Consider the following 141,545-nt stretch of genomic DNA (forward strand, 5'->3'; position numbering starts at 1 on the left):
CTTCGGAAGCGACGAGCACCTACTGGCACACTGTTTCGAGTAAAGTATTTCCCAGAAAGTAAAGAAAATAAATTGAGTACGTGATACCATTCGGGTGCCATATATTATCCTAAACGAAACACCCCGGATCCCTCGCCGAAGGGCCCAGCCGAAGGTTCGGTAAGTTGCATCGGGATGGTTTTGATTTTACTTTTCTGGAAACAACAAGCGACACGCGGCACCGAGGGCCCTTATCCATTGGCAACCCTCCTTGAGACCCTACCGCCCGGAATACGGGCGGGTCGGAAAAGTCGATGTTTTTGATAAACTAAGTCGCTTTAACTAATCCTCCCCGACCGACCGACCCGGTAAGGACCTCCAAGGCTAGTGTCACAGGCGGAACGGCGGAACCTTTTTCCCGTAAACCGTAAAAAGGTTGAATCTCGTAAACTTTCGGGCCCCCTGGAACATCCGGGTACCATGCATTATCCATATTCGATTATGCCACAATCGAAACCTTAGGCACGGACAATATTTATTTATCTGTTGAGTACTGCTGGCCACTGCCACTGGATCGGTGTTTACTGGCTTTCTACTTCCTCGCGCCTCCGTTTTTTTTTGCCGGCCACTATACGGGATCTTCCCGCCGCAACGTGCTTCTCTGGCGATTTTTGGTTTTCTAAGCTGACTCACACAAAGCCACACAAACTAAATCCGAAGACGACGGCGAACTGCACGTCCAGGGTATCGCAGCACGTCCCAGCCAGGAATATCGGAACCCGATCCCCGAATCACAACTCTTGAGGTTCTGGCTCTGGCCGGAAGTCGGTTGGAGCAGCTCCGATGCACCGTCCCTCTGCGTGCCGGAGACACCAAACAAACACCCATCCCCCCCCACCGAGCGGACAAAGGAAAAATCTGGCCACCTTGCATGGTCGGGCGTTCTGGGGGCCGTCCAGACTTGGGCCGACGCGTTCCATAGATGCACGTACCGATGGTGCCGAAATATCTTAAATCAATTTCGTGATTATTGACGAATGCCTTCGATTCGATTTGATGACGCACTCCGCTGCCTAGTGCGCTGGTGCTTTCTTGGCAACCGGGCGATCGGTATGTGGAATTGCCATGCTCGGGACGTGCGAAAATTCTCCGGTCCGGACAGGAAAATAGGTTCTCCTCGATCTGGGACCAGATTACAACGGCCGAGGCCCCCTCGATGCGTGTGTGTTCTCCAGATAGCAGGGCGACCGGTCCAACTCTTTTAAGGGAAACAGAAGCACCCTGCGGCAATCCGAATCCGGAGGCCGCTTGTATTATCTTAAATTGAGCACGTACCATTTCCGGTAGCCTGATTTCCCGGCGAGCCCGATCCCTGGGCCGGGTTGATGAAATTAGCCCAACCGCCGGTTCGCCATTTCGACGCGCACCTCCGGACGCCCTCTCGGACGGCATTGTTGTTTGCAGATTTGGCTGGGGGTCCCAAAATGGATTTCTTGGTCCTCGCGCTAGTGCGCCAAGTGAGCATTCCATTGCGATGGAAATGAGACCTGGTTCGGCCATCGCAATATCGAAGGAACTACCGGCCGACCCGTGTTGGGTCATGTTTGTGCGAAGTTTAGACCACTCGCAGGCGCAGGATGGATTGTAGGTTGTAGGATCCCGAACTCCGACGTTCTGTACTTGACCGCCCCACCCGGGTAGGTCCAACCCATGGCCCGGCACCGAGGTAATGTTATTCAGGACTTGGGGACGCTCGGCACAATACGACCCCCGGGGCTATGTTTACGACCTCAACGTTCGGCTCATACACATTCCGCCCAGACTGTAAACACCCGGAGACTGTTGACATTCATTAGCGATTTTCTCGATGGTTTCCCGTTGGACACAGCGCGGCCGGGTACGTAGCACTTGGGAGTTGAGCCCGTTCTTTGCGCAAATCCCATTAAGCTTCCGATAATGACTTTTCAAACTTTCTAATTGTGACGGGAACGGGCTGAGAGTGTATGTCCGGGGCAAGAGGCACCGCTACCGCTGCTGTCACCGGAACGCCGGGGCTAAAAACTTTATTTGCAAGTCGCGACTAGCAGCGGAAATCCCCGCGTCACGGGTAATCCGTCCGTCCGTCTGGAATCTACCCATCTCGCTGCAGTGCTGCAATGCGAGTGGATTTAGGCGATAAACCGGAAGCGCATTTCGGATTCGGATGGTAAATTCGGATTCTGCTTCCGAGCCACGGAAAGCACTGTTTAGTGATGTAGGTAGGTAAACACACCTATTGTTTTTCTTTCTAATGGAATTCCGCCGTTCCGTACGAACCGGTTCAATACTGTATAAACCTTGTGTACTAAAAGCTACCGTTGCTGCTCTGTAAGGCCGACTGACTAAAAAAACCGTAAAAGAATTGATCATTCATTTTGTAACAAGAGCCCTTTGAACAATGTTCTTTCCCCAGTATCACCTGATGGCTGAAAGCCACTCTAAACGCTGAAGATAATCGGTGGAAAATCGAAGGATCTTTCGTTCTCGCCCAGCCCAAGGTAGCTAGAAGTAACGCGACACTCCACGCCTCCGGTGCGTTTCGCAAAACTTTGCCATCCGCTTTGCCGTGACAGGGTCGCCCTTCCGGTGTGCTCTCTTCGCTTTATTAATTACCTTTCGCAAACGGGGGACAGCGGTGCTTAAGCGACGCACACCGTGCGCCTCCATCGTGCGCCGCCGGATTAAAAGTGGCCGGAAACATAGCGAAAAAATTAAAAATTCATCGCACCAGCCCTTTTTCCGGTCGAACCGCAAAGCCTCTTGGGGTAAGCCTTTTTGAGGGGGGCGGGGCGACAGAGCTCTAAAGTTAGATGTTGGCCCCGGTTGACGTTGGCTCGTGGTTATCTGTCGCGAATGTCCTTTTTTCGAACATTATATAAAAACGGTAAAAAACGGCCAAACAGAATCGATGATGTCCGAAAAAAAGGCCCCACGACAGTGGCTCTCGCGGGCATTGGCCAACAGATAAAGGACTTCCCCCCCGGGGACAATTGCCTGCCAGAAAAACCATTACACAAAGTCCCCGACCCGCCCCAGGTTCCGTTGCAGTAGGGTCCCGGTCCCGGTTCCGTCACAATTCCAACGGGCTCCGGCAACTATTTTTTCCCTTTTCCCCAATTCGCGGTCACTGTTTTATTATTAATCTGCAGCCCGTTTCCCAAACCGTGCGTAATTTTTCATGAATTTTAAGCGACCGACCGGCCCGGGCCCGGTCTTCATCACGTAAGTGGCGTCCGGTTCCTTGGTGGCCCACTAATAATGGAACGCTTCCGGACGACCCGTGGTCGAGTGGACCGGATACCTAGCTTGCGGCACATCTGCGTTACGCACCCGGATCGAGTCCTTTTGCGGCCACGCGAAACTTCGAAACCGGTGCACGACGCGGTACGCACGAATATCCATTACGACATTACCGGCCACGGTGTCCGCGGGAACGGGTTCATTCAAGCCGAGCGCGGCCAAAGCCTTTCGCCGGCTCTGTACCTCTGTCTTCTGAGGGACTGCTCCCGAGCGGACCGCCCATTAACGCTAATGGCAACGGCGACGATGATGATGATGATGAAGAAGGGCGGCCAGGGTCCGTCCGTTGGGCCGGAAAATATTGCCCCAAAGATGGGCCACCAAAATGAACGCCTTGGTTCTAATCGCCGAGGCCGAGGTGCAAATAAATGTAGATGGCTAATGCTGCCCGCTTTGTTGCCATTGGTAAGCCGTTAAAAACACTGCGAAAAGTTAACGCAACGCGGTCAACGGCAAAACGTTCAGCGCACCTTCGGACCGGCCTTCGAGGGTATCGTGAATTTTTATTTTTAAACTTTTTACCATTCACCAGGGAAGAGGTAATTTACGGAAACGGTACCCCAAACATCATAAAACATTAATGGACGGGTGGGCTAGGAATTCTGGTTCGATATTACATTTGCTTATTTCTCCCTTACCCAAATCCTTTCTCTCTCTCTTTCTCTCTCTCTCAAGCCATTTTGATAATGGCCGGAATCTAATATTCGCCATGTACGGTCAACCTGTACCTACCACGACAAATGTCCTGCAGCCGGGCGTCAGGCTGCGATCGGCCACCACCAACAGGGACGCCATTCGGTGGTGTACCGCACAATGCACCAAACAGGTTACTGCTGCATGCACGTTGCCTCCCACCGACCAAAGCAAACATCGAGATCTCGGGCCGAGGGACCCGGTCCCGGAAACCTGCCAAACATCACATTGAGCTCAGGCTCCGCTACTCTGGCTGCAACACACGCGCGGCGAATATTTCTGGAGCCCCGTCACCGGGAGATTAGTGTAGCGGCTTCGGGGCCTCCGACCTGAGCGAACTGAAAAGTTCTGTGAAACAATGGCCAAGAGCAGGAGCGTGAAAAACCACCCATTTCTTGGAGCCCGAGCTTGGAACCGTTAATCTGCGAATATAAACAGGGCCAACTGGAGGACATTTCTTTCGGAAAATAAAACTGCAATGCACCAAACAATGCAATCGGTGCAACAGTAATTATCGCCTGATCGCCTGCGGGGTCCGAGAACTTATCAATTATCAGCCACAGCCGATAGTGTGGCCACGGCGCCACAAGAGTACAACAAACAGTGAACCGAAAATACTTCAAAAACCTCGTGGAGCGAACGCCGCCAAAAAGCAGGGGTCTGAAGGAGCGCAGCGGTGTCGGTCGGGCCCTGGCTTATGTGCAGGCGCTCGGGCTGCACATTGCGATAAGCTCCACCACCATCAACGTTATTAGCTGTTTAATTCTTTAGAGAGGCAACATTTTCCCCCTCAAACCCAAGCACACACGTGGGGGATGGTGGCTGGCGGGCACGTGGGCGGCGCAAAAGTTTTCGCCCACGTGCGGCCGGTCCGCCGAAAAGAAAAACACAAAGCGCCTCCACAAACACACCCCCCAATTGGCTGGGGATAATAATCCGCCTCGCTATACTAGTTCCGTTTCCGCACACACATGCAGACGCCAAATTCCATTAGCCCCCCCCCCCCCCCAGGGTGGCGGAGTTTTCCGCCGGAGTGGAATGCTGTGCAAATTGAAGGAAAATCATTGAAACAAACATTTTGTTTAGTCCGCTCACCGTCCACCCCCCGGGAGGGTTCCGTCGCCGTGTGCTGTGAGGTGAATATTTTATTGGTAGTTTCCCGGTGTACGGAGAGGACACACGCGATTAGGGTTCGAGAGTAGCTCCCGGTTTGGGTTGCCCGTTTTTTTTTCGCTCCTCCATCGCTTCATTCATTCTCCGGTTTGCCACCTCGTTTTTTTTCTTCCCACACGCCGCGCGTGTCGATACTATTTTCAGTTAATCACTGCAATGTTTTTCGACATGTTCTGATTTTTCGAGCGCCCGCAAACATGAGGCCGAACATGGCCACTCGTTCCATGTGTGCATTCCGCGGAAAACGTCGACCAATTAGACGATGACCCCAGTGGCCCCGGGCGGAACTGAGCGAACGACTAATTGTGGCCCCTCGTAGCCGGGCGCCGGAGCCGATTCGATTATGTGATTGAACTTTGTTTGACGAAAAAAACCTGGCCTTTACCATTGGGTTCTAGACGAAGTTCTAGGTTATGGATTTCCGTTTGTACGCCTGTTTACATTATGCACTTCCCGCGGGTAGGTTGCTTGCATTTCAAATCGGAACCAATATTTACTCGGTGTATAATGTATTAAGCCGTCAAATACTGGAGCGAGAATCTAACGGCTCTTCTGATGGAACCGATCGACAGGCAGAGTAGTGACTCTTTCTATTTAAAAATGCCCAACCCAATTCTGGACTGCGACCAAAAGCCGGAATGTGAGGACAACTCCTTAACTCATGATTCCTTAACATTAAGATAGGCTTAACAAGGGGCTTGCTTGCTCATTTAACCGATATAGGAAAATCAGTTACAGTTTGGGTTATTATTGACGTTAAAAATGCTCAGCTCAATGTTTGTGAACTCGTTGAATTGATAGCATTGCGAAGACCAAGGCTTGCTCAGATCAATCCTTCCATCCAGCAGCAAGACACGAGAAAGGAAACGACAGTTTACAACGGAACGAGAAAAAATACACTTTAATTGCTGGAAAACTTACCAGCCTGAACTGGGTCTAAAACTGGTCTGAAATTGAACCTGAATGTAATTCTAAAACGGACCAGCTATGGGAAAATCGAAAATGGATCGTAAAGTAACATGATCGAAACCGGGTCCAGAAAGATAAACAAAAATGGGGGGTCCAAAAGATAAAACAAAAAACAACACAATACGTCTGTCGCTCTAACCTGAACTGAAGTACCAAAAGGGAGAAAAACACTGGAAAGGACGTGGATTCCAATATTATAGAATAAATGAGGACGAACTTCAGGTTAAAGGTGTGTCTGTAGTCGTATGTTGGCCAAGGCTTTTCCATTCTTCTTGACTATTGAGCGTCGATCAAACCGTCTACCCAAAAGCAAGCTTGACTTTAAACATGTTTCTAGAATTGTTCCAAAACATAAAACTTCTCTTCAACGTTGAAAAAGGTTAATAAACAGCACCGCATTTTGTTGCACTACAAAACAACTGTTGCCCCCGAAAGGGCTGGTGCTGCGATCCTTTCCCAACTTGCCGAACCCAATCTGCAGGATCCGTGCGCTCCGGCGACATCCTGCAACGTCCCGTCGAAGCGAGCACAAATTGGTGTCCAGCTCCGTGTCCGGCCACCAACCAACGGCACAGCGGGCGAAATGCCACCGGATGCCGCTAGACTTCCGACAGGACCACAGCCAGCCTCGCCACAGGACACTTCCCATCCGCGCACGGGCCGGCCGGGGAGGGTGATAATAAATTTTGTACAAATTTCCATCCCAAGATGTAACCTTGTGTTGGTGCTTCCCGAGAATGATTTCATGCCCGGCGTAGCGTGTTAGATTAACAACTTCACTTCAACTTCTAACTTCACTCCGCGACCCCGGCGACCGGGGCCCAACGGGGCAAGCCCAACAACAACAATGACCGATTTTAACGGGCACCGGGATGTAGCGTTTATTCGTGTTTTGTGGCCAATCCTCGGCCCTCGGCGGACGACTCCGGTCGGGCCGACACAGTTTCTTTCGGAGCGGAAACTAGCGGACGCATTAGAGCGTGAAGTTTCCCAGCCCCGGAACCTTCTAGCCGCGTACTTTGTAGCTAAAGTTTGTCTAAATTGGCAAACGGGACAACCAGCGGGCGAGCCGGCAAGGTAAAGTTCTTGGCTCTCGGCGCGAAGCTTCAATAATTTGCCCCATAATCTGTGCCGGTGAAGAAATGGCAAATGTTCCGCTTCACGCTCAGCGGCACCAACGAGGCAACGTTCACCTCGACGCTGGCGTTCGAGTGGAAGACCTGCAATCGGCGTCCCGGCGTCGAGCAGCCCAAAAATGGAAATCACTTCATCGCGCGGGTCAGCCGCGCTAGGTCACGGTGTCAAATCTGGCGGGGCCGGAACCGACACCGGACTGGGTTCCGGTGTCGGTTCTTTTCCCCAATTTGTCGACCCCCTAATGACCGGTTCGGAAGTGGGCGACTTTTCGCGATGCCTGCCTGGCAACATCTTGTTGCCAACCGGCCAACAACCGGAACGGACATTCCGGTTCCTATTTATTCTTTCTGTGGGTTCAGCGAATAATTAAATCGAGAGTGGTGGTCCGTGATCGTTCGCCCCTAACCTCAATGGCTCCGGTGGAGGGTTTTACCGGAAGCCAGTTCAATCTAAGGCGATTTCGGCCCCCACGAAATGCACACACAGTTTACCGACCATCTAATGAGATGGGTTCTGGGTTCTTGGCATTGTTGCACAAGGTTGGTGATTCCAGGGTTTCGGCCATATTTCGGAATGCAAGACATAAAAGCAACAAAATTAATCCGATGCAACGGCCGATCATCTCCGTGGAATGCAGCAATGGTACGCCCGTACATTTCTGGAAACAGATAAGCTGCACGATTCTTTAAAAAAGATGGCTCTTAAAACTATTAATACGTTACAAGATTTATATGGAAAAAATGATTCAGACTTTCGTAATTAACTTAAAGGTCTTAAAGGACTTAAAGCCAACTTACAAACCTGTGCCTTTTTAAGCCCCATCGTCACTAAATTATTCTCCGAAATCCCATCATAAATAAAAAAGGAATCACGCACTCTCAGTGTTTTCACTCGACGCCGACAGCGCCTACTCGGGTCGACTGTTGTTACCGCAGTGACAGTTGTTTAAGTGTGCCCAGGGAAAACAACCGAAAAAGTGGTCACACTGAAAACTGTGGAAAACATCCGTCAATGGAGTAGCTCCGCCGTCGATTCCCCTCGCCTTGCCACAGGGACCAAATCCAGAACAGGTGTTATGATGTCACCAAAAATCCCACTGCATTGTTGACGTTGGTGGAAATAATTTGGTCCGTTCGGATTCCAACCGAACACGGGAGAAAAATAAAACACCTCTCGGCGTGGGCCACACCACCTGAGGAAATCGGGTGCGGCATCGTGGCAGAGGTCGGGCATAAGTGGGTGGTTGAAAATTCTAAATCAACCACCACGGCGCGCTCGCACAACAACAACAGCCCCAGATAATCCTCATCAACAAAATGACTAAATAACCTCGCGCGTTCACGCCACCAAAATGCATGCACGCCGCGGTGCGGTGTGATGTGGGAAAACCCGTGATGAGTTCCATAATTTCCACCCACCCCCAAAAGGGATAATCCCCATAGGAAAACAGGCCACAGATAGCGAACCCGCGGGGGGGGGTGGTGGCACAGGACTTGGACGTTGTTAAACATCATCAATTATTCCACCGTGTGGGGTTTCAACACCACACCGCACCACGCTAACCTTACGGCCCCACAGGCCACCCCGTGAATTGGCGGCAAATTCCCTAACACAAATCTCCGCCTCTCTCTCTCTCTCTGTCTAACTTTCTCTCTCTCACTGGGCTTGGGCTCAACGGGATGCACTTTCGTAACCTCCTAACCTCGGAGTATCGGGTGCAATCAGTTCCACAGTGACACACTAAACGTTTGCCGAGGAGTCAGATCGCAGAGGAGGCAGATCATTTTGATGCAAATTATGTTTTAAAACTGTTGTAGTAAAATAGAAATAAAAAAAAAACATTTACAACATAACATTTTATTTTTGCCATAGCACCCGATGTTGTCATTTGGTTCACGTTTCTTTGTGTTGCGCTTTGCCATAGGTTACTTGGTTAGAAAATCGGAAAATAAACTGTACTACATGATGTAAAAATTGATGAGCCTCACAAAACCAACAAAAAAACAGCTTTCCAGAAATTGAAAAATTGCCAGTTTTTTTTTAAATTCTCTTAAACATGTGCAGCTTTTATTGACGAATGATCCTTTTTGAAAATAATTTTAAGTTATCAAACACTATCCCATGTGTCCTTAAAAATGCTGAAAATACCGTTCCAGACCCTAATTTACGATACCCAATATCTGAGGCTCGCTAAGTTTAAACAAATTCGCAACCGAAACAGGACCCCATTGTCCTACTCGCTAGTTGCGCTAATTCCGCACATGATAGTAGAACCTTCCTGGCGTAGAGAAAAAACTGGCACCGCGCATTCCATCACCCTCCAAATGGAATCTCAAACAGTGGCGTGGCGAATTTCATGAAAACATTATGCAAACGCCTTCACGCGTACGCAACGCCAGTGTACCAAAAGGGCGCACCCGACCACACACCACACGGACAGGATTCTCCGGTGGCACTGCCACCGGATGATTGAGTGATGTTTTGCATCGTTCATGCTCCGGCGGGTCTCGCGGGTTGCATCCAGGACACCAGCACCAGGCACCGGGCTGCACAACGCAGACAACTCTATCCGGCTGGATGTTATTGTTTTCGGTGCTTCGCGGCCGATGCGACAGTATCTGAAATTCCTGGCAAAGTCAAATATTTGCCACGATATTTGCCGCATTATGCGTGCGGCGGTGGTTTAGGCGCCGAAGGGAACGTGGTAGCCGCCACCATGGGCGCAGAGGTACATTCCTCGTGTCAGCGAGGTCGAGCACATGAATCGTTATTTTTCCCGCGGTTTTAGTACACTTGTCCCAGCAAAGCTGGAGCGCTGGATGGTGAAAATGTAGCACAAATGTTGAACCCGGAAGGCCCAGTGTTTCCCGCCTCTCTAAAGTGACTCTAAAGTGTGACTAATGAAATCTAATGTTTGCTTCTAAATGAAACTAATGTTCACAAAATATACAACCGTTCTACGTGCCAGTTATATTAGCTAGGCTGTGGGCGATAGAAATATCCAATAACTGTACCGGGGGCCGGCCATTTCATAATTTTACATTAAACCCAAACCGCAATGTCGGGAACGAAGGAACCGGGCCGACGGAACAGAACGGCGACGGAAAGAAGGCGAAGAAACTTTCCGAACCGCGCTTCTGGGCCGCAGACCGCACTCCGAAGCGGGACCCCGGACTTTCGGAGGCGTTTCTTGGAGGTTTCGTTTAATAGACTCATTAAAAAACTAAAGCCAGTTTCCGGTGAACTTCTGGCAAACGTTCGGCTGGCCAAAACTTTTACCGGCCCACAATGACTGCTGCAGCCGACGACTGCGGTTCCGCTCATGGCGTCCCCAAACCACCACCACCACCACCATTGGTTGTTATTATAATTTGTAGCTGGACGTAGACACGCGGCGGGCGCTCGACAAAAGTTTACAACGTTTCGGAAGTCGAAGTGCTGCGCATAGGTTCAACAAACTGCTCCAGATGTTGCTGACGGTCGGGCTTCAACGCCGAGCGGGTTCGAGGCACTCCCGGGTACTTAACCGCAGGAAACGAAAAAGGTTCCAATGTGGGTTGGAAACTGCAAACCCACGACGCAGCACAGGGCGCAGGACTTTTTTAAACAAAGATTCGGCTTCGGCAAGAAAACAATAGTTCACCCAAGTTCAGTCCCCACGCCGCGTGTCGGGTCACGGCGACATTTGTCGGAAAAATATTCACACCACATAATGACCACAAGACCGATTACCATGATGATGATGATGATGGGAGAAAAGACTAATGAATATAAACTTCCACCGCACACAAAAAAACGGGTGGCCACGGGCCACACGACGAAGCACGGCCGGAGAAGATTTGTTCCGCATTTTCCTTGCGCTTGCGACGGTGGGGGCTTTACTAATTATAATTTATGAATTTGTTTCTCGGTCGCTCGACCGAACCCTAGATTAACCTTTCTGGCCGCGTGCACGGGCGTCGTGTAAGTTTACATTTATTCCGCCACCGGGTCGTCTTGTGGGATTTGTTTTTCAAGTTGACTTTCCGCTCGTTTGGCACCCTTTTGCTTGGCTCCCTTCGTTTGTTGTGAACCGAAAAAAAACGATCCAACACGGACCCACCGGAAGTATCTGCCTGTAGTACGCCGGTAGCTTACGGGTTGGCCCGACTGTTGCCCGCGAGAAATGATCCTACCACCGGTTGCGAAACTTTTTCCCATTACACATCAACAAAACAATCCTATTACAGACAACAAGTCGGTCGGCGGTCCACTGCGGAACATCGTTGTCGTTTAAAAGCAGATAAAAACCTTGCCATACAGAAACAAAGCTAGTGGCCAATCTCATCGCCCCTCACTGACCGGGACATGTTCCTGGGGAGCTCACCGGGGGAGGGCTGGGACCCAACATTAGCTTGGTAGTGCGCACTTACTTCCCATTCAGTTACTTCCGTACGGCGGACGATGTTCCGGAAACGGGCAGCCAACTTCAACTATGGTCACGATGGCTCCCCAGAGAGAGACACACGCCAGCGCCAAGTGCGCGGCAAGTTATTCATTTCCCATTCTGTCCTGTCAATACCGGCCGTCCGGCCGTACTTACTTCCGGACGCGGAACAGGCGGAACGCGTTCCCGGAAGGTTGAAGAGCAGGGTCGGCGCTTCGCGAGTTTACAACTTTGCGACCCCCCGCGACACTCTCTGGATGGCAATTAGGAGATTAGGAAAGTTTTGGTACAGTCAAAAGAAATGAAACTTTGACCTGGCGTGCAATGGGCAATGTTGTTATTGTTTTAAACTACAACCAGGTACCAGGCCCCGGGCGCAAGGAACCGACCGCGAGGGCAAGTTTCCAAACTTGGCGAAAAACGCCAGAAAATGATTGAAGCATTATTTTACGATTAATTGCTGTTTGTTTCGAAACACATCTGTCAATCCATCGATTGACAATGTGAAATTTTAATCCGAGAAGGCGTTGAACGAGCGGATGTTTTGAGAACGCGACGAGCCATAGAATTGCATCACAAGCTAAAGATAAGCAAGTTCTACGAATTCAAAAACGTTAGTTCCAAGCCATAGAACTCGATCGACCGAGGGGTCCGAATCCCAAACAAATAGATATGGAACAGCACGGGTCCAGTTTGCATCTAAGAATGCATTCCTGGTCAAAAAGCAATCTAAACAGTGCAACAGTTAAGCCTAGGACACGCATCGCCACAGCAAGAGGCGTAGATCAATAGCACAAAAATAAACCAAAAAGGATAAACCACCACCGAGAAACGATGCATGGATGGGAAGAGATAAAGGTAGGGTAATCTGAAGGAAAAACTAATAAATAAGGCGTAAAAATTGTGGAATAATATTAGATATCATTAGGCTACGGAATACTTTGGTCTTAAGTCTTTTATTCTTGGGCCGTTTGATTCCTCTACGGAGGTCCCTCGGTATGTTGACCGCATATAACCGTTTGAACCTCTCCTTTGGAACTCTAATAACCGGAAATCTTCTCTCGAGGTCTCCACTGTCAGGTAGTAGTACCCATCTGCCCTGTTCTTCCCAGGCCAAAAAAGTTGATTAACAATCGGGTTCAACACGGGTAGACGAAAGATCAGAACTGGTCAGTGTACGCAAGAACACTTCGAACCACGCTCCTTCGCGCGTTAGGTTCACTCCGTAACTCACAAGGCCAAGACCAAATTTTTCTAACGATTTTATTATATTCTCTCATATGTTCGGAATCTTATTCGTGGCCCCGGAGTGCGCTGAAAATAACTCCCAAATAATATTTTAAAACATCCTCAGAGCGTGTAATATTGCTTCGAAGCGACCTATTTAAATGCCACCCATAAACGGTTTAATATTTTCCAATGCGTGAGTTTCTCATCGCTAGCGTGCCGCATTTCAAAGCATAAATGGCGGTCATGCTGGAAACAAAATTTACGCTTTTTTACGAATCAGATACATTCCATGCTATCGACCAATGAAAGCGATACCGATTGCTGCAGAAAGCACACCCAACACACAATTGATTGGCCAAAGGGCGACGCACTGGTCGAAAGTTTATCGTTTCGTCTAAAAATTTCAACAGATGTGTCCCGGGCCCGGCCAGCAGTGATCGGTGCAGCAATTAATGGCACACAGCATAAATGTGCCACGCCGTCGCCGCCGGGCACTCGCGAAAGGTGATAAATGTTGCACGTGGTTGCGGCTCGGGGCGCGATTTTTCGGCCCGAACACCATTTTATTGGCCTACCCGTTGCGCAATTGTAACCGATTTTATGGACTTTGTTCAATGGCACCATAAACATATAGGTCGGAGCATAACAGAACCACCCGGCACAGGGCAAACACAACAAAAAACACTACTAGCAAATTCCGTCAGTCCCAAGATCGGAACTCTACCCCCTCTCTGATGGTATTAAATTCTTGTTGTGTTCCGTTTTAAACATTCTTTTCCCACCGCTTGCCGCTCACATTCAGCGCCACTGGTAGCAATGCGTGCGAATGGAAAGAAATTAAATGAATAATGTTTCTGCTCGCGCCATGCGCCGGGTGCTTCGGAACTATCAACGAGACCCCGTTTTTGCATAAATGCATGCACAATTGGCGAAACTTGTGTTCTACAGTGAACCGGGAAAAAAGAGGATCGGGACGAAAAAACAACCCATACACATCGGTACATCGCTAAGCATGAGCAGGGGAAGAATTTTCATTTCATTAAGTCATCCGGCTCCGGCTGATATGTTGCGCTGGGGATACCCCCGGGGTGGTGCCCCGGTTTGGTGCCCCGGGGTTGAGCTTAGCAGACTTTCGTATTATTCATTTTAAAATAATCGGGCGCTCCGTATGCCATACGCCGCCAGTGAGACGAAGTTGCGGCCCTGCAGCTGGCTCCGCACTGGCTCAACGTCTGTCAAAACATTCCTGGAGCGACGAAGTTGGACATAATTTATTCACAGCATCGTTTCGTCACGATCCCACCTTTTTTAGGGGCTCCCTTTCCCCGTTGAAATCCGACGGCACTCGGTGCTGTCCCCCCACGTATGGGGCGAGAATCGAAATAAAAACCACCCTCCAGCGATCAAATGAGCCACTCCTGGCTTTTTTGTACGGTTAAATTAGCTAATAAGCAAGCAGCTTTGAAGAAGCAACAACATAACGAACCCCGGTTTTCGATTGGACCATGTAGAGCCACATTTTTATTAGACATTTTATTTAATTCACTTACAACGTGGAATTCAGGAGTACAGAAAGTAACGTAACATAGTAATAATAAATGAATTCTCGAGTGCGATCGAACCCGAAGGGCCATCTGCGCATCCTCTGTGTGAGGACGCACCATTTTGCCCGCATGCTGCAGTGCCGACAAACATTGGACCGGGCCAAAATGCAGAAAAACAATATGAAATTCTACTAAATCATGCTCTGACTGCGTGCCATTCCGTAACCGTTTGAGGACGGCAACCGAATGGCTTATTTGCACTTTGCGTTATTTGTGTTTGTTTTCCCGGGAACTCTAGGGGCACCCAAGTGGCACATGCATTGCCCCGCCGGATGTATCGGAATGTCGCCGGTGACGGGCACAATAATTCAATTTAATGTTCAAGCGCAACGGAAAGCACTCAGCATGTTCGTTCGATGCGAATATTATGGTTTCCTTTTTTTCGCGATCGTGCGCCCGACCCGACGCTTTGACCTTATTTTTTTAGAAAAGTTCTAAACTCTCTACTACACCGGCACACTCCGGTGTACACCGGAATCGCAAATAGAGCGATCAAACGGGGAATCATGCTTCGGGCGCTCCGGGGGTCTAATCATTAGCTAATAATCTTATCAGTGCCCCAAGGCTTGGACAGAGAGAGAAAGAGCGCGAGAGCACAGGTGCGATGATATCAAGCATTTCTCAATTTATGATCAATTGTGTGCAAAACAGAGCAAGGCCCAAGGTTGGGTTCGTCTAGGACTACCGCGTGACGATCTTCAAACAAACTTCGCGCTCACTTCTCCGTCTCCCGGTGGCTGTTCCGCTCAGTAGTACGCCCGTCGTGGATTGTTCTGAAAGTGTTTGTTCCCACCAGCACGGGGCAAGCAAGGGCAAAAACGGAACGTTTGTTAAGGAAGCGTCCAATAATTTGAAGACCCACACGGGCGAGTGCTTACCAGAGGATTCGGTCGGAATCGATACGCCAACATCATACGCTTTCGGTACGCATCGTACTCGTTGTCGTTCACCTCCGGGTTGTCCGGTGCAATGATGCCCAATCCCTGATTGTTGTCTCTCTGTGACGCCCTGTGAAGAGAGTACGAAATGGTCAGACTCAGTCTCCTGCACTGCCGGAGGGGCCGGATCGCGTACTTGTTGATCGGATCGACTATACCGCTCCCGTCGGCGCCCAGCCCCTGACCCTGCTTCCAGCCCAGCTTCTGCAACATTTGGAAGCCGACGTTATCCTCGCGCAGCTTGTAGTCCTTGTAGTCGCTCAGGTTCGGCTGCCGGTTGGTCTTTTGCGCCTCGTACTTCTCCATGAACTTGCGCAGCTCTTCCGGTGGCAAAAAGTCCCCGATGTGGTGCTTGCCCTCCGACTGGCGCGTCAGCTCGTTGGCCCACTTTTGCGTAGCCTCCATCTCCTGCATGCGCAACTTGTGTTCCCACGTGCCACCGGTCGTGTCTTCGTCCGAGTCGTACTCGTACTTGAACCGCCCACTGTTGGCCAACCGATCGATCTCCTGCCGCTTGCGCAGCATGTCCTGGAACAGCAGGTTGATCTTGTAGTGATCCTCGGCCTTCGTCCACTCTTCCTCCGTAAGGTTGGTGCTGCCAAAGTTTTGCCGTGCGTACGCCAGCAGAGCCGGATCGGTGCGACTAACGGCGCTCAGCTTCGGAGCGCCCGCCGCTGCCAGTAACGATGGTGGCGGTCCCGGGGGATGCGCGCGACTGGAAGCCCCCGGGTAGGGCGCTATCGCTTGGCCAAGCTGTGCCCCACTTCCACCGCTTTCGACCACCTGTTCACTCCAGCGGCTTTTGCGCCGCTTGGCCGCCTCCCGCTGCCGATCGCCGTCTTCGAACGTTCGCTTCATGCTCGTCGACGTCGACGAGTGGCCCACATTCTGAGACCCATTATCGCGCCCTCCACCGTTCTCACTCTGCCCACCACCGGTGGCGCTCTGTGTCGGTGGCTGTTGGGGGCCACCTTGCTCTTGGGACTGGTCATGATGTGACGCAAACTCCGAATCGCTCGAACTGTATTCCGGTTTGCGTGAGCCACAGCCGGCCTGAGGTCCCTGTGGCTCCCTTTCCACCTTCAAGACGTCCGATACACCCGCCCGCTGCAGGACGAACTCTTTGTAGTCTTCGAAATTCGGCTGCCGGTCGGACATCTGACGAAACTGCTCCACAAAGCTCTCGTAGTCGCCGCGCATCAGAAACTCGCTCAAATGGGCCGGACGTACCCGCTCGTAAAGACTCGTAATTGCGGTGGTCCACGCAACAACGGATTCCCGCTTCGTGGTATACAGCCGAAGTTCCTGTTCGGAGTCCACCGAACCATTGCTGGCGTCCCAGCAGCTGAGTATGAACTGTTCGTGTAGCTTAACCTTCGCCACCAAATCATCGTACAAAAGGTGCAGCCGGTGATGCTGTTCCGCCTTACTCCAGCATTCGGCAGATAAGTCGTCCACCGTTCCGTAGTGCCGATAGACGTATTGCAGAACGTCGCGCATGCGGCATTCGCTTGGCGGACCCCACGGTGATACTGACGGAACCGTGGACGTTTCCGCCGGCGGTGGTGGTAGTGCCGGTGGTAGTGCTGGTGGTGGTGGTGGTGGTGGTTGTGGCACCTCGATGGATGGTGCTGCCGAGGTCTGACCAAGGCCACCGTCATTTGGACTTTCACCTGTACCAGTTCCACCAACACCTCCACCCATCGCTTCGTTGTTTTCACCCACGCGATACTTTTTACGGTACTTTAACCGGGAGAAACCACCAGAACCAAGGACTCCCGCAGCACTTCCGCCCGTGGTGCCCGAACTGCCGCCGTTCTTCTCATTCGTCGACTCGTTCGCACTGTCACCGGTCCCGACCAGCATGGCGTGGTAGTCGTCATCGGAATCGGTCGAACTGCCGTCCTCTCTGCGGTTGCCGGCATCGAACGTTTTGCGCTTGAGATTCTTTAGGTTGCGTTCGCGCGCCTCACGCACGTACTCCGTGTCCGAGTCCGTTTCCGTGGTCGACTTGTCGTCGTAAAAGTGACGCTCGTCGCCATAAAAATTGGGCATCATATGAATCGGAATCTCGGCCCCGGCGGACGGTGGCTGAGCTGCTGCGACGCTGGGTGACACCAGAAACATTCCATCACCAGGAGCTAACCGGTCGGCACTAGCATGGCCGCGTTCACCTCCTGTTCCATGCTCCTGTTGAAAGGCCGGCCCTGGTCGGTTCTCGGTTTCGGGACCATCGTCTACAATCGAATCATCCAGCACGTCTGCCGGATCGTATTTGGCATCATCGTCATCGTCGTCGTCATTGTTACCGTGGTTCGCCACGACAATCTGCATCCCACCGGAGGCACCTAAACTCCGCTTCAAACGGCGAGCCTGGATCATCCGACGGAAGCTAACGTACGCCTCCGAGTGTTTGTCGAACAGGAACCTACAAAAAGTGCAAAACAAACAGCGCCACGGCCAAGAGGGCCATCGAAGGAAGCAGTGAGCGAGAGAGGGACAAGGAGAGGAACAGAAGGCCGAGGAAAACACATAGAGCGTGAAAAAGAGAGAGAGAGAGAAAGAGAGAGGGAAAAAGAAAAGAAAAACAAAACAAAAATCGCACATAAAATTTTGTCAGAAAGTTGTTTGACGACCAATTCCACGGAGGAACCTGTAGTCCCTGTCTCTTCGTCCTCGCTTGCTCGTTGGGTACTCTGAACATCCTGACCGGTCGGATGGACTAATTAGCAAACACACACACGCACATAGGAGCAATGATTGTGGAAGGAAGCTTAAGATAGAGAGAGCATTGTGAGGGGGACATAACAATTGCGCACCAGTGACGATGATATTCTAGTTCCGAAATCGATAATCCTAGGCAAAAGATGGTTAAACATTCGATTGATTTTCTGAAACACACTAGCCACGGTTTCCCTGCCACGGTTTCACTACGCTACGGCTACTACGTTCATTTGTTGTCTTTACTTCTGCTCTCGTGAGCTTTGGTTTCAAACCGTTGCCATGCAACCTTCCAGAGCATTTGAGGTGACGGTTTCTACACTTCTGACTTTGGAGTAACAACTGACTGCTTTGCCTGTTTCGAAAAAAAAATTCTTAACTTATTAAACCAAAATAATTAGAATAGTAACTTAAAGAAACCACTCCGAAACCTGCCAAAACCTGCTCTCTTCGTTGACAAACCACATCCTGGTGCTAGGTGCCCTGCTTTGCACGCTACAAGATATGCGCCTGCCTAATCCTGCTCTGCAGATGTGCAAATACATATTCATAGGGATAGTTATATAGTATTATTAATGTGTAGTTATAAAGGAAAACAATTACCAAAGCGATGGATGCAAATCATTTTTACGTGAACATAATTTATCTTCATAAACATCACCGATATCGGCAACCAATTGAATTAATTCTTCAATTGTGGTTGGTAATTTATCATGTTCTGAAAATACTATACAAAAATTATAACTAAAAGAGCAAACAAACGTAACCGCAAACCGGACAAACCGGGCCGGACACAGGAGGGCGTGGCCGATGGAAAGCACAAGCCATGCCGCACTAACATGGCACTCCCCGCTCGTACAAGAGGGCGCTTTCCATCGTGCATCGTGTCCTCTGAACGTGCCACGACCGTGTCGACCGGTTTGATGGAGAACGGTACCAACCTTGGAAGTTCGAGTCTACCTCGACACTGGTCCCATCACGCCCACTGGCGGGTCCATCGCGTGCGCCGCCTTCGGGTTGTTCGCTGTGCTCTTGGATGATCGGAGGAAGATCATAGAATGGTTCAAAATGCACATCATCGGCCATTGCCGGCAGCTGCGGCGGTGGTGGCGGAGGAGGTGGTGGTGGAAGGGGCGGAATCAACGACGGAGGTGGTACGTCGAACTTGAACATATGATCGCCGCTACCACTGCAATTTGGAAAAGTGGCACAATTAGGGGACCGTCTTAAACTGTGACACCACAATGTGAGGCGCTTCAGAACCCATACCTGGCAGATACACCTGGCACCGTGGCCGGATGTGGGTTCGCAGCGTTGCCAGTCACTGGCACGTCAGCGGCGGCCGTGTCCGATTCGGGGACGGGCGCTAACTTCACTTGGTCCTCGGTTTGCTTGACAATCTTTTCACTCAACTGCTTGAAGCGCTCCAGAAAGGAACCATCGTTGCTGAACGGGAGAACAACCTTTCCGCTGGCCTCGGGCGCTTCGGGCACTTCGGTGGCACTGCACGCGCGTAACGTCCGTTAGGCGATAGAAAAACATAAAACGAAAATTACATAAGTCAAACATAGCGGAATCCGATCGCTGCCTAGCGGTGTGCGCTGCCACACGCAGAGAATGCGAGATATTTCACCTCGGCGTATCCTTGCTCGCTTCGGCCGCAATCTGTTTGGCCAGCTCCAGTGTGCGCTGCTTCTCCATGATCTGCTGCCGTTTCTGGGCGATTAGTTGCTCTTGTTTCGACATCTGAGCGAAGCGCTCGGTGCGGCTGAAGTTGATGCGAGGCATACCGACACACACGGGGCGCGAGCCGCCGCCTCTAACCACCTAATCAGTGGGAGAAGTGGTGTTGGGAGTGTCTTGTTCAACCCGTTCGCTTACCCGCTCCAGAGGGACCTAATCAGGTTAGCGCACGGCTGCCACGGGTGGCACGGGGATTGTTTCACCACCCGCCCTGGGACTAATGGCGAAACCGTCACTCTGCTGGCAGCCACGAAACTCTGCAGGCTGGAGTTTTCGTGGAAAATCGATAGCTGTTTTACTGCCTTTCGGTGTGCGATTTGCACCAAAATGACGGATGTGTTTTTCTTACATTCTAATCGCCCGCTCTCTGTCTTTTCCACGCGCTGTGCTGCTCTCGCACGACTGACGTTTGCGGCCGCAACGTCATGTCGGGTGCTAGAAAAACCGTTCCGTTTCACGCACAAACTCTAACGATGTTTCATGGTTTTTGTCGAACCATTGCCCAGTAAAAGAGACTTTTAAAGGCACAATAAAATACTGCATTGTTTTCCCAAACCTACTTGTACACGATACGCTTCGAAAAGGGGCAATATGTGAGCGCCTGGGTTCTTTGCGCAGGGTGGCTAATTTCACGCACCTAACTGTCAACGGTTACCGCTTCAAATTCGCGGCACAACGATCGACTGAAAACAAAAGCGTTCGATTCACCAGTTTCATCCCCAAGGATTCGTTGAAATTCTCGCGCATAAATGGACGATACACGAGTGCTCGGAAATCAAACCGAGCTAAGCTCTTCTCAGCAGGAAGAGCTTCAGCAAGAGTATCGTAAATACTACAAATCATCACTAATCATCGCACTGCTTAAGCAAGAAGATTCCCCTATATCGCCCGAACTTCGGGCACTGCTCTACACGTACAAACACGATGGAGATATTCCATTCGGTAAGTGACGGCAGATATTGTTTGTCCCTCCCATTTTGGTTAACTACGGAGATTTGCTCCGCGACCAGGACTAGAGCACATACGTAACGTTGATGTCGGCTACCACGAGCGCCAAGCGATTATGAAGTACATCGAGACGAAAGTAATCGAACAAGTGCGGCCGTTCGTCGAAAAAGCGAAACGCTTCACCGAAAGTGACACACTGGAAGAGCTGGCATCCGCGTCGTACCGGAAACAGTACGAAATACTTCAGCTCGACCACGAACGGCAGGAGTTGTGCAAAGAACTGGCGCAACTGAAAACTCGCCAGCTGCAGCTGATGCAGGCTTGCGCCGAAATACGCACTGGCCCTTCCCAGCGGAACAATGTGGAGCTGAAGCACGCAGAGGCGCGCTTGCTGCAGGCGAAGGCTGAGTAAGTTTCGCAAAACATGCCTGTTTTTCAATCCGTGTTGTTTTTCAACTGTTTTTCAATCCGTGTTGTTGATTCCGTTTGTAGATTTTTCCAAAAGCTAGTCACGAGTGAAATTCTGCACTGCACGTCCCATGCCACCAAGGCCATCAAAGAGGTAGCTGCCAACGTTAACAAGCTTATAGGTAAAACCGATTGAAATCACTGATTCACTCTTTATTGCAATAAATGCCTTTTCTACTTTCTACCGATCGAAATCCCCGAAACGTTTAATCGGTTGTTAATGTTACCAGTGCGGTTCCTCGTAGAATCCAGTGATCAGATGGTTGCTCCGTGTCGAGTAGAACTGCCAGCACAAAGTTTGTAGACTGACCGGTTGTGGAGAGCACGCCGGCCCTAACGCTGGTCTTATACAGTGGCGCTTCGTAGCGCGTTCCGACGGTCAAACTGGTGCAAGGTTGCAACCAAACGACCGGCAAATGAGCGATCAGTTGTCGATAACGGGCATCACAAAGTCCTCCTTCCGAGCGATCCCAACGCCCAGCTTCGATGAAAAGTCCGTGAATGTAAACGCCATCCTGCGGTGGGGAGAGCTTCCCAAACAACGGCACCATGTTCTGAAAGCACATAAAGTTGCTTTTTGCAATGTAGCTCCTTTGGCAAAAACAAAATGATTTACCTTTTTTGATCGTTCCTCATAAATCAGAGACTGGTGCAGCGTTGGATCCATAATGGCGAAATCGAACCGCAGCGTGTCGATGGCAATGTTGTGCTTCCGAGCGTACGTTTGCAGTGTACCGGTCAGGAAGGACTGTGGAAAGAATAGGCCACATATCCACGAAGAAACCGGCTCCCCGTTCACGCACCAGTCACGTACGTGCTCGACACGGTGCTGCAAATCGGTCACCCAGCTGGCTAACGATTTCGTCGAGAGGTAGCCTTTCGAGTGCCACAACAGCGGTACTTGATTGTTGCCGAACGCACGGTAGATCGTCTCCAAGCTCTCTGACATCACGACGAAGCCTTGTATCGCTTTCTCGAGATCGTTCAAACTGCTGTGAACCACGGCCAGCAACCTATCGAACCGTTCCACTTCCTGCAGCAGCACCGTCGTCAACGAAGGGATACGCCCTTTGGGATCGCGCTGCAGCAAGCTGGCGTGGAGATCATCGCAACCCACCGAGGATGCGACTGCCTTTCGAATGGAGTCAATTTTTTCCACGCACGCCTTGTCCATCGCTACCAGCGCTTCCTCTCCAATTGCGTCCCCGCCCGACTGGCTCTCGAGGAGCGTATCGAGGAAGAACCGCGTTTCATTACGGTTGAAGATAATGTTGGCATTATCGTGCATCCCGAATATGTCCGGCGGATCGTGGATGGGAAGGTTCGACACGTACTCAAGATAGTCTTCGAGCTTTCGTGCCCCATCCGGACAGTGATAAAAGCCACCTGCACTGTAGCTGTACGGCGAGGCCATAATTGCTGGCGACGAAAATCGTTTCAAGATCGATCCGAGGCACCGCTGGTCCCAGGCATCCGTCACACGTCCACCGTAAGTGATCTCTCCGTTCACGTACTCGAGTGCATCCCACGGTATCGGGGCACGCAGTTCACGATCGCAATAGATGTCCAACGCTCGCAGTGCACACTCGCGATCACTTTCGCTAAACTCGTACATTATGTTCCAGCCGAGGGGACCAAACTTTCGGCGCTCCAAAATGACACCATGAAACATGCAGAGACCGAACACCATGGCCCGCCACTGTGCGCCGAGCACGTGAAACTCGAACCAACTGCGATCGAGTTCCGTCATCGAGCGTACCAAGTTCGACCGCAATCCCTTCGGTGGTTCATTAGTTACCTTCACCGAGTTCTGCAGCACGCTGATCGGAAACGTGCGAACCGGCATAGAGGACAGGAAAAGACGATATGCCGAATCGGTCTGCTGCAAGCCCATCGTTATGCGGCTAACGATTTTCTCCATGGACTCCATCCAGGATGTAGCCAGGTGACAGTTTTGTAGGAAAACCCAATGGCCGCATTTCGTGCCAGCCTCGATCAGTGCTTCGGCGGCCGGTCCCTGGCCCTGACCGAGCGAGATAGAGTGCAGCTTCTCAACGCAATCCCGCTCCTGGGCGAATTTTATCAGTGCCGTCATCGGATCGGAACCCGCCGAAAGGACAAACACCAGCGGTATCGTTGGTGAAATATCTTCATACAGCGACGCCAAACTGGTATTCTTCAGTGGCTCCGTGTAGCGCTTCCCTAGCGAATGACGAATATATTCCGTCACCCCCAACACCAGAAACTCGTCCTTCAGGGCGGCCACCAGCATCAACCGTTCCGCTACACTCAGCAGCGCATTCCAGTCCACCTCCGATGGCTCGGGTTCCGGAGCCAGGCACAGATCCTCACTAAAGTCCTCGATCTTGACCACCATTGAGCGTTGCAGCTGCTTCGTAAGATCACCAAATTTGGCACGATCGTGCGTCTCCAGGAAGCAGCAAGCGATCCACTGGTTTTCGCTCAAAAACGGTGGCTTGCCGTCGAGCGAAAACTTGCGCTGTGATGGACCGCGCACGATGAAGCTAAACTCTTCGTCCGAAAACTGCTGCGCTTCCTTGCTGATGGCAAACGCAATCAGAAAGCCGCAGATTAGCTTGTGCTTCTCGAACAACCCCCGACAAATGTTGGCAAACACCGTAAACGTGATGTCCGACAGAAGGCTTGCCAATCGCTCCGGTAGTTCCTTCTTGCCGTGTGGTTGCTCTATCACCGAACAGTACACCTGCGTAAAGTAGCGCAAGCTGAACTGATACATTGGATCGATTTCTGACAGGGAGGCAACGACAAAGTACAGGATCGCACCCCGTGCCGCCAGGACACGGTACTTTTCGCGCGTTGCCGCAATTTTCACCTCGGTGCGCTCGGTTTCGATCAACCGGTCGGCGATGATGGTGGACATTTCCTTCGACTCGTTGAGCGACTCCACCAAATCCTCGTCATCGAGTATGTTTCCCTGCGAACTGTAGAGCGTCTTGAGGATTTTGTCCTCCAGCACCAACAGCTGTTGTTTGTCCGCGTTGATCGTGAGGATCAAATCGCTGCGCTGTTTTTCCATCTCGGGCAGCTCAATTTTAACAATCTCCCTGAAATGGAATAAGCGTTTTACCGATTGCATCACAATTGAGCGATTGATCCGCAACAACTTACGCTAGTAGCTGATCTTCTAAACCGCTTCTGGACACAAGAAAGTTGACCAAACTCACTTGAATGCAGATCTCGGGCAAAAAGTGTGGATTCGGTAGCTTCGTGGTCATGTACAGGCGGAAGTTGCTATCGTAATCAACATCGACATCGCCCAATTTTATCATAAACCGTCCGTTGCGCAGAAATGCCTGTTTCATCAGCACCGTACCGAGGACGGGATCCAACGTTTCCTGCACGTCCTCAATCAGCATCGGGAAGCCTTGTCGGATGCTTGTCCGAAAAGTGGGCAGGATATTTGAACGAACCGACGAACGAACAGCACCGAAGTCGAAGCTTACCAAATTTCCAGTACCCTCATCATATTGCCGTCGGTCAGCTTGGTGATGCGCAGCTCGTTCCGTGCCTCCATGTTGCGAATCCACCGATTGGCCTGCTCCTGCGGGTCAATCATCAGCGGCCAACGGCCACCCTCCGTAGCAATAATGGCATTCTCGATCGATATCTCGTCCCACGGCAGTCCGTGCATGGTCCACTCGCGTATCTGAAACGAGTCGCCCAAGATCTGTACCAAATTGAACGCGGGGCTGCTCGGTATGTTCAGCCGTTTGCACTCCGACACCCAGATCTCCGACAGCGTCCGTCGGTAGTCGATCGGGAACGCACCCAGATAGGCCACGTAAGCCGACGCGACTAGCACATCCCCCGGCACCGCGAAGTGTTCCGCCGTCAACTGTTTCACCGTCTCGCGCCAACGAACTTCCTCGTCGGCTAGGGCGGACGTGAGCCGCCCGGCCCGGTTCAAACGGGCCGCCGTCAGATCGTTGTGATCCTGCAGCAGCTTCATTTCGCGCTTCTTCTCCTCCAGCGTTGCCATCAGCATCGATATTTTGGCCTCGATTTCGGCCAGCTCGCTTTGCTTCGACTTCAGCAGCTGCATGACCTCGCCGAGTTCCTTTTCCGCCGCCTTCTGGCGCTTGATTTTCGGTTCTACCACTTTGTAAATTTTGGCATACTTCTCAATCGCAATCACCCACAGGCACATGGATTTAGCCACTTTCGACACTTTCTCAATGGTCTGAAAGGAGGCAACAGATTATTGAACGGCACGGACGAATGGGTCTAATCTGCTTACCGCTGGTTGAAAATCTTTGTGATCCACGTATGTTTTAATCTTCTTTATAACAGCATCGGGAATGTGCTCCTTGTCGTAGTCTTCTAGCTTTTTCAGAAAGTTCACATCAGACATAACGACCTTCGCCGTGTTCCAGTCGGCCCTGAAATCGGTTCGCATCACGGTTAAAGTCATTCGCGCCCACCATACGCCCATCGTTTTCCGAACCTACTTGGCACCGAGCAAAATACAGACGGCCTCCATCACGAACTGGACCAATTTCGGGGGTTTCTGGAACACGCGCAGTTCATTGATGTCGTTCTTGTTGAGAGATTTGAGCGCTTCCTGGGCCGCTTGCAATGTGGGCAAAACGATCTCCAAATCCTTGGCCGCTTCATCGGCGATCTCCTGCGTTTCAGTTGCCTTCACCTTTGCCTCAGCCTCGTCCTTCGCGACGCTCTTCTTCACGTTCTCGGCCGTCACATTGTCCTTGTCCAGCTTCGCCAGTAGTTCCTTCATGTTGCGCGACTTTTCCTCCAGGATCGGAACGAACTTTTTCAACTCCTCCCCCATCTCCGCCACCACCTGGTTCGTTTCGAGGATTTTGCTCAACCCGTTTGCAATGCGGTCCTTCTTGTGCAAGATTGTCTCAATCCGCTTCTGCACCAGCACCCGGTACTGGTGCAGCAACTGCAGGTAGCTGCTCGGGGTCGTGTAGTAATGGCGTCGCATCTCGCGGTAGAACCGCTCCGAGATGCTCTCCACGCTCTCGTGTACCATCACGCAGATCTGTGCCAGATGCTTACACTGCACCTCGTTGTCCGACACGTCCTTCAGCGAACCGACGGCCACACTGCGCAATGCTTCCGCTGGCCACTTCACGAACCAATCGATCGTGCAGCAGTTCACCAGCGACGGAAACATGCGGCACCGTCGCCGGAATGTGTCCCCGACCGGGCTCATGCACACGATCACGTGTAGGTTCGCCCGCACGCGTTTGGTGAAAAACTCAAAGATTCCATCGCGTGTCTGGTTGGGCAAGCCACTCTCGATGCACGGTTGGCGCGCGTTCAGAATGATCTTTTCGTACTCGTCCCCCTCGAACAGGTTGGGCACCTCGCCCGAGTTCAGTATGTTGTTGATGTCCTCCATGAACGATTCGTGCACGATCTGCGTGTCGGTGATCAGGAAAACGGTCGCTTTATTCAGCACACCCGCGATCCAGTAGATGCGCCGCAGGTCCTCGCGGAAGCACGCGTGATCGTAGCCACGGCGGAGAGCAATCTGGTGACACTGGTACCCATTAATATGGGCCGCCAGTTTCGCAAGGCTTTGCTTGCCCATGCCCGACACTCCCACCAGCAAACCGTTGCCCCGTTCGGAGCGCAGCAGCCGCGCCAAGCGCACAATATGCTCGATTGCGTCGGTGAAAAACACCAGATTCATTTCCGTTCCGACCGACCCATTGTAGTCTTCCAGGTAGTCCGACAGAACCGTCTTCAGTTTCTTCATCTCCTTGATCTCCTCGTACACGCGATCGTCGGGCGCCTGCCCGAACACAATAAAATCGCCAAACATGATCGTTTCCTCGGGCTGTACGATCGTTGTTTCGAAATACTTTTCACAGCAGTCCTGCAGCAACTGTTTAAAGTACGCCTTGTCCTCGTCGTTGATCAGTCGATCGTAGAATACCCGTAGCGATTCGTGGTAGAACAGTCTCATCAGCTGTATCGGGTTGATGTAGCTCGACGAGTCCGCCTGCAGCACACCCTGGATGCATTTGGACAGATCGCGCAGATTAAAAACGTAATGCGATTTCTTCGGCGTTGGCAGCAACTCGGCCAGAATGCGCTCGTACACCGAAACGGCCGTTTCGACGATGGGTTCAGCCAGCGGCCTTATCGCCATGCTGAAATCGTTGAGAAATCCACCCAGCAGGGCCTTAAAGATTGTTTTCAACGTATCGCTACTCGGCGAAGGCAGCGAAAACAGGGCAAAGTGTCGAATGAAGCGCGGCGTCAGTACGTTGCGGCCGCCGCCGGGCGGTGCACAGGCCGCCCCGAGCGTAACATCCACAATCTCCTTCCAGTACATCTTCTCTCGATCGTACACCCCACGGAAGTCGGCAAACTGGCGCAACAGCTCGATCGGTGGCTGACTCCCGTACCGGTCCAACTTCGGCATGTTAACATCGTCGATAAACACGACGATTTTCTTGTTGATCGGTGCCCCCAGCAGCGTCTTTTTGCGTCGTTCCAGTCGCGATTCGATGATCTCCTGTGTGCGGCCACTGTCGCTTTGGGCCGAAAAGTTGACCACGATCGGTATCACGTTGACCTGCATCAACCGGTTCAGCACCTCGCGGGCCAGCACCGACTTCCCCACGCCCGTGTCGCCGGTGAACATAACCGGGCACTGGTGCTGGAGCAACATTTCCCCCACAAACCCGTACTTGGTGGTGTCGAGCGTTGGAACCAGCAACTCAAAGTACGGCACACCGGGGTTGTAGACAAACTTGGGGTGGATCGCATTCCAGCTTTCCCAGGTGCGGGTCTTCGTGTTGATTCGAAAATCCCAAAGCGTATCTTTCGGTAGGCTGGAAGACATCAATCGCAGTCGCATGAGAACCACAGAATCCGAACTGCGCCGGCTATCAGGTGCACTTACAGTCCCAGTTCCTCATCGTCAAGCAACGATCGGTAGTGTTGCTCGAACCGCACCTTTGAGTCGTCCAGAAGATTGCCACCGAACGACCACAGCAGGCTCCAGGTGAACATCTTGAAGACATAGTTCTTGGCCTCTCCGCGCTCCATGAGATGCAAACCCGCCGTGCCCTGCAGCAGCAAATACAGCAGCTTCGTCATCAGCATCAACTTACTAATGTTGACCTGCGGAATGCTCCATTTACAGTTGCGCTGCACAAATGTGGTCACCATCCCGTAGTGCCGCTCGTACAGCGTCAGTAAGTGCTGTTTTAGGTCCCCATCGAGATTCAGATGCTGGACCGTGTTGAGCCACGACCGTACGATCGACGTCCAGCCCAAATGCAGCGGGTCCAAGTATACCATACCGCAGCGTGACACCGTGGCCGGAGAGGCTTGTGCCAGATCTTGCACCTCAAACACCATGTGGACCCAGGTGGTGAGCTTGATGCGCTCGGAGTTTGCCAAACACAGCATCTTATTGTCATCCAGTACCGTGTTGAGATTTTCAATCCACACCGCATCGACCGGTCCATCGCACACCACCCACTGGTGAATCTCCGCTACAAACAGACGTAAGTTTAAGACAACTTCCCGTACACTCACCGACTTACCACTTACCCGTCTCACCCACTGCAGATCGAATGGCCAACCCGAGGAGCCCATCTCGCCACTCCATGGTCGCTAAGTTCACGAACCCGTACAGTTCGTCAATCGAAACCGCCTTTGGATTGAGCGTCTGGGTACGCACCGGGCGAAACAGCTGTCCCGGAACTTCTTCCGCGTAGAGCCTTTCGAAGGCACTGGCAAGCATTTGCAACACCGTAGTTTTCCCACTTCCTGTCGGTCCGACCAACATAACGCCCCAGCGGACCACCATCGTTTCGTAGAGCTGCAGCGTCTTAAGCACCAACTCCGGGACGGGCTGAAGATTGCGGTCGATCATGCACTGCTCGATCGCGGTCTGCAGCTCACCACGCTCCGGCACGGGCAACTCAATGGTCGGGAACAGATCGCTCAGTATCCCGTTGAACAGAACTGCGTCGTTAGCGAGAAACTTTGGAAGGTTTGAATCGCGCAGTGCCGATATGAGCGTTACCTCTTCCGGCTGATCGGGTGAGGCACGCTTCAGCGCACCGGCCATTACGAGCACACTCTTGACCGCACGCATCCCAAAATCGTAGTGATCCTGCTGGCTTAGCTGCTCACTGCACAGCTTGTACATCTGGACCATCTTTTTGGCCAACGTTTTCGAACCCTCGAACCCCTCCGAGTAGAGGATCACCTCCGCGATCAGCGCATAGTCCGGCACCATCATCGATATCGGTCGAAACAGGGCCTTCAAATTGTCGGGCAACTCCGTCCGTCCGGCGTACCCGGGGTTCATCGTAATGAAAGCGGCGCACGACGGCTTGAGGCGAATTTCGCGTCCCTCGAACAGGAACCGTTTCATTTTGGCAGCCTTCGCGTGCCGGATGGTGATCAACTGTTGCGCAATGACCGATAGCACTTCGATATCAATCCGATTGAACTCGTCGAAGCAACACCAGGCACCGGATTGTGCGAGGCCGGTGAAAAATCGTCCCATCATCTTGTAATCCAAGCCATCGGAGCAGTTAAACACCACACACTGGATGGCAAGTGCTTTGGCCAGATCCTTGGTCGTTTCCGTTTTGCCCGTCCCGGCCGGTCCGGCCGGAGCACCCCCGAGGTCCATCTGTAGCGCTCCCATCAGGCAGAGGTAACATCGATCGGTGAGCGGTGTAATGACCAGCACCCCCGAAGCGCCCAGATACTCGTAGAAGTACGGCAGATTGGCGGATGCCATTTTCGTCTCAATCACCTCCGTCTCCGGGAGCCAATAGTAGCGTAACATTTTGAGCCACTCGAAATCGGTCCTGCAACGGCAAACAGCAACGCAACGTGAGTCTCTGACCGTTGTAGAGAGCGTTTAACTTACGATTTCTGCACCCGTCGCTCGATCATCCCCGAGATCATGTCCTTCGCGTGTACATCGATCGTAATCAACGCGCACAGCACCTTCCGGACCAGTTTGGATATTTTAGTGCGCGCAATCGTCGCCAGGACGGTCAAGTTCTTCGTTAGCTTCGCGTGAAACTCTTCCAACCCTTTATCGACATTACCGGTACCCTCCAGGATACCGTGCACCTCGGCCGCCCACTGCTGCTGCGAAACGGTGAGCACGACCTGATTGGGATGTTCCTGCATCCAGTACGATCGATCCTTCAGTCCGTACACCCGATAACCGTGACGCATGTACCGTTTAACCGCCAGATACATTGCCTCCTCGACCTTCGAGAGCCAGTCTTCGACGGCCCCGCGTGCCTTCAGACCAACGCCAAACGTTAACCGTTCTCCTTCCGGCGAGACCATGGCGATGATGTCGTTCGTCATCGTTGGTTCCTCGTCAGTTTCCGACTTTTTCTTACCAAACTCGATCATGGCGATCGCGTCGAAGCACTTGGGCAGATGTGGTTGCACCGCGTACGGGTTTTTGGTCTGCGCCAGTATCTCTAGAAGCTCGTCGTTGGACAGAAAGTAGAAGCGAGGAAAAGCCATCCGCTTCACCTCGAGGTATGCCTCCAAGCAGCGTGTCACTTTTTCCAGCAGCATATTGTTGATCTGCAGCTGCTCCAGCACTCCCTCTGCGGTCATAGCCCCCAGCGCCAGTGGTGCTTTTTGCGTGCGCCGCATCAAGTCCTTCCACGCCTTGTCCACCTGTAGAAACATTTGTGTTTCGTGGGGCAATTGGCGCTGTATGTCGGGAGCCGAGAATATCGCCTCCAGGTAAATCCACGACTGCTGGCACTGGCTCCATTCATCGAGGGTCCTCGAAAACAGATCCAACTGCGCCACCCAGTCGTCCACCTTCGGTTTGATGGGGCCCACGTGGCGTGAGGCTGCAACCGTGCTCACGTTAATGCTTGACTCGTCGAGCACCGTCTGAATTTCGTCGACCCCAGCCAGAACGAAGACATCGCGATGGTCACGGTGGCTCACTACCGTCAATTCCAGCTCTTTCCAGGCGTTCTCCACCTTATTGAGCAGTGTTTCTAAGCCAGCTTCCGCGCTGGCCATATTTGAAACCTCCATCAGCTCGGCCGCCACATCTTCCTCGAACGCGTTCACATCTTCGAACGTGTGCAGATAGATTTCCGTTTCCTCCGCCAGGTGACGGTTCAGGATCTGCTCGATTTTGATCCAGTGCCGTGTTTTGAGCGCCGGGTTGCGCAGAAAGCCCAGCACCGGGATCTTATCCTTAAACTCCTCCGCCTCTGCCTTCAGCTTCGGGATGATGTCATTCTTCGGCAGGTTTTTATCGAGCATGGCGCAATTTTTCAGAATTTTCGTATTCAACGCCTCTACCTCGTCCATGCTTAGTTCGTGGAAGTGTATCTCGTTCCAAATTTCCACCGATTCCTTCCACTGCTGCACACTGTCCCAGAGTATTTGGCGGAGCTTCACCTCGTTGATAACTAGGTCGAGCTTTTCGAAGCGCGTCACCTCGAGCCGAAACTCTTTCTGGTACTTTTTATACTCGTGTGCCTTCCGCTGACACATTGTGAGCCGTTCGGAAAGATCGATCAAACAGTCGCGGATCTGGGCTGGATCTGAGCTCAAATCAAGGAGCCACTCTTTGAGGACCTCCTCGAGAATGTCCTCCACTTCGGAGAATATTTTCGTAATGTCCGACTGAAGGCACAAATCAAACTTGTTGATCAGATCCTGCTTCTGGGCACGCTTACTCTCCAGCGTCTCATTGATTTCGTTCAAGAACTCTTCCATATCTGCAAACGAAAGACAGTTTTACTTCCCCTTCGCTTGGCCCACTGGCGCCGTTTACCTAAATATTTATCCTTGTTTTCATTCGAAAAGGCCACCTTGTAGTGCTTCATGATCTTCAGTGCTTCGTACGCATAGTTTAGCTCCTTCTGCAAACTGGCCACATGTTCGTGGCACACCTCCAGATGGTTGAAGTAGTAGATGTAGTGATTGGTTTCTTCCGGCACGATCAGCAGCTTGGTCTGTATTTCTTCGCCCTTTTGCTCCACGTAGTTAATCTTTTCCATCGCCAGCCGGGGAATGGTTTCGTCCAGCACCGCCAACAGCTCTTGGCAGATGGGCGTTATTTCCTCGCGGAAGGCAACCTGTTTCACTTGCAGCAAACCGAGCGGATGTGATTCTTGGATCTTCTCCAGCTCGGCCATCTGATTGCAGAAACGTTCGCAGTACGCTCTCAGTACCTCTAGGTTCGTTTCGCCACGGATCACCGTGTGGTCAACGGCCAAATTCTCCTGGTACTCTAACCGAATCCGATCGAACTGCAGCACGTATTGGTCAACATTTGTGTAAGCTTCGGCAATGTCATCGAATATTGTTTTGCTGCCAGGAGGGAAAAGATCAGCAAATACTTCTTACTACTACCGATAGTGCTGCAATAACAATCTTACATATCGTTGGACAGCTGGGCATCGTTTCTAATGATAAAATCCAAGCTCGGGGCGCTTCCGCACAAGCGATCTTCCTTCCTCCCCATTATGGTGGGTCTGTTGTTGGACGAAACTAGATTAAAACCTGTTTAAGGACGAGTCCTTGGGAATCTCTACAACTTACTGCGTGTAAATGTCGAAGTACGGATCACTTTGAAAGCGATCGATTTTGTACACCGTTCGCATTACCAAGTTGCTCAAGTCTTCCAGCATACGCTGGGTGACTTCCAGTGACGGATCCAGGTCTATTTGGTTCGCCTGCAAAACTAACTCCACCTTCATGAAGGGTGGTTTTGCAACCTTGCCCGCTGCTGTTATCAGCGAGTCACCTTCGACATAGTTCGAGAACACGTTGGCCAGATTTTTGAACGATTCTCGCAAGATTTGATGGAGCAACGTGATCATCATCTGATCAGCACAACCAAGAAAACGGGCCAACAATGCACACAGCTTGCGCTTGTTTGCTCGCTCCGTGAAACTCATCAAATCCTTCAGCTTCTTCTTGTTGGTCACATTGATCGCTTCGTCCTGCGGCGAGAAGCCACGATCGATCAACGTATTGCAGCAGGCTTCGACTGAAAGAAATGAACGCAGTGGTTACTAGGGGCAACGGTAACATTCCGCACCATAACCTCACATAAAACGCTTCGCATTTTGTCGTGTAACTGCAGGAGCAAATCGCGAACCTGCTCGAAGGTCGTCATTTGCGTCTCGATGAAATAAGGAAGGTGCCAGTTTTCCGACACGGACACATCGAAAAATCGAAAACCGACCAGCTGTACAAACTCTTCCTGCATTGTTAGCAGGGCACTGGCCAATCGGGGCAATGCGATAAACGCACAAACGCCAATCTTTTGACGGGCGCCTTCGTACTTGTACCACTTGATGTTCCGTTGCCAGATTCGAAATGCCTTTGCACGGCGGTAGTGCTTGAAGAAACCGATCTCCGTCAGTCGGCGGTACTTCCGGTAGTCCGCCAGCCACGAGTCAAGATCCGAAAAGTGGTTTTCCGTGTCGCTCCAGTACGTAACACCGTGGCGGCTAACGGTGAAGTATTCGTGCTTATTCGCTTTGCTGAATGGGACCTCCCTGGGATGTGCGACAATTTGGCGATATGGTGTGTGAATAATGCGGGCTTACATTGATTGTTTAGCAACTTACAAGAAACTGTAGGGCGTAAACTGTTCGCTGCTCTTGGAGTAAGCATATGTAAGAAAAACGAAGCTGTTATCCTTCAGCTGTTTGATCCTTTGTTCGATCAGAACCTCCAGATCGATTGGTACCGGGGTGTTCAGTTGGCGTGTTCGGGCCGCAATTCGTTTCTTTCGTTCCCTTCAAGAAAAAATTAGATTTGAAATAGGCCACTAGTGCACGGACTTTTGCTGTTTTTATTTACTTACTCGCCTAGGGCAAACGTGAAAGTGGCTTTCGGTTTTGTTAGGGCGGACTTTAGCTTTTTCGGTGCCATAGCTTTGCTCATTGTTGTAGACAAACTGAGTCTTCTTCAAACTTATTCGCTTTGAACTATGTTTAAATGTTGTACACATTTGCTATAGCAACTGCCGGATTCGGCAGTAACGGTTTCCAGGTTACTACGATTGCAGCCACGGCAAACGACCTGTTGATTGTTTCTGTTTTGCATGTCGTATACTCGCAACGAAAAGCAAATATCGTAGAAAGGAAAACATGTTGAGTATAAATGAATGACCCGAAATTTATGTTGATACTGCTTGATAATTACATTATACGAGGCGCACCAAAAAAAGGTGCTTACAGACGATACAGTTGAAGGTCGAAAACTTTGCTCGTGTGGTTAGCATAAAAATTTAAATACATATTCCAATTCCAGCGTGGTGTCCTCCTCTAAGTCCGTACAATGGACAGCATTCAGTACCTTGTTCTTACCAAAGAGCGCTCGCAGCGTGCTGGGTCTGGTCATTTTAGCCACTTCCTGTGGTGAGAAGTTAAACGTTGACAAAATATAAAATACAAACACAAAGGTAGACACCTTCGACTAGGTTTTACCGGACAAATTGGTCCACAATAATCACGAAAGCTTTGGTATGTGCTGCTACTGTCGTCGTATTTGTTTGTAACTTCCAGCGCAACGCAGTCACCGCTGATCATCTGCATCACCATGGACTGCGACGGTGAAAGGGATTCAAACTTTAGATTTCAGCATAAATAACTGTACTTTGCAACATGCGGTACCTCATATTCGGGTACGACGCTTTTGTACACTTCCAGAAACTCCTCACAGTTGGCCCGCTCGAAACGGAGCATTTTCATGGCCGTGATTGTAAACTTTTTCTTCAGTATTTCCGTGATTATTTCTCCCGCTTTGCCGTCACGAACGGCGTGGGGTTTGATGATGCAGAGTGTACTGTTGGTATACAGTGCCGATGATCGCAGGACCAGCTTGATGTCGTTGTTCTGAAATATAAAGCGCGATTCCTACCACGCAATAAATCGTCCATTTAAAATCGTGTTCCCTTCCGGCTCCATTGCGAAGAAGCTTACGGCGCCAGCATCATCCGGCGAACGAGAACAGTACACGTCGTTCCCGTAAAGCCCCCGGAACGTGTTCGGGGCGACTTCTTTCGCCTCAGCAACTGACTCCGGGCCGCACAGTTCACGATACTGGTTGTAGGCATTGTTACCGATGATTTCCAGTGCTAGAAAAGATTGGCTGGGCATGCAGTCCATCAGATAGCTTAGGCTTGAAGTATCCGAGCGGGCGGATTTGAGTATCGAAGCGTAGTTTTCGTCAATCTTCAGCATCGCCAGCCGGCGCACACCCAGACCGGTTTGGTGAAGTTTCGTCAGTATTTCTCCCACGTGCAGTAAAGCGTCCGCCTTTATCATGCCGAAGGAACTGTATCAACGACGTTAAGAAAATCTCAAATTCTAATCAAATTAATCTTTCACCCCAGCATACTCACAGTTGCTCGTTGGCCTTTTTGCTTCTGGTTTTGGCGTCACCATAATCAAGGATATTGATCTGCTTGCCGAAGATCAGCAACTTGGCACCGATGAAGAAATCATTTTCGCACAATTCCTCGATTTTGGTGCGCCGCAGGAAGGTTTTGCGCGTTTTCAGATCCACCAACTCGACCGATTTGTCGCTGGGGAAAAAGCTTACGACCAACTGTCGGTTCAGATCGGCCTCTTTCTGATACCATTCCCCCAGATATACGCTGCAGTTGGTTGTGTTCTGCAATAAAACACCAATCAAGAGAGCGATGTTTTCATAAAAACCAGCAACTACTCACCATATTCGAATCGTACGGTCGTTGGGAGTTACAATTTACGTCTCAAGGGTTCGTTCGAAAGTTATCGTTGGTTGGTTTGTTTACTTCGCCTAGAAACCTCCGGTCGCCAAGGACCGGTGGTGTAATCCAGCTGTCAGTTGCATTACACCACATTCGGCGCAACCGTCACTGGGCGTCCGGATGAAAGTGCGGCATTTTGTGTGCGAAGGTACTCGTTCATGGTGGTGGGAATTGTGCGATCTTTTTCGATGCAATCTAGCGGCCGGGACCGCTCAAAGAACTAGTTAATTAGGCACGAAATATTGGTCGGTGCGTTCCGGTGGCTGTTTACCGACCAAGGAGCCTGCTGTCTCTGTGTTATTGGCTGATAGTTTGCCGATCGGCTTTCAGCGTTCGCTAACGCCGCTTTGTGGCAAATTCTCTTCCGCGAACACACGCACACACCGACGCGAGCGCGTAGCAAACCTTCTGCATACAACGGAACCGCTGCGCTGAAGTTCAACGATTTGGCGGGAGTGTGTCGAACGGTGCAGAGTTATCGGTAAAAAATAAGCATTCGATTGCAAGACATGGGTGAACGAGGTGACGGAGGTAAGTTGGCCAACGACAACTAGATTTCGGTTGCGGTGCAACCGTCGCTGGTGAAATGTTTCTGACACTGTGCTGTTCGTTTGTTTGCAGCGGAATCGTTCGATGATGCGGTCGAAGAGCGGGTCATTAACGAGGAGTACAAAATTTGGAAGAAAAACACCCCATTCCTGTATGATCTCGTAATGACACACGCGCTCGAGTGGCCCTCGCTAACGGCCCAATGGCTGCCGGATGTGACCAAACCGGAAGGGAAGGACTACTCGGTGCACCGGCTCATCCTCGGCACGCACACGTCGGACGAGCAGAACCATTTGCTGATTGCGAGTGTCCAGCTGCCGAACGAGGACGCACAGTTCGATACGAGCCACTTTGACAACGAGAAGGGCGAGTTCGGAGGGTTCGGCTCGGTGTCGGGCAAGATCGAGATCGAAATTAAGATCAACCACGAGGGCGAAGTGAACCGGGCCCGTTACATGCCACAAAACCCGTGTGTCATTGCGACCAAAACGCCATCGAGCGATGTGCTTGTGTTCGATTACACGAAACATCCGAGCAAGCCGGAAGCGAGCGGCGAGTGTCACCCGGATTTGCGACTGCGGGGCCACCAGAAGGAGGGCTACGGGTTGTCATGGAACCCGAACCTGAACGGGTATTTGCTGTCCGCGAGCGACGATCACACCATCTGCCTGTGGGACATTAACGCGACCCCGAAGGAGCATCGGATTATTGACGCAAAAAACATCTTCACCGGACACACCGCCGTGGTAGAGGACGTGGCCTGGCACTTGCTACACGAATCGCTCTTCGGGTCGGTGGCCGACGACCAGAAGCTCATGATTTGGGACACGCGATGCAACAACACGTCCAAGCCGTCCCACACCGTCGACGCGCACACGGCCGAGGTGAACTGTCTGAGCTTTAACCCGTACTCGGAGTTCATCCTGGCCACTGGTTCGGCGGACAAAACCGTCGCCCTGTGGGATCTGCGTAATCTCAAGCTTAAGCTGCACTCGTTCGAGTCGCACAAGGACGAAATTTTCCAGGTGCAGTGGTCGCCGCATAACGAAACCATTCTGGCCTCGTCCGGCACCGATCGACGCCTGCACGTTTGGGATCTGTCGAAGATCGGTGAGGAGCAGAGCGCCGAGGACGCCGAAGACGGTCCACCCGAACTGCTCTTCATTCACGGTGGTCACACGGCCAAGATATCTGACTTCTCGTGGAATCCGAACGAACCGTGGGTGATTTGTTCGGTGTCAGAGGATAACATTATGCAAGTTTGGCAGATGGCCGAGAACATGTACAATGACGAGGAGCCGGACGTTCCGGCCAGTGAGATCGAGGGTGGCGCACCGTAAAGAGAGAAAGTTCACTATTCCATCATTCATTTTTTTATCACTTTCACCCTATTACCCACCATGTCAAATCCGGCCTTGGAGTTGTGTTAATTTCGTTGTCGAAGCGGTCGTTGATTTGTTTTTCGTTCATTCATCCTTTTTTGTTTCTATGCGTGATACAAACACAAAATGCATCGATCAAGGAAAACCCGGAACCTCACGGTTCAGGATTCTTATATCAGTCGACGCTAGGGGCACTTAGAAAACAATAGATGTAACACACAACACAAATACGCAAACAGCTGATGCAAATACGTAATACAAATACTATTTTCCTTCATCTGAATAAAATACATTTGAAAAGATATTAACCTCTGAGGAAAACATTTCAGTCAGGGTCATGGTGTGTTGGTAAGTTGTTTCACAACTAAATACAACAACTAATAATACAACTCTGAACGATAGTTTTACGCAAAAAACCTTATGGTATATCGATAAATTTTATTGGCAAATCATAAATTTTGTCATAAATACCTTTACAGTATTGTTACATCGTTTTAATTAAGTGGCAAACCTCACCGGTGGGCCAAGGCAAACCCTAGCTGTAGTAATGCAGGTTGTGTGCTTTCCCTCGCGCGCTCGCTCGCTCCGGTATTTAGTTCGCTTGTCGCACGATTCAATCACCCCTCAACGTGTCTTAAGCTTTGTCCCGCAACATCTTACACATTACCAATTACTGGACGGCTTGCGACGCGCAAAGTGGAGACCGAAGCTCAATGAAATTCTAACATTACTGTGACGCAGATTCATCGGCCAAACTGAGGCTAAAAGCCCATTCAGACGTTTAAGCCGCCGATTTGAACCGCTCCAACCTTTGCCTCGCTTTTTCGGCATAATTTACCGATGAAGAGCCGTCAGATTTACCGGAACCATTCGCTGCCGTTGCTCCGAAGCGGGCCTGTCGTTTGGCGAGTTTTTCTTCTTGCTCCAATTTCGTCATTTTAGACGAAACGGACCCACCGAAACGCTCGGCACGCTTTTTCAGAGCCTCCATCGAAGCCGTGCTGTCGGTAGAGCTGTTGCCGGATGAAGGGAGTCCGAACCGAGCGGCACGTGCCTCCAGTTTATTATTTTCGCCTGGTGTACTACCGCTGGCCGTGCTATTGGTGGCCGTTGCCGTAGAGGCGGATGCCATCGATCCAAACTTTTTCGCACGCATTTCCAAACGCTCCAAAGCGGTCAGCTGGCCAAGCTTGACAACCTTCTTTTCCGGTTCGCCATCGCTGCCACTGCTGGTGGCCGATGCAGAATTGCCCATGCTCAGAGGTTTGCGTTGCGCTTTCGGTGGTTCCGATAACATCGATGAGGCGCTGGTCGAATCCATCGTAGGAAGCGTTGGCTTTGTGATGGAGATGTTTCGTTTCAGCGCAACCTTCCGTTGGGCTGGTTTGATGTCCGAATGCAGCGTATCGGCCGGTTCCTTTGCCGTTTGTTCAGGGGACGCCGATTTCGATTTCTCACTCGGCGTTGGTGACAGGAGAATCTGCTCCTCTTCGACGACCGGATCCGTAAGATCCTTATCCTCATCGAGCAGATCATCGTTAAGCTCGTCGTCCTCCAACAAGTCCTCGGAGTTCGCCGTGTCTTCCAGAACATCGCCACCGTCTGGAAAACAGCACAAACGTTAGCAAACCGTACTTTTGCGGTTGATGGGTGACGAACGCATCGAAAGCCCACCGATACTAACCCAACAGAGCGCACTGTAACCGATCGATGAGCTCGTTTTTGTTTCCCATCACACTCAAGCCACGCGTTTTCAGTTCCTTTTTGAGATCTGCTACCTAGGTATTGAAACGAAAATGTTCCTCAAATTTCGTCGCGTCCTTCGATCTGCCGTGTGACTTGGCGATGGCGGCGTCCCTCTGGCAGCATCCTGTGTCAACATACCTTCATCTTCGAGATATCATTATCGCTCATCGTGTCACGCTTTCTCGGAAAAGTTGCACTTTCTATCTGTTTTCTTCTGCCACACGAAATAGAACAAAACAATAACACGGGGTGATTTTATTTCAACAAATAAGAATTCGGCCACAGGGTAAAAAATATCGCTCCCGGTGATGGAAATTTGTTTATCGTCTGACGTTTCTGGCATCGCTTCGACAACCGGCCAAGGTTGGTAGTGTTCTGCAGTAAGCTGCGTTCAACTTTGAGCAAATCAGATGCCAAAAGTTGGTATTTAAATATTTCTCGTTGTTAAACCTAAATAAATTGCATTCGATGTATAACTGAAACAGCCACTTATTACAATCATTTATGGAGACTATGCTTGAGGGTTGCAATTTTACTTTGTGTTTTTCATCAATGACCGTTTGCGTTTGCGTTTGAAGTGAACGATCGGATTCTGGTGCTATTTTCTGTCTCCACATGCGGCGATGGAAACTGCTTTTCTACCCTCTCTTCACATGGCTTTGAATTGATTTATACGTATTTTAATAGCTTCTAAGACTGCGTTCCGCTGCTCCTCTGTTTGGCACACTTCAAGTAACGATTCGCGTATTCGAATTGCGTCCGATCTATCTTTTAGCACATGTTCTTTTAAACACGCTCGGGAATGGGAGGGGTCAATCTGGGATGCTTCTTCTCGCTTTTTCTGTTGTTTTTTGGCATCAGATGCTAGGACTGTCTAGGACGAGCAGTGTATGTCCGAGTTGTTTCTGTTTTATTATTCCATTGCTGTTTGGTTTTCAGTAGTAGGGCTGCAGACTTTTTTATCCGCCTTGCTCTTAATATCTCACGTTGCTCTGCTGTTAAGGGCGGTTTACACGCTGCGATCTGGCAATGCAATATCGCATGAAGTGACATTTCCGGAGACGTCATAAATGTCACTGCCGCGGGTGGAAATCTGAAAGGGCGGTTTACACGCTGCGATCTGGCAATGCAATATCGCATGAAGTGACATTTCCGGAGACGTCATAAATGTCACTGCCGCGGGTGGAAATCTGAAGACTCGACATGCAATTTGTGAACAAATTTCAAAACAGGGTCAGTTTGTCGGTTGACTTGTTGATGTTTTGTTTTGGCCTCTTATTTATATTTTGGACGCTTCGTCAACGTTCGCGAAAGTGTGTAACTGAATTTATAAAAATTTACGAAAGTCTGCCATGTCTTTGGCAACTAAAAAATAAAAAATATAGTGATCGGAATAAAAAGGCGCAGGCATACGATGCCATTTAAAAGCAATTTCCTCGACACTGTAACCTCTTCGCACGTTCTTTTTTCGCTTTTTGACCGAAAAGCACAATGGTAAGGCAAACCAACACAGTGTTGCTTCCATGGCTGATTCCAACATGTCCAACCGACAAACTGGCACTTGTTTGAAATTTGTTCACAAATTGCATGTCGAGTCTTCAGATTTCCACCCGCGGCAGTGACATTTATGACGTCTCCGGAAATGTCACTTCATGCGATATTGCATTGCCAGATCGCAGCGTGTAAACCGCCCTTTAGAGATGCCCAGGCCTCAGAAGATCGGATGGCATTGATGTTTGTTCGTGTAAAACGCTTTCCTGTAAAAGTTTCAGCTTCTTTATGTTTTCGTCTGCCACGCGAAATACAATGAAACGATAACACGCGGGGTTTCAATAAGAATTCGGCCACAGGAAAAAAGTATTGCTCCGGATGCTGGCTGAAAATGTGTTTATCTTCTGGCGTTTATCGACAACCACAGCCGGCCAAGGTCGATAGAAGCTGTTAGGATCGCTCTAAACCAAATACCAAAACGCGAAATGCTTAAGCTAGGGCCACACGAGGCGTAAAACCTAGCGTAAAAGCAAAGTGTAAAGCAATGAAAAGAGCAATTCTTCCAAGAACAACTAGTTCTTGAAGATAATGCGTTGGTCAGACATATTACATATAGAGTGCGAGTTGAGCTGTCATAGCAAACAGACGTGTTTTTTTTAGCTGGCGTGCTTGTGTGTGACTAAGAAGAAAGAAGATGGAATTTAACGGTGGAGGATTGACTGCGGTTAACCGATAGTGCAACAAACTATAGCGCTGGACCTGACGTGATCAGCGTTTTGGAAGTGTTTTGCGTTTTTCCCTCGAGCAAGATCGGTGCCGTGGTGCAGAAATCGCTTCAAGGCCACCGATCGAACCTGGCCGATCGGGAGTGTACTAGTTTGCGTGTGTGGTAACGGGGAATCCAGTGTGCGAAAGCCCCAGTGTGCGTGGCAGATCCGTGGCAGTGCACAAGAAAGACAGCTGATTTTTTTCGGGCTCGGCTCGTCGATTGCCGTTGTCGGCTCCGAGCTCGGTTCCGGGCGCGCCGAGCGTGCCGATTGCTCGGCGGATCGACCGATCGACCGGCGATCTCACCGAAAGTGTTTCGTACGCGCGGGTGCCGGAAATTATCGGTACCGATGTGCTTGGCTGCCTGAGTGCCGGGGAGGAGTGCGGCCCGGGCTCCAGTGAGCGGCATGGCTCCGAAGGCGGCCAGGCAGGATGGAGAGATACTGAGACCGGCCGCAGGAAGTCAAGAAAGGCAGCACACGCCGCCCAGGCAGCTGCGGTCGGGCGCGGCGAGACCGCTGAGGCCGCCCTCCCCCGAGTTTGAAACGGGGAGCGAGAGCGGGAGCGAGACAGGGAGCGAGGCAGGGACCGCGGTCATCGCGGGCGGTGACCTACTGGCGCCAGTCCTCCCCGCATGCGGCAAATGCGAGGGAATGTCCCGCGAGTTCGCCTCCCTAAAGGCTGAAATGGCGGAGCTGAGGAAACTGGTAGCTTCGCAGGGAGGGCACCAGCACCAGCAGCAGCAACAACAACAGCAGCAGCAGCGGCAGCAGCAGCAGCAGCAGCAGCAGCAGCAGCAGCAGCACCAGCAGCACTAGCGACAGCAGCAACAGCAACAACAACAGCAGCAGCGACTGCAGCAGCCGCAGCAGCAGCAACAACGGCAACAGCAGCAGCAGCAACAACAGCAGCAGCGGCTGCAGCAGCAGCAACAGCAGCAACAATGGCAGCAACAACAGCAGCAGCAGCAACAGCAACAGCACAAGCCGCGACCAACGCAGAGGCAGCGGAAGAGGCGCCGGCAGCAGCAGCAACAACAGCAGCAACAGTGGGTGGAGCATCCTTCCGCACAGCAGCAGCAGTCGTGGCGGACGAACCACCTAGTGGACTTGTTGCATCTGACGCAGGAGTTGATGCATCAGATTCAGCAGCAGCAGCAACCGCAGCAGGACCAACAGTGGGAGCAGCGGGAACGACAGCGGCAGCCCTCTCAACTGCGGCGACAGTGGGTCGTGCAGCAGCAACAACGGATGGGAAACCCTTCCTCACAGCAGCAGCAGCCGGACAGCTTGTGGCAGCTGATGCATCAGCTGCAACAACTGACACTGCAAATACAACAGCAGCAGGAACCACAGCGGATGCATCAACAGGAGCAGCGGGAACGGCAGCGGCAGCCCTCCGAACACCAACGACGGCAGGTCACGCAGCAGCAGCAGCAGCAGCGGGTGGAGAACCCTCGGCCACAGCCAGCGACGGCGACCGCGCCCGCGACCGAGCCTAGGCCAGCCTTGACTGTCGAGGGGTACCCCGCCCTGCCGTAGGCCAGTGCGCCGGCGGAGGATCTGTCCAGCTGGGCAGTCGTGGCGCGGCACCGCCCCCGCACGGCCCGGGAAGCGCCGACTGCCAGTGCGTCTCGCCCGCAGCAGCAGCAACAGCAGCAGCGCCCATCGTAGCGGGGCTGGAGCAGCCGCCTCCAGCGCGACGTCGTGAGTGTCGCGCCGGCAGAGGGCGAGACGTACACATCGCTTTTTGCCAGAGTGCGGGGCAGCGAAGCGGTCAAGCTGGCCCAGCGGAGGGTGCACCAGAGCTCCCAGGGCCATATGCTCGTGGAGGTGAAACGGAGGGCTGATGCAGCGGAGTGCACCGCAAGTGCGTGATCGCCAACGGCCTCGACCACGAGGCCACACCCGAGCTGGTGGCAGCGGGACTGTCGGCGCTGCTGCCAAAGGGTGAGGCCGTCGATCCGGCCAGCGTGCACCTGCGGAGGCACCCTAACGCCACCCAGAAGGTGAGCGTGGTGCTGCCCGCCCGGCTGGCTGCGCAGCTGGCGGAAAAGCGTCTCCTGCTAGGGATGGCCAGCGTCAGGCTGCGCATGGCGGAGCCAGTCCCGCGTGAGGAGGAGCGGTGCTACCGGTGCCACCTGCGTGGGCACCGCAAGCATCAGTGCCAAGGCGTGGATCGGTCGGCCCTATGCCTGCGCTGCGGCGACACCGGGCACCGGCGCGGGCAGTGCTCTGCTGACAGACCAAAATGCGCTGAGTGCGGGGGAGCGCACAGCACCGGCTCCGCCATCTGCGGGGGTGTTGCTCCGCAGTGACTGAGCTGCTCAGCATCTGAGTAACCTGTAAAGAGCAATAAAGTTGACCACACGAGGTCACGGTTCCCCCCGCGTGCGAAATCCTATGGCCCGAGGCAGCGGGGGGTTCCGCAGCGCCGGCTTGGTCGGAATTAAAAAAAAAAAAAAAGACATATTACGATAAAACGGCACCACCAACTCCAAAGGTCTATCTTTTTTATTATTCATCAGTCCTTTGAATACTTTAGGATTTTATTTGATCAATTTGCCTTAAAAAGCACGGTTCGTTGTGCAACAAATCAGTCATACATTTTCAAATGCATTGACACCGTCTCAGGATATTGCAACACAACGGACGAAACGAAAAGAAACGTACCGTGCGCTTTAAATTGCGTTAAAAACAAGTTTACTTTAATTGAGTGTTTTATAGAAACTTCCTGAATTCCTCCGATTTCTAAGGATTAATCATGGAGAGAGAAAAAACATTGATCTTAGTTTATATCAATTTACACTGTGTTCCTTAGCGGCACTGTGTTCCCCAGAGACATATATTTAGTTAGGTCAACCCTCGGATGCATCCTTAGTAGGTGGGACCGCAAGTGTACTTTTTGAGTGAAATAGCGATTCTCACAGATCGTACACATGTACTGTTTTTCCTTACGGTGGGTCGCTTTGTGCTTGGTGAGATCGGAGCTGTTTGTGAAGGCTTTCTCGCACGTGTCGCATGCGTGGGGTTTGTTGTTAATGTGTGAATTCATGTGCGTTTTGAGGGAGCTCGATTGCGTGTACGCTTTTTCACACAGCGGGCAGACGTAAGGCTTTTCACATGTATGCGTTCGCATGTGAGTCTTCAAATTACCGACCTGCACGAAGGATTTATCGCAGTAGTCGCAAGAAAACAGTTTCACATTCATATGAAGCCGTTTATGATCCACCAAGTTTGAGCTCCGTGCGAAAGTATAATTACACTCGTCACACTTGTACCTTGTTCTGGGTCTTGCGTTTCGCTTGCGATTCCCCTTTTCCGGAGTAGTCGAAGATCGTGGTCGGCCCGTTTCTGTTTTCAATCTCCGTCGGATGATGTTCACAGCATTTATCTCATCCACTGTATTCTCGTCATCGGAACCTGCATCACTTCCGTTATCGGTTGGTGCACTCATATCGTTTGGGTCTTCTGTTTGTGTTCCATCGTCAGCGACCTCTGCTTCGTCTTGGGCATTAAAAGTGTTCGTATCATCCGGCTGCTGGTCCTGCTCTAACCGGTAACCGTCGTCTTTGGTGCGCAGATAGTCTTGCAGTATTACGCGGCTGACGCAAGCGTCTCGGATGAAGCAATAGGCACCGTCCAACCTTTCTAAACAGGAGCCACATATTCTAGTGGGTAAGCTTTCGTTCGAAGAAACCTGACGGATAGAATGATTGAAAGGAAGTGGTCGTTCAGATGGCTCACTAGCACTTCGTGATAAACTTACATCGATGTTGGTCACTTTTTTAAGTGCATCTACAATTGGAACGCTTTTATCCGCCGTCAGGTAAGAGTCCGCGAGTTCCACACAATCGTTGTCATCGTAGGAAATCAAACAAGTGATACAACAGGTGTTCAAGTTGGAGACTGTAATTTCGATAGCTACTTCTTCGTCATCGTCCATTTCTTAAATCGGCTAGCAATGCTTACGAACTTTAAAGATAGAAGCATCAACGATTCGTAAACAAACAACCAAACTGCAACAGTACTGTCAAGAATCGGTTATTCAACCGGTTCGATTCGCGTAGGCAGCCCTGTTTGCAGAATCCATTTTTCGGAAACAATCAAATCGGAAGAGTAGTGCGGATTTCATCGGAATTCTATATTTCCAGAAGCATTTTCCATCCAAACACATCAGTGCGATAGTACGTGCTTTCCTTTGAGTATTTGCCGCATCAATATACGCCGCCCTGCCGGAGTGGACATTCTCTTCAGCCAGCCATGAACTCGCACTCGTTTGGTTTCGCGTGCCCGAGGAAAATGATTCCGCATTACGGTACGCGACAAAAGCAGCCCCCACGCACCGCCTGCTGTAGTTTCTGTAACTGTGTTGGCCACATTGGCGCCGATAAATGGCACGGATGGAAGCTTCGGTAGAAGAATCCTGAAGGTTACATAAATGGAACCAGTAGTGTAAAGCAGGGCACGAGCAATTAGTTCCGACCAGTTGTGATACTCACTGAAATGACCGCACTAGTGCCATATTGTAAAGTTTAAAAACTACGGAAACCACGAATTTTTGCGTAAGAGCTGCTTTGAACCAAATGATTTGTTTACGTCCGGCGAATTTGACAGCATCACACGAAGACGCAACCCAACCCTGGCCAAGCACGGAACCCTGGCTTCTTTATCTAGATCAGCTTGATTGAAAAATTTGTATCGAAAACACCCGTTAATTTGTTCCAGTTTGAATTGAAAGGCGAATCCGTTCCGCTTCGCAAGTTCTTTCTATCACTGCGAAATCACTCGCCGAATGTTATAAATAAAAATAGAAGGAAGTTTCGTGTCGAAGGATGGGAACCTTGTTAAGGATGCGGCTGCTTCCCTCGTTTTTATTCATCCAAGTGTTTCACCAAGAATCATAATAATACTGCAGCAGTTTAATTTAAAACAGGAAATATTTTCCACGTTTAGTTTTATTATTTCTTCGCTCCCCTAGCAAATTGCACCGGTCGACAATGGAGATTATTCTAAGTTTTATAGGGCTTTGTTTTGAATTTATCATCTCTCTTCGCTTCGTTACCAGTGTAAGTAAAATTGTAGCTTTGCTTGCTCGAAAAGATCGTTAGTTTTTTTGTAGGTTTTTTAATTTTTTTTATTAAGAAAAAGAATAAAGCATTGATTAGTTGTGTACGATGTGTGTGTGTGTGTGTTCGAGTGCAAGATATCGGAAACAATTCTTGCCGCATCCGCTCCGATCGCGATCGATCCGCGTTCGAGCGATTCGCGTTTTAGCTTTGCTATGGTTACGTTTAGGTGTCTTTCAATAGTTTTGTAAACAGTTTAAAATTGTACAATTATTAGTGTTTTTCTTTCCTCTTTTCTATCACTAAGACGAACCTTAGAGATTCTACGGTCTGCTGATTTGCAATTATCTACAGTTAGTTGTGGCTGCGGATGTTTTACCGCACAGTGTAGCCGTTCTTCGAAAAGTCCTCCATCGCGTTGCGAAGCTGTTTCCGAATCTCTCCGATACCGATTCAAGTCGGCAAGTTAGCGGCTAGAAACGACTTTAGCACGATTGAAGTTTAAAGATTTTATGTCTTGATTTTGGTAGGGAATAAAGCTTAGTTTGAAATGGCTGGTCGAAGTACGAATTGGCAAACAAATCGTGATGGAACCGCTTAGAATGGGATAATTCATTCCATCTTCCCATGTTTATGCAAATTGAATCGTCCCAGCGGCCCTAGTAGTGCCGTCATTGTAAGTTCTAACTAGGCAATAAGTCTACGAAGAACGAGGAGTTTTACTCCCGTTCCAGATTGCTATCCATTAATTTTTTTGTCTTTTCTACCGTGCCCGTGGCAAAACTTTTATTTTCTCCATTTTGAGCGTGTTAGTAGAGTCTAATGAACGGAAAAAGGTTGATCAAGAAATTTGCATTGTTTCCGCCATGGTCAGTCGTAGCGTTGGCTTCTAAGAAGAGGAAAACAACCCAAAACTGATCCACGATTAACTTTACGGTATTTCTACAACAATACTCTCCCCTCGCCTAATGTGCTCCTCGGTCACAATTCTATTTCCTGATCAGAGAGAAAAGAGCTAGAAAGAAATAGAAGAAGAAAGAGAGAGAGAGAGAGAGAGAGAGAGAGAGAGAGAGAGAGAGAGAGAGAGAGAAAGATAGAATCAAGAAGGGACATTGAAGGCCTACAGCATGTCTCTCTGGAAGGAGCTTGGCTTACAGGATCAGCCGGCTATTTATCGGAACGGAAACCCAAAAAAGCGCATTCTATTTTCGACAGGGATATGCATCAAAGGGCGTTCTTAATCGTTCTGGTTGCGTCCAGAGCTTTCGGCGGAAGGTAAAGATGTCTGAAAATCGTTCCTTTTTTTGTTTTATTACCGGCTCGAAGCAATTATGCCTTTCCTGCGCTGCTGTGGGTGCAATTGGCTAAACTAATGTTCAATTCTTAGGGCCTATTGTATATGGTACACGGTGCAAACGTTGCTCTGTACTTTCTTGGACCGAACTCGCTACGCTGCCGGTACCGGTGCTATAAGCACCCAGTTCTGGTGTGGCAACCGGAGGGCGAAATCAACAACAGGATGCAACGTGGACGCAACGCATTTTCAGGACGAATTTGGCGGGAGACAGTTGCATAACAAGCTTCGGCAGCAAACAAGGCACTGTGGATTTTTCCTCCGTTTTGTCTAATATTTTCAACTTGTGTTTGCTTCCTTCTTTGCAATACAGTGAAGCACGTAGCTCTTGTTGTTATCCTAGTTCCGTACACTTTACTATTCTTGGCATTATTTTTTTTCTTCCCCAGGGGTCCCTCAAGGTCAAGTCACTTCATCTCAACTCGCAATGAAAGAGTTCTTGGCGTCATTCCTTACACGGTCGGAGCGCGTTTTTTGTTCCCGTCGTAAAACTATCTGCTGCTTGCATTTTTTTTACTACATTTTTGGTTTACTTTTCTTTTTAGGTTAATTTTTGGCAAAACGCACAAATGTTTCGTTCCCATTCTCTGCTGTCCAATTTGAATCTCCTATCCTAGGTTCCAACGTGCGCCATCGCATTCATTTTCACCCACTCATCATCATCAGCAGCAGCATTATTTCTACAATGGCAAACAGCAAAGGGGCATAAACCAGTGAAGGTAAAACAATGCAAATTAGAAAGGCTCCATGTTGGGCTCCGAAAAGGTGCACTGAAGCCGAACGCTTTTCTCGAACGGTACGAGAAGGACCTGAAGCCGGTACCTTCTTTTACGAATATAGAAAGTTCCTAGTAGAAAGGGGCATGCATTCACTGTCTTGTTACTAAACTGACGGAAGTAGGTTGTTTGTTCGTGTTACGTGTAAGAAACCGCGGATAAGGACAGCCTGTGCAGTCCTCGTGTTGTGTGTTTTCTTTTTAAGGTTTAGTTCGTTACCGTTTGGTTCGTTCTGCTAGTAATAAGCATGTTTAGTGTTTTTTTGTCCGGTAATAACAATTCTTTTTCTTAACTTTTCCGATTAATTAATATTTGTGTTGTTTCTTGCTGATGCCGTTTTAACTGACTTTTTGCTTATCATTTTGGTGTCTTACAACCTGCTTGTTGCTTACTTGTACCGTTTCTTTGCTTTCACATTCGAAACCTTCCCCTGGTTGAGTAGCAAATGGCCTGTTGATGGTAGATTGATCGGGGTGGCCGCAGACCTAATTTGGTTTCAGCCATTAATGATACATTTTGAGAGTCACTAAGACCCCAGACACAAATGGCGGCGGTTTGCAAGGCGGCAAGGCTCGGGCTTCCGAGTTGTTTTCGGCTTGGAAACCCCGGCAGTGCTGCCGGATCTCACTAGCAAAATACGAACCAATAAATGGCGAGAAGCTCCATTTCACAGAACATTCGCTCAAAACCCGATCCTAAGGACTGCGCCAGATTTTGCTAATGCGCTTCGGAGCGACCAGAGATGCTGGATGATGGTTAGTCTGGTTAATCTCATTCGGAACGAAGCAATTAAATGGAAGCGTAGAGCACTCGCTGGAGCAGCCGGCCGTCGGGTTTCTTATTTCGCCTCACTTGGCCGTGGAGCAGTAGGTGAGTGAGTAGTGGGTAAGGTGCTGAAAGTTGCAATTTAACTTTAACGTAATTATTTTCAGTTTTCTCGAAAGTGTTTCACTCACGGCACAGCGTAGGGCCCAGGCGTAGGGTTAAGGATGTGTTTTCGCTCTCGATCTTGCCTAACTTTGCTCGTAGTAGCTTGCAGTTTCGACGGATTTGCCTACACGGGGCTCCCACTGAGTTGTTGGGGTTCTTTCTCAGGTCTTAAATCTAGGGCTAGACTGTGGTTTCATCAAATATAGAGCAGTAGTAGGTAACGGGCGCTCAAATCGTATTCGCCATCGATAATTAGGCAGGCTTAGCTGCTAACGGGCATTAAAACATGGGCGAGGAACTAGACTTTGAAACGAATGCTCCGCTCCGGAGCAATAAATGGTATGATCTAATATAAACGTTTTAATAAACAACAGTTGTTCACCAACAACGGGGTCCTTTTGCGAGTGTCCGTCGGGGGATTGGCCTTGCTCGAGGTTTTCAAAACTTTTAATCCTATCGTTTAGTTACTTTGCCTAGTACTTTGTGGTTTTTAGTTTGCTTTGTTCTTCATTCTTGTTTGTTCGTACTTTGTTTACGGAATAGAAGTTTAAGTAATGTTTGCTTTGGTTGTTTGACTTTTTTTCGCTTTTCTTTTATACACCTCCGCCGTTCTAACCGCGTTACCACCAGCCAAAGAGCGTTAGCGTTTCGGTTCAAATTTCAACATTTGTTCACGTCTTTCTGCGGCTTTAATCTGTGGTTCGGACCAGCTGTGGCCACGTTAAAGGTAGGAGGAAGATGAGTAACAGCGAATCCGAAATGATAGGGAAGTTGTGAGACGATCTACTCCTACATCTTCTTCAATTGCGCTTTTCTTGGAAACGATGCGCAAGGCGAACTCCTCGTTAATGGTAATGTAAGTGTTAAACGTAACTTTTCAACAAAAACAACCGCCCGGCTCGGCGCGGTATGAATGCAAATGGTGTATGTTGAGCAAAACGGTGTTGGTGGAAACTTTTTCACCAACTTGCGTTGGTTTTTTTCCCACTAGATGCCGCTTTGCATCTTCACCGCAATCACAGGCTCCCGCCACAGTTTTTACACTGGATGTGACTATTAATAAAAGTGAAGAGTTTATTATGGACCCTTCGGACTTTGGCTGTTTTCTCTCAGGTCCTAATTGCGTTAACATTCTACTGCGAATGCAGCCCTTTTCGGAAAGTTTCCCTGGCTAAAATCAATTGAGAAAAGTGCATGCTTACCGTTCTGTTAGGATGCAGTTTTAGTACTTCATCTTCTGAAGTACTTTGCAACTCAAATTTGGAAGGCAAGAAAATTGTACAGTTGTGTGGACTAACGTACAATTTAAATAAAGCTTACATTTAGTCTCAATAAAATGAACCGTAATTAATTCATCGTTCGTTCGACCATCCTATTTCGAACAAGCTGCTAGCAGTATAAACTTTACGGCCCTATGGACCGTGGACATGCCTGGATTGAACAATGCATCAATTCTGAGATCTAAACTCTAGCCGCCAGATGGATTATTGGAAATGAATAACTTATTATGCTTTCGGAAAGTTTCTCCGGTTGGCAAGATGTTGCGAAAAAACAAACTTCTTCGCAGATTACGGAGCGCTTTTCCCGGCACACAGCTGTTGACGGCAGGATACTATGCTGTGCCGTAACTTCCGTCCAGCCACCGGCCACCGGTGTCTTGCGTTTTATTAATAATCCAGTCGTTATTGGCGCACCGGCGATCCAAACATGGGTCCTAATTTTATTACCCCGGCTGTTGCCGGGGGCCGGTTCAGGCCGCGGAACTGATGGCTAATCGTTGTGAATGCATCAACCTTCAACACGGTTTGTTGCTGTAGAAGTCCGTCCCAGAAGTTTGCCGAACAACCGTTGCGTTGCTGTTGGGCCTCGGGACAGCCCGGCAACGTCCGCGTGGCGTGCCATTGGGCTAATAAAATTTAATGCGATATTTTCCCCGCGAATTTGATTTTGTCACGAATATTGCAGTTCCCGCGTTCCGTCGCCCGGTTTGCAGATGGTTCGATATTAAATATGTGTATGGATTTTCCGAAAGAGGGACCAACACATTCCGGCATGTTGTGGTACTAAAAGGACTTGTCCAAGCAGCAGCATCGGCAGCAGCACCGCCTTAAACAGTGCGAAAACAACTTGGTGCTAGCCCCGAATTTGGCCAGCTTCTCTCGTGGGGCAAATTGGTTTTCAATTTTCCACCCTTAAGGGCATTAGGCACCAAGGTGCCATGGGAAAATTCGATTACTGTGGCAGCGAAGCAATTTTATTACGTAGGTAGCCGCTGGGTCTGCTGGGTTCGTGCGATATCCGGGATCGTTTGCAAGCACCCAGCAGGACACCTTCGGCGTAAACATTCGTTGGGTGCTAAGCAAATACATAAAGAAAAAAGAACGCCCGGCGTGAAGCCAGACTCGGAGTAAATGCCAACCCCCGGGGGGTCATTGTGGGCACATTAAAACGATGACAGCAACCTCTCTCGCCCTCTCTCTCTCTTTGTTTTTCTGGCCACAGGCTTCTGCGGCCCTGGGAAGGATCCGTCCGAGAAACCTCACTTCAGTCACGAAGCACCGAGTGGCGCACTCACGGATTACCGATACACCCATTATCGGTTGGGCGGTTGGTGAAATTTTGATCCTTCCATTTTCCACTCCGGCACGGACGAGTTGTCCTTTATTTTCGTTCCCACATTTTTATTCTCGATTGACCACGGCGGAGAAAAAAAAACCTAAATTCGGTTCCAAAGGTATCCTTCCACCCGCGGTTCATCGGCTCCGGAATGTTCGTCGGGCGTTTTTGCCTCCATTAGGGCGGGTCTAATGGGGCGTCCGAACCAAACACTCCTCGCGGGGATCCCCGACGGTGACTGACCGACTGCTGGCCGAAGTAAAAAGCCGCATAATCATAACGCGCAATGCGTCTGTTGTTGGATCGTCCCCGGTTCACCGGCCGCACCTCGGGCAACAGCGGACAAACGGTAGCATGTAGTGGCTTTTTTCCCCTTTCGAAACCGGAGTTGGGCGGTTCGGAATCGATTTAATCCTAAACCTTAATTCAGTGGGCAGCACAGTCCATGTTTGCTCCGTTTTATTGCACGGTTTCGGTTCCAGGTCGTCATGGAAACGGACGCGTTTTTCACCGCACCGCTGACACACCCGTTTAATGGGTGGGTCGTTTGGTCAACCGTTCCCCATAGGAGCCAATAGAAAGGACTCTTTTTACCTGCGTCTCTCTTAGCAGGCTGGTCAGCAGACTGGTGATTACTCCGGTCCGATCTGGTCCGGTTTTCGCAAAGCGGAAGAGATCAAAGAGGTTCAGTGTTAGTCACTTTGTGAGTCAAAAAGTTTCTAATTTATCGAATAATCCTCGCCTCGATTAGCTTTTGGGTTATTTATAGGCGTATCCATAAAAGTTGTCGGGGATCGATTATTATCATCCTTGCTTGTGAGCCAATTCTGATTCACCGTTCCATTACCGATAGCTACCGAAATAGAGAGAACCGCCGTCCGTAGCTAAGTAATCCGAAACTACGAAAAACAGGCCACCGAAATGAAGTGACGTTAAACGGACGCCAAAAGGGACGCTACAGACGCTGCGTTGCGCCACTCATTAAATTGGCCCCCGGGGGGGAGGCGGCGACAAAACGACCAACGAGTCGGCGTTACTGTACAGGCTGTGGTCAACATCACGCAACCATAAACAGCGATTCCCCTCGAACGGAGTTTTATTAAATCAATGAGAGAATGGCGTGAACGGTAGTGTGCGCGGTCGGCGTGCTCTGGTATCACCCACCGTGGGCGAAAATGTTTTCTCAACATCGGCCCTGCCAAAAGTGGATGCCTTCGGAGTATTCCGAGTACGAGGAGCTCACACACCGGCTCTCCGGCTCCTGCTCGTCGGGTTCGATGATGAGCGGGCGCCGATGAACTTTCTTGTCCGCGAGAACGGCGATCGATTTTGGCGGGCCGAAGCGTGTCCGAATTTTCCGGCCCCCAGAACCCTTTTTCGGACGAGATTTCCGAAACCCACACAGAACCCTTCGAACCCCGGGTCAGGTGAGAGGCATTAGGCAGGCCCAACATAGCCTCACTTCCGGGGGTCACAGATCCGGGCCTGTGGTTTTGTACTCCGGTCTTCCGGATCGATTCCGGGCCCCGGAATCGATTCCAAAATCAGTCGACCACACGAGCGGGCCCAGAGGCCAGTCGGAGTCTGGAGCCGCGGTCTTGAGCTTGATCGATTTTTCACTCACTTCCTAATGGCCCGAGATTTCACTTGTCTTCGCAGCCGGAAGCGGGGCGCTATCCATTTTCGTTAGCTTCCTGCCACGTGCGCACAGAGACACGGGGGGGCTCCGACGGGTTGTTTGATTATTGTTTCTAAAAACCGGAGCGCGCCAGACGCCATGTCGCAAAGTCGCGCAAATCTCTGTTCCCGGAGAGTGGCGCTAGAAAAGGACCAAACCAAAACAGGATTCCCGGGCCCCGTGGCCGACTGAAATGCCAGAAGTCTGAGCCATTAGTTTGGGGAACAATTTTCCGAACGACGCACACAGCACTACGGACGCTTTTCCGCCGTTTCCGAGTCGTCGTTAGCCGTGTCCCGACCGATTGTGCCTTTAATAGGCTGTGGCAGACGGACGGTGGGAACCGTTCCGCGTTCCGAACCGAGGATATCCCGAGAATGTTTGATCACAAATAACGAACGGCACCGAAAAAAAGGACTCTTAAAGCGAACCAAAGTATCCGACTTTAAGGACCCAGAACCAGGGTTCTGGCCCTTCGGCTCGGATTGGCGATTTCCAGTAACGAAGCGACAAATTAAAATGATTTTCAGCACGAATGGGCCAAATGGCACCAGGCGGCAGCACCACGGATGACGGGGTGCAGTTTCAGAAAAACGGTCCCACCGGGTTTCGGTGGCTCCCGAGTGGCTCTTTCGGCCGAGTGCGCTTCGCTCCGGTATCCTTGAAAGTGCCCGTCCCGTGAATGGATCGCCTAACGAGTCGCGACGTTATTTGGCTGCCGGTTCCTTTTTGTCGTCGGCCAAAACTCGTGGGCGATTCGATGGTGGGCGATTATGGTGCGTTGCTCTGGTGCTTCCGTGATGCTCAGGTGATGCTTGTCGGCGGCATGGACATTCAAAAAGGATGAAACATGTGTTTCGAGGGCGGAATCTTTCACGCTTCCAGTACGCCCTCGATACGCCGGGTTTGATGATGGAAACCGGTTGGCGAACTCGCCGAAATTCTATCGGAGCCCGTTAAGAGCTCGGTTCGCTGAGCTGAGGGGGAACTTTTTGTTGATGCTGAAATGTAGTTCCCTGTCGGTGACACACATGGCACCAGCTGAGCTGAACAAGAACCTTTCCAGAAGAGCCAAAATCCCTACCCAAACACCCGGACAAACCGGACACAATCAGTTTCCCGTGCCGTGGGACCAGCCAGCCAACGTTGTGTGGCGTAATCGATGTGAATACGGAACGAGTGTGTGCGTAGTGGCCACAAGTTGTTCTCCAGCGTTACAATTTTAGCTAGCATACCGACCCACAGCCGGGCAAGAGTTCCGAATTAAGGACCGGCCAACAACGGGGCGAGGACAGGCTTTTGGGCCGACTGCCAACTGGTGTCGGTCGGATAACTACGGACGGAATATTTGATCGACCCGGCCAGGAAGACCTTTACGGGCCAGGTCAGTTGGAAAACGTGGCCTCTAGGTCCTAGATTAAGTAGCTTATCCCTCTCTCTCTCGCTCTCTGTGGTACCGCAGAAAGCACAACTTTAAAAGACCGGACCGCACCGAACCGGAACTTGTACGAGAATCGATAAGTTTGCTCAAGGCTTCAGCTTCCTGCATTGGGGTTTACGGAACGGAAAGCCTGACCGACTGACGGCCGTGGCATTTGAATTAAATTTTCGCACTTTCGAGGCCGCTGGTTGAGAGGAGTTTTCGGCTATGCAATGCTAACTTTGGCATCGGTGTTGATTTTGTTCTCCACTTTCCGGGCAAAGGCAGCAGTGCCAAAGGGTCAAACTCGAGGAACAGAAGAAGTGTGAGAGGGCAAAACCATCGCTTCGATTGACTCGATAGTTGGGACAGCAATCGATAGTAAGTTCCGAACGACCGATTCCCGACATCGACGGGCGGGCCACTTGGCCACACTGGCGCCGCCAATGTTACGACCCTTATGTCGTACGGCGAGCGATTAACTCGAAAAGCAGCATTAATCGGTCTCTACGCCGGGCGGAGTGATGGAAAATGTGAGGCTTATAAAATCTGCTTACGGTTTTTGGGGAGGTAAAAAGTCTACTGAGCGGTGAATGGCGCCGAGGTGAGTTTGTGTGATGTGACAATAATTCTAGTAGAAACAGGGTTTCTTCTTAATTTGACGGCTTCAAAACGATGGCGCAGTTGGTCTCTCAGCTCCACTAACTACTGCCCTTACTAGTCTGTTTAGAGAAAAGTAGATTTAAATCTGCAAGCAAACATCTGAATCGAATTCTGTAAAGTTCTGAATAGACTGCGTTAGTTGTGGCTGGATTCGATGCTGGGTAGCTGTAGTTTGTGGTTGTTGGTACCTTTTCTGTGTTATCATTTATTATCGTTGAATGCCTTGCTTCATCGGCACGCGGGCGCTTGGCGTACTTTAAACTCTATTGTGACTCTCTATATTGACTTTAAGCTGTCTGCGCCGTTTTCTTAATTGTTAGTAATCTCGTTGCAACCTTTGGTTTTGCTTGTGTGTTTTTTTTTCATTTGAGTCATTGTTGTTCAATTAGTTTTCTTAAATATTTAAAGTTTAGCATTTTAATAATCACGATTTAGGAGAACTGTTTCTCTTTCTCTCTCTCTCTTTCTCTCTCTCCTTAAAAGCTGATTCACACCGTTCCGTTACCTTTACTCGGTCCTCTGGTTCCGGGAGCATTTGAAAAATTGTTACACGCGTTCGTTGAGCCGCTCCGACCGAGCCGCTTCGGGTCCGGCTTCGGGGCATCCCCGGAACCATTTCTTTACCGTTCGCTCATTGAATATTCTATAACGTCGTCACTCTGCGTCACAAGCGACCCCCTATGCTGCTAGCCTATTCGCCGGCCCTGGCGCCGGCGGCTGCTCTAATTCGTAACAAAATTCGTTATGAAGCCGAACCGAGGGCAAAGTACTTTCAGTAAAGCTATGATGGGAGCAGCAGCAGCCTTTGCGTAACGCTGTTAGCTAACGCCACCAGGAGCAGCATGCCGGCGGAGGTTCGGCTCACCGGAATCCGGACAAGACCCTCGCCGGTCAGCCACAACTGAGGCAGCTGGGGTGCTGCTCCGTTTCCGGCCAGTATCTCTGCACGCTTCCGGAGCCGAGCCTGTGAAATAGAGAGAATGGCAAACAATTACAGGAAATTCTAAGAAAGGCTACACGCTGTTTCGCTGACGAAGGATCAAAGCAAGAAGAACGATTCTGCAGCTGGTGCCCGGCTTACCGAAGGCACCCTATGGGCTAGACAAGGTGAACGAATTAGCTACCCGTACGTACGAGTGCAGTATTCGCAGAAGGGTCAGCAAAATAATAAGCCAAATTACTTAAGCATCCGGTTTCGGTGCAGTTGATTCCGGAATCTTTAAAGCGAAGGTGACATAATGTGAGCTCATCTAAAAGGACTGTTCGGTAATCTCTCCCGTAGTTGTTGGGACAAGCTTGCTCAGGTTGACTAGAGGAGCCCAGTATTTTTCTGAGAAAAGCTCTACAAAGACATGTAGCGGGCAGGACTTCCGTTTGAACCGACCAATGTATGTCGGGACGTTAGCCCAAGTCCATAAAAGATAGATTGGCGGTTGAAGCTCGGCTCTAAACTTTATCACTGGCGACCGTAATGCAGCATAATGTTGCGCACCACGGAATGTTGTAGTCGTTTTAGTGGAACACACGCAACGGTAGCAACCGACTACCGAAGGATTCAGAGTCCCGCTGGATTAAATAAGAAGCGCTCGAAAGTGGCAACCATCCGTCAGTAGTACCTACCTGATACATTTCGTCCTCTCCGGGCGGATCTAGGCATTCAAATTCACAGCATCGCTCGCCTACGCGAAATTTTTTACAGAACTGAAAGAGAGAGAGAGGCAGAAAAACAGAAACTTAATTTTAACCCTCTTAACACGTTTCAATCGATCTCGAACTCGTTAACCTCGAATGACCTCGACGAGCCCCCTTCAATGATGAGCGCCTGGTGGTGGCAACCAAAGTAAATGTTGTTCTTCAAAACTTCTTGTCCAAATTGATATAAATAACGGTAACGGCATTCGCTCTTTTCATTCTTTTTACCCAGCCCAAAGAACCTCCGCGCTCCGTTTTCCCGAACAGATTTCCAGAACATTGAGGGAATCACGCGAATGCGGATGAAATGAGTGGCAAGAAATTTGATTAACATTAATTGCCCGCCGGTGCTACCGCAGCCGGCCCGATTCGTCAGGTGCACCCGTTAACGTTTGGACAAACCGAGTTGGCCGACACTGAACGACTTCCGGTTGTTCGGGAACGATTTCAGGCACATTGTGGGACGGTAATTGAGTGACGGTGAAGGAGCGGGTCGGGAGTTTGTTTACTCGCTCGGTTTGGCCCGCGTTTGGACCCCGGGATCGATGGACCCGGTGCGGTCCTAGGTCGGGAAAATTGCATTTGCATGCAGTGGGCTCAGTGGATTTATAGTGGCCCCGCTGGATGAGATTGAGTGGGCTCAACACGGTTGCGCCCCGAGATATTTTGCCGTGTCCGAAGCGAAGCTGGAATTGTTTTTCTTCGACCCAGGCCAGGGGTCCGGGCAGTGAGGATGCTGGGAAATTATTCCGCGGTCGTCGTTATTCGATTTGACCCGGCAATGCCGTTGCACCGGAGTGCCATCGAGAAAGCACGGAATCCGGTGCCCGCTTCGAACGGAGCCACTAATTTATATGAAACGGGTTCCAATGTAATGTTTGCATATTCCCTCGGGCAAGCATTTTTCTACGGCCAACGAACGAACGAACGAACGGGTACATTTACTGATTGAGCGAGCTTCCGAGCTGCGGAAGAGAAGTAATTTTGCGTCCCTGAAGTGTGCTCGTCAAAATATGGTACAGAAAGTTGTTGTTTGAACATTGTTATCCTTAACGATGCTCACTTCTACGATCTCTCTTTCTCTCTCTATGTTCACTGAACGTTAACGGCCGATTAGGTATGGCGGATTTTCCTCGATTTTCCTCCGGGCTTTGTTGTGAATTGTGACAATGCGACGGAGAATTCGACCGCGTACTGCCTAAAAAGGATATTACAACGAAATATCACTTTCTGCGTTTGTCGTTAAGCAACCGTGTTCTTAGAAGGCAAACGTGGTCCTTGAAAACAAAGGTAAGCTAAGAATATCTGGGAATCCGATCCGCTACGCTTTGCGTTTTTTGGTAGAAAAGATTGCTGATTTCTTTTCGTGCTGCACGGAATACTGTAGGCCCAGCATGTTGTATCTCCTGATTTAACATAATTTCAGATACTTCTTCGAAGCTGCGAATCTTTGATAACAACGGTATTGTTGTTTTACACAGCACCGGATACGGTGCTTTAAGGTTTTCGTAAGGAAGTTTCGTATGCTTCAATTCTACCTTCTGATTGTTCTGTTGACTTGCGGCCTACAAATCCCATCTCGTCATCCTACCATCGGAGAATATCAACCTTGCTCTCCTCGTGCCCATGGTACGGTACAAGCTCGTCGTTCGTCGGTGTTAAGTACATAGGCCCCCTATCTAACCTGGCCTGACCCAGTTTGGTGCGGAAGATGGCATGCATTCTCCATCGCTGAGCGATATTTTTAGCCTCGAGCAATCTTATTAAAGGTAATTGCCAATTCATTCGAACTCGAAATCTATTCAGCAGTCTTCATTATTCGCCGCTGGTGTTAATCTTGATGATGACCCCGGCAGACCCCGGCCCCAAACTCGATGCTACGAGATGTGGAGAAAAGATGCTCACAAATAGAAAGAAACCATCGTGAGGCACCGAAAGCAGTTCCGGAGCGGATGGGAGTGGAATTCCTGTCAGAATACTAGCTTTCCGCAATTCGTTAGCATTCGCCTTGCCGGGAGATTAGGCCCAACTGATAGGTATATAATTAAGCAAAACGAGATAACGTTACCCCTGTTACTGCTGAATGGGAAATAAATACATTCTTTGAAAGGTGGTAATTTTTTATTACAGTCATCTTAGGGTTGGAAAAAGGGAAGGAAATCCTATCCGCTTTTTTGTTGATGTCGGCGAGATGCTGATGACATCGATTTAAGACCGGACATGACCGGCAAAAGCGACAACGGCAGCAGCTGCCAGAAAAAAAGGGAAAATAATAATATCGCGCAATGTGCTACGTGGCATCACCGTTACCGGCATAAATCGGATATGCAAGCATCCGCTTAATTATTGTTAAATTGCTTCTGAAAACCGCCCAGCCCAGGGCATGACAGAGCGTTCGTTATTTTTCATCAACATGCGCGCGTCAGAGCATTGCAACGGCTGCACATCCGGCTGCTGCAGCAGCTTACGACGAAGCATCACGAATCTGACACCAGACTACGGTTCCGGTTCGGTGTCCTTCGGCCGCACCAGGCATCCTTCGGTATCATTTATCATCGTGATAATTATCGCCACTGCGGACCGGGCACGCTGGAGCCGAACGATGGTCGGGAGCGTTAATTACTGTTGAGACCACGTGTTCGCCTGATCGGAACACTTTCGTCCGACCAAACGGTACGATGGTAGTCGCTTCCACTACAGCCATTCCACGGAGGATACAATCCTTTTCATGTCGCCAGGTTCTTGTAGGCAACATTCAATTTTTAAAACGAACAAAAAAGGGCGCAGAATACGTGTAGCGTCGATTAATGGCGAACCTATGTTAATTGTTTGATGGATTCAAAAGGATGGATCGATGGAGAGTTAAAAACATTTGCTGTTTCGAAAAGATAAACGAGAAAGAAAAATTGCGCAACGCTGTAGAAGAATGTAATGCAACGTTCCTCCATGGAATGTTTTCGCACTTGCCATCGGTGCCATTCCAGTTTTCTGCCCAGCTGGAAATCGATAACACACATAACGGGGTGGATACCAACACCAACCGATTCGGATGGCGCAGAATATCGGCAAGATGGGGAACAATCGACAACCGTCGTGCTGGGGAACAATTGTAAACATTGTTTATAGCTGCGGGAAATGGAATGTTGCTTCCATCGTGTAAAGAATTCGAAGCTTCACGCTCACTTACACCACGTACTCCCCGAAGCAGTTCCGTGGCAACAAGTTTTAAACGAAACAAGACAAATGCCATCGCCGAACGGCGGTGACTGCCACATCAATATCTCCGAAACTCTGACACATCTTGCGAAAGCATTCTTCGTCCCGGGCGGCCAGAACGTGCCAGATTCCCTGCGGCAAACATCTTACCACGCGCCATCCTTGTCCGCTTCCTTTCCGTCTGGAGAGAGGCCGGATGTTGTCGTTGATAGTGAAACATAACTGTGGGGGTCAAAAATATGTGTACGCTGTGCCGATTTGCTGGAAGCTTTTTGACATTTTTGGCATTCAGCGGTACTGGAAGTTCAAACGAAGAGAAACCTTAAGCTAATAATTGGTCTAGAAGAATTTATTTGAATATTGATCGCACAGGAAGCCGTAGCAAAACTGATTAATCCGAAGTTGATTTATAATACTATAAAACACGAAGGCCGCCTTGTACGAAGTTTATATCCGGGTTGTGAGTGAAATCTGTCCTTTCGGAGCACTAATTCTACGCCCTTGGCACCGTCACCGTCGTCGACCCTCGGGCGGCGGCGTAACAGCGATGTGGAAACTTTTTAATTAGATTCCCTCAATTAGCGTGCTCATAAAATTCAAACCTCGAAAGTTCCCTTACACCGCCCGGGAAATACTTTGTTGAACCACGTGGCCACAAGGATTCGGAACTCAAAGTTCGAGATCCGCGCAAAAGCAAGACGATGAAGACGCGTCCCTCGATGACAATGGATGGTAGCTTCTACTCCACTGTTGCCAACAATTTGAATATTGACTTTAAACGGTCGATCACGCAGAGCTGGAGTTGAGTCTACTTTATTAAACACAAAGGTTGCACGGCCAGCGTCTACGAGTCGCATTGTGCTAATTGATTAACTTTGTAATATAGTATGGCATTCGGCACCGTAAACGAAACCGGGTGCGGGCAGCTGATTGGTGCCGACCTCATAATCGCCCCCTTGAGTTTACTCTTGTTTATAATATTTTGTAAGGCCTCTCATTAGGAAGCTTTTCAACCGCCATCGCAGCAAAGCTGGGCGAAACTTTTAATGATGCCATTTTGCAATGTTGACACTCTCTGTGGCAGATGGGTCGATTGGGGAAATTCAGAGATATTTTTTCCCATCTTCGAAATAAACCGGAAGCACATATTTGATGACGCATATGCAAATGTCGCCAAGAGTTCAGTACACTTCATCCATCTCGGGGGTGGGTTCACAGCAATTAAAATATGTGCTCTCGATGTCGTTTCCGTGAAGTGGAAGTTGTAACGGGTGGTTGGTTCCGGCCACTGGCTGTTGCATGGGATGGGAAGCAGGAAACAAAACTAAATTGCAACATTCTACATAATTCGCCCGGCAAACAACAACTTCAGCCTTCCGGCCACTCCACTGCGACGTACTATAAAAAACCGTGTTTATCGTCCGCTCGAGCACGAACTTGAGATGAAGACGAAACATTGCCACAAACCATAGCAACCGTTGACTGTTGCACGCAAAGCATACAGATTTTGTTTATCAAAGCATGTTGTCGGTGGATCGTGAGCTACGAGTCAGTGATTAAAGCGGTGTTAGGCAGAGAGCCTAGAACGCCAATTTAGTTGAGTGATTTTGTGAAATTTGCAACAAATTTAGTACTTTTTTAAAGAGGACCAGGCGCCTCCATTAAACACGGGCCACGGACCATTCGGCCCGCCGTATTTTTGCCTGATGCACCACTGCAAGGTAAGTAAACGGTTTTGCCCCTTGGTTATCGATTATTCCGGAAAACTGTGTTTATGATCCTCAATGGCCTCCACCTGTCCATGGTGACGCTTGTCACTCGGTGCTGTAGAACCTGTGGAACGGTGCTGACACGGACATAAAAGAGAATCCACGATCAAAGCCGCCCGTGTCTCTGAGCTGCTTCCATGTCACTGGCCGGTATATACACCTTGTGAAAAGGAAGAAGATATAAAAGCCCTTCGTACGAAGATAGCAGTCACAGGAACGAACGCAGTAACCGCAACCCGCAATTCCCGGTACCATCGATTGGACAAACCGGGAACCGGAGACCGGGCGCGTCTTCACGGCGGCAATCACCGGTTGTGGTTTACATACACTTAAAAGCCATTACCATCGCATTTCGCATTTCAATGGCTGCTGCAATCGCAGAAGTTGCTCAAATCCGTCGTTACCTCCGTAGCCTTCGGGTGAACGGTGAACCGGTAACCGTGTCGCGGCTTAGCTGTCAAACTTTGTCGAACTTTGTCGTTTCTTGCGCAATCTTATCGAACCAGCAGCAGCAGCAGCGGGGTTGCTATCTATTACGAAGATTTGATTAAAATTCCTCTTAATAGTGAAGCGCGCCGATCCTTCGTGAACCATGGTTTTAGGTCAAAATGACACGGCGTTTTCAAGTTTGACTTATTTTCAGTCTGGCGAACTCTAGAATCATGGAGTAAAAGTCCACTCAATACTGCTCTCTAAATTTATTTTGCGGTTCGTATTTATAGCCAATGGTTTCTGGTTCAATTTTGTCAACGTTCTAATTATAAATCCCTCACGCATCGTATTATACCTTTTTCATTAGATAATAAGTTGTGCCGCCAAGGTGCGTTCTGCGTGGTTTTGATTTCGAAATCCTTATTTCGATTCGACCTTTATGATATCCGCCGTCTTTTCTGACCCGCAAACCACTTTTCAGCGTTTTTATCTTCGCCGGATGCTGTGATTTCAGTTTTAGGCGCATCCAAATTACATTTAATATGTCACCGATCGTCACCGGTACCTGGGGCGATGCTCTGAGCTTCGTCAAACGTGATGAGTTTGGGTTAACCCATCCGGGTTTAGCTACTTCATTGGTGGGTCGGGTTAAGTTCTGGACTTATTAATATTAACGCTTCTTCATTTTACGACCCAAAGCGTCTGTTTGTTCAGGGTCCCGTTTTGACGGTCTTTTGGCTCGAGGCTTTTGTGCGTTTAGGTATTCTCCTTTTCCTTCAGTGCCATTTGGGTTTGTTGATGGGGTTAACTTCATTTTTCTCCCACTTTCTTTAATAAAATCTCGTCTCGTGCAATGAATCAAGTTTACTAAGCCATCCATCCATAGCCCATTAAATGAAAGCTACCTAATGGGTTGAGGTTGCACCGAGGATGATCAGTTTGTGTTCCGGCCGAGCGATTCTTTTAAAGTCCAACATTGTGTCGCTTTCTATACCGGATGCAATACGTTCGTTCGATCCCACGTATCCCATCCGTTTGAGTTTGGCTCATTTGAAACGCTACTTTGAAGTGCCAATGTTTACACCACGATAAATAGCTTCGATTGTTCTCGAAACTCGGCCACGCATGGTGGCAGAGCAGAACAGAATTAATAAAACGGCAACATACACACTCGAGGTGGATGTATGTTTACTCCTTTGGAGAGTCGCGCACGGAGTGCAATGCGCAAAAAATATGCAAATCGAGATTCTCGTCTCACTCTCTCTCTCTCTCGGTCGCAGTTTTGCTCAGTGGGTGGCTTGGGTTGGGCATCGTGGGGCCATCCGTTGTAAATTTATTTTCATCCGACATTGGATTCGATTGCTTCTGTCCGTTGCATTGGGCGGTAAATTATGTACCGCTCCGCAAACGCCGAACGTAACACCACAAAAAAAACCACATTCGTTCGATTGCATCCGGAGCTGAAAATGTTTGTTTTCAATTAGCGTGGTTGTGTGGAAAATGCCGGTTTCATTGAGGGGGTTAGCACGAAAAGTACCGGCATCGAATGCAGTTTTCAATTGCAGCTTTTATCGGAAAAGAGAAACATCAAATGAATCAAGCTGCTGTAATTAACCGGCATAAAATTAAATGAGGACAAAAGGGGTACTTCTTGAAAATCAGATCAATCGCAATGTAATATCGCTTTAAGTATTAAATTTTCTAATTATCCATCGTCAATGGTTGAATTCCTATTTTTATTCCGGTGTGGTTTGTTGGGTATGAACTCAAAATCGTCGGTTCCAGATTGAACTCGAAACATGGAGTGACAAAGGAAGAAACAGGTTACAGCTTGGGCTCGATACTTACATAAGGTGGATCACAGTAGATTGCTTTGCACCACAGCGGCTCCGAGTGGTAGCACACACAAAGACTGCACACACCCGGCCCAGGTACGTAGAGTAGACCGTGCGCGACCGAGTTCCCCTGGAAGTCCAGACAGTCCTCTTCCAAACTAGCTGCAACGAGAAAAGGTGAGGCACATAAGATAAGCGATGGCAATGAGTCGGTTTGCTTAAAGCACTTTAAATCATCGATCGATCGAATTGGTAACAAACGACCGAAGAGTATAAGTAATCTGACTTTTATCCATTAAGCCAACACCTCAGTTTTTTTTGCCTATTGTTCCACTTACGACTAATCTTCATGCTAGGCTTGGTTCGGCTTAGTCAACCCAATTCGAATTCCGGGGAATCAGCTTCTTTGGACATTCACTTCCGAACCCTTCGTAGAGCGATTGTCGATAGTGATATTTCTCCTCCGGTTATAATGATGATACACCCAGAAAGGAGGTGGCCCTTCGAAAGACGGTCCATGCATGGGTCGGGCAACCGGAATGTAATGAAAGCCTTCACAAAACTGGCCAGCAACTGCGAACTGCACTTCGGAAGCACCAAATCGGCGATGTTGCACTCCGCACAGCACAGTTACTGCGAGCTGCACAACGAGTCTTATCGTTGACGTGGTGGATTCCGACAACTTCGGTCGGCTGGCAGTGGGCGAACGAAACAATGACGGGTCGTTGAGCAACTGCCATACGAAACTGCTGTTACTATATACGGTTGAAATTGTAACATTTATGCTTGACTGCTTCCATTTCTGGTCGGGAGCATTGCTTGTGCCTCTTGAAGCCAAGTTTGTATGGGATTTTGCCCGGTAATGAGCGATGGTAGCCGCCTGACTGCCGCTTACACAACCCCTGCCGCAACCGCATACGACACGAAACAAATGGGTTAAATGTCAAGCCCGTCAACCAGACGGAACTGGTGTATGTTTCAGTGAGTAATGTGGCATTGAGACAAATTGCGAGATCGGGTGTTGCAGTGGGTGTAGCGTTGACTTAATGGAGCCCTCACACGGTGGGGCAACATTTGTCAAAGGCTTAATGCATCATAAATTGCGAAAACAAACTAAATTGGTTGCAATTAATCTGCGCCCAAATCCCGCGCGACATTGCTGCATGCAGCTGTGGCAACGGTGCTCGAGGGAGTAACGGAAACAGATTGGTAACGTACAGAGTACAATAATTAACCTTTACGTATGCCATTCGAAGCGCAACATGCTGGCAATTTTCATTACATTTGATTGTAATGTTAAGTGTACTTTACTGTCACATTGCCCATCGCTACTAATTACGGTCGCAAAATTGTGACAAATTAAAGTCCATTAAGGTCCGGGCTGTCTGGAGTGAACTAATTTTTGGATCATATTTAAAAGGATTAGCTTTCAAGTGCTTTACTAAGAATGTTATAAAATTAAACGATTCGGATGCGTGTTCGTGAACGTCGCTGGATCAGCATATCGCTCGAAAAACCACTCATGGGACTGTCTGTGGGTTTGTCGGGGAATTTAATTACGCTTTGGCCAACCCGAGTCTGGCCGGTACTCGCACGAGTGTTTCGGGAAGTGCTTCGGGCGCTGTACGATCTGGTTTGAGAAAATTGTCTGAACCGTCGCACCGTGCTCAAGCTGAACTGTTGTCCGAACGATTCGGGCCAGTGTTGAGATAAACATAGCATACCGAGTGGTTTATGAGGTTATGACGGTTTGCTTGAGGCTAACCGTTGTGGACCGTGCGTGTGAGATGCTGATGGTGCCGTTTCAACTGTCGGCATTGCCTCTACGATCTTCGTCAGCCGAAATAATTGTGTGTGATTCGTAAAACCGATTGCTGACGGAACAGGTCGATCGAAGTGGTGTTGTGTGCTGACCGTGCCAAAAGTCGTCTGTCGCCATCAGCATAATTGAACAGAACAACCGATCGGTGGCGATTAGAGGCATTTGTGGGACACTGTGGCGGTACTAATAACGGTATAGAAACGTGATTTGTGATTGCATTATGTACACGATTCGGGTGTTCCAAGTTGAAGTCAATATTATTGAAACAAATTGCTATTGATTATCGTACTTTTAAATAATAAAGACCTTCATTTCGGGAGGCATTGCAGCGAACTAGAACTATTAAAATTTCAATCATATTTTAACAAATAATGCTTCAAATAATGCTACATCGTTGGTGTGGCATTGCCATGACCAAGAACGCTGCGTTGCCGTTACTTGAACTCTGGATAATTTACAACCCGGCCTTTCCGTCCAATCAATGCCGACCCGTAAATGTTGAACCATTTCGATTTCTGTAATAATTTAACGCGAGGGCACACGTTAGTGCAAAATGGATACAGCTCAACGTGGGCTCAACCAGGGCCACGAAAGTGATCAATTATTGATCAGCCGGGCACTGTTTCATCCAATCGAATCGTGGTCATGTAAGAAATGTTGCCACAAAGTTGTCCAATTGATTCTGACAGAGTTCACCAGAGCTTGCTTTGATTTGATTGAAAGTGTCCACCGTCGATACGAGGCGGATAACTTAGATGGTGAGATTTGTTACCATGCTGCCCCCTTTTTTTGTTTGATTGTTTCGAAAGTATGCAAAGGATTTCTCGGAAATGTCCATCGAAAGCCGAAGGGCCTGCCTGCAAAAGTTCGTTCGCCGTATCGAACGTCGAGGCCGCTTGCTCTCGCTCGTCCGATGTTTTCCTTGCCACTCACGAGTCCCCCTACCGTTGCGGTGAGTGCTGCAGGAACGGTGCGCTGAGTGTCACAGTTTGAGGCTCGCTTCCGGGAGGCCCGACAAGCGGGGCCCCAAGCGACATAATGACGTCATCACCGCCATCGAACTAGTTTTGCTGCAGCACGAATCAAAATTCGTCCCTTGCGTCTCAAAAGCCGCACACCTAACACATGGGCTGAAAAGTTACGGGTTTAACCCATAAAAAGCGCTATCTAGATTCTGTTCATCGTTTTTTCAGTTCGTACTAATATTCATCGATTATCTTGAGAAGGAAAGTTTAAAGATTTGCTCCCATCGGTATGAAATTTCTCTCCAAATGAAGAAATCATCGCTGAAACTTAGCACTATTTTGAGGCAATGGATAAAAAATTAGAACGGCTCTGGAAAGATTGTGTGGCTCTTGAAGGAGATTACGTTGATGAATAAATCCAACTATAATCCGAACATCCTCGTTTTCCTCCTTAAGCCGGGGACTTTTCATCCCATGTGTTAAATGCTCTTCTCGCGCACATTGAGCAATGACCCCGTGTGCCGTGCGGATGCGAATGGAACTTCCCGGCACTCGCTTCCCAGCAGTGTAGCAGGGTAATGCAGCAGTCTTTAAACAATTTCCGTGCTGCATCCTTCCTTCCACCAGTGTGCTATGCAGTGGTTCTAGAGGAATGGTTTCGCATCTGCCAACCATCACAGGTCGTCGCAGGATTGGGATACAGCCGTGCATAGCCGTAGGAGACGGACGCTTGACGTCTGAAAAGTTGAAACCCGTTTGATGTCTCTCCATCGTGTCACCGTGCACGGCGAGGGTTCTTGGTGAAAAAAAAACCCAGCACAACCACACGGCTTCAAAGGAGTACCGAAATGTGTCTCTGACTGTGTGTCCCCGTTTTTTTTTTGTGACAGAAACTTTCCGTTTCTTTCCGCAAAGAACGACGGACTCTGGCGCCTCGTTTGCTCGGTTGGCCGAAAACGATGGTGTCCCGGGAGAGCGGCCCCTAGGACATGAAATCATCCGGATGAAATATGTTGCAAAGTTTTCCGGCGACGGCGAAAGGGAAGTGATTTGTGGTGAATTTGTAGCGCGCAATGGCTGCCCTAAGTCAACCGTCCGGCGGGCGGGCGAAACACAGCCGCACAATTTGAGCATCATTCTGCATCATTTGACGTGAAAGAAGTTACTGTAACTTGGGACGGCCCACAAAAAATGGGCTCTCGATGCCCCTTATGATCCGATCGGACGGCTGGCGGCTCGTCATTGTTCCATTGTTTGCATAACGTTTTGCGCAAGACGGGCGCGGGCTAATATGGAGCGCGTGGTGTGCGTGGTAGGGCAAAACAAATAGTTCCATTTCACACCGGTGCCGACGGCGAAACACAACAAAACTGGCTGGCAGTTCTCGTTATCGCTGTCGTCGGCCGCGCTACTGGCATTGTCCTATAATTTCCTATCCGTCCCGATGGAGGCCGATCGATGGAGACGCCTGGTGGCCGGTAGTGCAGCACGCTGCACCAAGAGCACAGTTGCTCTTAACATACGCGGAGAGCGAAACACTGCTCCAACATCGGAAGCAAGACCCGGGAGAGGCCCGCTAGTGAGCGGAACGGAAGTGAGTGCACGGCGGATGGAATGAAAAGCACAGCACCACGGCCTGCGGCTCCGTGGCGCAGTGCCGCAGTTGCGGATTTGCGGTGTCAACGCGGAGGGTGCTTGAACCTCCCGGGCAAACACTCCGGGCCGCACCGGCCCGTGAAAAGGATGTTTTCCAAAGGATTTGCCCACAGTGTGCGGTAGGTGGTGCGTGTGGCGTTGGGCTGCCAGCCAGCGAACGCTGTTGAGTGGCAACGTTCAAGGAAGCGTTGCTCAGCTGGTGCCCAGCTGGGTGCTGCTGACCAGAATTGCCCAGGGGGCATTGCGGAAATTAGAAAATGTTGATCGCTTTCGCCGCGGCACAGAGCATCCGGGCAATTGTCTTTCCCGGTTCTGCCGTTTCCCGGTTTCCCGGTCTGTTGGTCGGTTGATTAGTATTGGGTTGGTTCGTTCAAAGCGGAGATTGAAAGTACAGTACAGAAAGGAAACAATCACAGATGAAAGGATAGAAAGGGAAGAAGAGAGAAAATGGAGCATCGTCTGCACACTTTGAAGGTAATCCCAAAGCAGGCAGTGGGAAGTTCATGGTCAAACTGCCTTTCACAACTGTAACGCTGTAACTATAAACAAGTAAGCAAGTGTTAAATGGCACATTGAAGCTGTTTTACAACAATACTGGGTTGTTCAATAAGTTCGATTGCGGTCCGATGCTTTATTATTCAGCATGGTCTCTCAATGCTACATCAATGCACTTGTTCCAACGAGATTCCAATTTGTTAATACCATCCCTGAAGAAGAGATTTTGGATGGGCTGCAAAATATGCTTCCGCAGTTGATAGAACCTCATTTGATTTGATACAAAACACTCTTAACGCATGATTTTTTTTTGGTTTGAAAATAGATGAAAATCGCAAGGGGCCAAATTTGGTGAATACGGTGGTTAGTCCAACAATACGAACTTCAATTCATGCATTTTAACCATTTACAATATGGTCTTGTGACACGGTGCATTGTCCTGAAGAAAAAGGTTTTTTTCTTCTGCAAATCGGGTCTTTTTCAACGAATTTTCTTCTTCAGTTTGTTACAATAATAATATGGAATTTATTGTTATAAACAAAATTCCTTTCGCATCCCAAAAAAACGTATGCTAACTTCTTCTTGGGCGGTTCCTGGACACGGACTCGTTTCGGAACCGAAGAACCAAGTTCACACCACTATTTAGCCTCTTGTAGCTCTTTTTGGACGTCCTTCGCGTGGATCGTCTTTAAGGCTCTTAGGACCACGTTTAAATTCAGCAACCCATCTTTCCAATGCAATATTTGGTGGCGAAGAATGCTTATTTCAATATTCCTTCATAAATTTCGTTTGCTTATTAACCTTCCAAAAATAAAACATCAATCACTGCAAGATACTTGATTTTTTCCATTGTAAAAAAATACTTAGACACGTCGATAGTAAATGGGTTGTAAACAAAGAACGAATTAACATATTGAAATGAAACAAGACATACGTGCGTATGAAAAATTTAACAACATTACAAAAACAATCGGTCAGCAGCAGCACTCTCTCTGGTATTGAGGCTCAAAACTTATTCAACAACTCGGTACGTTATACAGTATCTCGCTGGTGCCTTACTTTCTGCCCACAACGCACAGCTTCCCAGGCACGGACGTTTCAGCTCATTTATTGTTCACTTTTACGACCGGTGCCGGGGTACGGTTTGACGGTGTGCTATTTTTAAGTCCGTATCCTTTGGCGGTACCCGGAACCAGTTCTACTACTGGTGTGCTGGAGTTCTCAAGCATTCGCCAAATCTTTGTGGACGCACCTTTGGCTGAGCCCGCGATGATCAATATTTAACCGCGCTATACATATTTGTTTATTTATTGTTGCCCGCGCAGCGAACACAAAACACCAACTTTATCGCACCTCGAACCGAGGGCCGGCTACGGCAGCGAGTGGCCTCCGTGGTTCGTGCATATTTCATTTGGCTTTGGGCTCGCAAAGCTCGGCAGCTGGGCCGGGCCGAAATCCCGGCATCGCATGGCGAGCGAGTCGTAACTTGAGCACCTTTCGGCGCCTCACGCCACGGCAGAGGATTGGGTGACACTCGAAAGGCCACCAAGCATACATACGCGCAGCTACCATTAAGGACTTACGACGCCCCGAGTGCGACGGATTGTGGTGCAACGCGATGGTGGGTATTACAATAATTACACGGCCATTAAGCCGCATGGCTGGTGGGTTGACAAATGGCTAGGGTATTCACGCTTCACTGTCGCAACCTTCGCCGGTGCGTGGTGAAAGCTTGATCCATATCATTTTCCGGGGGTCACTCTGGAATACCTTCCCGGGTTCAGTTTTCAGTTGAGGGCCCGCAAAGGTCGAGGCCGAAGGCAAGGCGCTTTTCTTTGCGTGCCACCGGGTTTGGGCACGGGTCACTGGTAAGACAAACATTTTCTTAGAAAGGGGGGAAACGTTCGGGGGTGGGGCTTTCACTTTGCCGCCCACTCGTCGCCGGGCGGTCTCAATGGTCACAGGCAGAAGGTCAAATAAATTCAATTCTACGCCATTGACTGGTCATCGATTTTGGGCGATTTCGGGCCCTGGTGGTTTCCTTTCGGACGCCACTAGGACTGCGGAGTGACGTGACTTTCGGTACCAGGAAGCGACCCTTTTGCCGGGTACACAGCACGTGTGTCCCATCGGTCAGCCAAAAGCCCAAACATCGATCCATCATCGGTGCTCTATGTGTGTGGAAGTTGTCGAAAGGTGTTGTGTCGCTTTTATTGATCAGTTGTTGGGTTGTTGTTCTGCAGAAGGCTGGTGATAGGCGCACCGCCACAAGCGAAGACTATTCATCGCCGTGATGGATGACAAAGTCCCCGGGGCGGGCACCAATCCATCACTCGCCATCGGACGAACAGGTGGCCGCACAGAGCAGCTGCCCGATCACGCATAAATTCATCTTCACGTATCTAAGCTCTCGAGTTAGAAACTTTCCTTTATCATCAAGAGTAAAAATAACCAAAGCGAGGAAAATGTGACCGCTGAAACCGAATAATAAAACCGGCACGCAGCCAATACTAATCTCATCATATCACGGTGGTTAATGCCTGTTTGCCTTTTAAACGAAACAACCACCGCACAGCTGGGTCCGGGCTAATGTGTGCCGGCAAATGCGCCATCATAGTGAACGGAAAATGGCGTCGGCTTCGAGGACTATTAATTTCATTATCATCCTCCCAGGTCCACGATCAGCGTCCCTGCATGTCACGCAACAGCCAGCCGACAGAGGATGGCATTTTTATCGTTCACCCTCTATGGCAAATGAAAAAATAAAACACGAAGCATAAAACGCAAATCCGCGGAACTAAATTATTCCATTTGGGAGTGACGTTGTTAACGGTGTGTCGGGTGGTCGGCTGTAGCGCTTTCGCCCGCGGACCAATTATAAGCAAGTGCGGTAGTAGTTTCCAGGCCCGGCCTGGCCTGGTATCGCTACTCACCGCCAGGTTCGCTAACACATAGCCGGGTTTGCCTCGGGATTTCTTTGTGTCTGCCGACGCTTGAGAGCACTTTGTTCATTAAACGTATCACGAGGCTACTTCCGCCCAGACTCGTCCCAGCGCAGACGGCTGACGAAGGATCTCGCTCTCTCTCACTCTCGTTCCGGTTCTGTTGACAGTACGAAAAGACAGGCAATAAGTGCCTTAATATTGCGCTTCTCGGGCGGCGCACACAACGCTTAGCATTTTTGCACCGAAATTTATGCAAATTTTATGCCAAGCCCGCTCTACCGCTCCAAGCGCGGCCACCGAAAAGCTTCATGGAAGACGTGGCGGTGTTTGGCTTACCGTCACCGAGTCGTGCCCAAAAGTCTGCGGCACGGTCCGCTTTTGGCCAGGTTCCTCTGGGGGACTGGCAGCAATAATGCATCGGGCGAAACGCGTAGTATAGCCGGGCACGGCCGGGTAGTTATTTGAGAGTTTTGGGCTAGAGTGACGTAGTGGCTCTACTGGGCTGGCAGACCTTCGGGAGCCAAACTGCGACTGTAGGTTTTGATATCGGGGTTATTTGATCCACAATTGATCTCTCGTATGGAGCACGTGGTCCATTGCTCCAGGCATTCGTTCACGCCTTTAATAAAATTCACCACATTTCCATCGAACCATTTCTACTTAACTTCAAGTCTAGATGTATGAAACTGGATTGTGTAAAAAGATGGCTTTGGTTTTCAATATAGTCCATCTCATTGTGCTGTTTTTGCAATACTGCCTTGTTTTTGTATCAGGCAAATGATCTTATACCGTAAAAAAACGATTTGCAGACATCACTACTGTTCTGATATCTGCTAAAGAGAACTGCTACAGAATCGCATCAAATGCTTGTCGAAGCTTATGGAGATCATACTCTCTCTTGGAAGATCGCTGTTCTTTGAGTGGTTAAAAAAATTTAGCTTCACATTTGACTTCGCTGGTAAAGATGCAAAAGATTAGAAAACGGGTGCCATATAAACTGAACGAAAGACAGCAGGAAAACTGAAAAACCACAAGTGAAATTCAGCTCGAGAGGTACGAAAGGAACTCATTTCTCCATCGGATTGTTATTGGCGATGAAAAATTGATTCCTTTTGAAAATCCAAAAAAGGAAAATCATACTTCGGCTGCAAAACCAGATCAATTCGACAAAAAGACAATGCTGGATGCCTGGTGGGACCAGAAAGGTGTGGTGTACCACAAGCTTCTAAAACCTGGTGACTCATTCAGCAGAATTGGCGCTTTTCAGTTTTTCATTTCACTTCAATAAACGTGTGATTTCCTTGAAAAAAAAATCCGGTTTCATACCTCCAGATCAGGTATATCGGAGCACACCGACGTCGACTTCCAGAAGCTGGAAGTTCGACTTGAATTTTACTGATTAATGTGATCGGGGGTTTCGCTAATCGGTTGCCTCGGATTGGAAGGCACCTATCCGCGCGCTCTACTTTGTGTCTTTGATGTGGCGACGAAAATTTGAATTTCACCACAGCCATGTGGACAAATCCCGTCAGTCGGTTGTCAGATGGTTGATGAGCAGGCTTCTGGGAAACGGAGCGTTGGCGTGGCCATAATGAGCGTGGCCATTCCCGAGCGCAATCGGAAGGCCGGGTGAAATGTTTGCATAATTTATGCTCATCTCCGATTGCCGGCTGTGTGTGCGTCAAGTGCGGCTTTTCACAAACGTACGCCAAGCTTTTCGACTCCATCTAATCGATGGCTGCTGTTGGATCGGATGCCAACCATTATGCTGTTGAATCACTCGGAGTCCAATCGGGGACCACGTTTGCTTGTTTGGTGCATTTGTGGTCGACCCGTTGGCTGATTCGTGTTCGGAGGTTGTGGGTCAAATATACAGGATGTAAAATATGATCTATGGATGGAACAATTTCTATCAAGTGTTGTCGCTACAAACTTTCCTCAATTGAAGCAGATGAATGTAGGGTTCAAAATTACGTTCGATTGAAGTAAAGAGTAGAAAATTTTCTTGAACCAAGAGGCACTACATGCCAACCATTCAAACTCATTGATACCAAATGTCCCAAAGGTCTCTCGAAATTTGGAGTGCTGCCAAAAAACAGACTGGCGTCGCCCCGAACGGGGGAACTTTCCACATACCAACGAGGCATCGGCACAGTCATCAGGTGGTGGAGGTTTACCACCTGTGCCCGGGACAAACGCAATGAGCGAACGCGCGAGGGAATCGGCATAATTTTCGATCGAAAATTGAATTTCCATTTTCATCAACACGGCGCATCGGTGGATGGAAAACTCCGGTATTTTCGTGGAAACTTCGGGTCCACATGGCCAACGGGCGCGCTCCGTGGTTGAATTTAGCATCCATTTTAATTGAAATTCCTCCAGGCGAAGGCGAAGCACGGAGCATAATTCTAAAGAGCTTCTTAAGCGGATAGCCAACGGCAGATTGTGCGGGGGCTTGGTTCAGCTGGCCATTCGAGTGACGACGGACGAAAACGGTGTAAACTTCAAGCACGGCCCGAAACAATTGTGCAGCACACAGCAAAAAACTGGCTAGTTGAGCCGCTGGCAAAGCCAGCACGCCAGGCTAAGTTCCACGAAGTTCAAGCACGGCAAAGAAAGCCCGGTGCCGGTGCCAAGTGGCCCTGCGATTGTTTCACCACCCCCAGCGGAAGGAAGCAATGTTTCTCGAGGCGCCAAGAGTCGAAAGATAGAGAGAGAGAGAGTGGCACAAAAAGCACAACGACACTTGGAGGTGGCTGTCAACAATGTTTATGGCGGAACTTGAAAAATGCCCACAGCATAGCCGGGCCGGGGTCGGGCTGATGGAATCCATCCAACCCGGGCTATGTGTTTCACCGTGGTCCCTCCACTCAGTTCCCTGCGGAGTGTGCCCTATCTGTTTCCTAGCCCTCAGCGGCACGTGAGAATGCGGCTGCGTGCAGTAAAATCTCAGGTTTAAGATCGGAGCTTCGATCGGAACTCTGGTCGAGTGGTTGGCAATCAGCATTTCTGTTTGCGTTCCAAAGTGTGACATGCTGTGGCACAGAGCGGCCCGTTAGAGCGAGCTGTAAACTCCAGGAACCCCCGGGGAAACCCGGCCAAAGGGAGCAGAGCCCGAGTTCTGGAGACGTATGAGTGCCCTTGAAAGTTTCCTTAAGAAACTGCGGTATGCAGAACAAACGGCCTAGGCGGGTGTCGGCGGCTGGCGGGGCGAACACGTTTGTGAAAACATTTACGGTCCCACCGAGTGCCATATGGCCAACTCCGTATCACGGGGCGGGTGGATAAAAAGAGGGCGAGCGAGTCGAGTCGAGAGCCTCTTGTCGGCCGGCCGAAGAAGGTTGACTTCTGGCCAGCCCCTGAGGGCAGGGGGTATGCTAGTAGACGAGTAGTAGACGGTGAGTAGATTAAACGTATGTAAGTGAAGCATGAAATTGGTCCTCCAGACTCAGCACCACGTGTGTCAGCTACGTCTACGGGGTCCTCAACGGGGTTTTATCCCTGCAGGGCGGACGGTTGTGATGATTTGCACGTCATACGACTGCACACGAAGTGCGGGTCCTACGGGTCCTACTCAACCAGCAAGTGCATAATGTCGTCTTACCGATCCCAACACATGTTCCGACCGCTGGAACGGGAACTGACATGTGCTGTCCGGGCGAGCAACAGACTTCGGAACTATATCAACAACTTTTTTCCTGCTTCCCGTCTTCGGTCTTGGGTGGGGCGGAACTTGAATTGGGCGGCCGCGCGTGTGACGTAAAATTAATTATCTTCCCAGGCTAACCGGGTTAAGCGGCTGCCGGTGTTTGCCAGTGGAAGGTTGATGTGGTCGGTGTCTCGAAACGGGGTTTTTGCAGCTCAACTATGGTAATTGACTCGGAAGGCAACAGAGGACGCTCGAGATGGCCATGTGCAAACCGCTGACCGGTGACTTTTTCGGGTGCATCGCAAACATTTGCTGATCGGGTTTTTGCCGATGTCCCGGTGTGACCGAGAAGCCGAGAGAGCGTTTCCGAGAAGCGGGCCACAAGCAGGTCGTTCCAGGTCGAGGTTGCGAAACTTCGAGCCCAGACATGATGACAAAGTTGGTCGGTTGGTCGGGAAATTATTCGCAAGAACTGACCAGTGACCGGTAGCGGTGAACTATGGGGAATGGGAGGTCATAAATTTTAGTAATATTTCTCTAAAATTGCTAAACTTGCGACGAAAGATCCGAATGACCTTCTGTGTTGCGTACATTCCAAGAAGTCATCTGTCAAAGTCGAAAGAGTGATAAAAATTGCTCTTTTAAACCAACTTTTACCGGCTACTCTAACGCGATCGCTAGCTCAGTTCTGCAACGGTAATGTACCTCTATTCATTAGAATAGATCCTGTTTTGATATAACAAGATCAAATATTTACCTTTGGCATTCCTTGTACATTTTTTATCGGGCGTTAGTATAGAACACACTTTGGTATAGAACACCGTCTGTGTCCACTAGCGTTATTTTAAGAATACACTTCTTGACGCATAAGGAGGCGCCTGGTCTCTATGTAGTCTATGAAATGACCATTCAAAATATATTGCCTTTATGAACTGTATGCCTTTTCTATTATTTTGGTAAACTAGGTAAAATGTCTATCTTATATTTGAACAACCGAATGTAGCCCGGTAAGGTAATATGAGGTAAATTTCCACAAACGCAATGGATAAAGCTTCTCGCCCATTTCATTTCCTTTTCTACACTTATAACGCATTAGATTTTTATCGGAAACTCGATATTTGCACTCATGACTATTCATTTAAATATGTTGGTGACATGCAGATTGCATAGCTTCGGCGTTTCAAAGCCTTCAAATATCGAAAACCCTGATTTATTATACTTGATCGCGTGTAATACACGAAAAATGTTGAATTTAACCTAAAGAAATGCAAAAAATCGTTGAAAAAACTCCGTACATTCTTTCTCACAACAAATATGACCGCCTATCCAATACTAATTCCCCACAGTACACCGTTGAAAAAATCAGTTAGTTTGCGGGGTGCGTGAGCTAAACTTTGTTTTGGTTGCAATTAATAACCCATTTAGCGAGGGTAATTAAATTACATAGCAGTGACACTTCAATCATTTCGATTGGTTTGTATCAAACATGAGGCATTCCGTTCCGTCGTCGACGAGGACATCAAAGTGTAAGTGCAACACTCAAACAAAGCACAGCAATTAATTATTTTAAACCGTTCCATCAACACCTCGATGTTCACTCGGGTTGGTTCACGTTCTTCTACATTATCGCGTTTTCTGAAGCGTTTAAACGCGAGCGATATTTGCCGGTGAGCGGAGCATAAAAATATCGGCTCACGGGTATTCATTCGGTGTGGCGCTGTGAAGAGATATGAAAAAAGCGGCCCGGCACTTACCTACGTAGCCCATCAGCACGCTGAGCAGGGGCACAGCAGCCAGCAGATGCAGCTTCCTATTCATGGTGTGTATATGTACGTGTGCTCTGCAGTTGCGGGGTGGCGACCCAGCTGGACCCGCTGGAGCTGGAGTAATGCTGCAGTAATTGAGGACGATGGTGATTGAGGGTGTTCCGAGCCAGGCCGCGCCAGGACCAGGATAATTTGGTCGATGAATGGCCGTAACGCGCGCACCGCGGAAGCTTACGTTTTGGTGTCGTTTCCGGCTTACAACACTTCCACAGCGCGCGGTTCACTTTAGTCACACTTGCTCACCATCACCTTCGGTGCAACTTCTTCATCACTACTTTCGCCTTCGAACGGAATTATTTTTATGTGGCGACCGTTTCAACCGTTTATTTCACGCTGTGGTTTATGTACTGTGCACTTGTACTGAAAACGCTTGGACGACACCGCAACGACGAGCATTTGAAACCGGCACTCACAACTGGGCCCGCAATTTACTGGACCTCTCGATTGCGCTGCGTGCCATGCATTATCACTTCAGCTGTCGGGGGAGACGAACAGAAACATGAAGTATTAGAACGAAAACACACACCACACTTGGGTACGTCTCCTGTTGGACTATTAATCCACTTTAATTCTCGAATCAGAACACGATTTCGTGGCAATCGGGCCCGGGCGCGACGCGATCGATATCAACGACGATGGGAAACAGATCTGAAAGGAGACTTTGCACCTCACAACTGGAGCAATCGGAGATGGAGAATTTATTAACACGCGCCTCTTACGAACCAGCGATTGGACCACACGGGGACGACGGAACCTTTTTCTCGTTTCGTAAGTGTCAAAAACCCGGTGGGATTTTCGAGTGAGAAAAGTCGATCTTTGTACCAAGCTCAGTAAGAAAGGATGCCCCATCAATGGCGTCTCCGAAGCACTAATTTATCATTCTAAATGATTTATGGGACCGGGTTGAACGCCTGGCGAGTAACCCGATCGCGATGGTGGGTCTTCGTGGATGCGGCCCGCACACACAAACATCGTTAAAAAGTGGGCAAGAATCAAAATAAAAACCCTGAACCGAAGCTCACCCAATCCCTCAATTCGCAGCGTCCTTCCGAAAAGGCCACGGTGGAGGTACATTAACGGGAGGGTTACTGGCAAATTGAAGTGAAACTTAATCCCCCGTCCAGGCGATCGATGGTTCGGTGGTGATGGTGGCGAAATGGACACCTCATTGTGCTTCCCGCTGCGATAATCATTTTTCTGAAGTGAGCCGGCAGCATCATCATCATGGTGGTCGCCCGTTTCTCGTTCTATTCGTGATTGTTTTTACAAACCGCATCGAATTGTGGCTCAGTTGATGGCACCGGCTTCTGGTCTACCTGTTACCGGTACGCAACTGAAAATTAAACCTAATGCCATTTACTGGTGATGGATGAAAGGAATAATTTATCTCTCCGTCAAAGTGGAGTGGATCTCCGAGAAAAAAGGCCATTTTTGACAGCTTCCTACAAAGCGCCTGTTCCATTTCCTCCGCTACCGCGGCCATCACCCGTGGGGAGATTATTCAATCTCTTTGAGCAGCGCTTTCGCTCCGTACTCCGTATAACACGTCACGAAGAAGGGCGCACGGGGCGTGAAAAGTCTTTGTTATTCTGCAGCCCTCGCGAGCCATGGCGTGAGGCACCCCGGTGTAGAATGGCTGATGAGCTTTGTAAAGCGATATCACCGGAAGCCGTTCCTGGAAGCGTCACAAGTCGCCGGCCCGGCGGCTGACTGCGAAGTAATATTAAAACCAACAACTTGCGCGCCCCGGCGAGCCTTGGCTTGCTCGATTATCACGTTGTGGCCCATTTTCTCCGGAGCTCCGGAGGCTTTCTCGTAGGATCCAGAAAGTGGCTAAATAAGAAGGAAGCACCTGCAAAGCAACACACTTGTCATGCACCGGGTGCCCAGGTGGGCCAGGCTTACACGATCAGAGTGCTGTGTTCTCGTAGGAGGAGAAAAACAAAGCGATTTTCAGTTTTCATTCGCCCCTCAGGAGTGGGTGGGGCTGGAGTGGAGTGGCTTGGGTGCGGTTAGCTTGTATCAATTTATTGCTCCTGGGAGCCTCCGGTCGAATTGCTTTCCCCTTCAAGAGGTTAACATTACCCGGTAGCCCTGGCACCGTGCTGCCTGGTATTTGGTATGTGGTCGGACCAAGGCATACCGACTGCTGGAACCTATCTCTTTTTGGCGTATCTAATTTCGCCTTCAGGGTGAACTAACGGTTGCATGTGGTGACAGTGGTGGGATTTAGTTTTCACAACTTCGACAAACTTCGTCTTCATCACAATCCAGTCCGATCTCCCGCTGGCTGGCTGGGTGTCGAGTTTTTCTCGAATATTATTTCTTTTTCACACCGCCATCAGAACGGAATGACCGAGCGCTGTGTAAACGGACAATTGGAGGAGAACCGCAATGCCAGTTCGCCGTACGTTTATAATTCGGTTCGAAAATATCAATTCGATTCGATTACTCCGAGGCCGGCCGAGTGGTCAGCCGTAAACTATCATAAATGGTTCGCCCAGCGATACCCAGCAGGACCCCGACTGTGCTGATTGTTGTCATAAATCTCGTAGCACAATGACTGTCAATGTTTGATGCGCTTGTCATTCGCATAATGTACGGACCAAACAAGCTACTTGAATCAACAGTCATCCTTTTGTGGTGGTTGTTCCCGGGCCATCGGAATTGTTTACTTCCTGTCCAAAACCCGTCCCGCATTCGTTTGTATCGGGAAACTATTTTTGGCCATAACGTCATGTCAGCGCGCGATGGAAAAATCACCGGAGTGGGAACAGCATCGGCAGCATCGCATAATCCGCTCGAGCTCGCTCGGGCTCGTGGGGTAGCCCGGAATCTGTTTTTGTACCGTAGGCCCCCTAAAAATAAGACAAAGGCCGCGTCGCCGTCGGTTGGTCGGTCGGGGACCGATGATGCTATTTTGAAATGTAGCTTTGCCGCAGAGCGGCTAAAAATAAATCAAACGGGACGTGCCGTGGTGTGGTGTTTAAAATTGCATACGAATCGCCAACGGCGCCGCTGGTCATTTTGGGGCGCAAAACCTGGACGTTCCCGGTCACGGTCCCGATTCCCGACGGTCCCAGTCGACGATTTGAATATGTATGAATCCGCTCCCGGGCGCTCGTTTCGCGGTGATCGAAACGGAGTGTTTGTTAACAAAAACCGGGACTGGAAAATAGAACCGCCAACCACTGGCAGCGCATTTGGAGCGAGGGTCTGGTTGGGGTCACTGTGTAATCCGCTGGCCAAATGGCTAACCCACAAAGCCGCTCAATTCAACGCCCGGGCTGGGGCAAAAGTTAAGCAAACCGAATTTACAATCGCGCGCGAGCCCAATGCAAATTAATGCGTAACTCAGCGCACTCAGGGGAAGAATTGGGATTCGTGAACTGGCGTGGCCTCGAGATGTTCCGTTCCGGCCGGGCGACTTTGGGCGCGATTTGATGTTTGCCAATCGCACGTTTGGGAGGTCAGCCACCGGAAGGGTGAGTCGGAAGCTCCGTCGGCCTGATCCTGCCACTGTTTGTCTTGGCGGGCAATTAAGGTTTGCGAAGCCGCAAGGTGCGCGCAGCGCGGGAAAAGTAAATTGGGAACCTCAAATATCCGACACCGTCTTCTCGTCTAGTTTGGTCTGTGTCACGTGAGAACGGAGAAGCCAAACTTCGGCTACACTCTCATCGGCAAAGTGACTGATTGGAACACGCTGCCACACCACACCGGACTTCAACCCACGATCGGCGGCAGGGAGTGTCAAGTGACACCTTGTCGGTCACCTTTGCCTAGAGAGAGCTCAGAGGAATTTAGGGGCCCGGTAGATGAGAACGTTCCATTAGGGACGATGAAGCCATTGCGTGACGAAATCCCATTGAATACATTACACTGCGAAAGTGGCCCACGGCGTAGCCAACGTGGTACCACTAGTCCCCATAGGAATGGAACCGCCTCATTAATGTCTGGAGATTATCTGGAGGTAATAATAGACGATAGTTCTCGTTCTCCATTAAATTTACTAAAACAATGACAATATTCCCAAAAGAGTCGTTGATTCGTTCCCAACAACTGACCAGGGTATGGTCCAAAACTGAGTGCCTGGATGTTTCAACAATAATAGTCCACTTGTCCAAAAAAAATGTTTATTTCCGCAATTCCGCACAATAAATCACGCAGGGCACAGCGGGACCGTTTGCCGCTTACACGACCAAAGCCTATCCGATTGATGGTACGCCCCCGGTTGTGCCGCTTCGAATATTAGCTCGGGCCAATTTCCGGCACCGGACCCGGCATATGCGACTTGCCATTCGAGAGCATCCAACATCCGTAACGAGGCACCGCGGAATATAAATTTCCCATCCCCGAGGGCGCCGTGTTTGTGTTGTGCCTCGGCCTGTCCTTCACCGAAAAGAGAGAGAGAGAAAGAGCAAAAACGAAAGCGAGTGAGGGAAACAGAGAAGTCATCCATCCGTCCGTGGCGTGTGATTCGGCGAAATATTATGCCACCATTATGCCAATGCCTGTTCCGGGAGGCATTAGCATGTGTGAGAAATGGCGGCCATCGCATCCATAACACGGCCACGGTGCCAGCGGCCTACGGACCGAGCAGCCAGCAGTACCGTTGGTTCCCGTTGGTTGTTGAGAAGGTTCCCCTCGGATTGGTGCCCGGTGGCTACTCTGGAGGGTATTCTGACAGCGGTGTCCTATGCTACCCTGCGGAGTTGGTTGGTTTGGTGGTCCAAGTCCAGTGTCCAGTACGCTGTTGAAACACTGTCTTGAGTTCGGAATAGTCCGAGTGGTGGATATTCTGCCTGTTTCTAAAACCAACGCCAAAAGGAGAGGCTGGATCCACTAATAGAATCAGCTATTAAGGAGTCTCCGTATGGAAGGTTTCGACTGGAATGCTATACGACTAGAGCCACGTTTGGTGAACACCTTCAATCTCAAGGACAGACACTCAGTATAACCCGATACTAAAGTCTACTAGGTTTTAGAATAAGTTTTGAGTTTCCATAACAGAGGCCTATCCTCATATATTTTATTATCTTGGTACATTCTTCATATGAACGTATGTGAAGTTTCATTAATTTAAATCATTTAAATCTGTCACTGCATTCTTTGTTTAAAAATCATTTAGCATCGCCTTGTCTGTGTTTTTGGAAGGTTTGGAAAGCAAAGGAAAATTAAAAGCGAATGTTGAAAGCATATAAGGATGTCTCGCCTTTAACTAATATAGTGCCCAAGCTGGTTGACTGAATTTAAACGTGGTCGTATAAACCTTGAAAACAATCCACGTCTAATACGTCCAAAAATAGGATATACATATGTAGAATATTGTAATGGAGAACCGTCCAGTGACTAAAACAAATTTACTAGGAGTCCTAGGCATTTCATTGGGCTCTGTAAGTAATTGATGAGATCATAACAGTTGTGGAAGCTTATTTTGCCTCTCTTCCAGTTTCTTCTCGTCAGGAATGAAATTCATGAATTGGACTCTCACTAGATCAAGTTATTTGATGTTCAGAGAGACCACAAAATTGTTTTTTCTTATCGAACTGCAAAACTTATTAAACAACCCAGTATGTGTTAGTCATTCCGCGCCATTCCTTGATAAGCATTTCGATTCAACCGGCGCGGCCTAGACATGGTCACCATAAGGAATGGCATAACATGGCCGAGACCGGTGCAATTAAAACCCGCGCCGATCTAGAAATAGTCCTCAAACGTGCGACGTGCAGGGTCCCTGCTGCAGCATTGCATGACGCGGTCTGCCAACATCATCGACGTGCCGTAAATCATCCGCCACCGAACAGAGGAAAGTCCGTGGACGATTGTGTCGGTGTCTGTGGTCGGCTGGCTGGCTGACTGTAACCGATACGTATTTATAGCACGCACGATTCACGCTGGCAGCATGTGGCGACGGTGAGATGGCGTTCGGTTTGTTTGTCGCACGAGTGTCTGTGGCTGGCCGTCATCGTCAAAGTGCCAATCGGACATTGTTTCATTTAGTTGCGGTAAGGCGATGGGCTCGTCTTTGCCACATAGTAGAGGCCCGTTTTCTCAAGAGCAGCAGTGATTTGTTTATGAATTGAATTCTACAAATCAAAATGGCAATGGTTTCCCAGAACAGAGCTCGGTCAGTCGCGCTGACGATGCCCGTGCCAGAGTTAACGCATGTCAGTGATCGTAGCAACCCTTTCCGGCTCGTGACATTCCTTTTCGAGACCGTCACCGTTCTTCTGCATACAAACATAGTAACCCTTGCTTCAGTGAGCGGAGTAACTTCACGGTACATCATCGAAATGAAAACACTGCAACACGGGGCTCTAAAGGAGTCAAAGGATTTGCTGGAGCACGGCGCAGTAGTGATTAAGAGTTCGCTGTCCCAACAAAGGCCTTCGCAGGACACATACGCACCGAGCGAATCGATATACACCGAGCGCACACATACACATACACACCACCGAGCACGTGAGCGAATGAAGGAAGAAAAGGATATCTCGCGAAGAGGGACACCACGGACGATGAAGGAAGGTTAGGGCGATGCTAGTGACACATACACACGGCACGGCACGGCACGGCACGGCACGGCACGGCGTGGATCCAAAAATTTCGCATTCGTGTCGTGGACACCTCTTACTCGGCCTTCTCTTCCGCTCTCTCGTTCGGCTCGAAATCATACGCTCTCTCTTTCTCTCTTTCACTGCACCACTCGAAACTGGCCACAGTGTATCGCAGTATCCATCCATTGAAGGGAGCCTGCGAGGCGGGTCGGGTCAGCCGGGCTTCAGGCAACACCTGAAGCGGACACTACGACGGTGGCACACAGGCTGGCACACAGACACACATACACGTACACGTGTGTAACACCTGGTTAGGGGCCGCGTTGTTTGCATACAACGCAGCACCGCACACACAGAAACGCACACTCACCACGTCCACTCTCTCGTCCGAGACGCACGAAGAAAAGCCCGCAGTACGCGGAGCCCCCCGATTGGAGGATGATGGGGTGACCGGGGTGCCACCGGAAGGCGTCCAACCGTCTGGCTGGTTTTATCCGCAGTCCGGCGAGCCCTGGCGAGCGGGCGAGCGAGTGAGCGAGAGCGAACGTCCGTCCTGGAGAGCGTCCGTCCTGGAGACTCGCGGACTCCGCGGACGTCCGTCGCTGGTCACCAACGCTGGTCGCTGTCGTTTCGGGGTCACGCTGTTTTGCACCAACCGCCCGTCCAACGTACTGTCACTGGATCACGTCACGACCGCTCAAGCTTCGGCACGATCATCATCATCATCATCATCGATGAGTCCTGCGATCCTGCGTAACGGTCGCGTACGCGAACCACCGGAACCGGGCACACGTCCGAACTGCGCGAAGAAAGTTCTGCAACTGATGTCGGGCGCCAACAAAATACTGCAATGCCTCCACTTCGCTTCGGGTGCGTGCCGGTCCCCACACGCGCGCGTGAGTGTGCGAGTGGTCACTCACGGGCACTCGGGCTCGACGGTTCGGGTTTTGGTTCGCCCGCCCGTGCGCTGACAGCTGTCAGCCCGCATGGAGCCGTCGTCTCTGCAATTATTTTCCCCGAAACATTATTACCAAAGCGCTGAAGGTGAAGGTGAGAGAAGAAGAGGCACGGCCGGCCGGCCGGCCGCGCACACAGTCAGCTGAGCCAACGCGGCGTGACACAAAAGTCTCTCCCTCTCTCCCTCTCTCTCAGTCCGCATTCTTGGGAATTTCGCACCGCCAATGCAGAGCCAACCAAGGTCCCGGTCGCGGTATTGAAAGCACATCGTCCCGGATAGGATGCGGCGCCTCCATCCGGATTGATGGAGGCGCCTGGTAGTTGACACCATATAGGCTGGGGATCATCGAACGACGCCATTCCGGTGATATATCCCTTGTGCCGAGCGGTGCTAATTTGGCGTACCTTGTTTTGCGAGCAACATCCGGCGTCCTTGGTTTTGTTCGTTCTGCCTTATTTTGGTTCTTTTACGCAGTTGTTTACGCCGGTTGTATCATGTTGTGAACCGATTTTTGTGGAATTGGCTCAAAAGTATTACGGGAAAGAGAAATGGTTATGTTTCGACAGGGTTTATGAGTTACACAAAAGAAATTATTAGACTAGTACGCGATTCGCGACCTTTTTGCTTCCTAGCTACAATTAATCTGACCAGGCTGTTCTATAAGTTTTGAGTTTCGACTGGAAAAACACAATTTTATGGTACGAAATACACTTTATTATACAGTATGTTTTCCCTGAACATCAGTCCTCTCAATTCAACGGGATTCCTGTTCATGAATTCCATCCTTAAAGAGGAATATCTGGAAGGGATGCAAAATTTGCTTCCACAGCGGTTATAACGTCATCATTTGAGGAAAAACCCTTTTCGCGCATGATTTTTTTTCGGTGTGGAAACAGATAGAAGTCGCTAGTAGCTATAACATGCTGGACTGATATAGTTTTGCCCGATTTTTGAACACAAACTCGTTCCGGAGCTGAAGAACCAGGTTCACACCTCTCTTTAGTCTCTTGTTTTCATTCCGAATCATGGTGATAGACCCATCCCATCATCCAAAGTGATAAGCCGACGCACAAAATCCCCTTTATCCATTCGAAAACGCTCTAGGACTTCTGCTAAATCTCCTTCACTTCTCTCGAGATACTCGACGATGTTCTTATACGATATCCTGTATTTTTCTACGATTTCAGGTGTTGCTACTGTTTCTGGACGTCCTTGACGTGGATCGTCTTCAAGGTTCGTGCAACCTCGTCTTACTTCAGCAACTCGTCTTTCTAGTGTTAAAGGCGAAGAGTTCTTATATACATTCAACATTCTTCAATAAATTTCCTGTGCTTTTAAACATTCCTAAACTAACAATTCCATCACTTATTGAATCATAAAAACTTTGCAATCCCAAAACTTATTGAATAACCCAATAACACACATTTATCACTAATTGTACATTCACGATTAAATGAGCATTGCAACACGGTACCACCAAGTTTCAATTATTTCGCTTCACTTTCACGCATCATCCCTCGTTGATTATTGACCAACCAAATGGCCAAACCCTGGCGTTGGTCGCAATGGATTTAGTTTATTTAAATTTTGCAACCTAATCCGATTAGCATCGGCACACTGTGACACCACCCAATGAAGAAAGCCATTTCCGGGAGCTAGGATTTGGTTTAGAAGCAAGACCAAACGTCTCGCCAATATCTTGCGAGCCGACCCCCGACGGTCCAGAGGGAAGATCCTAATTGTATCAGGTGACACGGTCACGGAAATGGGAAAATCGGGAATAGAAAATCCACGACGCTTTAGAGGACGAATCGGGCGAACCGAATTGTTTGCACGAGGCGTGACTGATTTAACCTCGCAATTGGCAAGTCCTGGTCGGTCGGGCCGGTGTTTGATTAACGACAAGCGAAAGCAAATTCAATTTTCCTCCTGTTTGAACCAGCGGATGTGGATCCCATTGTGGAACGCGCGCTACTGTTGCTGGTAAACTGGACCTGGAGTGGCGAACAATGTGTGGCGTTGATGAATGGTCGTTGGGAATGCGTTGTTGTTCTTGCTGTTCAGTGCAGATACGTTGGCAAATACCGTTTAATTATACCGTTCAATCGACCGGCAAACCCCGTTAACCAGTGTTTTCCCTGAAGTGTCGGCCCACCAACCGGTCCGCGTGAGATGGGTTTTGTTAGTTGAAGCTGATTGTTTTCCGAAGTGCCCGAGTCCGAGTGAGTAAATTTATCATCATGCAGTCTTCACCGATGCCAGTGAAATATTACCACCTTTGGTATTAAAATGTTGCCGTTTTCTGACATTCCCAACGCAGGGCGGGGATTTGAATATGAAAAATGGTACCGGAGCAAACACGAATTCCCGCACAAGGGACGTCGACTTGTGCGCCAACAACACAAAGGGCATTTGGAGTGGTTCGGAACGGAGCCTAACCTTATTTTGAACGGTTCATGGTACTAAATTGGTCGTTAGCGAGCATTGGGCATTTTTAAACTTCACTTCAAATGCTCTTTTCGGCAACTTCCTGCGAAAGTGAGCAAACCTCAAGTGACTGCTCTTAATTGTGCTTGTCCCCTAACCGTGGCAACACAATGAAAAGAATGAGAAAAATATCCGCAGTGTCGGAGGGCGAGTCAGAACCCACCGCCGAAGGGTGAAAGCGAAGCGGCCGAACAATGGCGGAGAGGCGCGAACGATGTGCCCGTCGTGGAAGGTACGCAGGACACCTTTCGACACCGTTGTTTAAGCGTTCTGTTGTGACGGACGAAAATTTGTTTTTCCTGTGCCCTCTGCGACGTCCCGGGTGGCGTCCCGGGACCGGAAATGGCAGTTCAGTTCAGGCCCTTCGGCCCAGTTGCTCTACTTATGCGGAGCGAGCCACTCAGCCGGCAAGCAAACCGCAACCGGCATCGGGCACTGTTGCTGACGTCACAATGCCGTCTCACCACTCAGCGGCACCCATCGGGCTAGTCACTCATCTGGTGAGGTGCTGTCGGAACAGGAAGTGCGCCTGTTCGCTCGAGCGCTCAGTTCGCGATGCGTTGTTTGTTCCATATTTTTTTATGCTGTGCGCTTTCCAATTCTGTAAAACTTTGCATTGCCACACATTTTTTGTGTATGCTTTCTCTTCCCAGTCTCGGTGGAATTCCCTCGCAGCAGGTATGTTTTTCTTTCTGGTATTCGTTCTGTTTAATTTCTCCGTCTCGGTTGGTGGTGATGAAGTTCGCTTGAAAAACACTTCCAGTGGGGGGCTCGTTTCGGATAACTTTTCCCAGTTTTTCACCGGTAAATTTTTTGCTCCTCAACACCCTTACAATAACGATGTGGGAGCGAATGCTTTTAGTTGGAAATAATAACAGAATGCATTACGTGAGTAGAGGTACGCACAAAACAACAGTTAGGCGTTACACTTGACACTTGCAAAGAGTTGTGCATCAACAAGGGGTCGCAGTATTTCCCCTTTCAAGTCCACTTCAGTCTGTTGTGATGGAACTAGTTCAGTTCAGTCTAAATACTGCCATTCACACCCTTCTAGGTGGGCAACGTTCGCCCGTGCTACTCGAGAAAAGCAATGCCAACTGTACCTAGCGATCACCCCGGGTGAAGTATTTAAAAGGGTAAAGTTTTCTAATCGTCACTTTGGAAAGGTCAATCGATCGATTGTTTTACGTGCCTTCCGGGGTGTCCGGCAGATCTAGTCCAGTTGCAGTCGGATCTTGGGTAGACTCTTGGGAGCAGTGGCAAACCGGTTCCACGAAAGTCGTTGAGCAAATTTATTAGCCTCACTTAACTCGTGAGCTCGAACTCGATTTTCATTATCACTTCTGGTGGCGACGCCGGGTACGTTTGCGTTTCGAATCAGTTGAACTTCGAAGCGCGCACAAAGTTAAGTCCGTGGTGGTGATGACAGTTTGAAAACCCGTTCCGAGGGCTCGCTTCAGTTACGCAGAACGTAGAGCGGTCGCTCGGGAATCGCTAATCTCTTGCGTCGTCCTTTTTGAGCTCCGAACGGAAGCTGGCACTGGTACGGAACGATGGAAAAAGTTGCTGTTGCTGCATGGTTGATGATCACAAAAATTGCGTTAAACGTGGAAAACAGCGGCCCAGATTCTAAAAAAAACTCACAAAGAATGAGAGGCTATTTTCACAAAGTGTCTCCACGAGATGGCACATTTTGATGAATAATAGATGGACGTTTTATCACGTGGATTGCGGCAGGAGTTGTTTAAAGTTATCCAACATAAATTAGGCTCCAAGTGCCATTCATTACCCGAGCGGTCTCCTGAGTGACATAAGGGTTAAGAAATGCAATTTCTTATCGTTGCTGTTTCACTTCAGGGCTACAGTTCAGGGGCCCCTTCAAGCCGTAACGAAATCACCCCCAGCAAACTTGAACTCGGTCAAGAGCGAAGGATCGATACTTGTGTAACATGTAACTGGCGACGAAAATTGTCGCTGCAGTACCGAACGACACGAGCGGGCTTATGATCTCTGGTTGCTGGCCCAACCGGGAGGGGCAAATTTCTTCCGGAAGCACGAAGCAACAGGAAGATAATTGCATTATAGTGCCTCGGGTTCGGCAGTGCCCACGCGCTCGAAGGGGTTCGCCAGAATATGAAACCTCCGCCAACATGTGGCGGTGGACACACATTCTTCGTGGATTCCGTTTTTTACCATTCTTGATTTGCTCTTCTCTCGGGCCTGTTTGTCGTTGCTGTCGTAGGATGTAATTTATATTGCGGCCTCCGTTTTTGCTGCAGGCGAAGAATATGACGACAAAGTAGAAGTTCCCTTGGGCCCCCGATTCACTGTGGGCTTTGGTACAATTCTTTCTTCAAGTGCACCGCGAGTGCAGTGAGTCCTTAGAACCCGGAGTCGGGACGGATACGTGGGAACGGAAACAGGCCTGGTGTTTATGTAATTTAACATCGAGTCGAAGTCATCGAGTTTTTGCGACACTCGAAGCCATTGAGAATATCGTCCGGAAAACCGTTCGTTCCGTTGCCTCGTGGCTGGCTCGTTTCGACAAGGGAAAACAGTGATCAATGATGCACCGGCAAACAAGGTATCCAACGGTAGGGGGGAAACTGACCACCGACAGAGCGTTGAATTTTTAAACCAAACTTTTTTTTCGTTCGATTTTCCTATGTGGCGTTATTCCCATGCATCTCACACGGTGTTTGTGCGCTCCGTTTTATCGGCACCAATCGACCCGTTGGAATTTTTTTTGGGGATTCATTAGCAAGTGGAATTCGTTGAACGATAGAATGACTTACTGCTGTGCATGTGCTGTGATCGGTGAGCGTGTACTCGACGGGTACATTGTAAACGAACATTGTGTCCGTAGGCATACTCAACCTGAGTGCCCGAGGCTAGGTGAACGTTAAAAATGGAGAGCGAACAGTGGCAGATTCAACCGGTCCAACGTTGGATGATTGATTGGTAAGCCAATAGTAATTGTGTGAAATGCAAAGTGAAACATTTATTGAATCAAAGGTCGTAAAAGTTTCGTGTTTCGAAAATGAAATTCCGTCTCATAAATTCATCGCCAGTAGATGGCACCCTGTGGGAGTTCCGAATCTGGCCCGAAAGCTCTACCGATAGAAGCTTTTGGATCAACGTAGCAAAGTGAGCGCCGAGTGCTTTTCCAAGAGTGAGCTTTGCGTTCGGATAATAGTAAAGGATTTCTTCCTTTTATGGCACCAAACTACGGTTTGTGGCCACCAGGTTCACGAGTTGTGTGCGAACAGCATCATCACCTACGAAGCTTAATAGAACTTTTCACTAAAAGCTGCTTTGATAGGTAAGCAATCTCTCGCGGGAGAGTTTGAATTTAATCTTTTGTGAATATAACGAACTTCACCGTCCCTGGCGTTATCATTAATTGTAAACTGTCCACCTTTTTGGGCGGTCTGCAACCCGACTCCTGGTGCACCATCGCAAATTGTGTTCCGCCTAACCGAAGCGAAGCCCGTGAAAATCATAATTAATGCACGAGTTTGGTTTTAATTTTCATGTTTGATTTGCCATTTGACCCCACCAAAAATGGGCTCCTCAAGTCCGGTTCGGCCCCAGATCGGGGAGTGGGCGATTCTAATTGATTTCCGAGAGTGTAACGGTGTCAGCAGAATCCGCTCCGTTCACCGACCGACGGACCGGCGAGATTGGCTGAGGCGACCGACCGACCGACCGATTTGATGAGCTGACAAATTACGTCCAGCGCTCGGCCTCACCTAAATCCGATGCGGCGGCCGGCCAGGACATGTGCGTATGTCCGCGTCCTCTCCACAGCGGGCGGGAACATTAATTTTACAGCATCCGTCAGGGCGTGGAGCGAAAACCGAAACCCATCCGGGTGGAAATAATGCTAACGAAATGTTTTATTACGCGAATTAATTATGCAACGCGTGAACGCGGCATGGTCCGGCCTTAGAGACCCGGCCGGCCATTTCGGCGATTGAACCGGCAGCGTGGCTCCGGGCTTCGAGGGCCTCTTGAGCCTGAAGTGCAGCGCTGAAACCGGGAATCAGAGTGATGAAATTGTCTCAAATCAAATTTACTGCCGAGGGGTTCCGTGTATGGGTTCAAAAAGTGATAGATTGGCCGTTTTGAGCCGTTCGTCAACAATCCAATAACGAACTCCGTCTTGAACGATTTCGGACTCAATTCATTATCGGTCCTGTGGATGGCTGAGAATTGTGAGTCGTGAAAAGTCTCTGAACCCACTCACAGACGGAATACGCCGGTTGCCCTAATAATTCGCTGCGAGTCAAGTTTTGAGTCATCTAAAATGCAAAGTAATCTTCTAGAAATCGTTGCTCCGAAGCCTCGAGGAATCTGAGTTGGGTTAGCGTTATACAAATCTCAGCCCGGAAGATTAGCGCAACTGGTTGTTGATTTTTCGGTCGGCCCCATTCGGCCCTGGGACTTAGTTTTCAATCATGGTGCGAATGAAACTTTTGACCAAACTTCGATTCGATTAAATATTGAGATCGGTTGCCGATGGACGGAACGTGTTCTAATCGTCGGCTGGAAAACGATGGCGAAAGGTCTGGGCATAAACAGAATTTCTAATCGAAATCCAATGGAGGGCACGAAATGTGATTGGCCAAGTTTTGGGTCTGATTTCCGGCCTGTCAATGGTATTAACTGGTATAGGAGCTTTCGATTTTCAGGACCCCCAGGAACTTTATTTCTCTATTGCCAACATATTCCGACAACAATCGGTAATTGAACCGGTAACTGAACAAACAACCCGGCTTTGCTATGGAGTCATCATTAGTCGCTGAATAATGTTCACCATTCTCCCCGTAGCCCACCGGGAAGCGCGGTTTGCGTGTAATTATCTGTAGTGCCAGGATACTCAACGGCGCAAGCCGATCTTTCAACACCGGAACCGATAGAGCGCACGCCGACCGACCGGTCAGTGCGTCGTCGTTGTAATTGTTTGTTTCATTATTTTATATTCACACCCCGTCGGATTGGTCTGGCTGGCCCGGTTTAGCGGGGCCTTCACATCGGTGGGTCAGGCGAATTTGTTTAGAAATGTTTTATGTGGTCCTGCCGCCCAAACGCCTCGCCGCGGGTGGGCCATGGCCGCGATGACGACGATGTTGAACAACGCCAGGGACAGGGACCAAACGCCTCGTTCGGGACACACGGTGGGCGACACATTTAATTGCCCACGGCAATAAATTAGCTGCACGCATACACGCGGCCCCTATTTGCTTGCCCAGCGGGAAAGGTTACGCCAAGGATGTAGGCCAATGTTGTGGAGCGTTCGACGCTCGGGGCGACTATAAATTTCTGACACCGATTGAGCCCATTAGCTGGGTGCATGATATCGAAATAATTAGTCGTGTTTGGGGCTGAAAATACGGGGTTATGTACTAAAATGCGACAACGAAAGAACCCTGCCAGGCCAGGCTAACAAGTTGCCCTGGGTTCGTTCGCCCGGCTCCAGCTCCATGTGCCAATTCCGAGACTTATCAGATTCTCGCAAAATGTTTTCGAAATTAAATGTCACTTAACTCTTATCGTCGGTGGGCACCGGTCCAAGTCCGAGCTGAGGCGACAGATCCGCAGATTACGATACTCGATGACGTCGTCGGGATGAAGTTCTTACAAACCCACTCGAATTGGGTTTGGGTTGAGATGCAGCTGCTCGTTGCGATATTGCGGTTTTGCCAACCCAACTGCGGCTTCCGGTTTGTGCATAAATTCTGATTTGTCATCATTCAATTCCCACGATGACTTACTTCTTGCGAGCGAAGTTCCGGCATTTGTTTTTCTGCTGCTCAGTTTTCCTCAGCTTCCTTAGTCACAAAAGTTTGCCCGCGGGAACGACACACCAGCAGCGAGTGCAGTTGTTTTCGATTATGAAATATGGCCATTGGTGGCGACAGGGGTTCTCGGTGGCTTTGGGAGCCACTTTTGCATCGAGTGTCGAGCTTCTCCGCGGTGTCATGATGAATTGTGGGGAAACATTTTTATGACTTGACTGCTCCACCGGCGGAACTCATAATGTGTCTGGTGCTAAGACCCGCACACTGGAGTGCGCTTCCCGCAACAAAGTTGGGTACGCCGGCAAAGAAAGTAAACTTGAAAGTTGATAATCACGTTGCGGGAACTTCGTGGCTACAGCTCGGAACCATATGTTGGGCGCGAGGGTTGTGACATTCTGGGTCGCTCCCGACAGCTTCCGACGATGTCAAACACGTTATTTACGACCCGGTCCGACCCGGGTTGCTGCAACCGGTGACAGACACGGTGAATTATGTACTCTTAATCCAATTTGTAAATATTCCATTCCGCGTGGCATTCCAATATGGAGAGCCCCGGAGTGACCATTAATCATTAAAGCACTCGCTGAGAAGCAAAGGCCAGCAAGCGGCGGATGCTTAATTGCTGTCGCTACACTGGTAACGTTGGTTCACTCTTCAAAGGGCAGCCCTTTTTTATCCCCAGTTCCACAAATCCGCTCGCGCGAAAAGAAGGCCAAAATCTCTGTGAGACTCTCGCGGGTGCGCCGGGCTTTGCACGCGCAAAGCCACCGGAAATTGACGGCCCATGCCTGGACGGTCGCCGATCGTGGCCCTTCGTGTGGCCTATCAAAGGGCCGTCGGCGTAGTAAAATCGGGAAGCAACCAGTGCCAGTTTGCAGATTTACAACGCCGCCCAGCGTGCGAAACGGGCCGATCCCCGGACCGAGCCTCGGGCTCCGTGGTACCGTGAAACATGAGCGCAAGGACACACCCGGCCAAGAATGATGATGCAGTTTACGGCTTTTCTCCTTTCTTTTACGACTTCAATTTACATAATTGGATGATCGGCTTGAAATTATATTGATCGTAAAATTCGTTCGTTATTCTGGCTACGGGACCGACGGGTCGACTCTTTTATGCGGATTGAATCTGCCAGCGTCGGAGACGGAAGACGGAGCCGGCTGCCGCTAAGGAACTGGGCGCCACCCGGCTCGAAAGGTGAACAAATAATACAGATTTGTGACAATTGTGTGCGATTGTCGCCAGTCCCGCACACACACACAAACAGAGATACTCGCAGTGACCATCACTTCCGGGGTTCCGGCCCACCCGGGTAAGATGGTGCCAAAAGAGCTGGAGCCCACCAGAAAAAAAACGCAGAAACGCCAGACGTTTGTGAAGAGCGCTTTTCCGAAATTTACTACCCTCGCGTGGAAATCGATTTTAGAAATTTATTGTGGACACGACGCCAGCCAGGGTTTTTGCCTGGGGTGAAGGATTCTCGAGCCCGCTGGCCAGCTGGCGTGGCCGAAGACGAAGCCGAAGAAGTATTTATGGCCTCCAGCCTCGCAGCCCACCAACACTTGGCGCCCACGTGGGGAGGGCTCACGTGGGGGAAATTTTTCGACAGAAAACGAAAACTTTTACGACGACGGCAGTGGGTTTGCGGGGTGTGTAATAATCGGCCCCTCGTTGGCCGGGAATCGATAAAGTTTTATGCGAACGGCTGGCAAGTGGGTAACGAGTGCGTGCCGCTTAATATTCAATCGATGAGATACGGTTAATTTTCATTCGCGCAACACTTTGGGCAGGATTGTTGAAGTAAATCATCCACTTATGCTGCCCTCTGTCACAGTTGAGCTACGCTCAGTGTATCAGATGGTCTACGGTGTTGGATTTAGGCAACAATATTGCAATATTGAATGCGTCTTTTTCTGTCTTAGTAAAACATTAATTCGATAAGGTTTGTTTATGGTTAACGTAAGATCAAGGTTAACATAAGTTAACATATGGTTCAATTACGTAGTCGTAAAAGCTTTGAGATGATCCACGTCAAGGACGTCTGAAAACAGCAACAACAACTAAAATCGTAGAAAACATACAGGACATCCTATTGGAAAATCTTCGAATGACTGGGAAAGATTCAATAGAAGCCCTAAGTATCCTATTGAGCTTTGTAATACATATTTTGCCTGAAGAATTAGGCTTCAGGAAGCTTTTTGTCCGCCGTATTCGTATTTCGTATGTGAAGCATCCACCGTTTTCACCAGATTTGGCCCCTAGTGACTTCCATCTGTTTCCAAACATAGCGGGGTAAGCGGTTTTCATCAAATGATGAGGTCATAACAGCTGTGGAAAAGTATTTTGGAGTCCTTACAGAATCCCCCCCTTGGGGATGGAATCTATAATTGAACAGCCTATATTGTTATTGAACAGCCTGGAAATGGGTTTCCGAAAGGGAGTAAACAAATTCCTGCAAAGATGACAGAGACGAAGCAGGCTACGGTATTCAGTATTGTGACAGTGTTTTGTCACGGACATCGTAGTAACCTTGGCTCAAGAGCAAAGCTAGCCAAGGTCGTGCCTATTTAGTATTATCAGTGGCTCATTATGGGCAATCGTGTTCCATAAAACGCTTGTCGATGAAACGTAAATCTTTCGTGGCATTTTGAAGCTGATCTTCTGAACCTTTTCATCTGCATTGCGTGAAACATTTATTCTGCAAGTTCTGCTGCGAAACGGAGACTAAACAGAGAGCGAAATGTCCCCGAATGGTACCCATCGCTAATTGAGAGTAAAACCCGCCGATGAAGGCCCTCAGGGACCCCGAAACCAATGGCGGATGTAGCTCCTGGTAAGATCCTATAGATCCCCACACTAATGATGGGTACCACTCTACCCGGATTGCCGTTTGATCCGTTCGGCGATATTTCTTAATTGTAACCAAATATTTACATTCCACTTCCGCGATCCCGAGACCCGGTCGTAGCTCTGGCACGGCCCGGACACGAAAGAATAAAGATTTGTGTCTTCTGGTAACGAGCACCAGTAGCAGCAGCAGCAGCCTTGCGAAGGATAGTGCCACAACGACTTCGGTACGGCGCTCTCGATGACGATAAATCCCAATTGTCGCCGCCGGTTCCCGGTTCCGGTTGGGGATGTTTTGATAGAGCCCCATCCCACCCCCGGGGCCAGCTGGCCAGCTGTTGATAAAAACTTCCGCCATCCTGGAAGCGGGTTTCCGGTCATCGATTTGCGCCGTTCTGGTCAATCTGTGTGGACCGCAGACGCAAAAAGCGGATCCCCGTTATCCGTTCCGCCAACACGGTGCTGCTCGGTGACGCAACTCAATTATTGTGTAGGTAATAATGTCGCTCGCATCCCCGAAACGTTTGTGTGCATAAAATGGCGATAATTTACAAACTTTCGCTCGTCCCGCCCGTTTCGGTCAGTTTCGGGCTGGACCCGGCAGGGCCGTTTCTTTAACGGCGCGGCCCCATTTGGCTTATCCGCAAGACCGTTTTCCTTTTTTGCGCGCCGAAAGGGCGCCGAAGGAGTTCCGCCGAGTTCCAAATCCTCCCCGGTCCTGGTCTTATCGGTGGCCGTTTCATGGTGATTACTTTCGAGCGAATCATCATCGTGCCGTAAGCCCGAGCGCGCCAATCTCGGGGACATCGGGATGACGACGATGGTGTCCGTGTACCTTCCGAGTTCCGGTTTCGCTTCCTGTGGCTGGCTGGCAGCTCGCCCAAAATTTTCCTGATCGCCAGCGCCGTCGAGAAATTATCGCCATCCACAGTGCATTATCATAACCATTTATTCATGTGGACAGAATTAATGAATTTTTTAATACATCGCAGCCCGCCGTCGGGCGCGTTCGTCCTGTGGATCGTCGTCGATCGGTGTGCTTTGCATTTCTGAGGACTGAGACGCCGGACGCCGGAGCACGCGGATTGTTGACTAATGTTTGCATTCCTCGGGAAGCGCTGGCAAATGAAAAACAACGTCAAAGTCCGGTCCGGTTTTGGCTGCCATCCACCAGGGCCGGGGCTTACGGCTTCCGGGGCGATGGAGCGATAGTCTGAAACGCTTCTCCTCTGACGGTGACCGAAATTTGTGGTCACTATTACGGTGGACCAAGGTGGTAGCAGCAGTTTTGGGGTTGGAAAACATTGTGTCTTTTTTGTGTCCGTTTCCGGCGAACCGACGAACGAATTAGTGTTCCTTCGTTGGGAATTTATTGCTTGTGACAAATGTAGGGGGCCCAGCGAAACTTTTCGTTTAGACTTTCGTCTCTGGACGCACGGAAAGTTAGTTTTGGGGGCACGCTTCTGAGTGGACTTGTGGAATTGAAGATAACATTTGGCTACGCTGGCGTGGCTCTCTGTTTGAGCAGTTTTGCACATGTTTTATTCCACATTCGACGAAACTTTTCACGATTCTTACAAGTCCGAGGATCGGCCGCAACACAACTTCTCTCGTGGACATCATAAAAAAGTACGGGGCCGGCAAAGTGAGTGCATCCGAAGCGCGAGCCACATCACCGAGCACATCAAAGCATCATGACAAATGTGGAAAGTTGGTAATATGATTTCGTTGCCGTTGCCGCGTCTCGCGTCCCAAGAAAAGAGTTTCCATAATTGAGGGGAAGGAAAATGGAACCCCGAGCCATCCCTTAGCGTGCTGGACCAGTCTTGGGTGGTGGGGCGATTCATGAAAAATGGAAACCACGAACCGGACCGGAGAGTGCATCTGCATTTTGTTGCTTGCAGCTACACCCAGCGGTGGGACGGAGGTTCCTGTTTTCTGGTCCATTTACCACGCTGCCACGGGACACATCCGGCACATCGCGCGCCATCGTGCGGAGGGAACCGTAAAAGTTTTTATTATCAGCATCAGCGTCACCGGCGTCGGCAACAGGCAACGTCGGCGGGCTGGCAACGAAAGTGGCCGTCGAAGGACGATGGGTTTTTGACGGCAGCGCCTCGTGCGATAATGGAAAAGGATGTACAAAGGGCGTAATGTGAGCCTTGCTGATGGGTGTCTTATCGACACACATCTTTGGGTGTGCTTTGAGTGGCTCTTGTTGATCCCCGGATCCCCGGATCCCCGGAGATGCTTTTGATGGGTCGGAAATGGATTCACTTGCCATTCCGGAACCCCACGGGAACAACATTGTCCTGGTTTGGGGTTGGGAAGTTTTCTTAGGAGTTGGTGTACGGTGACGGTTGTCATGGCTACAGTTTGCTAATTATACTAGCGGCCGAGGCACCAAAGCTGAAAGCTGTCAGTTGCGTTTCGAAGTGACGTCTTTTGCTTAGAAACCGTTTGATCGGTGCAGCGCAGATAGATGATCTACAGACGGGCCACTACCACAAACATGGAATGGACTAGTTTAAAGATATGTCAGGCACTTCAACAGGTAGGGCATTGATTATGTCCTTCGTCGCCAGTTATCGTGAGCTGCATGCTAGTTCAATTGTCAACTTCTTATTGAATTGCGTTACCCTTATGTAATCTGGCTATTGAGAAACCAAGCACTTAAGCTGGGTTGTTCAATGAGTGTTGCGGGTCAATAAGAAAAATACAATTTTGTGGCTTGAAATAGAGGAAAATATGGAAGAGAATCTGTTATAACCTCATAATACGATGAAGCGCGACAACTAATTTTGGTTTTCACACGAAAATCGAATATACGCGTAAATACGAAGTTATTAGAACTTTGAATCGCTAATTGTAATTGATAGATACCAACAGTTGATTGTTCGATTTGTCTAGAATTTAAAGGCAATCGTTCTTTGGGTAGGATTGAATTTGTAAAATTACCAGTAAAACTAAATTGAAAGTTACTTTACTCCCAAAAATGTTGAAAAGAGGGTCACAGTTGATTGATTATTAAATTAGTGGATGAATGATCGATGGGTGCGTTGGACGCCGGATGATGATGGATGACGAGTGAACTCTTTTCGAATTGCTCTTTCGCTGAACAACATTGTTGTTTCCCAATTTACCCAAGGGCCCCCATTTTGGGCCCCATCAATATAGCTGGGTGGCCGTAACACCGAAAAGGTGTTACGGCACGGTACAGAATGTGGTCCCACCCTCGCATTATCGTGGTTGGCCTGCTGACTAATTACATTCCCGGGCTGCCTGTCTGCAAGTGTGCAGACTGCGGCATGCAGAGTGCCACTTCGGTGTTCGGTGTTTGCTTCCCCCGGCCGGTTCCGGACGCTCCGAATTTCAAAGTGGAATGGAGAGTTTTTCCCGGCAATCAACAGTCCATTCAACCGGAAGCTATTCTTTTTCCACCTGATTTGATATTTATAGCTATCGACATACACACATATAAAACGACTCCGGAATGGGGCATCGGTGGTGCCTCTCATAATCAAAAGCTACGAATCACTTGTCGGGCTCGGGCCTCTGGGGGACGTGCTTCATAAATCTGCCCAAAACGTGTGAGCCTCACACACGGCTCCCGGAGGGAGAACGAAAGGGCACCTCAATTGAATTCTGTGTTTCGAAGCTCTGAATTTAATTAAAAGCCGGCCTCGTATATGTGTGTGCATCGAGCGTGGGGCGTAAAACTTCAACTGAAACACAACTACCCCAAACGGTGGCAATGGTCCTGCCGGGAGTTCTTGTTTTTTCTACTCCTTTTTTTCGTTGGCATTTTGTGACGTGTTAAGGGGGTTCGGAAAATGCACCCGAAAGAAAAGCATAATTTTGTGTACCCAAACAACCAGCGCACTGGTTGCTGGGGAGCACTGGGAAAGAATTCAATTTGACAGTTTCCACTCCCAGGGGTGGGAAAGAGGGAATCAAAAGAAAATACTTTTCCCGAGCCCCGGAAAGGACTCGATTTAGCTGCCACCGCCCGGCCCCGGGGTGGATGGGAAAATATTTTGATTATTTTACGGGGCAGCGATCGGAAAACGGAACTTGTGTTTCGATCTCGCAGCTACGGGTTCCTGGGTGCTAGGAGTTTTCCACACAGTAAACTCGGGCGGCACACGACACAGTTTGGGAAGCTGCAAAATGCAAACTAGTTCCACTCTCCATGCCGCTTTCAGGACACTTTCGAATTCTTTCGCCTTTCGGGTCTCTTACTCGAAGCAGCACCAGCGGCTAGCATTTGCATATGAAAGATTGTTAGCCTTTTGCCAACGGGGTTAGGGTGGTTCTGAAAAGGTTTCGCATTGGCACATTATAAGGCCCGCACTCGGCGCATAACTCACCCACCGTGGCAACCAGCAGTGCTCCAGAACACAAAACCCTGGCAGGGTTAAAGATAAAATCAAAAACCCCGAGATAACGTACGTAGAAAGCACCGTAAGGGTCTAAGTACAAAAAACTCGACTACGTGAAGACGTGGGACACCATTTTTGTTTCGTTGCCCGTGAGCGGTGCGAGCTCTTTTATAACATTATTTTACTTCACGAGGATGCACTTTGGGGCATAATGCCGGTGTTGGTCAAAGCACCGGCCACTAGTGACCGTGCCGGGCGCTCCAAAAGTAAGCTAAATTGTGTGAAATTTATTCCCATTTCGTCTCGAGCTGGCCAGCACGAGCACTCTCGACTCGACGACGGGCCACTCTTAGCCCTTTGCTCTCTCTCTGGTGGATGCAACGCAGGATGTGGCCGCTATGACACGACCGACGACCGAAGACGAAGAATTATGCGATAAGTTGAAGTTTACAGACCAGGCCAAGGAAAAATGTGATTTATTTCGTCGCAGCACACTGACCGTAAGCTGACCGTGTGGATCTCGGAATGTGCGAAAGAAACGACCCTTTCGGGTCCGGCTCCCGAATAGCTCACAGCATTACGGGGTGGGTGGAACCATTACAAGGGCGTGCAAGGTGAGCCGAACGGGGAAAATATTTTCTCGTCCCCCCGAAAACCATTTTTATGCTGGTGGTGCTGGTCAAGAGTCCTCCGATAGTGGGCCATTCATCCTTTACCAGGGGGCGTTTCGTTCGGCGTTCGTCGTTCGTTGTACGGAGACAGCATCTTGCGGGTTTACCACAATAAAGCATTATCGCCAATCCATCTTCATTATGTTTATTCACCGAACTTTGAAGCCGAAGCTTCTTTGCGGATCCCGCCCTCCGGGAGGGAACCGTGGACCTTTGGTGGGCTCTTTGTCAATGGTTTCGCACCCAAACGGTGGTCAGTATACTCGGCAGCAACATAAATTTTCGGTCAAATGGGAACAACATTTCGGACAGACGGTAACGGCAAACGCCGGGACCTTCGAGACGAAAAACGTACGATGAGCCAAAAAGTGTGTTTGCTTGTAAGGAGCACTCAGGTACTGTTTATAGCGCGAGGGATCCCCCATTTGTGGGCTATCAACATATTTGCAACCAAACGCGTAAAGTGCATCAAACAGAGTTGGGCGATTGAAAGCCGGCGAGTTATCAAGCTTGAGCGTGAGAGAAGGTTTTCTCATTCAGCTACGGCTTCAATTTGAAAGTTGATCCTTAATTTAGTAAACAATCCTTCTGAAAAGCATATCAAAAAAGGTCAGCAGCATTAAGAGCTGTTCAGTCCTTAGAACAGTAATCATGTTTTCTAAACCTAAAGGTACATTGAACTCCTCCGTATATTCTCTTCGCCGTAACGAGGATGTAACCTGCACACTGGTTAACGTAAACTTGTGGTTGAGTGGTTGTAATTTCGTATTCATTCAGTAACCAAACACTAAAAATCAAATAAAAAAACCCATTATTTTCTTGGTAAATGGCTTTAGTGATCGATATTCAAGATCGAGTTCAAGTCAACAGAAATAGAAAATGCGATACATTTTACAGTTTTTCTTTGATAAAGCCGAAAAGTCAAGCTAGGCCGCTGAAATTTTACATGGTGTTGATGACGATACTATAACAGCTAATCATCATCTTTTGGTTTCGGTCGCCTCCTTTTTCATGAATTGCAAAACTTCCTGAAAAATGACAAATTGGGAGCTAGGGAATCTTGTGCAAATCGATTGCTAGAGGTTTTCGCCAGTAAGGACCAAGAAGAGGGGCATTATGAAAAGCATATAAGAGAGCCATTATGAAGCTATAAATGGCAATTGCAAAATGTAAAATGGCACCAAATTTTACAATACAACGGTGCATATTTGCCGCAAATCGAATCATCAAAAACTTCTTAAATAAAGTTTTGATACTCACGTACAAATAAATAATGGAGTTCAACTTAATATGACAAGACAATATTGGAATATTATTGGGTTGCAGGACAAGACCGATAGCGGGTTGCAGTTGCAGCATGCATCGTTTTATGGTTCGCAGCGAAACTTGTCAGCATATACAGTTGCATTGAATTTATGACCATTAGTGTAATTATTGAAGAGCCTCAAAGCATCGAGCATCACTATGCACCGAAAAAAGACTTTGCTACGTTCTGCCATACACAACACTAAACATTGCTGATATGCAGCATCGACCATGGTTACGAGTCACGGTATTTATTTATCACATTGTAACCTTCCGGTTACAAACAGATATTTATCAAATTCATCGGTAACGATTTGCATTGGGAACCGAAGGCTACGAAGGGCATGTTCACCTGGAGCCTCCTCTCTCGAAGCACAATCGGAGGGGCACTGATTCCGAGTGCCTCCTCCCAGGTTGGCGCTGCGCCAGCACGACGCTCTGATGGAATCCCATTTCATATTCGCCCGAAAATCATACATATTCGATCACGTCGTACGTCGGGGTGATGATCGGTTCACTGGATTTCAATGCGGATTCCGCACACCGGGCGGGTGGCCCATTAAATGCTTTTCAGCCGCCGCCGCCGCCGCCGCCATGGGCGTATCCCGAAGCTGACAAGTGAAACGAATCTGAAATCACAAATCAACGGCCAGCATCACCATCTGGCAGCAGACTTCCCAGTAGCAGCACTCAGTCGGCGGTGATAATTTATTTTCCCCGTACAGGCCGCCAGTATGTAAATATTGCGCCAAAAAAGAAAGGTTGCCGTGGTGCCGAAATCAAAAATGTAATCCAACGGCCACGAAAGTATGAAACATAATCAAAAGGACGGGCCGACGGTGGGCAACAAATGGGGAAAAGAAAATACAAATCACCAACCCCAGGCGCCATGCTGATTCTGTTCACTTCATCATCGACCGCGTGTTTTGTGTGAGGCGCGCGGCAAATATAATTTTCCCTGAACGGGTTGCCGGGAGGAAAATTACAGTATCTCAATCACCTTTTGTCAGGTACGAGTCGGGTCGGGCCCAGCTTTCGATAGAAAATCAATGCTTTGTCCGGGTGCACGCCATCCCGCGCCAAGATCCGGGTTGGTTGCTCCGCAGCGAGAATGGCGGACGATCCTGTGGCTTCATTTTATGGTCACACGTGCCTGTGAATGGTTGGCCCGGTACGGCACGGCCGGGCCAGCTCAAGTGGAGCAGCTTACACAAAATTGATTTCACTTTTTCATGCTCTTTCGGTGGCTTCGCATATGCTATTATGCTTGATCGGTGGAGCTTCCTTCCATTGTGTGCCACGCCGGCACACAAAGATGTAGATTGACTTGCGCTACGGTTGCCATTGTTGGTGTGTTGCGGTTGGTGGCCAACAGAATTGTGCTGCGTCGGTTTGCGGTGTGTGATTCAATCATATTTTTATGCTCCGGTAGGAAGATCGAAAACGATTCCGTTGCCCAAGGATCTGTTTTCTTTTTCCATTCGTGGTATTCTGCAGCAGCAGCAGCAGCAGCAGAAGAAGAACGAGCGCTGTTTATGCTGCTGGGCTTCTAGAAATTTAATTTAGAAAACAAAACGACGGCACTAAAGTACTCCGGCAATCTAGCGCTGTTGGAGAACTGGTGACGATAAATTGAGCCAGCTCACGATCGATGGGGTCTGCGTTGGTCACAGCACGGACCAAAACAAGCTCTCCACGCTGCATAATGCGACTCATCAGAAAAGCTTCGCAGATAAGCATAAAACCCGGCGTCTGACTACGTGCCCACCGACTCCGATACGCAAAGTTCGTATTTACTGGCGGAGGTTCTACGGCAGCCCCCGGTGGGAGAATCTTTAGGGCACGAAAGTGATTATAGTTTCCGTGCCAATCGGACCGTGTAACGTCTGCTAAATAATGCATCCACTTAATTATTGCACGCCATTTGACGCTGATTTCAATGGGCAGAGCAAGAGTGGGGCATAGTTCTTGCAGTTCGCGGTTGAAATGTGGCGCGGATTGCGCTCAGAAGAGCCGCAGATTGCATTGCTTCAAGACGTTGGAATTCTTAACGAAGAATGGAAACTGTGGACCCTCTGAATAGCTCCTAAAGTTAACGTAACAAAGTTTTAACAAATCCGGAAGCTTTTGAGTAATATTTTGGAGTAAATTCTTAAAGTGTCTTCGCAGTCAACAGTTTGAATCTTCGCTCAAGGATATTCTATTCAATTCTACCTTTTTTGGGATTTAGGCTTGATAACTGCTTGGGAAATCCATAAACCCTTGATAACACTCCAATACTCCTTACTTTTTTGGCCACTAAACGCACCGCAGACTGTACCTCGAGAGAAAGCGATCATTAATTCAGTCCGCGACGAGACACTATTATCACTCTTCTTCCGACGCCGGCTGCACAGAATGATATTCCACTCCGTGGCTCCGTGAAGGCACCCCGGAGCTTGCGACTCCAGGGAGTCGTTAGATTTTTCTCCACTCCTAGCTAGCAGCTCGATGCTGGCCGATTGTTGATGCAGCGTGCAGAGTTCGGATGATCCACGCTGAGTTAGTTGCCCGGTAGTCCCGGTATGAATTTAATTAGATTGCCAGTCTCTTCAGTCTCGAGGTTGCCGATCTGCGATCGAGCAACTCACCAACCAGGCTTCCAGAAACTCTCGGGAGAACAGTATTTTATGCCCTCAAAAATCCCAGAGTACAAATAAAAATCTTCCACACCAGAAAGCAGACACATTAGGCTTTCACCGGAGAGCCGAGCGGGACGAGAATTCGTTCGACGTGCTGGCAAACGGGCAATTGCAGATCGCAGATTCTCAGGGAATAACTGAACGTCGGCACGCCTCGCCTGGGATGCAATTTTCTGGCGAGCAGTTTAGCACGAAGTGATCATAAATAAAATGCGGTGGAACGCAGACCGAGTACCGTCTGACTGCAGCTCGGTGCATATTTATTGGTTCATTATCGTTAGCGGTGATCTCTCTCGAGAGAGGTACAATCGTTATCTGTCGGGATGTGATTGGGTCAATTCGGAACAGCAAGAGTGTCGAGGAATGATTGAAAAGGTGAAGCTTCCCATTGATAATGCTTCGAAGAATTGCATGGAACTTGGATTACCCATTTCGTAATCTAAATATTGGATCATAACATCGCTGCAGTTTAATGGACACATTTTCGGTGGGCTTCAGAATGAACAGCAAATTGGCGTGCCATAAAAAATTCGGCTATTAAACAAAGTATTGGCTGATGGATCATTAAAAGCGATTCCGAGTATCTCAGAATCATATTAAAAATCTGGTCTATCGATCGAGAGGCAAGCGCTTTTTCCAATTTCTCCTACGCCTGTGCTTCGAGAGTAGAAATTGAACCGAGTTACGATAATTCGTTTCAATTGGTCTTATCGATCTTTACGAGGGAGAACAAAATTTATCGCAAAAAAGAAGTTTATGAAGAGAATTTTCCAGCTCGCGCAGCAGGTTTATGGCTTCGTCAAATTTAGTTTGCGCCAAGGGCCACCACTATCAAATTCGACGGCTCCCAATATTTGCCTGATGACACATCCGTTCGCCGACCGAGCCAGACTTTGTCGAACTCCAGAAAGATCCAACGGTGCGTCATTATCGTTCTTCATCGCGACGCACCGTCGATGGCTTCGATGGCGGCGCAGGCTGTTGAGGTCAGGCCTGGTTTACGACCTTGTGCACAAATGTTGATTTACGATTGGGCGAAGCCCATACTTTATCACCGTGGATATCCTGCCCGTGGACGCCAGGGCCCCGTGCCCCGGAGCCGCGCGAGGAAAAACGCATAAAGTAGATCTAAATCAAAATTAATGTGCTTTTCTTGGGATATGCCGTCCACCCAGCGCCGGGGCGGGGCGTGTTCTGTCGAATCGAGATGGGTTTTTGGCGAGATGGAACCAGTGTCCTCGGGGGTTGGCCTCAAGATGCCTCCACCGCCCCCGGGCTCATTTGGGGTTGGGGGGTGAAATTGATTTCCTGTCTTAACAGCTGCCAAGCTGCGAGCGACCCGGTTTTGCCCCAGGATGATCGATCACTATCTATCGGTGGAATGAATACGCAAAGGACACGGAAAGCTCTAAGTCGTCGATTGAAATTTGATGTTCCGGGGTCGGTTCTAATTCGGTTCCAATAGACCAGCATCCGAGGGGGCGAGGGCGACTGAGTTGTTAATGCGTCGAAGGCACATTCAACGGTGCCGAAATTATATGAAAATTTGCCCTCTCCAAATGGACCACAACATTTGGGTCGCCGGGCTCGTTACGGGCTCAGAAATCAAACTCACATTAGCAGACGACACTCGCCCTCAACAGTGGCGACTTCAGGCCAACAGACTGACCACAATTGGGCTGACAAGAGACAAAACGTAGCCATCAAAGTGAAACGAAAGTCGGCCTGCCCGTTGCCAGAGGCGATACAAGCTGTCGTTGATTGTTGCTTGGCAACCGGAAGGAATCGACCCGAAAAGGCGTTCGCCAATTTGAATACCAGATAACAGGACAACATCACCCGAGCGCTGGACTGTTTGGTGCGGAGGATAATTTATGTTTGACTCTAAATCAACCCCCGCCGGCAGGGGCCAATTCTGAATTGATGTGAGCAAGAAACGAACATCTTGATTACAGGACAGGGCCGCCTCGGGCCGCTGGTTTTATAGGGTTACTGTGATTGAATACTCAACAGGTGATAATCACGGTCGGTTCAATCGAACCGACAAATAAGTGGCCAGCGGCCGTTCGCTGGATTGGGACTTTCGAGTCTTTGAATATGGAGTTTGTTTATTTGGGAAAAACTTACAGTGACCATGATTGCTGCCGTCGGCAATTTCTTCATTACATAAATTGGATGAAGTCCATTTGAAGAGTTATTTTGATAGTTTCCTGCTAACTAGATGCAAAATGGGTGGCTTCAATTTGTGTGACGATCTTGGCCGCGTCAGCTTCCTATAGAGATCCTGCCGCAAGGTTCGTAGAAGTCGTTGCCAGTCAGAAACGACTGCTCAGCAAATATTGGTTAGGAATGTTATTTTTTTCTTTTAGACCAGAAGTATGAAATCGGATTTCTTTAAACAAATAACGTCTTTATTGCATTGATATGAAAAACTTTATTTCATTCAAAGTACGTGCCATTGCTAGCTGTACATTTCCCCCACCTTGCCAAAAGATGTCTTCTTCTTTACAAAACAAACCAATTAGTCATTCAATATTAAACTTCCTCGTAGATGAATGAAAGCTAATTATGAAGAAAATTATGAAAATAAATTAGCGATTAATCTTTAGCGACCTGCATTAACGGTTTCACCAGGTTTTTAGGAGCTTGTGGTACACCACACCTTTCTGGTCCTGGACATACAACATTGCCTGTTTGTCAAATCGATCTGGTTTTGTAGTCGAAGTTGATGCTTTTCCTGGACTGAAGCAAGTTTTTCAAGTTTTAAGATTCTAAGAAAACCCCTTTTTTTCAGCGCCAGTCACATTTCGATGGAGAAATTACTTGTTCAGTTCTTGTGGCAGCCATTTTTCAATCGGTTGCCAAAAAAGCATAACGACAAGAATCAAATTGACAGCTAGAGCCATTCAAGAGTTCAGTCATCGCAGGCTCTATAACAAACTCTTAGATTCATAGAACTGTCACCAACTTATGGTCTGCTAGTAACGCCTGATATCCTAGACATATTTAATACAGCAATAGCGTCAACCATCACAGTGGATCCTCTGCATACAAAAGCAAAATTTGCTAAAGGCACCAATAATTTACGACCGGAAGGCAAAAACTCAACCTTCACTTTCCACACAACCTGAACCGAAGCGCCGTTGCGACATAAAGATAATAATTCAACACGGATCCGCTGCACTCCATCACCCAACCAAATACATTAGCCCCGATCGTATCGCCGTGACGGTCGCGCGGTGGTCGGGATTGACTATCGACTACCGACAGGCGCATCATTTCGTGTCATGGAGCGGAAATTCTGGCCCACCGCTTCGCCGACGCTTCTCACGCGGATCGCCGGAAATCGGTGGCATTAATTGAATGCCTCATTTAGCAGCCCGGTCAGTCAGGCCGGACCGCGTGACACTTACTGGCTGGACCGGCCGGTATCCGATTTGTGCCAATTGTGCTCGGGACATATATTTCCCGCGGACGACTCGCGGTGTCGATACGCGGGAACAACTCGGACATCATTTTATAATCCACCCCGCCCTGTTTCGGATCCTTGATGATCTTCAATTTGTGCGTGTGCGATGTGCTCGATTTCGCATCAATTGTCGATTTATGCATAAAAAAATGCGCGGGGCCACGATTGCACTTCGCAGTTCATTGCGCCCCAAGACCTCGCGCCGTTGCGCCGCTGCGCTACTATATTTTAATGATCTGGTCTCGTCGGGTTCGGGTGGGGCCACCAAAACCACCAAATAAATTTCGGTTCGGTGGGCCGCGAACGGCGAAACTTTTGCCGAGCGTCGGCGGGGCACGTTCGTGGCAATATTTTATGATTCGGTTATTGCGCCGGGGAGCGCTTCATTAGGTGACACTTGAAGTATTTAAACTGTTCTCCCGCCAAACATGGCCCTGCCGTTGCTGCTGCGGTGCGGATACGCATTTCGCAAATTGGCCCAAAACTGTCGGGATTGCCGGGTTCGGTCGGATTAAGCGTGCGATTAAATTGGATTTGGGCGCGTAAACGCGCGCTCGACCCGGTAACCGGTTTAATCGGATTTCCCGGGCGGCCTCGCGCTACTAGGTAGGTCGGGCTGCGTTGGTAGCGAAGGCGTCAAAGCGAAGCGTAATCGCTTGGTGCAACCGCATCCCGATGGTGGTTTGCTAGCCCCCAGACTAGCCAAGAATTGAATTAAAATCGTTATGTCGCGTGCATATCGGTGCTACTTAAATGGCATTAATCGCTTGGTAGTTAAGCCGCCACAGCTGAGCGCCTTTTAGGTTTATTCTAGAACGAATAGACCTTTCAAGTTTAACGCCACAAGCCACAGTTTCTCTTTTCTCTGTCAGTCCGTCTGATTCAGACCGCCGACAAGAAACGTGATGCGCCCAGCCAATCCTGCAACCGATAGGTCAAAAACAATTCTAGACAACTGCTGCATAAGCTCTGCGGTCCATCCACATGCGGTGCCTGATCCTGATTCTCAGCCATACATCATGAGCAGATACTTCATCTTCAGGAAGAGGCAAACATGGATCCACAAAGGCATTCTTTTGTAGACCATTGTTCTTCCCTTTGGCCATTGTTTTTTGTGCCCTTATGGAATTGGAAGCAATGGAAATGGTGAATACGCTGTAATCTTGCTGGGGTACGCTCCAACCCCACGGCGCCAGACCAGACCGAGCAGCTCGTAGCACTGATTGTAGCAAACGTAATTCTCACAGATTTACAACTTAACCCATTGTTGCCGCCTCCTTCCGGTTCCGAAGCCTCCGGACACGCTACGTACCAGGTGTGCGCCAGGTGTGCCACCTTCACGCTCAATCGGGAACGTATTCAGTCGTGCATAAATTTCGTTCGTCTATCGCCGACGGGGTTTTGCGCACGATTTCACCATCTTCCATCTTCTCATCGACCGAGCTGGGGCGATGGGTTCGGGTTCGGTCGACGATTCGAACCATCATTATGCTGACGATTAGATGATTTTACCCAATTCCGAGTGTGGTGACACTAACCGATTCGACCCGAGTGGATTGGGCGATTCTGGAAAGTGCAGTCGTCAGTCAGGTCCAGGGTTGAATTCCCGATGAAGACACGCTCCGGTTCCCGGACGGCGGTTCAAAGAATAGGAACGGGAAAGAGCAGAAAAATCCGACCGTTAAACGTTTCGCATACGAAACATGCAGAACTGCAGGGCTCTGCATTGCAGTGCAGGTGGGTGGATGGGTGGCGGCCACATCGGATGCATTCCGACGAGCATCCTTCCACCCGGGCCAGACTCAGGGTACTGATAAATTTCGATTCGGAAAACCCAATCGGAACGGGTAACGAATGTAGCCATTTTTCGACCGTCCACCGACCCCACCGGAAGCCATCTTCCGGTTACCGGAACTGGGTTGGTGGTCCGTGCGGGAAGCACTTTATATTCAAATCACATAACTCAAAGACAATGCTGTGGCAAAATCAAATTCATAATAATAAAATATGATGATGTCCTTCGGGGGAGGGTGGCCGGCCGGCTAAGAACATGGTCGAATTATTGTTTTCGTAGGTAGCTTTGGCCACCCGAACAACACACTTACCCCCGGTAGCGGACCGGAAAAAAAACCGTGGGGAAAAGTCCGGACTCCATTTTCCTTCGTTTTGCGAAAGACATTTCCCAACTCGAGCAGCTTTCTGTGTGTTTGTTTTCCGCATTCTTTTGCCAATTGCTTTATAAAGAAACACCGCACACAGACACACACACAGGGCTGCACAGGGCTGCACTTTGGTCGGGGATGCACCGGAAGTGCTGCCAGCGGCCCGTTGCCAATGGGAAGACAAATGGAATGCCGCTCGAGAGCAAACATCGGTCGGTTGGTTTGCCGGCAAAAGTTTGCCGATCTTTTCGGCTTGGTTTTCTTGGCCACCCTTCTTTTTCCGCAGCGGCCACCCAGTGGGCGGAACCGGAAGACGGAATGCAGTAGGAAATGACGTGAGCACGTGAACGAGCAGATAGAGTATTCAGAACGGACGGTGGACGAATGGTTGATGGTCGGAATGCGCGCTGCGTTGCGTCGAACTTTTGCTGTGCAATTTTTTTTTGTATTAATCGTTCTTTTATTAAAATGCAAAAGTGGCCTCGGTCCGGTATGAATTATTATTGTACGCGATTGTTTTATGCGGCACGAAGATTGCAAACTGCAATTTGCCTTCACTTATATTTGTAACTGCAGCGTGAGCTGCAATGTTTTCCGAAAGTCCGGAACGGGTGCATTCTTTGGCGGGAATGCACACGGCAGCCCAGAATGATGAATGAATTGCGTTTGATACGGGATGATTTATAACGATTCATGCATTTGTTGCGCTGGATGGGCCCGGGATAGCACATGCTGCCCTCCTGACACGTGGCCATATTTGGAAGAGAACGAATGCACTTCATATTTAATTGATTATATTACAAAAATTTGCATTACATTATGCCAGCCAATCAGTAGTATTTTGGATGGGGATCACTGGGCCCGCTTGGGGCAAGTGTTTGCCTACGACCAGCGCCGACAGCTCCAGGCAACAGGCAAACAATCGCTCACCGGACCCCTCCGAGAAGGTAGTTAACATGTGGATGCATCATAAACTCTAAGGCTCTCCAACCAGCAGCAGCACCAGCGGGAGCCAGAAGCATTATTTTCTAACTTTAATTAAACCAGAAAATAAACCCAGACAAGCTGGACGCCCAGGAAGCAGGATGGCGTGGTGAGTGAGCGCGGTTCGGTGGTCCGACCGGTGTTTGTAAAATAAATCGAATAGCATAATTTGTTTGCCTAAAGGGTCTGCAATGGAATTTCTGTGAAGAATAAATTTGAAATAAACGCCCGTGTACCCGGAAGCTGCCGAAAATGTGTTGCCGGCAACTAAATTATGCTATGTTTGAAGGAAATCAGCATATTGCTCAGCTAAACTATGTTTTCCTTCACTCCAGCAGAAACACCGGTAAGGCCAACATTAAATGGAGTTTCAATTATTTCATAAGTTCAAAATACCAAATTTGGTTGTTATTTGGTTTATTTTTTATTATCACAGATCGGACAGAATCGTATTATTAAACTTTTGCATTTATCCTGGTTCAACTCTGGTTCTGATCATTTTCCCCCAACGCGGTTGGTCGACAGTACCCAATGCATGTAAGGTTAAAACCCTAAAACCCACAGAGAAGCCGTCCCAGTTTAGCCTTCTTGGCTTGCGGTTTGAACCGAGGACATTCTGCGCGCTCGGTCCATAACCCCGCTGCGGTGGCCCTAATATTTAATGCATATTTCAAACGAAACGACGCTCCCCAGCATTGTGAGTGCCGATCACGTGCATGGTTTTATTATCAATTTCCACTATTGTTTCGCGCTCCGCAGGTCCGCTCACATCGTGCTCCGCCGGCATCCGGTCAATTTGCCGGTGTTTAGTGTAACGATTCCTGATGCCCGAACCACGAACGGTCCCGGTTCGTCCTGGCGTTTTAATGGGACAATTTATTTGTGTTTTCTCTCGTTGCCTCCGGTGGCCAGCGCGTCTTGCCGTGCGCTATGGAACAAACAAACCAGAAAAAAAAAGTCGCCTTCCTTATGTGGTGGCCTCCATTCGAAGTCACCTGCACTAACGGCGTGTCGCATACGAATGGCTTGGGGAGATTTATGGATGGTGGCTTCTGGCTACAGTCACCGGAAGCCACCATTCGGTCCCCCCAGGAAGGAGAACACACAATGGCGCGTTGTGTAGCGAATTGCCGGATGGTGCTACATTCTGTCATCGTTAAAGTGTGATCATTTAACCGTAGGCTTAATTGCAGTCGGAACGACGCTACGAAAGGTCGTCTTTTCGTCATCCGGGTTCCCGTCACCCAAGTCGTGTGGAACAAACGGACCTTTTAGCGTGCGTTGTTTTCGAACGGAGATAATGGACGTTGGACGTCATCAGGTTTATGGCAAGGTGTCATCCTTTATTTACCAGACCTCCCAAACCTGCTGGGTTCTGTGCGGATTTTGGATCAACCAAGCCGGCTTCCCGATAAAGCTTTAAGTTGTTTGTTTCGGTAGAAAATCGGTAGGGCTCTCGCCTAAACAGCGGTTGTACCCCGATGGCAAGATTAAAGGCAGCCAGACTTCTGACAAGTCAATTACAATTTGCACTTAATTCCCGGGAAGTGAATTGCGCGAAGTTTCGGATCGTGCCCGCTGTTTGGCAATTCCCAATCGGTCGGCAAATTGTTAATGCAATTAGGGCCACCAATTACATTACTTACAACTCACTTATTGGCGGAAAAATCCTTTTCATTACGCTCGGTCGGTCGGTTGGCTGCTTCTTACTGCGAGAGTGGAAACACCCAAGTACCACGCTTGACGGTTGATTGCTTCCCCGGAACCGACCGGGCAAGTCTCAACGGGATCCGAGGGTCTTGGCCAAGTTAAAAGTGAAAACAAAATTAATTTCGTCGATGCTGCGTGCCCCGGGTCTGGCGTTCGGCGTCCGGTGATTACACCACAAATTCTCTCGGACACGGGCAGCGCCGGCGTAGGGAAAAGTTTAAATCAAGTTGAAGATGAGTTGCGACCACCGGCCCGGCCGGTGTGTCATCGCATCGGTAAGCCAGAATACAGAATTCATCGGCTGAAGTGGATCGAAGGAGCCCGAGCTCAACGTGGTGCGAGGTGAAAAACTTTACCCACCTCTTTCGACGACGACGGTGACTTCACCACGCGACCGGTTGTTGATTGAAATGTTCTGGTGTTTGCTTCCGTTTTTTTTTTCGTTCGGACTACGGTTCTGCTTCGTCCAGCGATTACCAAACATCCCAGTACACGGAGCAAAGCGAAATGGACCGAAGCCTTCGAGTGGCCTCGCCTTATCCGCGTGCAGCATTGATATGGATCATGGGTCCGGCGAAGGATTTTGCTCACTTCGTAAGCGACTTGTTGCTGATCTCGGTGGGGAAAAAATAAAAAAATTTCATCATATTTCCATCGAAGTTCTGTTAGTTCTGTGACGAAATGGACGCGCTATATTAACAGCAAAAACTGGCGTCGTAAATGCTGTCAACTGTAGCATTCTGGACAAAATACCTGGATCATGGTACATTGCGTCAATTGCTCAAAAATGGCCAATTACGTGTGTCCTGCTCTCGAGTTGGAAACCGTTAGATTTGTTTGTGTACGCCCCGGGAGGAAAAAATTAAATTCATACCATGCTTTTGCCCAAAAAAGCATACAATTTAATTGAAGTGACCACAATTTTACTAGATTCCTCAAAACAACATGGAAGTTGAATATTTCTTGAAACTTTATCAGAGCTAAGGACTAGTTTCAGGACACCAAATTAAATTTAATTGAAAGAAAAAACACTTTAAGCTACGAATCAACGCGTGCGCCGGGTACAGTTAATATTCATTTAAATGTTAACAGTACGTATTTTCTATATTGTAAGATTTAATCAATTTTGCACTTTGCTTCAAGTGCAGTGCTATGTTAAAATTTGAATAACTGAGGGCTATTTCTTTACAATTTACTTGGTCATTGATTTTAATCCCTTCCCGATTTAGTTTCCAACCCATCTCCGGGGACTGCTTCATGCTTACCAAACCTTGTTCACCATTGATCAATCAAACCGGGAAATCCGTTCGTTTCACAAACTTTTCACAAACCCTTTTCTATAAATTATTCAAATGAAAATGCTTATAGCTTTCGAACGAAGTCAATCAATCATCGCACCCACGGTTCACCTGCGGAGTTATAAATGATCCACGTTATCAGGCGTAAACAGCTGGTGCCAATTCGCATAAAAAGTTTACTGAAAAATAGGGGAAAAAAAAACTGTACAATTGATTTCCAACAGTAGATAATGATGCCTAGTAGGGGCGGGGAGAGCGAAAGCAAAAACCTCTGTGACCACCGGCCGTGTGGTCGGCTTGGCCGGCCACGCCGGTGCATACATTAGGAAGGAAAGTGTAGAGCAAAATAACATTGCACCAGGACACAATCAAAAGGGCAACGGGTCTCCCGCAGGATATGGGGCTTTCATTACGTTTTTCTGCTCAATGGTCCTTTCGGCCCAACCACGGAGCGACGGCACCCTCACCGTTTGTGGCTAGTGTGCAAAGTTTTAATTCAACTTCCGGCTGCACCGACCGGCTGCGTGGGTGATGTGCCAGTGTGCAGTTGCATTAAGTAAATTAAAATACCATCAACCGGCACCGTGCGGCGTTCCCTGTCCGTCCCATTGTTGAGAGGACGAGGTCGTAACAATCCAAACAATTTCCGAATTTTACCAATAGCCGTAGTACAGACGCCCCGTACGGGGTCCCGTTTTGCTGAGCTGAGCGTCGTCGCCCGCCCAGCCATGCGAAGAATTGTAGCTAAATAATACAGTTTTATGCTTTTCTTCATAAAACTCGATGGCAACGACGTAATTCTGCGCTCCGGCGCAGCGCAACATTTCAATCCCACGATGGAAACGATGGACATAAAACCGGGTGGAAGGTGAATGCTGCCGAAAGCGATGTACTTGTCTTCCCCCGAGGGCTGTGTGGGTGGGGGGTCCTTATGTGGAAGGAATGCACCCGCTGCAGTCGCCTTGGCATCCGGCCCCGCTCCCGGGCAGCCGGTCTCCGGTCCCAAAGTGCCTCACTTTGAATGTGTGTGGCGATGGGAAGAAAAACTATTTCAATTTCTGAGAAAAGCAATCAAAATCAACTTACATGCTGCTGGTGCTAGGAGCCTCGTCCCGATCCAATGCAACGGCAGCCACGGAAGTTTCAAACCTTTCACAGCATTACGTTGTATGTTTCGGGGGAATTTCGTTTTTCTTGTGCGCTTCTAATTTCCCACAATCATCTTCGAAACGAAGGCGCTACACCTTTGGTGCTCCGCAAGAGGATGTGTTTAATTTGCGCTGCGCTGCGCCACGAGGTGTTTGCTGCAGAAACTAATCCGTATCATCGTTTTTTCAGCGCAATCGAGGCAAATTTCATTTTAGATGGGCCAACACGCCATCCACAAAAAGGGCACCGCGGCGATGGGAAAATCGTTCGTGGCACCAGTCGGGTGCCGCCGGCAACGGGCAATCGGGCGCCAATCGGGGAAAAATGCTTTTGCCTCAAACTTATGCCACCCCACACTGGGCTAGAGCGTGCATCTATGGGCTGGGTGGGACATGCATAGCCAATCGGGCTCAGTCTCGCCCGGCTAACGATGATCAGCCCATCGGCAGGCGGCACGCGTACACCAACTGCGTTCTTCTTTCTGCTTCAACGGCCGTTGTAAAATGCAAAGAACCATTCTCGAACTTTGATTACACGTTGTTAGCTAAACGGTTACGATTGGCCCCGATGTTCCGTTCGATTAGGTGCGAAAGATAATCTCAGAGTCCTTGCGAAGCACGTACCACTTAATTATGATCTTGTGAGTCTGGAGAAGTTTGCTGACACTCTTGCAACTGAGCTCCGATTTTAACCTACTCTGCGTTTCGCCAAAAACCAATGCAAATACATTAAACCGTCCCGCTTCGCAAGTTGAAATGAGTCCACAATCCGTGGAAGCTGCGCTTCAGCTGCGAGCCATTAATTTTCCCACCAACTGCGTCTAATTTATGGCCACCGAATGACGACTAATGATGAAAGTTGCTCATATAAAACCGGCGCCAGATATCGCCAACAGCCGAGTTACGAGTGGTGAAATTAAAAGATTAAGCCTGATCATCATAACGAAGCACTCCAAACAGAACAGCACGGCAAAAAACGCCGCACAGAGCCACTGCGGTGCCGCTAATGCGATTGCGACCGGGGAAAATGCTTTGCAGGGTGCAACAGAAAAAAAGGGAAACTGCTGCATCTGCACCACAGCCATACACAGCAATATTGTTGGTGGTTGGTGGCACCGGAACCAGAATCCAGCAGCGGCAAGAAAACACTGCCGAGCGCGCAAATTAGGGTGGTGCAAAGTAAGAACTAAACTTTTTCCAACAGCAGCCGCAGCAGTAGCAGCAACCGTGTGAGGCTGTTCATTTTCATTCGTTTCCGCGCAATTGGACATTGGCCGGTGGTGGTCGGACAGCAATTAGAGTTTCGCTGGCCAGCCAGCGTAAGACGATTGGTTAAATAGGCCCCGCTTTATGGTTTTCGTTTAATGAGTTTTACCTTCTCGGTTTCCCGGCCGCTAATGCCCACGGCGATGATGATGATGCTGGGGGAATGTTGTTGGCCGGTTTCACCGGAACACACGGACACATCATTACGATTATGCTGGCTGCCGTTGGAATGTTGGTTGTGCTTTTGTTGGGTTGGGCCATCGCCCGCCATTTGGAATGTGTAATTTGAAATTATTTTTTCCCTACAACTGATACCCATGTGCGCGGTGTGCGGATTCCGAAGAGAAAATTTTTTGGAACTTTTACGAATGGAATTACACATTGGCACTCGCCGATGCCCCAGCGATGTAATTACAGTTTTCCCGCAAACCGCCGATCGGTGCCAATCGAGGAACGGGGAAATTCATAATTTTGCCCACTGCCGACGCTGCAGAATTAAGTCGAAATATTGCAAAACCAATCAACCAACTCTTCCGATGAACTCTCGTCCTTGCACGGAACGGGACAAACGGAGTGGCCGTAACAAAAACCCCGGTACCGTAAACAAGTTATTTTAATCTATATGCAAATGGTGAATGCAATTTAGATGTTCAGTCAGCACGAGCTGATTTTCAATGAGGCCATTTTTGTCTGCAATCACTGCCAACGGCATGGCACGATCAATGACGGGCCGGAAATCAAATTTCTTTGCCTCGTGCATCTGGGCCGGACGGGTTATGCTTTGGTGCTTATTAATAAGATGGACCGATGGATGGATCGGTATCCGATGGTCAATCCAGTGAATGGACGACGGTTGGGTTGGTGCAAGATTGTTGGCACAATATGTCTTACTGATGCAACAAAAAGAATTCTTGTTCTTTTATCAGTATTTTATGCTTTTTACTAACAGGATCATCGATAGCAGAATAAAATAAACTCAAAAACAAAGGAAGAGAGAAAAGGCTTTGATTGATAACCTCTAGTGGCAAGGGAGCTGCAGCTTGCTCAAGCAGATAATAAAACGGGGCACTTGTTAGAAACAACTGATTACAGAAGCAACGATAAGCAAAGTATGATGGCCGATTCCGGCCAATGGTTACGATTATCACCTCAACTATTTCCTCCATAATGTCCACACTCATTCGCATGTTTATGGAAGGTGCACTGTAAACTGCACAAAACAGGTTAGCTGAACATTCTCCGTAACTGCTCCGGTCTCGATAGGCCAATGAGTGCTAACAATCCTAGAACATTTCTGGCAAGTCCGGAAATCCCAACCCCGAAAGAAACGAGAAAGAGAGAGACAAACATACAGCCCTCGGAGATTAACTCGGTGCTGACTGCGCGATAACTGCCCCGTCATAACCGGTAATGATAGGTACTGTGTGCATTGTGTTTGGTAATTACAATAAAGGTCCTGCGAGACCTGTGCGAGAGCCGGCTGAAAACAAAAGGAATCCGGAAGGTCCTGTTGTCCTTCGCAGTCGTTAGTGTTAGTGTAACAGGATCCGGTGCACTTCGACGAAAAGAATCACAGTGGCAGTAGCGACGAAAAGAAAAACGGGTGACCAACGACGGCCCGTGATGAGCTGAAATAAAACACTTCACGTCCAGAGGTCCGGTTCCAGTAAGGGGGAAAGCGAAGAAAAGAAAACTCTTTTATTTCTCAGGTTCAATAAAAAAAACTAAAAAGGAACTCAGGTCACATACACAGTAGAGCGACATAAAAACGCCATCCAGTCCAGTACGTTCCGTGAAACAATTCGCTTTCGGGTGTTTCTGAGTTGGGCGAACCGTTAAATTAGATATTTCCCCTCCAGACAGAGAGAGAGACAGGGAGAAAGAAAGAGAGAAGAGGAGATGGCTTCCGGTGGTTCAAAATACGATTACGATATGTTGACACCATTTACGGAGTAGTTATCTGGAATAGCGGACCAAACCCTGCTGAGAACCCCGGAACTGGCAGAAGATGTCGGAGCCATCGAAAACGGGTCGGTGTGTGTTGGAAAAGTTTTCCATCCGCAGGCCACCCCCTGGGCCACTCCCGGGCCAGTCGTTCATTCGGCGGAAGGTGAGAATCCGAGAATGGGTAAACGAAAATAGTTTCGGAGCCACCGCACGGAAGCCGAAAAGTGTGGTTAACCACAAAACTTTCGCATCCGTCCGAAGTCTGGCTCCAAAGCGACCGTTTCCATGGGGCCGTACCGGTGAACCGGTGGCCCCGTGGAAACCGGAAACAGATGATCAGATTTTCCACCGTCGACTTCATTAGACACCCGGTGGTGGTCGTCCTGTGGACTCGGACGCAGGATTCAAATCCGATTCGTTCCGATTCGTTCGTTCGTGCGGGACGAAAGTGCGCTTAATTACACGTCCCGTGGGGAAGCCACAGCGAAGGCCGGGCCCGTGGCCCGGAAGCCGGTCCAGTGGGGGCTTTGGAATCTGTTCATATTTCACGAACCGATTCCGGTTCGATTTGCTGCTGGCGAACAATGGTGGCGAACCCGATTTTGTCTGCAGACCATCTTTAACCTCAAATTAATGCCGAGCAAAAAGCTTGTTCGGGGCCAGATGGGCCGGGTGCAAAAGTCCTACTCCTTTGCGTCGACACCAGCATCTTCGGGGCAGGCAGGTGTTTACGAGCTGGCCCGACTTCCGGGCCCGGGTGTTAAAGAGCTGGGAGACCGATGGGCACTAATTAAGTATTTCCCCTCGATTGAGTCTTTCGGGTGGTGGCTTTTCTTTGGGAGTGCATTATTTTGAGCATGAAATTGGTGTGGAATTTTGAGGAGGTGTACCGGAACATTACGGTGCGGTTCTGCAAAGAATGTTGTCATTTCGTTGACTTGGTGGTCAGGCTTTCGAGTGAGTGATCTTAGTGAGATCATCGGTAATTACATTCTTTGATCCGAGGAATTGTTTTTTGTGGTATTTCTTCTTGAAGAATTATTAATTAATAAGAATTATTAAGAGCAACGTATTCTAGTCGTTGCAGGTCGCAGCCTTATTTTGACTTCAAAATTTTGGAATTATTTTCAAATTACAAATAAACCAAAGCTGTGGCATGTTCTAAATTATTTTGTAGCTTATAGCGCCGTCCTGCTAAAACCACATGTCGTCCAAGTTCTCAGCTTCAATTTCGCCGAAGAAACAATCAGCTTACATTTCACGGTAGCTTACGCTATCGAAAATTACGATGGCTCCTTCTTCATTCAACATCCAAAAGAACAGAAGAGTTTCTCGTTTTGGGTGCAGCTTCTCTGCAAGCGTCTAACGTCCTATTTCGTAAATATTGAAATGTTTACTAAATGTTTACAATTTTCAGAATGAAGTTTGACATTTTAAAAGTAAAGTAACCGCTAGTTTATTTTATACCAGTTATAGCTGTCGGTTCGATTCTCTCTCCTGCATAATAAGTCATAATAAGCCCAAAGTTAGCAACTGATCGAGCTCGATAAAATTAAGACTAATACATAAAATTGATTGATTGATTGATTGATAGTTGAAGTAACTTATAAATTAGTATTGTAAATAATTCCTAATGACAGGCAACATCACGAATTGAGCTGAAAGTAGTCTTTTTCTAATCCAAGAATGTTCTGTTATCCTTATACGAAGGTATAAGCATTAATCGCAGGGGAATTGTTTCTTTTATTTCTCTAACCAACAAACAGACCGTAATATGATTTTTTTTATAATATGCACGGGAATATTTGTGCGAGTAAAGAAATTTGAAGTCAGCGTTCGGCAAGATGATACCATTTCCCCTTGCCCTAGTTCCCTCTCTTCCGAAAAACTCCATTACAGAATGTAATATAAGCAATTTTCTCATGAACCTTGCCCGTTTACGATCGGCACATCGTACGATCGGCTGCACTCTCACGGGAGCCTTGCTTCTCGCCGACGCATAATTTTATGTAATATCCATTGCGTCAAGCCGATAATTTGTCATGTGATACCGAACCGAGAAGCAAACAAAGAGAAGGACAGAGAGAGAGAGAGCGAAAATATCACACGCAATTCCCCGATCCTGGTTTACGACCGCCACATCGCCGCAGCCCCAGGTGTTGAGCCTGGAACGAGCCCTGGGAATAGAGGGTAGCGTCGTCGGGAAATTGGCCGCCTCCTATAAGGAACGCCGCCCATTAGCCAGCCTCGAGCGCGGGTTTTATGCCTCGAGCTTTGGGAAATATGTGTGCTGTGTGCCGGCAAGATCAGTAAAATTTAGTGCCACGCACCGGCGCATCGCTTTTAATATCATACTCTGCCGCAGGCCTTGGAAGACGTTTTCCTGGGTTTAGGAGAAGTGTTGACTTCGCGAAGATGCTGATTCAAGCGGGCGGCCTAATTGGCATAATGTACAAGCGTACATCCGTTTCCGTCGGCTAGATGGTTCCCTTTTTCCGGCCCGCCTGTTGCTCGGCCGGTCGATGCTTGATGCTGCGGAAGTCATCGTTTTCATTTCAAACCGTCCCACCTATCCACGAAAACATTCCACAAAAGCCGCCCGGGGAATCCATTGGGTATTGCCGGGTCACAAGATGACGCGAGATAGCCACAAAAAGGTATCATCCAAACGTTGAAAAGGCAGCTTCTTCACAGGATCCGGCTCAGCTGCGACCGATGCCAGCCGGAGCTTCGGCCTCATAATATATTTTTATTTTATGCATAACGCGCGAGCCCTTGCCTGACGGTAACATCATCCCGCGTGGGGATGATGGAATGCCAAAGGTTAGCTACGGTCCTTGCAAAAGTCACCTTTGGGGTCGTGTTGGGCGCTTTGGGCTGTAATTGAGATCTAAAGCATCCTGTTTCGCCTGCGACAGGCAGATGGGCATATTTTGATAAAATTGAATCAACTTTTAGGGGCTACGGCTGCCGATCAAGTGCTTGATTTATCATTTTCACCAGAAACCGGAGGTCGTAGCGTTTTAAGGAAATCGCCACCCTTTCCAGGCGTCATATTAAGGGTGGCCGTGTGACCTTAACTTGCTAGCCCGTGTTTTTCCCGGCCTTTTAGAATTACTTTACATTTCTAAGCGCCTTCAAATGGGGCCACTGGATCTGCGTTGGACATTTCAATCAGTCAGCCCCATGGCTGCCAGTTTCTGCGTTACAAAAGGCTCACCGTCTTGCTTATCTAAAATACGACACGGCCGGCCCGGGAGGAAAATAAAAGAAAATGGTATGCCAAAGTCGGACTCGGCCCAGCAGATAGAGCCGATTGATAGCAAGGGCGAGATCTTACCTGCAAGATATGGCGGTCCGAAAGACCGAAGGGACCAAAACACAATCTACGGACAAACGGACTCTGTGGCTTTCATGTAGATCTCCCTCATCAGTCAATTGTGTGTGACCCTCCGCCAGGACCTGAATCTCACATTTGCATGAAGTATAAACAGAACTGTGCAGCTTATCGCTCTCGAAGGCACTTACTTTTTCGGGGTCGGGGTCCTTGGGCCATCCAGAGGACCATTGGGGATTCCATATCGACCTGCCTGCTGGGACCGAGAGCTAAAGTTTAGTCATCACGAAGCGTCCACCCCAGGTGACGATGGGAGGAATGATGCAAGGATCGGACCGGACGAGTCACCGGCCAATTCCTGCGACACGATTCCTGCTTATCGACATCCGTTTGGCTGGCTGGCTGGCTGGTGGTCGGTGGTTTAATTGTCTCGTCTTATCTTGCTTCGCCAATGTCCCGGGCTGTGATGCTGATGGAGCTGCTTGAGGTTTTCTGTCTGGTCCACCGTGGTCCGCACGACACGCACACCGGTCCGGTCATTATCGTCCAGCCCGTCGGTCGGTCGGTTGCTCGTCGTTATCCTTGCCTGTCATCGTCGATCGTTGTGCGGAGTGTCATTAGCAAACAAGTACGGTTGTTGGGTTTGGCATCCGGGCCCGATGGACTTGAGAAGAACTTGAGATGAGCCGCCGGTGGCCACGCGGTCAACGCACGCGGCCTGGGTTTATCGGCCTAGTTTGGCAGCCTGTCCTTTAGGTTCCCACTGCCGCCAAGTACATGGTGTACCGATGGCGGATCCGGGGACCGGGTGATTAATCGCTGGGCGTTGGACGTAGTTGGCCATTCTTGAGATGATGCGCTTGCTCTTTTCTCCTTCTCCAGCTTGGCTGTGGGCGCAAAGGATTATGTCTAGGGCAGGGCAGCGTGCCAGCCGGAAGTGCATTGTGTCACGGGTAACCGCACCGGAGAAATGCGTTTGTAATTTGAGGGATACAATTTGTCGCCAGCTGACGCACACCTTTAGTTCCGGTACACGTCTATGTTTCGGCGCTGCGGCAAGGTTTAATTTTTTAATTTCAAAATGATTCCTCCATTTAGGCATAGTTCCTCATCAAGTGTGAATTAGTTGATTAAGCGTAAGAGAGGTAAGAAAGAGAAAATAGCCCGACCAGAATGAACCAGGACGCCATCAGCACGAAGACCGATTTCTGAACTGCCTCAAGAAAGCCCCCGGAAAGTAGTGACAGGTAGACCTCCAACTCAAGCCTCCCAGAGTTGCGGTTTTTGGTCTCGCCGAAAGCACCCCACACCGAGCTCAAACCGAGACCGCATTTTCTTATTCAAACACGTTAAAAATACATTGCATCACCGCAGGCCACTTTTACGGCCGGCCTCTCTGTGTCTCTCCCGGCGTGTTGGTGTCAATCAGGGAAGATACCGGCACCGGCATGGGGTTTTCCCGGAAAAGGCTGCGCCCAATCTGGGGAGGCGCAAAAATCTGTAGCCCGTAGCCGGAACTTGTCCAGTTTGTCCGGCGTCCTAACGAACACCACGCTCGAAACCACGACGACGACGACGACGAAGGGCTGCGTGTTTGAAGTAAACGGCGTTCCGTAGCTCGTGCCCAGCACATCGAGGTCTGCTGCTCTGGTCCGGTTCCCGGTTGCCGTTTCGGTGAAGCGTGGCGTAACTGGCAGCAACCGGCTTTCAGTTCAACTACGGCACGGAGAGGCAGACTATCTTGCCCTCAATTAAACACCAATCCACTGCGGGGCTGTCGCTCGTTCCAAATCCACCTCTCTGTCTTACGCGGGCGCACCCACATGGATGGCCAGTCGGTGGAGCCCACAGCTTGGAGGATTTCTTCTCCACGTCAGCCGTGCCATCATTTATTCAGCGAACGATTCGCATTTCGCAACCCCCGAAAATCCTTGGACGTCGGACGATGGGATGGCCAGCTCCCATCGAAGGCACCTTGTAAGCGAGCCAGCAGCCTGGGTCGCACATGGCCGAGCTGACCGCAACACCGAAACCGGCTGACAGGCCTCGGCTTGCTCGAACTACAGAATGCGGGAACCACGTGAAGACATTCCGCTTCAGCTGCTCACCGAAGCGTGCTGTGTGCCGTCCCGGTCCGAGGCGGCCCTGTCACATAATTCTTTCAACTTTCCGGACCTCGGTGGACACTGGCGCCACCGAACCACGCCGGGGTTTTGATGCATTGATTTTGTGAAGTCTGATGGGATCGTAGACGGAGAATTTGCAAAATAGTGGTTCGGCAGTAGTCATTTCTTTTCTTGCTGCTGGAAATTGTAGAAAATAATGTTTTGGTAACTTTTCCAATAATTTGCTTTCTTTTAGTATTATTTCGATTGTCTCAAGAAATACCCTCAACAAAAAATATTAAGAGGTACTCTCAACGCCTTTAAAAGGCTTTATTCTAGCTCCGTTTGATGCCGACGCTTGTCTTAGACTGGTGCAGAGGACCAGACGCCATTTCTGACAGCCAAACACGCCCGATAAAGTGCAAAACACGTAGCAGACAAATGGCGTATGGCAGGTCGGGCTGGCCGGATTGCTGCCCTCCATCCGGGCCACCAGGCGCCTCCATCGGGACGATAGCATCGATGAGAAATGAATGTGATGGAGAGTGATTTTCACCCACTGCAGCACCGGCCGATGAGCCAGTTCCAGTTGCAGTCGATGAAGTGCTAAACGCGCAGCCCGACACACGTAGCCGGGCCAGGCAAAGTCAACATGCCAACGGCGACGTGGATTAGTGCTCCGACGGAGATAATGTGTCGGCCAGCTGTTGCCGGCCCGATAGCCGATCCTAGGGTCGATTGACGTGAAGAGCGACGTGATGGCTTCCCCAGGTTTGCCGAGCCGAGAGGCCAATCGATGTCTTTTGAATGTCAAACAAAATACTGTTCCGCTTGTAACGAGGAGGTCCGGATGTCGATTGCTTCCAGAGCTTCATGTTCCTGCTCAGAATGTAATCGATGTCAGTAGTGTGCAATTCCGAGTTCGTCTAGTTCGTCATCATCACGCCAAGGACACCTTTCGCAGGACACGTTCGCTATCGTGCATCGCGTGGCGGCACTTTCAACCATCATATCAATCGCTGAAAACTGCAATCTGGCCGATGGCACGATTCTTTCCTAACATCATTAGAAACGAGACCGAGAGAGAGACAGAGAGAGAGAGTGAGAAATAAGGAACGAAAAAAGCCGTAAAACGCGCGATAGCTCCAATTTGGAGGGTTGCTGCTGCAACGCCGGCCCACTGCAGAGCGGCTGCTGCATTAAGGGGTAATTGCAGTTTGCACTTATCGTCAAGATATCCGGGACCGGTGGCGGATGCGGCATTATTCTGCGCCCGTTCTCCAACACCCCCGTCGGAACAGTGTCAGCTTCACCAACTGATGACGCCCGTGATGACGGCCGGACGGCCGGTGGCATCATCACCTAGCCCGCTCGGGGTGCTTATCGTGCCGTACCGGGCACGGATACCTGCAAACGAGCAAAAAAGACCATTGTGCTCAACATTTTAAATTGAATGAATTGCCATTTTGTTAGTCACCGCACCGCAGGAGGTGAGTGGGATTTAGTAGATAGGAACCCGGGCAGGCTACGGTGCGGTCTCTCTATGGTAAGGCTGCATCGTATGTGCAATCGAAAAATCATGCTTCATCATGCATATTTTATTGGGAAGCGTTGCCGGAAAAGTGCAGCTGCGGGTTTTCTATGGGCAATCAATCTATTGGAGGGCGCGCCTGTGTTGGGAAAGTTTTCCTTTCGAGATGCATCCACTTCAAACTGTGGACGCTGTTTGTATGCAGAGAAAGTTTGGAGAGAGTATGAGAACGCGGACACTTTACCCATTTGGGTTACCTAATTATTATCTATATTATCTAGAGGGGTAAAAGAACTAAAAAGAATTGATTAATTCTTGAACAAAAAGTTAGACTGAACTTAAATGACTATCACATTTAAAGCGGAATGTAAAGGACCTTTGGTTTGATCACAGCAAGTTTATATAATTGGTCACGGTTTGTAAATGTTCACGATCTCTGATCTATCTATATGGTCTAACCCTTCTAAAGATCGGTTGCCAACTTTTTAAATTCTTTTTTCGACCAGAACTCATTTACTTGATGTCAAAACGAGGTATTGTTGCCATAAAAACAAAACTGAAAGGTCCAAATCCGCAGGTAGAACCATCTTTTTAACAGTCCGATTCACAATGAATACAGTTGGTAAATGAAACTTAACATTCCCAACCAAACTCACGGGATCCAGGGCAAGTAACTAGAGAGTGTTCTGGCCATTTCTGGTCAATCGCTGGCTTCCAACGGTACAATTGTTCCAGTAGAGATCTGAATTGAATGTTTGTTCATACGAAAACAACTCATAATAAATAATTCCTTTCAAGTCCCACCAATTGATTTCCTGGATTTCGACGACTGTACGAGGTAACGTTTTTGCTTTCAAAAAGCCCGAACGGAATCGACGAAAGCAAAATTGCACGCTGTTGACTACTGCAGTATTCATCGATACTTTACGAGATAACGATCACTACGGCCATCTACCGAGAAAGTAATGGATCCTACCAAATATTGTCAATGAGCTCCGCAAAAAAACATCTTGAAACGGAGAACTCATTCGTTAGTGTTGCTCGTGAACGTTAACTACGCTCTCAGGTGCCAACCCAAGCTTCCCGTTTTCCGGCACCGATGACGGCACCCTACCGAAAGACAAACTGTGTTTCTTTACCACCACTCGAGCCCCCATTTCCGGCTGCAGTGTTTGGCTCACATCAATCAACGAAACGTTCGGGAGAAAAATCAACACACATCAAATCAAACTGCAGACTACATTTTTCTTCCGCGATTTTCCAACGAGCGTTAAGGAGCGGGACTACTTGCGCGGGAAGAGAGGGAGAACCAGAGTAAGTTGCACTTCAAGCCAAGCCGCAACCAAGTGGATAGAAGCCCAGATAACGATAACGTGGTGGCGCCGCCTGTAGTTACGAAATCATGCTGCAGCATCTTCAGCAAACTGAAGAGGAAACAAAACAAAAGCACTGTGTGTATTTTGGGTGCAAAAACGGTACACGGACGATGCATCTCCACGCGACGGAAACCGGTGCGCCATGGGTAAGGATTTTTCTCCATCGGACTGTGCATCGTATATCACCACATCTTCAGCGCTCGAGAGGCGCGCCACTACACGTTCCATTTTTAAATAAATAAACAGCGCAACGTGTTGATATTTTTCCAAACCGAAAGCCCATCGCCCGACGGTCGGCCGTGTCCTGGGTGCCGCGCTCCGTCCCGGTAACGTCTTTCCGAAAGTTGATTTCGAAAGCTGACAGATTTAATGATGCTTCAAATTATATTCATTTTCTTTGCCACCGGGGCTGCTCGGGATCGGGTCGGTAGAGAGGTTTTTGAAAAATGACGCCGTGTAGTCGTTGATGCGGCGATACGCAGATCGTTCCATTTTCCGCGCCGACAATGTGCGCCGACGGCACACGGGGGACAGTTTCTGATGGCTTCGGTTTTCTGTCTCGCCCTCTCACTCTCGAGTCGAGAGTTGGGATGACAAATTGAGACACGTTTTGAAGATTTTCGCGATTCGATTTGAAATGGCGCAAGCCGCCGGTCGGGGCGGGCAGACGACGGAAGACGTTTGCCTTTCGATTCCGTTTCGTGTCGTTTGCTGCGCCAATCCTTCCGGTGATGGATATCTTTCGATGTTGGCTGTACTGTCCTGTGTCCTTTTTCTTGCACCAAAGGCGATTGGCGTGGCCGTACCTCGAAGTAGATCGATCGGGCCGAGACAGAGTTGAACCGATTCGACAGCAAAAAGAAACAATAAATTCAAATTTGATCATGACTGTCCGGAATCGGTCATGCGAAAGGCATAGTAAACGGGCGCCGCGACGTTGGCCCAACGGACGATGACCAGTTTAAAAACTTTACCAAGAACTGGCCCCCTCTATCATTAAATCTTCTTATCAGTTTTTCCTCGGGGTGATAAATTGTGCATTTGATAACTTTGGAGGCCGATCGAGTTGAGATACATCAAAGTCGAGCAGAAAGTTGCAGAATGACGACGTTTTGTCCTCCCTATAACCAGCTTGTAATAAACCAGACCAGGCATACGAGCTGGCATCCTAGAAAGTCTCGGAAAAACCACCAACGGTTCCTACCTAGAAAACAATATGATAAAGCGATTTGTTGTGGGCAAATGTTCTTTAACTTGTACATCCTTAATAAAGATACTTTAGTCAACAAATATTGCTATCTTCATAGCCATGAGAGTATTTACTCTTTCAGTTGAAATAAGTCAAGTTAGTTACTACCAAGCTACAATCTAAACACGTAAACTATTTTGAAATATGATCTTTCTTCTACCACCGACCGGAAAGCCAATGGAAGCTGCCGTTCTGCATTCGGTGTCCCCTGGAGAGCCTTCTGGGCTTCCACCCCGGCAAGCGATATGACAAAGCTTTGTTCGCCCAAAAGAAAACCCAAAGGGACAGTTGAACAGAGCGAGTAGCTTACTTGTGCGAACCAATCAATACAGGTAACGGAATGAGGTTGGAGCCACGGAAGCATTCCCTTGCGGTACATTAGGGATAGATGAGCTAAGGGCACTAAAAAAACGCCAACCGTCTCTTCGAATCACCCGTGATCCTTCGTGAGCCGCTGTCTCTGACAGTGGCCAAACAGTGGCCCAAACCTTCTCGAAACCCCAATAGCAAAAAGGTGGCGAGTGGCTGGGAAGCGATGCTGTAAAATTGAATTAGCTCTTTTCCGGCGTAGGACGGTTTCCGGGGTCCAACACTCACCGGAAGCCGGTGAGCTCGTATCCTTCGAGATGACGGCCACCGGCCACGGTCCGACTCGAGCCAGAAGCACTGAATGCCCGTAGCCGGCCAGGTGGGCAGCCCGGACCGAGGATAGTTAGTTAATGAAAAATTCAATAAATTTATCAGTTTATCAGCTCAATGCTCGAGCCTCGGTTCGATTGTTGAGCACGGCCGTGGCCGTGAAAGATGCGAAAATGATACGAAAAATCCGGGCGGCCATGGACCGATCTGAGCGGTCGGTGGCGATTGAAATTGATTATATAAATTGTTGAATTGGAAAATCCACTTCGCTGGTAGTGCATTCAGTTGGAATGAATGATGGTGCCGCCGAATGCGTTGTGCTCCAGCCGGAAAGAGACCCGGCGAACGAAAGGGAATGAGAATGAGTGTAATTTGATCAAATTCATTTGGGTAACTTGAAAATTATAGAATCCTTCATCATTGCCAGCAATGCTGACGTTGTTGAGAGTAACAGGATCTCAAACTCAAACGTGATTGCTCTATCTGCAAGCTATCGGATCCACGCATCGCAATTGGTTTTAAAATATGCGTTTGATTGAAAGTGCACATATTACATCTGCTTAATATGCGACGATTGTGCCCGCATCGATGCCCCGCTCATTACATATTGTTTCACGAGTCGACACCTTTCGCAATCATTAGCACCTTCGTTATCGTTATCAAACACTTTCGAGCTCGGCGTCGAGTTCAGCGGTCGCGTCACCGCCTAAATGTATGCAATCTGCAGCGCACCCCGTCGGGCGCATAAATGGTTGTGATTTTTGTTCCGCCAACCGAAGCCCCGGAGCGCACTCGGAGGGTGAAATTTGGTTCCGGTTCCGGTGCTGTCGGTCTCTTTTTTATTGTTATTTGCTCAACCCTTTCCACTGTCTCATTGTGTTGCCAATTCGTTCATCGTGGGGAACTGGGACACATAATCTCATTATCAGTCAACTCGAAAATACATTCCATTTTGATCGAAAAATTGTCATTCGTTCGTTATTGCATCCATTTTCCGGCCGCTCGGTATGTCGTTCGGGAAACCGGGGAAAGCGGGGACAAAGTGGAAAACGCATCAAAGGAAGAGCAATACGTTATTACGGGTTTATGGCGGGTTATGTTGCAACGTTTCGTTTTTATTTGCGTTCTGCTTCATTTTACGGCCAACCGACGACGTCATGTGGCCAATGTCAACATCATCAACGAGGACGAGAAGACAAAAAACCGAGCCGCCCCAAACGAGCGTTTCGTTGATTTTATTCATTATGCCCCCTGTCAGGCCAAAAGCTGACACACACAGGCTGCAAACCACACTCGTGGGATCCTGTTTCGGGTTGATTTATGGTGGAATCATATGAAGCGGCACCAGTAATCACTGCAACACCGTAACAAGAACATTCCGGATGCTTTATTTGTTGCACTACGATCGGCCGGCCGCTGGTGGTCCACAGATTGTTTGGCCACTCGAGTGCCGTGCCGCCTTCGGGGGTAAGAAGCGATGCCGTTTTAAGTAAGCGATAAAAAGAAACTCCGGTCACTCCGGTCTTATTTCCTCCGAAACAGCTGAGCTCCCGCCGGGGGCTCCATTATCGTCATTAAAAACCCCAAGATGATGCTCCACGAAACGCAAATAAAACACCCCACCGTGTAGGCTCGAAAAACCGAAAGCAAACAGCCAGACAAACAACAAACGAACGAACCAAGGACCTCGGCAAACAGGCCGGGCCAAGGTTATTAAAATGGAATCCTTGTTTGTTCGGTTGCTTACGGGTACGGGTGCTGCTTAAGTTGCTTCCCACGGGCAGAGCTGGTGTCGATAAGTATTCAAATAAAAACAACCGAAGCTGCTTCTCGAATTTGCTTCTGAGACATTTGTTGCATCAGAAACAATAGGGGAAAAATGAGAGAATAGCAATATAGAATTGTTTAGCATGGCCGTTTACTTTTAAACAATTATGGAGTGATTGTGTTTTGATTGCGATTTGGGATCCTCAAGGGCTTTCCCTGTCAACTTTTCACGCTCTCGGCACCAAATAAATGCCCGATAACAACCGCTTTCAAATTGCAGCGCCAAACATTCTTTACGACCGAAAACCGGTCCATTTAAATCGAGCCACAGTCAGCACACTATTGGAAAACCGTTTTGCCACCAATTCTGGCGGCACAAACTGAGTAGTGAATCAATTTTTAAATCCTCCGCCCGGAAGCGGAAGCTACCAGAGCCAGAAGTAATTGTCGTCTCATTGTCGGAAAATTGGAAAACAATTTCATCCATACTCCGGCGCCGGGCGCTCCCGTTGGCTGAACGAAGGACACTTCATTCCTGCTCCCTGGAGGTGCTTTCTTTCTCAGCGGACCGAAGCCATAAAGATGAGCGGCTTCCGGCGGGGAGGGCTCGGTACGGGATGCCGGACGGACAATGGTCATAAAATGTTCCATTTTAGAGAATTCCGTTTCTCCCGAGTCGTTGGTGATGTCGTGCTTTTATGGGCCAAAGTTTTAAGATGCTGTAAACGTTCGAATTTACGACGACGACGAATAAAGTTATTGCTGTGTGCTACTATCGGGAATCGGATCGGGAATGTCCTGTCCTGAGGGTGGCCCGGTAGTCTCTGATTAACCGTCCGGCCGGCTTCACATTCGCGCATTCCCGCGACTCACCACCACCATCCCCGAAGAAGCAGGACCAGGAAATGCCCGTTTCCGATGGGAATCCATTAAAAAAATGCAGTATCTTGGAATCGCGTACGATGTTGTCTCGGGCGTAAAGAAAAAGGAAACCTGAGCCCGAAATCGTACAAAATTTTACGATCACCGTCAGTTTGGTTCCACGCAATAACAATCGGCACTGTCCAAATATGGACACGCACCGCACCGGATTCGTTATGCTTTACGATGTGGTCCCTGCGCTGCGTAACATATTATTGGCGGCTTACTTTTACGCGTGTTTCACGATTTAACGCGCATCGCGCGGTGTTGAGTGTGACGAAATAAAAGATTTTTAGGACCTTTCCGGGGTTCTGCGGTGTGGTTTCGATCGTTTCTTCGAGATCCATTGGCCAGGTCGCCCACCTTGCGTTCGATAGACGGTCCTGCGGTGAAAGAAATATTGAAAGAAGTTCTTCAATTGACTGTTTTGAAACCTTAACTGCTTCTAGCAATCTTGTGTCACCTCAATGAGGTGAGAAAAACCTATCTCACTGAGTAGTAAAGGAGGTTTTAAAGAATTATGGGCAATATAAAAATATTTAACCAGCATACCGACTTATTCAAAGCCTCAAAAGGCGTTAATTTAGTGGCAAAACTTCGAATCGATTGCACATACCACGGAAATGGAGTGAAAATTTAGTGTTCCACTTTCCAGCCCTCTCGAATGACACTTCTTAAGTAATTCGATCAAAAGCCGGCGACATTCTTCTTCGACCGTTCGTCGGCATCGCGTGGCCACCTTTCCTGGGCCAATCTCCGTTGCCAATGATACTGCAACACCGACGAACGATACACTGCGCGGTCCGACCTTCCGACCGCTGCTCTTTTGCGCTTTCGCTCGTTCGCCGCGTTGCAGCAACCAATTTTCACCAATCTCTGCAATCGAATCCCGAGAGCCGCCCAATTATATGGCCGCTTCTGGCTTCTTGGCTTGCCCTCACAAACTAGGGGATCCAAAGGACCGGAGGACGAGTAGAGCTCGTTTGGCAAATCGTTCACGCCTCGTGCAGCGCGCCGTCGTTGTGATTGATGAAGGAAAATTGACGATAGGGACACGAGGCAAAAGGACACGAATGGTCGAGTGGGGGCCGAAGCCCAGGCCAGAAAGACAACGATAGCTGCATTCCGGGGGAGCGCATCCTTCACCAGCCGTCGAGCGGGCGAGTGCAGTTCCAATTTTCTGTTCCGATCGCCCGGTCGTCGTGAAATTGATGAGAATCATGATTTTCGGTACGACGTCCGTTCGGTTTTCGGGTGGTGGAAAATTTGCCTTTTTACCAGAAGATGGCGCAGAAGAAAAAAAGCGCCCCACGAAGGTGAGGAAGCGATACATTTTAAACCATTCACACAAGGACACAGCCTGCACAAACGCCGTAAGGAAGGATTGGGCGGATTGGTGGCGGTGGTGGAGAAGATCGATCGTTTCGACAGCAAAACGCCAATGGAAGCGGCCGCTTAAACGGTATTTGAATTCTGCCTGGACCTGGGTGGGTCATCACGTCCTGGCGGAGCGCCGTGCGCCTGGACCCGAGGTCCTTCGTGTGAAGTGACTCTCGATGGTGGGTGGCGTTGGTTGTCGGTTGACGTAACGCCGATAATGCAGTTGATAGAACGATGGCAACTGATCGATGGCAAGGCACCTTTTCGATTCCTTTTTTTCGGGGTTTTTTTTAAATCGATTTTGCCACGTTCTCTGGTTGGTTTTCAAATTAATTCTGTTTCTTTTCCCAAGCAGAAAGCATGTTCTCGAGGTGTCGAGAAGGGGGTTTTTTCGTTGCTTCTTTTACCTTCTGTCATCAGTTGTTCAATCATTTACAAGTGACAATCATTTAATCATAAGATGTTAGCTTTGCTATTTAGAAAATTAGTGAAGCGAAATCTATTAGCGGAAAGAAATGTTTTAAACAATGAAGAAAAACTAAAGAAAAATAGCCCAATGGTGCCCACAAAAGCCAGTGCCAGTCGTCAACGCCTCAACACAAGAAGTGTCCCAAAATAGGCGAATGAATAGAACATCGATGACGTTCGGAAGGCTGCTAGATGCCGGGTCGGGCCGGACCGTCGTCGTCGTCGTCGGTGTTATCGGTAGTCAGCGGCTGTCCCTTCAAAAGACGTGCTCTGCTTCGACGCTCAATTAGCTTGGCCGACGCCGACCCCAAACGCTGCCGGCTTTCGGTCAATTTTTCGGTCCCGATGACAGGTCACAAGCTCGCACGACACGACAAACCCTTCATCACCGTTTCGGAACTTTCGTGAAAGGATCGCCGTCGTCCGGCAGAGAGTCCCTTTTAGGTCGGAGAAGCAAGTCAGCCCATCCGCCACGGGGCCCGACTGGTGCGACTGTCAAGCGCTTATCAAGCACTTCACGCTCGGTGGATTCCGTCGGTTGGTCCGTCCTTCAGGAAGCCCGGGTTCAGGCCCCGGCCGGGAAGATAATTTGATTTCAAACGCCCCGTGCAAAGGTGCGTTGTAAGGGGATCGCCCCCCGGGCCGATGCCCTGTTTACTCGGGCACATAAATCACCGGACAGCAGGAATTGCATGATTTTGGCTAATTCCTGCACCGGATGAGCGTGTGCATGTGTGTGATCAGATTTCATTTCCATATTCCTCCCACGGTGGTCCTGACGACGGCAGCGTCGTTCGGAATGTGTTTTTCTTACGCTTCCCTTTCACCGGACCTAGTTGGAATCGGAACGAGCTCGGGGTTGAGACCCAGCCCGGTGGGGGTCACAGCCGGGGCCGGGTGAACATTCCGTCGTAAGTCAATTAGACGCGTCAACCCGCGTGGCAGGCCGTAAATTACGCTTCGTAGCGCGTCGACTGACCGGTGTTATCCTTCCGATCCTTGGCGTGGGTTTTTTCATGCCACTGCGGGCCATTTCTTCTTGCGCACCCTGGGACCAGACCTTCCGAGAGGGGAGACTCGACGAGTCCTTTCACGCATTAACTATTCCGGAGCCGTTCCGGAGCCACCGGCAACCGGCGATGGTCGTGGGTCAGCGGTGATTAAAAGTTTCTTCTCCGACCAGACCTTTCGCTCGTACGAAGGTGGTCCCCCGGACCGAACCCATTGGCGTAGACATCACGTAGCGTGAGTCCGGAGCTCGCGTCTTGGGAGACGCGCCCTGCGCTGGAGCCACCGGTGATCCGTTTAATCCTGTCTTTCTATTCATCAAAACCCGTTTGCCGGGTCGGTTAATCCGGTCGGATTGCACGAAGCCACGCGCCCGCGTTTCGGGAGTTTCGGACGATCCTCCATAGCGGGGTCTTTCCGATCCTGGGCGAAGGTGCTGCGATTATTATTCCGAACCATCCATCAGGTCCGGGCCATCTTCATTCCCAACTGTGGTGGTGGCGGGAACCGATCCTCCGCGCGGAAAAGTTGCTCCGCCACCTGGACACCTGGACACCTGGAGCGCAACGTGATATGTGTGGCCAGACTACATTGCTTTCCAGGTCGAGCCTTCCCGCCGGTTTCTGATTGAATTAATTCAATTCACGAGTTACGGAGTCGGTTTTAATCAAAACTGCGCTGCGCCTGGAGCGATGGAGGTTATGAGCGATTTTGATTGACGGCGGGATAAGGCGGAAAATAATATTCGACTTCCCGAAACGGGGCAGTGATCGAACGGAAGATGAATGGAGCAATTTCTGAGATCGGCATCTAGGGCCGTACCGAAAGATTTATCGTCCGCGGACTCATAATTCGCCATCGGCCGGTTTTCTTTGGGGGTATGGGCGGACTTTGCTTGATAAGATCCGTGATACGTGATACATCACGGCGATGGGTTAATTAAGTTTCCGCGAAACTGACACAAACAGGTATGCAACCCGTGGTGAGGTAAGTCGTGTCGATCCCAGATGGAACCGGGAATATTTGTGAAAACAATCTGAGAAAGGATATACGAGGGTCTGGTCTGAAAAGTTTCCGAAACCAACATGAAGATGACAGCACCGGTAAAAGAACACGAGTTGGTTGCCGATCTTCTGGATCGCCCAATTCACCACAGTGAAGAGAGATGTAAGAGCTTGAAAAACGAGCTTAAAAAACGAAACTGCAACAACCTGCGAAAACGTCGCCATCACCAGCAAAACTTATAAACATATCAAAATCCGCGTTTGTTACAATTAAAATCAACGTTTTGACAAGAGAAAGCTGTCCGCGCCGAAAATCCGCGAAATTCGGTTTCAATTGCTTGACCATCCGTCTTAGCTTTCAGCTCCTAGCCGCAAGCAGCATTTCTGTTTGCATTCCCATCTGACAAATACGCCTGGTATTTTTACCATTCTGGACACTTTCCGGAATGACAAAGACAGTCGGAGGACAACAACTCGATTAGTGGCGAAACGTAGAAACAATTTAAACACTGTTTCTGTTCCAACTCGCATCACAAAGTGAAATATTTCACGTCGTGCGCCTTCAGTGCCCCAGTGCTAAGATCTACGATCAGTCTTGTGGTGAGTAGTGTTTCACCACCCCAAACGCTTCCCTAAACCCTCCTCTGAAGTGTCGGGCGCCCGGCACTGGCACGAAATTTTAATAAATAATATTTCATGTTAATGGACTTGAAAATGATTTATACCGTGTCCGCTCCGTCCGTGGCTAGTCTAATCGTCGCGGCGTGTCTTTTGGCCGTCCACCGAAAAGCGGGTGGGAGACCCTCGTAACCACAAGCCACCGCCGCCGGTCGCCGGTCGCCGTTAACTGGCGCGAAGAAATGCCAAACACCAGAACTACTCCCGAGGTGGCCACTCAGTCGTGGCAAACGACTTTGCACGCATGACCGGGCACCGTCCCGGGAGCAATGTGAAATTTATGCCTCACTCGTGGTGCTCAGGAGTTGACTGAAAAGTGTCGATCCGAAATAGAAGTGAAGCGGTTCTGTGCTGTAGCTCAGCACCCCCAAAACGGTGCTGCGGTCGTGTCCCATTGGAATTCGGAGTAGGTTCGGTCAGCAAAAGAAAGTTGAAGTGAAGGGACTAAAACCTCAAGATCCGTGTCCTGCGGTCTCACGATCACCGACCGCCATGCTTCGTCAGCGCGAAGCAGATCCCCGGCAGGGATTCAATTCTTACGATGGGTCTTGAGGAAGACACCCAAGACTTCTTGTACTCGCTCTCTTCCATCGGCCACTTCCTCCGAGCACTGCGGTTGACTGCGACCCGGTCGGAGCGTCAAAAACCGGAAATGACACTCGTTAAAGCTTCGGTGTCTCGCTTCTGGTGCGGATTTTTTTCTGGATCGCTCGTCGTCAACGCAAACCGTACGCCTTTGGCCGTCACCTCAACCCTCCCCGCGGGTTCCATTGGACCGCGCCCGGAAATGGCTGTGAAGAAATTAAACTTAATGGAGACGCCTGGTTGATGACTGTTTGATAGTGACTTTGGCGCGGTGTGCCGTCTGCTGGGAAAATGAACCGAAACCGTCTCCATCTGGTTGTCCCGGCCAGCGAAAGGTTAACATCGTGTCATCTGGCCCATGTGTGTCGGAAGGAGGAAGTGAAAATGTTATTACGATAAGCGACAGCCCGACCGCATGTCACGACAACGAGGAGATCACTTGCACGACCGGTCCCGAATGGCCAGCTCTGGGGGGGAGAAAAAAATCTCCCAACTTGTGATAAGAACCGTGCAAAGGAACGGCGGTGCGGTCACGCCCCACGCGTCCTTTCTTCAATTCTTCCACACCATATCGTTTTCGAGCACAGATAAACATTCTAATTTTCCGGTATGACACAGCCATTAAGCAGCGCGGACGAGCCGGAACCGGAGCAAAAACAGAGCGACATGAAACGGAGCCGTGGTCCCGTCCACTGGCTAGTCCGGCGATGACATTCTGCACGCTGCAAAACGTGGCCACGTGACCACCGATGGCACACCGGTGGTGGATGGGAACGGAATATGATGAATTGGTCAGAGAAATGGAAAACGACTGTCGCGCCGAGGTCGGACCGGCACGATGCTGAATGTTGATTTGAAAATATTATTGTTCTTTTCACGCCACGCTGCTGCTGCTGCTGCTGCGGCGAAGAAGAACCCGCAAAATTTAGATTATCTATTTAATTTAAACTTTGTAAATGGAAATATCATTTCATTATGCGGTTGCGGTTACCGAGGGCACACGTATCAGTCTGTTCGTTCGTAATCGTCCGTGTCCGTGGAGGTCGAGATGGAAGTGAATGATTATTTTCTCGTAAGGACGCACACCGAGCCTGGCCAGGCTGCAGTCTCTGAGCACTGGGGGTTCGTGATGCCGTGAGTCGCGGGAACATACTAGGTGAAGGTGAAGTAATGGGTGTGCACCGAATTTTGTCTGCTTTGTAGCTGCTCTTCCCTAACGAGGCCCTCCACGGATGAATGATTTTCCATTGTGAAAAATAATTAGCTTCGTATCCGTTGCGGAAAGACAGGGCCCCGCCGCGTATCGGTTGGGATCGCACGGTGGATGTGACGATAATCTACTTAACGAGAGCAGGAAAAAATAACAGAATGCCGTTCTTCACATCGGTTCCTTGGGCATGGCGGCCCAACTCACAGCAAAGTGGAAAACTTTCTCCCATTATAAGGCATATCCTTCCCGCGAAGGATGTGGTGTTCCGTTTCTATTGTTCCGTGTCTAGTTGTTACAAATAGGAATGCAATTAAAAATAGAGTGAAACAGACAATTGTGCTCGTTGAAGAGGTTGTCTGCTAAAAATCCTGTTTTGGGACCCATCCAACCGTCCCGATTAAAGCCCAGTTGAAGTTGCTAAATGTCACCGAACCGAAGCAGCCCGAAGAGCCGTGTCGCTTTCTTTTCCCACGGAAAAGCCGTACCCGCTGCTTGTCGATTCGGATCGCATACGAATGTGACCTTCGGAATGATAATTTCCTCCCCGGCCCAAAAACCGAACGCTCGTCAAAAAAGACCATTAGCGTACGTGCGAAGGGCTTACGTCTGTCCCGATGCCTCACTCGACATCCTCGTGGCCCTGCTGCCGAAACTCAACGATCCGCTTCTAATCCGCTCGACGGCATATACATATTCCAGCTCGGTCGGAAACCCATAATCGTGGCCAAAGAAAAAAAGGACACTGAATGGGGTGGGTGCGGGACATATCTTAGCCAACCTTCCGGCCGGGCTGCGTAACAAAGTTAACCTTCCGGAAAATGATGGTGGTCCGGAATGGGACGAGCGCGTTCGGTCAGGTGTCGGGTTGGGCTCTAGATTGAGTTTCCATTTCTTCCATTCGGCCGTCCCTTTTTTTCTTCTTGATCCCCTCGGCGACAACAAAGTTCGAAGTTTCGTTCGAACGGGACGAGATGCGATCCGGTGCGAAAGTGTTCGCTTACGCGTCCGGATATGTTGTGTGGGATCGGCTTCGTGGAAGGTAGCAAATGGCAGTGTTAGGAGGCAAGAAATGATGATTGCATACCGCTGTGGCTGTGCAGTTCCGCTGCGACGTAAAATTTTAATCAAGCGCGCAAATGATTGGCCCCATATTTTTGTTGGAGGATTGCCCAAAAATGTTTCCTGTCACGAAAGCCACCTCACGAAGAGACTTCGAAATATTCTTTTGTGCATCCCGTTCGACTGTTCCGTCTTCCGTTGATGATGCCGCTTCCGTCTGAATGTTACGAGCAACACACAGTGGTAGTCGTGGCACGCGAATGGGCCAATAAATAGCTCATAAGCTTCGCGTCGGGTCGGTAACCCGTCTTACGGACCGTTTGGTGGGTCCGTTTTCCATCATTTAACGGAATGCCAACATAAACCGGGTACTTTACGAGCAGGATTTTAAATTGAGCGAATCCTCGAACGACCGGCGGGGCCATCGTGTGTGTTAAAACCAATTGATAGGATACGCATTTGACACGTCGGTCGGAGGCACCGAGGCCATTCCTGGGGAGCTAATTTTGTGGAAGAAAAAACCACGCGGAAGATTCCAGAACCGTGTGGGGCGTTTGGTGTGACGAATGTTTTTCCCTCCCGAATGTCGGTCTGTTTGGCCGCCGTGGCCACGGAAATTTATGTACCACGGGTCGTCGGTT

General features: G+C 49.3%; 8 protein-coding genes across 11 annotated transcripts; 2 read left to right on the forward strand and 6 right to left on the reverse strand.

The window, feature by feature from the left end:
• Positions 1-14,462: 14,462 nt before the first annotated feature.
• On the reverse strand, positions 14,463-20,086 carry LOC131208718 (uncharacterized). Its single transcript, XM_058201550.1, has 7 exons — positions 19,843-20,086; positions 19,479-19,712; positions 19,151-19,398; positions 18,813-18,936; positions 15,625-17,916; positions 15,429-15,558; positions 14,463-15,323 (listed from the first exon to the last, which is right to left on the reverse strand). The coding sequence occupies exons 1-7, from the start codon at positions 19,995-19,997 to the stop codon at positions 15,297-15,299; spliced, it is 3,210 nt and encodes a 1,069-aa protein (XP_058057533.1). The 5' UTR covers positions 19,998-20,086; the 3' UTR covers positions 14,463-15,296.
• Positions 20,087-20,643: 557 nt separating this feature from the next.
• LOC131211014 (uncharacterized) lies at positions 20,644-21,532 on the forward strand. Its single transcript, XM_058204349.1, has 3 exons — positions 20,644-20,894; positions 20,963-21,308; positions 21,393-21,532. The coding sequence occupies exons 1-3, from the start codon at positions 20,702-20,704 to the stop codon at positions 21,502-21,504; spliced, it is 651 nt and encodes a 216-aa protein (XP_058060332.1). The 5' UTR covers positions 20,644-20,701; the 3' UTR covers positions 21,505-21,532.
• Positions 21,533-21,574: 42 nt separating this feature from the next.
• Positions 21,575-34,319, reverse strand: LOC131212057 (dynein axonemal heavy chain 6). The gene is made up of 15 exons (XM_058205782.1): positions 34,240-34,319; positions 34,001-34,171; positions 33,477-33,928; positions 32,964-33,414; positions 32,801-32,896; positions 32,194-32,732; positions 30,289-32,137; positions 28,950-30,226; positions 28,294-28,891; positions 25,859-28,222; positions 25,648-25,789; positions 24,854-25,590; positions 24,519-24,785; positions 21,973-24,454; positions 21,575-21,922 (listed from the first exon to the last, which is right to left on the reverse strand). Exons 1-15 carry the CDS (start codon positions 34,317-34,319, stop codon positions 21,575-21,577), a joined length of 11,853 nt encoding a protein of 3,950 aa, XP_058061765.1.
• Positions 34,320-34,606: 287 nt separating this feature from the next.
• On the reverse strand, positions 34,607-36,193 carry LOC131210860 (nucleoside diphosphate kinase 7). Its single transcript, XM_058204166.1, has 6 exons — positions 36,112-36,193; positions 35,782-36,053; positions 35,360-35,714; positions 35,051-35,293; positions 34,865-34,981; positions 34,607-34,790 (listed from the first exon to the last, which is right to left on the reverse strand). The coding sequence occupies exons 1-6, from the start codon at positions 36,112-36,114 to the stop codon at positions 34,653-34,655; spliced, it is 1,128 nt and encodes a 375-aa protein (XP_058060149.1). The 5' UTR covers positions 36,115-36,193; the 3' UTR covers positions 34,607-34,652.
• Positions 36,194-36,323: 130 nt separating this feature from the next.
• Positions 36,324-38,563, forward strand: LOC131212170 (chromatin assembly factor 1 p55 subunit). The gene is made up of 2 exons (XM_058205934.1): positions 36,324-36,702; positions 36,793-38,563. Exons 1-2 carry the CDS (start codon positions 36,681-36,683, stop codon positions 38,058-38,060), a joined length of 1,290 nt encoding a protein of 429 aa, XP_058061917.1. The 5' UTR covers positions 36,324-36,680; the 3' UTR covers positions 38,061-38,563.
• LOC131212171 (E3 ubiquitin-protein ligase RAD18) lies at positions 38,527-40,139 on the reverse strand. Of its 2 annotated transcripts, none has more exons than XM_058205935.1 (3): positions 39,987-40,139; positions 39,787-39,880; positions 38,527-39,704 (listed from the first exon to the last, which is right to left on the reverse strand). In XM_058205935.1, exons 1-3 carry the CDS (start codon positions 40,014-40,016, stop codon positions 38,884-38,886), a joined length of 945 nt encoding a protein of 314 aa, XP_058061918.1. In that variant the 5' UTR covers positions 40,017-40,139; the 3' UTR covers positions 38,527-38,883. The 2 variants fall into 2 exon arrangements, with proteins under 2 accessions (XP_058061918.1, XP_058061919.1); XM_058205936.1 differs by having other exon boundaries at positions 39,787-39,876; positions 39,987-40,127.
• Positions 40,140-44,687: 4,548 nt separating this feature from the next.
• On the reverse strand, positions 44,688-46,057 carry LOC131210263 (zinc finger protein 629-like). Its single transcript, XM_058203484.1, has 2 exons — positions 45,876-46,057; positions 44,688-45,806 (listed from the first exon to the last, which is right to left on the reverse strand). The coding sequence occupies exons 1-2, from the start codon at positions 46,050-46,052 to the stop codon at positions 44,910-44,912; spliced, it is 1,074 nt and encodes a 357-aa protein (XP_058059467.1). The 5' UTR covers positions 46,053-46,057; the 3' UTR covers positions 44,688-44,909.
• A 927-nt stretch (positions 46,058-46,984) lies between these two features.
• Positions 46,985-85,895, reverse strand: LOC131208988 (uncharacterized). 3 transcript variants are annotated; one of them, XR_009156844.1, is made up of 6 exons: positions 85,839-85,895; positions 78,843-79,389; positions 65,570-65,718; positions 58,233-58,313; positions 57,118-57,576; positions 46,985-48,190 (listed from the first exon to the last, which is right to left on the reverse strand). XR_009156844.1 is itself a non-coding variant. In XM_058201941.1 (5 exons), exons 2-5 carry the CDS (start codon positions 78,904-78,906, stop codon positions 57,394-57,396), a joined length of 477 nt encoding a protein of 158 aa, XP_058057924.1. In that variant the 5' UTR covers positions 78,907-79,389; positions 85,839-85,895; the 3' UTR covers positions 57,061-57,393. The 3 variants fall into 3 exon arrangements, 1 of the variants encoding a protein (XP_058057924.1); XR_009156845.1 differs by lacking the exons at positions 78,843-79,389; positions 85,839-85,895 and adding an exon at positions 65,895-65,973; XM_058201941.1 differs by lacking the exon at positions 46,985-48,190 and having other exon boundaries at positions 57,061-57,576.
• Between the last annotated feature and the right edge of the window lie 55,650 nt (positions 85,896-141,545).

Source organism: Anopheles bellator, chromosome 2, assembly GCF_943735745.2.
Source record: "Anopheles bellator chromosome 2, idAnoBellAS_SP24_06.2, whole genome shotgun sequence".
In the NCBI taxonomy this organism is placed as follows: domain Eukaryota; kingdom Metazoa; phylum Arthropoda; class Insecta; order Diptera; family Culicidae; genus Anopheles; species Anopheles bellator.

Bases quoted from the DNA above. Each gene is read 5' to 3' on its own strand.
- LOC131208718 (XM_058201550.1), bottom strand. From the start codon at position 19,997: ATGCCTCGCATCAACTTCAGCCGCACCGAGCGCTTCGCTCAGATGTCG. The intron at 19,399-19,478 runs GTATGGGTTCTG...TCCAAATTGCAG, and splicing joins GTGCCAGGTGTATCTGCCAG to TGGTAGCGGCGATCATATGT. The intron at 17,917-18,812 runs GTAATTGTTTTC...CACTTTTTGTAG, and splicing joins GATTTGCATCCATCGCTTTG to GTTCCTGTTCGACAAACACT.
- LOC131211014 (XM_058204349.1), top strand. From the start codon at position 20,702: ATGGACGATACACGAGTGCTCGGAAATCAAACCGAGCTAAGCTCTTCT. The intron at 20,895-20,962 runs GTAAGTGACGGC...CTCCGCGACCAG, and splicing joins CGATGGAGATATTCCATTCG to GACTAGAGCACATACGTAAC. The intron at 21,309-21,392 runs GTAAGTTTCGCA...TTCCGTTTGTAG, and splicing joins TTGCTGCAGGCGAAGGCTGA to ATTTTTCCAAAAGCTAGTCA.
- LOC131212057 (XM_058205782.1), bottom strand. From the start codon at position 34,319: ATGAGCAAAGCTATGGCACCGAAAAAGCTAAAGTCCGCCCTAACAAAA. The intron at 32,897-32,963 runs GTAAGTTGTAGA...GTCCAACAACAG, and splicing joins TACTTCGACATTTACACGCA to ACCCACCATAATGGGGAGGA. The intron at 28,223-28,293 runs GTAAGTGCACCT...GATGTCTTCCAG, and splicing joins GACGATGAGGAACTGGGACT to CCTACCGAAAGATACGCTTT.
- LOC131210860 (XM_058204166.1), bottom strand. The intron at 34,982-35,050 runs GTACCGCATGTT...TCACCGTCGCAG, and splicing joins GCGTCGTACCCGAATATGAG to TCCATGGTGATGCAGATGAT. The intron at 34,791-34,864 runs GTAAAACCTAGT...TTCTCACCACAG, and splicing joins ATTGTGGACCAATTTGTCCG to GAAGTGGCTAAAATGACCAG.
- LOC131212170 (XM_058205934.1), top strand. From the start codon at position 36,681: ATGGGTGAACGAGGTGACGGAG. The intron at 36,703-36,792 runs GTAAGTTGGCCA...GTTTGTTTGCAG, and splicing joins GGGTGAACGAGGTGACGGAG to CGGAATCGTTCGATGATGCG.
- LOC131212171 (XM_058205935.1), bottom strand. From the start codon at position 40,016: ATGAGCGATAATGATATCTCGAAGATGAAG. The intron at 39,881-39,986 runs GTATGTTGACAC...TTCAATACCTAG, and splicing joins ATGATATCTCGAAGATGAAG to GTAGCAGATCTCAAAAAGGA. The intron at 39,705-39,786 runs GTTAGTATCGGT...GCTGTTTTCCAG, and splicing joins GTTACAGTGCGCTCTGTTGG to ACGGTGGCGATGTTCTGGAA.
- LOC131210263 (XM_058203484.1), bottom strand. From the start codon at position 46,052: ATGGACGATGACGAAGAAGTAGCTATCGAAATTACAGTCTCCAACTTG. The intron at 45,807-45,875 runs GTAAGTTTATCA...TCTATCCGTCAG, and splicing joins AAAAAGTGACCAACATCGAT to GTTTCTTCGAACGAAAGCTT.
- LOC131208988 (XM_058201941.1), bottom strand. From the start codon at position 78,906: ATGAATAGGAAGCTGCATCTGCTGGCTGCTGTGCCCCTGCTCAGCGTG. The intron at 58,314-65,569 runs GTAAGTATCGAG...TCTCTCTTTCAG, and splicing joins TCTACTGTGATCCACCTTAT to TTCTGTAAAAAATTTCGCGT. The intron at 57,577-58,232 runs GTAGGTACTACT...TCTATTTCACAG, and splicing joins GAGAGGACGAAATGTATCAG to GCTCGGCTCCGGAAGCGTGC.